Here is a 124,736-nt window from a genome sequence, read left to right on the forward strand (position 1 = left end):
GGTCAGAACAGCTTTCTCAGTGCTGTGGTGAGCCCAAGGTCACTCAGCTGGCTGCATGTGGGGGAGTGCAGAATCGAACCCGGCATGCCAGATTAGAAGTCTGCACTCCTAACCACTACACCAAGCTGGCTCTCTACAAGAAACAGGCCTCAACCAGGACCAGAGCTTTTTCAGCCCCAGCCCCAGCCTGGTGGAATGCTCTGCCAGCTGAGATCAGGGCCTTGCAGAACCCTAACCAGTTCTGCAGGGCCTGCAAGACAGTGTTATTCTGGCAGGCCAACAGCTGAGACTGGGAATATAACCCCCATAATTTCTGGCTGGCCTCTCCAGTGAAACACCTACTCAAACATGGGGGGCAGGGTGTGTGTGATATGGAGACCATCCAACGAATGGAACCCTCCTTGGTATGCAACTAAATTGGTGAATGCATCAGAGAAACTGGGTCATGTTTTAGGATGCTATTTTAATGCTATGTAAGTGTTGTGTCCGAGCCTGAGGTCCGAGGCAGGATCGTATCAGTCAATGCGTGGCTTGATCTTGACGGTCAGATCCAGTCAGTTTAAGCTGAAACTGTCCAATAGCACGCACTGGTGGGAATATCTCCTGTTGTAAATAAGTTGGGGATTTGGGAGGGGTTCTGTCCAGTGGTGCCTCTTTGTACTATCATGCTGGAGTCAAAGTAAAGAGATGAAATGAACTCCCAGGGTCCTGAACCCACAGGTGGTACCGAAGACTGTATTTTATTGCTCTGATGTTACCCGATGTGAGCCTCACGGAGAAGGCAGGTTATAAAAATAAAGATTTATTTGTTATTATTTATTCCCTGTTTGTATATATATATGTATATATATATGTGTGTGTGTGTGTGTATACACACACACACACACACACATATATACATATACATATATATATATATATACACACACACACACATATAAGATTTGAATGTCGGAAAGAATTAGCGGGGAGCAAAGATCGTTTTCCAGTACAAGCTTCAGACTGGTACCCAAGAAAACTCTGGGCGAGGGAAGTCCAACTCAAACAAGATCTGGTATTAAATGGAAACCAAATTGTTTTGGACAAGAGAATCGTAGATAAATGCTCCCTTGTTAGGTGATAATTGGCTTTTGGAGGCAGGACCACGGAAGCTTTGATTGCGAGCTAAAACAAAACACCACCGTGAAAACGAAGGGTGACTGTGTGGCTTAAGGGCTGATGAGCGGTGATTGAAGAGCCTTGCAGAAAGGCTGGGGAGGGCTGCGCTGCATCACCCCGGATGAACCTCCCTCCCCGCTTGCCGTTAAGAATACAGGCTCTATCTGGCCCTGCCGGGGGTCCTCCTGGGGGTACCTGGGTTCGGGCCACTGTGTGACACAGAGTGTCGGACTGGATGGGCCACTGGGCTGATCCAGCGAGGTTTCTCTTGTGTGCTTCTGTTCTTACTCCCCTTGAGAATCAGCACATCACACCAAAGCAGAGGCTCGTTTGGGAACAAGATACTGAAGGGAGCATTCCGTGACCCGGCCTGCAAAAGTGAGGAGGGGGGTAACCAAAGAGATGGCTTTTTCAGCAGCCACACCTGGCATCTGGAATGTCTTCTCCATCAGGGTCACTGGATGCAGAGTCTACTCCGGGCTTTCTCAACCAGGGTTTTCTGAAACCCTGGGGCTTCTTGATGCCCCTGGAGGGGTTTCCTGAATAGGTGGGAGTTAATTAAGGTTTTTAATTTGTTAAACATTTATCGAGTGATATGACCATATAAGTTCATGTTGACCCAACCCCCTCCTCCAAAATGGCCAATGATGGGATGGAGAGGGTGGGAAGGGGAGGGGCTCCGGGTGGGTGTGTACACAACTCTGCTTCCCAACTATATTCTGCACAATTGCACCACTTCTGGGATGCCTAAATAATTTTTCAGGGAGTTCTCAGTGGTAAAAAAGTTGAGAAAGGCTGGCTCTATATTAGGTGCCAGGCCAAAGTAATTCTTTTTACCAAGGCTTGAGGGGCAGCTTGGTATAGTGGTTAAGAGCAACAGCCTTGATACACCCAGCATTCGGGAGTTCAGGTTCATTTTAACCCATTGTGGGGAGAAATCCAAATTATCCACAATGCCGGAGAAGTCTTTCAAAATACCATTTTAATCGCTGCAGCATTAAAAGGGGTGGCACTGTGCCATGCCTGAAATTCAGCATCTACCCAGAGTCACACTGGGTACAGATTTTTAGACACACCCAAATTAGGCCATTATCTATTTAATCATCCCATCAGCTCAAGGCCTCTGCTTATCTCTTTAGTCATGTTCATCTTCAGGCTCGTGGTGGGGGTGTCTTCCCTGTCCAGGCCAGCTTCCAGGGACTTTCCCCCTGCATCAGGCAAGCTGCCAGGGCACCTTGCAGATATCTTAGTCCTTACAAAGTTCGCTCTCTATTTCTCTAATAGCAGGATGCTTTGCAAGAGGGAAAACCCATGATGGTCACGCCATCAGCCTCTAATCTGGAGAACCAGGTTTGTTTCCCATCTCCTTCACAGGCAGCTCGCTGGGTGATGCTCCCTCCAAGGAATCTTCCACCAGCTGAAGCCAGCTGAAACGAGTGAACCTGAAATGGAAGGGCCTTGATTGGGAAGGGTCTCTCGAAGCTCACGCCTTGAATAAATCTTTGTAGGTCTTAAAGGTTCCACTGGATTCTGGTTTTGTTTTGTTAAGCTCAGTAGGGTTAGCCCTGGCTAGGTTGGCCAGTTCTGGGTTGGGAGTGCAGCCAGGAGCGGGTGGGATTTAGGTGGGAAGGGACCTCGGTCCTGTATAATGCTATGAACTCCACCCTCCACCCCTGTGACTTGATGGCAAACGAGAGGGCAACAATTCCACATATTAAACACTAGATGGAGCTATTCTGCTACTTTTGTTTTTTTAACCTAGAAACCGGATTTAAATAACTTTTGGAGGGGAGGGGGGGTCAGTAAGAGAAGGGGGGAAAATCAAGGAAGTTTGAAACTATATCTAAGCACAACACATATCCAAGTATGACCATGCATTTTTATAAGTACGTTTGAATAAAGGGTATTTTGATTTGTGTTTAAGCATCTCGTCTCTAATTAAAGGAGAGTGAATGGTAGTCAAATAAACCCCCTAAGTATGATATAATAAATTGTTACAGCAACAACTGGAAACTGAACAGAACTCTAGGTAAGTGGTCCCCAACCTTTTTATCACCGGGGACCGGTCAACACTTGACAATTTTACTGAGGCCCGGGGGGGAGGGGTCCGAATGCCCACTCTGCTATGGAGGCTTGCTGGGTGATCTTGGGCCAGACTACACACTCTTGGCCTAACCTCTCTCATGGGGACTGCTGAGAGGATGCAACAATAAAGAAAAAGAAGGGGGGAAGCTTTTTTTAATACTCCACTTTTCATTGCCAAAAGAAATTATAAAGCCGTTTAGAATCACGTTCCTTTCCTCTTTCCACAACAGACACCCTGTGAGGTAGGTGGGGCGGAGAGAGCTTTGATGTTACTGCTCTGTGAGAACAGCACTATCAGGACTGTGATAAGCCCACCGTCACCCAGCTTGGCTGCATGTGGAAGAGTGGGGAATCGAACCTAGCTCACCAGATTAGAAGCTGCCTCTCTGATCCACTACAGCAAGCTGTAGTGGTTAAGGGGAGGATGTTGTTGTAAGATCTCCACCGGGGAAGAAAAGTGGGGCATGAATGAAATAAGTAAAGAAATAAACAGTTCAAAGCCCTGCTCCAGAGCGGTTCTTTCTTTCCCTTTGACTGGAATACAGCAGCTCATAACTGACACTCTCCTCCATCACCAGCCTTGAGAGATCTCTGGTTATTTTCTGGTCACAATTCAGACTCGTAGGGTCGTGCGTGGCGACGTCCGAATCAGCCATTCCAGGCTGCCGCAGCCAGCAGCATGCCGATTCAGAACGGACGGCGCTGCGCACAACCCTAAAGAGTGCTGGTTTTAACCTTTAAAGCCCCAGAGGCTTTCAAAGGGTCAGATTCAAAGTGCTGAGTGTGGATAAGATGCTGAGCCTCTAACCCGGCTGTGTCTTCTGGGTGCCACTCTTTGGTGTTTGGGGAGCCCCATGGGGCAAACCCCCTTCTCATTTGCTGTGGTTGTTTCTGCTCAGGGATCTGTCCCGATGCTGAGCGCTAAACTGTTTTTATCTTGGATATTCATTTCAGTGCCTTTGCCAGGCAGATTTCTCCTGAAGGGAAAATTCGAGGCTAGTTTGGTGGTTCCTCCATGAGGAGGAAGAGCCTCTTGTGGCGCAGAGTGGTAAGGCAGCAGACATGCAGTCTGCAAGCTCTGCCCATGAGGCTGGGAGTTCAGTTCCAGCAGCCGGCTCAAGGTTGACTCGGCCTTCCATCCTTCCGAGGTCGGTAAAATGAGTACCCAGCTTGCTGGGGGGTACGGTAATGACTGGGGAAGGCACTGGCAAACCACCCCGTATTGAGAGTCTGCCATGAAAATGCTAGAGGGCGTCACCCCGAGGGTCAGACATGAACCAGTGCTTGCACAGGGGATATGTTTACCTTTTACCATGAGGAGGAACATTAAGCAAAGCAGAAAGGTTTAAGGTTCCCCGTGAGTTACATTCGCCTGCTGCAATGAAGGCTAAAAGGGCCAAGAATAAATCAGGCTATAATTGTTATAAGATGGATTCCCTTTTGGCAGAGCTATTGGTAACTGAGGAATTGTGTGCTTCTTTTGGTAAAGAAAATTAGTGAGGATAAGACTTATAACATATCTGTTTGAACTGCAAAGAAATTGGGAGAGGAAAACACACCGATTCTTCCCGGGGGGAGGGAGAAGCAGTCCATGCATTGGGGGAAACCAGTTTTGGGTTTGGGGAAGAGGCTGATTTTTTTGGGGGGGGGACAAACGCGCCCAATAGTCTAGAGAGTTTTATTGCTGGTACACAGCACACTTTGTTCTTTTCTTTCCCTCAACCTGCCAGCGGCTCAAATTAGTGACACGGGCTTTGAAATGTTTGACAAGTGGTCAGACCTGGAGTATCCATATTCATACCCCCAATGATGGCAGGAAATTTAAGAGGCAGTCAAAATAAACTCTCTCTCTCTCTCTCTCTCCTCCTCCCCCCTTGCTGTTTAAACAGGATTCTTGGCTTTGCACTTCCAGAACCCAGGCCGAATGTCCCAAACAGAACTCTTACGCCCTTTCGTTTTAGTTCTGTTCCTCGCTGCCCTCAGCTCGATCCTTTGTGGATTCCTCCCTAGTCAGGCGCGCTCCCTCCTTCTGGCCCTGTGCAGATTCAAGACCCTCCCCAAGGCTGCTTTTACAGCATTCGGATGATGCAGTTGTTGAAGGCAAAAGTGCAGGGAGAGCTGGGGCAGGGTCACCGTTGCTGGCCTTAGTGGCCAGGGAGAAGGGGGGGGGGAGCAGAGATTTCTGGACGGTGAGGGGAAATGTGGAGCAAGGTTCACCAAAGGCTCGCCCTTGGATTCCTGTCACAAAGCTGAGAGCATTTAAGAGCATTTATTGACGTTTCCTGTTTATACCTCAGAAAAGGATATTAGGACACCCCGAGGGACTCTCAAACACCAAACGGCATTGAAGGGGGATCCCGACAGGCACCGCCCTCTTTCTTGTTGGCTGAAAGAAGTCATTTCGGTTTGAGAATGGAGAAATGGACACAGGGAGATGCTTGAAGCCCCCTTCTCCCCCGTTTGGTTGTCTCCACTGCTGGTCACAACCTCCCTATATAACCTGTCCAGCAAAAATAAAAAGCCTGTTTACATATAGTGTGTGTTTTATTAAAAATAATCTCTTATTGTTTTATTGGTTCCGGCCAGTGCTACTGAGTATACTGCATTGTATATGTCATACATGCTACACATGTATGGTCTAAAGGCCCATTTGGTTTTTAATGATCTATTGAAGTGCACCGGAATATTAAAGCTATATTTTGCTTACTCTCTTTTTATATATATTTGCAACCTCAGCCTTTTAGGTAGCCAAGTCCAGTTTGGAAGATAGAAACCAAGAATGAGAGCCCTTCCATGTTTCTGAATGTTTCTCTCTCCTCCCCTCTCTCCCCTTTTTGTCCGTCTGAAGTGATTGTCTCATGCAGCTCTCCTACAGAAAGTGGCCTTGTTAACTAGGCAGGCTCCCAGTCACTTGTGATTTGCAATGCTCTGATGCCTGCATTGCTCTGTGCTCTTGTCCCAGTCTTTCTTCTGTCCTCTGTAGCAAAATCTTCTGAAATAACGACTTCAGGGCAATCTGTCCCTTTCCAAGGCTCAGTGCCAGTGACCTGGTTCAAGCACGGAGGAGGGCACTTGCCATCGGAACAAAGCAAAGTTTGGAAAATGTGGGCTGGCCTCTTATCCACCCCCTTTCTGTCCCCTTTTCTGTCCCTCTCTTTGCTAGGATGGTTAGCGGTTTGTTGGGAGGGGCAACAAATCCACTGGGAACTATTGGTCACCTTGGCGAGGGCCAGCTTGCTGTAATGGTTAGGTGTGCGGACTTCTAATCTGGCAAGCCGGGTTTGATCCCACGCTCCCCCACATGCAGCCAGCTGGGTGACCTTGGGCTCGCCACGGCACTGATAAAGCTGTTCTGACCGAGCAGTAATATCAGGGCTCTCTCAGCCTCACCTCCCTCACAGGGTGTCTGTTGTGGGGAGAGGAAAGGGAAGGCAATTGTGAGCCACTTTGAGACTCCTTCGGGTACAGAAAAGCGGTATATAAGAACCAACCCTCCTCCTCCTCCTCCTCCTCCTCCTTCTTCATGTATTGCTCAGCTGATCCTCAAGGCTCAGGCCAGTAACAAAGCCCACCCATTAAAGTGGAGTGGAATGGCACCTGATTAACCAAAGCCCATCCACCTGCCAAAGGCCAGCCCTAAGGAGCAGTGAGTTGTGGGAGTTGCATAACTCAAACGCAAGCCCCAATAGCGCCTCTCATTACTCTCACGGTTTGAACCCTGATGGTCGTAGATACAGAATTTTCTGAACTGGAAAACTTTGATATATTTACTTATGTCATTTGTACTGCACATTCCCTAGTATTTATTTCTCAAATGTCCTGTGTGGCGTAGCCAGTAGATCTGAGGGTTATTTGGCAGCCATTCAAGAGACCTTGGGAGGTGGCTGGCCACGGCTGGCCTCTGGGTCATGAGGACTCCTAGTGTTTCTTGAACTACCACCCAAATTCTTGGAGATCTCCCATCCATGTACTAGACAAGGTTAGCCCTGCTTAGCTTCTGAGATCACATACTCCATATAACCTTCCTCAAGAGCTGGGAGGGCCCAGATGGCGGTTCTTGGGTGGGAACAGGTTTGACTCCAAGTTGGCCAATCAACTTGCTTATAGATTGTTTGGGCTCATGCTGTTCTTTGTAGGAAAACGTAGGAGTAAACACCACTAGGGGGATCAATTCTCCATGGCTCCACATGCAGCCAGATGGGTGACCTTGGGCTAGTTGCAGTTCTCTTAGAGCTGTTCTCATAAACCTGTTCTCTTAGCATTCTCACGGCACCATCTACCCCACAGGGTGTCTTTTGTGGGGAAAGGGACAGGGCTCCTTCTGATTCATTTGACATGGCTGAATCACAGTACAATCTTAGAACACTTCCCTGAGAATAGATCTCATTTCCTGAGTCGGATTCTGAGTAGGCCCCGTGAGGATTGCTACGTCAGGAATTGTTACACAATGAGAAAATAAGGAAGTACGATGCATTAGAGCAGGGGTAGTCAACCTGTGGTCCTCCAGATGTCCATGGACTACAATTCCCATAAGCCCCTGCCAGCAAATGCTGGCAGGGGCTCATGGGAATTGTAGTCCATGGACATCTGGAGGACCACAGGTTGACTACCCCTGCATTAGAGAACAGATACCTTTGTAGCTACAGTCACGGTTAATTTTCACAGGATGTTTTTTCGAACGGTGTGTATGAATGCAGCTGGGCCGTAGCCAAGGTATGGTGAGCCCACTGAGATTTCAAGGCCAGTGAATGGCAGAGTTGTTTGGCCTCTGCGTTCCTTGGCAGATTCTGCTGAGCTACGCACTATGCCTGCTGCCTTCTCTCCACTTCACACCCTGGAGAAGGAAATGCTTGTTTGCTACCGCCTGGACATAAGAACGCCACTGGAGTGATTCCCTGGGCTCCTGGCTTGTATTCGTGCCCCAAACACCGGGGCGCAAGTCAGGAGACAGCTCTCAAAAGGTATCTGGCTGTTGTGAGTTTTCCAGGCCGCAGTGTGGACTTTTCCCCAGATTAACCCACCTCACACGGCAAAATCATAAAGGTTCTGCCTGCATTCGTATCCTTCAGCAGGGCGTCTAAAGGCGAGTTTCCCAGGATGGTGTTTCTCTGCTGGTGATACCGTTGCAGTGTTCCCATGTTCGCTGAATGTTTGTCAGGTTTAACAGTGCTAGCAGAGGACCTGGAAGACCCAGGTTCAAATCCCCTGCTCTGGGTGGAAGTTCACAGGGTGACCTGGGGCCAGTCGCTCTCTCTCTCCCAGCTGAACCTGCTTCATGGTGAGGATAAATTGGATGGTCAGAGCAGATCTGGGCCCTCAGTGACTTTTCTAATACTTCCATGGCTGGAGTCAATTACCTGTCCTGGGACTTCTGGGCTGTGTGGCCTGATGGGACATCTTCTGAGGTAGGACACGGCAAGAGGGGAAACTCTGTGTCAAGCTTGGCTCCCAGAATCAATTTCCAAACATAGAAGAAGTCAGGAACAATCTCCGAGTTTTGACAACAGAGAGAGACTCATCTTGGTGTGTCCTTCCTCGGAAGAAGCCAGCCCCAGCTCCTGGCAAAACGTCAGTGCTTAAAACCACCAGATCACGGCCACACATGCTGGAAAACCCACAACAGCCAGTGGAATCCGGCGGGGAAAGCCCTGGACAATTCATCGAGGGCCCACACGGCACGTTTGGAATAGCCACAACAGCCAAACCGGGACCTTTGCGGACGGCGGCAGGATATTATAAATATCTATCTAAATGTAGATGTCAGGAGGCCAGAAAGGCGGCCTGCAAACGTCGGAAGAAAGAGGCGAAGGCTGCAGCCGGGCCAGGGGGGGGGGGGGCAGGCGCACGGACGGCGCGCTGGGAGGGAGGCGCCTCTGGGCAAAGGGCCTGCAGAAAAGACCCCTCCCAGCAAACCCCGCCGGCCCCGGGCAGGGAGGGGAGGAGAGGGGAGGGGAGGGGAGGAGGGCGCAGCCGGGCTGGCCTGGCGTCGACCCAGCGCCCTCCGCGGGGAGAACCGCCGCCGCAGGGTGCCCTGGGCTGGCGTCACGGCCTTCTCCCCCGGGAGGGGCAGGCTGGATGCCGGCAGCGGCAGGCAGGGAGGGAGACGCCGACTCGCCGGCGGCCGGAGCGGAGCGCCGTGCTGTGCCGCGCCGGAGGGCCTGGCCGTGGCTGGCGGGCGGGCGGGCGGCCATGTGGCTGCGCTGCGTGCTGCTGGGCTGGTGCCTGGCGTGGCGCTGGGGGGGCGAGGCGCAGCGGGCGGGCGTCGGGGGCGGCGAGTACTGCCACGGCTGGCTGGACGCGCAGGGCCGCGACTACGAGGGCTTCCCGTGCCCGGAGCGCTTCGACGGGCCCGACGCCACCATCTGCTGCGGCTCGTGCGCCCTGCGCTACTGCTGCGCCGCCGCCGAGGCCCGCCTGGAGCAAGGCGCCTGCACCAACGACCGCCAGCCCCAGCAGCCGCCCGCCGGCGCCCGTGAGTCGATCCCACGCGACCCCCGGGGGGAGGGCGGGCGGGGGGGGTCAGGCGTGCGGGCTTTCGGTGGGCGCAGCTCTGCTCAGGACAGCGCCGCGGGGAGACCTCGCCTCCGCCGCGCCTCTCCCCGGCCGCCACGACGGTGGGAGGGCCTGCGGGGGAGGGGGGGGGACACGTGCGAGGCGGACCGGACGCCCCTTCCCTCCGTGGGAGGCCAGCCGCCCGGACTCCCTTCCCAGCGGGTGCGCGGAGCATTGCACCCCGCTCTTGCCTGGCCTCGACGGGAGGGACAAAGCGCCGGCCATCCGCCCCCCCCCCCCCCCGATATTCTTCCCAGGACTAATTCTAAAGGAAGCCCTGCAAGCGGGAAAGGGACCGGATCCCTAGGAAAGCGTGTCGGGCAGCCTTCCGACGTGCAGGCGAACTTCTCTCCACGCATCAGTGGCCCCCCTCCCGCCAAGCAGCTCCTTTCAAAGCGCCCTGACCGTTCCAGAAAAGGGGGGACGGGTTGCCCCGTCTAGAGTTTAGGGGATGAGAGTGGCGGACGAGGCCTCGGTCTCCTTCCCCCGAGGATGTAACCATTCGCGTCGAGGGGGCGAGCACGGAGCCCTTTCCCAAATCGCAGCCGGCGAGGTCGGGACCCCACCAGACCCGGCTGTCGCCCGACGGGTCACGGGGCAAGTTGTCAAAGCGGCACTTGGGTTGGCCAGCCCAGCGGGAGGTTCGGCACGTCCGAAGGCCCTTTGGTCCCGTCGCCCATCCTCGGGGTTTTGGTCCGCGGATGCTGCGAGTGCTGAACGCGCTTTCTGCGGAGAAAGTGCCGCTGATCGGCCTCGTTGGCGTCTCATCCCGCAAGGGGGGAAAAGAGCAGAGCTCTGGAGCAGGGCCTGGGAGGAGGGTCTGGCTGCCTCCCGCAGCCGAAAACATCTGGCGGACCAAGGATTGCCGCTCAGCCTAGCAATCTTGTCTCTTCCTGAGTGTCACTTAAATGCAACCTACAACTGGTGAATTTGTTCAGGCTTAGGAGAAGTCGGAGGTGGTCATCAACTTTGCTGCATTCCGGTATTTTTCTTTTTGCCAGACTTGGGTTCTGGTGCTTTTAGAAAGCTCAAAACGCTCCTAAATTGCTCCTGTTTCATGTAGAGACTGAGGGAACGCCACTGAGGTTTCCCAAGGGTATGGCCCCTTTAAAACATCACCCCCTGCAATTTCCAACTTGAATTAACTACCTGCTATGTTTGCAGGTTCTCTGTGGTATTTATATATTTTAAAAGTTTAGTTTAAATTTTTAGCAGCTATTTTTTAAACAATTGCAGCTTTAATAAACTATGAAAATTGGAGGGTTGATTGTCAGTTTTAAATAAGCACTACTTAAGCCAGCGTGGTGTAGTGGTTAGGAGTGCGGATTTATAATCTGGCATGCCAGGTTCGATTCTGCGCTCCCCCACATGCAACCAGCTGGGTGACCTTGGGCTCCCTCAGCCTCACCCACCTCACAGGGTGTCTGTTGTGGGGAGAGGAAAGGGAAGGTGCTTGTAAGCCACTTCAACACTCCTTCAGGCAGTGGAAAGCAGAGTAAAACAAACCAACTCTTCTTCCTCTTCTTAATGCCCCCCTCCCCATAAAAGGAAATAAGATTATCGTTGTTAATGGAGAGAATAGGTAGTAATCAGTTAGCCTGCTAAGGAAGCGACCAAAGGAAAAACGTAGGGAGAGGCAAAGCATTTGCTGATGGGACCTTACTTCTGAGAAGATGCAGAGTAGGATTGTGCCTGAGGGAAGGAATTTTTTTTCAAATGTAGAATGTCGTGCATCAAGTGCTCTTGGAAGCCCCCCCCCCCCCCGTTTTAGTTGTGCTTTGCAGCTGGATATATTTTTAAAAAAGAATCCTGTGTCGAACCATTTAATATTATTCCATAAGAAAAAAAAATGCCTACGTTTTCTTGGGCCCAGTTACAACCCGAAGCCATGAGGTAAACTTCTGAGTTCCACAGAAATGCTCCTCAGGATCAGTGCGAGGAAAGTAAGGGAAAGAAGAAACAAGAAAAATGTATCTTCCTGGTAGCTGACAGGGTAGACAGTTTGCAAAACGATACTCTTACAAAGGCAAGTCAGGGACTACTGAGCAGACAAACTGGGTCCCATTGTGCCCGCTGTCAAACACTTGTGGGAGTGGAAGAACAGATAGTAAAAGTGAAAATTTGCAGAGCGTTTGACCACTTTAACCACCTGGGGATTTCATTCGATTCCCAGGACGTAAAGAGCTTAACCAAGCACCGCTAAACCAGTCAAGAATTTCTGCTTGTATCGAGCCAAAACGTCTTGATTTCTTCCTGCAATAGACAGGGGAGCTTTACCTTAAGTGTGCAGTGTGAATTGGTGTTAATGTTTTTGTAACTACATAATAATCGTTGTCAAGTGTACTTGTGTATTTTGAAGGGGATATAAATTGGTGGGTTCCCCCCCTCCCTCTGTAATTTCATGACGTTTTGACTTTTCCTTCCCCCTCTTTGCTCAGAATCAGTCTACGTCCCTTTCCTTATCGTTGGAGCGATATTTATTGCCTTCATTTTCGTGGGCTCTCTGGTGGCCGTGTACTGCTGCACGTGTCTAAGACCCAAGCAGACTCCGCAGCAGCCCATCCGGTTCTCTCTCCAGAGCTACCAGATGGAGACCTTACCGATGATCCTGGCCTCCACGAGCTTAAGGACTCCATCGAGACCATCCAGCGCAGCTGCCAGCTCAAGTTCTACCGGAGGCTCCATCCGCAGGTTTTCATTTGCCAGGCCAGAACCCGGGTGCCTCGTGGCTTCTTCGCCTCCCCCGTATTCGTCCGGCTGTTTACAAATGGGCCACTCTGTCCACCTCTCTCAGCCTTCTGGATTTTTGGTGTCGGCTCCGTATATTTCCTACCCTCTCCAATCCGAATCACCCACCATTGGAAAGAGCGTTTCAGATTTTAGTCCGAGCTGAAAATAATTTTTTTTTTAAAGGAACATTTGAACTGATATCCAAGCGCAATAAAACCTTGCTTTGGGTGGTTTTCAGAGATGCGCTCTATGGTCATGGGATTCAAAGCTTTGTGAATGGGTGAGTTGCCCTTCTAAAAGTGCAAAGGGTGGCAAAATAATCGCAACAACCCCTCCCTGGGGGTCATAGCTGGAAATGTGTTGCAAACTGAAGTCTTCTCTTGGGTGCGCTTATGTAAAGCCGCACTTTTAACCAGAGCAGAGCTCCCACAGGTACAAGTAGAATGAGGAGAGTTTTAGAGGACAACTAATTATTGGCATAGTCTAGCCAAAGTTAAGCACTTTTAAAGGTTCCATTCCTTTGGCACTTACTTCTGAGTAAACGGGCTGAAGTCTGAACCACATGCCTTACTGATTTTAATATTTATCTTTCTCCAGTTTAATTAAGTTTGCCGAACTCCGGCTGGATCTTCTCCTAAGTTTTATTCCTCGTTAGCTCAGTTTAAAACAACAACAAGGAATTGAAATGAGAATTAGCATCACTAATTATAAAGATAATTCTTTTATAAATTAGTATTAAACGACTGGGACATTAAAACTGCAAGCTGTATAATGAGATTAATCTGTATCTCCAAGAAACTTTAAAAAGGCATATGATAAGGACACAAGAAGTCTGCTCATAAAACTTGTTGTACCAGCATGTAAGGACTGAAAAGGTTTTCACCAAACATGAGAATACTGATTTTACAGGCGGAATTGAAAGACCAGTAAGATTGTAAGGATACAGAGCAGGATTTCAGTACAGAATTTAATCTGTAGTCTGGGGTCTCACAGGCCAGAGATAAAATGGAATGTAGGTAGAGTACAATAATTTCACAGATTGCCAGTTCAAAATGTTAAAAAACAGAATTAGCCTTAAGTATTATCTCAAGGATGTATTTATTGTGAATGTTTTGGAAAACACATGTTGGGCAATGTGGTCGTAAAAGTTCTATTTGTAAAATTAGCACTATATGATTTAAAAAAAAAACACGCACTGTAATTTAAAATCTATTGACAAGTTTAACACTATTTAGTAGTCACATGATTCTTTATCCAATAAAATCTGAGGACGGACTACTTTTGTTGTCAAATGTGTTTGTTTTTAATTAAGAACAATGAAATTTGCTTCAGTGTAATCTGTGAAGTTACGTAGCTGTCATCTGCAAGGAACGCTAAACTCACCCAACCACCGAGACACAAATAAACACGTGAAAAATTAGAAATAAAGTTCAAGCACTTGAAGTATTCATAGTCTCCTTTTAAGAACCTAGAGCAGTGGTCCCCAACCTTTTTATCACCGGGGACCAGTCAACACTTGACAATTTTACTGAAGCCCGGTGTGGGGGGGTAGATTTTTGCCAAGGGATGTCGCCGCTGCCTGAGCCCTGCTCCACTTGCTTTCTCACTGGCGCCCCTGAGTTCCCGCCGGTCACTGGGGGGCGTTGCCAGCAGCAGCTGTGCAGTGCCACACCGAGGGGGAGTCCCAGCCATGGTGGCCGCTGGAGAGCACCAAAGGTGAGCTGGTGGCAGAGTGGCAGGGCAGCCCCCGAGGCAGCAGCCAGGAAGATGAGAAGGAGCCGTGGCCCGGTACTGACTGATCCACGGACCGGTCCCGAAGTCGGGGTTGGGGATAGCTGACCTAGAGAACAAGGGTGGCATAATCCAGTCTTTCTCAACTTTGTTAGCATTGGGAACCCCCTGAAGCATTCTCCAGGTTTTGAGAAACTCCAGAAGTGGCGAGATTGTAAATATTGTTGAGAAGTAGAGCTGTGGACATGCCCAAAAGGAGCCCCCCCCCCTTCCCACACACTACAAGCCCATCATTGGCTATTTTGTGAGGGGTGGGTGGGTCAATATGATCATACCATATATGGTCATATCACATGATAAACGTTTAACAAATTTTAAGAAAACATCAACTCCCACCCATTCAGGAAGCCTTTCCAGGGCTGTCAAGAAAACTTCGGGTTTCATAAAACCCTGGTTGAGAAAGCCTGGTCTAGTCATTAGACTGGGACCCGGAAGAGTCGGGTTCTAAGTCACTCCAAGTTTAACCTACCTCACAGGTCTGTTGTGAGGATAAGATGAGGCAGGGGAGAATGATGTACACTGCCTTGATCTCTTTGGAGGAAGGGTGCGGCAAAAATGCAATGGAAAGCACTCCAGTTGAAATAAACATGATAAATAAACAGTGCCATGTCTATTGCAAGCAAGCCCTAGTGTATAAGCTTATTTATACCGTCACAGACCACAATGCAGATACAACTTTAAGCCGCAGTGAGTTCAGTAGTCATTCTGATACAGGCATACCGGTTTGGGGCTGCCTGCAAAATCTCTATATGTCCCATTAAAATGCCGTTCTCATTCTTAGTCCCATAATGTTAGCAAGGAAAGGGGTTAACCATTTGGCCCTTTCATGGCCCCAGAGGACAACAGAGTTGCAAGGAAAAGCTTTAACCAAAATGAATGTAAACAGAGCAGCGGCAGCAGCAAATGAAAATATGGCTAGAAGCACCTCAGGATGAGTCTGTGCTGATGGATGGTTTAAGTTGAAAAGGGCTAATAGGATTTGGGGCTAACCTAATAGGCAATCTTAATCAGGGTTTAATATGACTGGAGATCCAAGCAAAGGATCCATTAATTCTGAGGACGGACTTTGATTCTGCATATGTAGGACTGGGTGGAGGGCCTCAGGGAATATCTCCTATGCAGGCCTGTGGGTTTGCTCCTCTTCCAGAAATGTGCTGATAGCCTTAACTGCTTAGTGCTCGTACTTATACCAACAAACTGTTTTCAGAAGGTGATGCTACCATGCCACTACTATTTGCGTTTTAATGCTGTATTGCAAGAGTGTCTCGCTGGCTTTGCAAGCGCATGAAATTTCAGTCATGCACCTCTCATTTGAGGCACTTTGCAGAGTTATCCTGGGAGCAGGCCAAGAGTTCAGGCTTGAAGACTGCAGCTTAAATATTACACTTATTTTTCTTAAATCTTACACACTGATGGATCTTCCCTCACTGCCTGCATAAAACTCCAGGTGTAACACATTTTATAAATAAAATAAATTGTAACTGACAAAAAAATGCATGTCTGAGCTAACATTATTATATTGGGCATTCCCCTGTAGAAGTTGCCCTCTAAATATTTAAGAGGGGAGGGACAAAAGTCAGAGCCTAAGAATGTTGCTGCACCTCACAAAACCTAGCAAGCCTAAGGAAGCTAAACAAGATCTTCAGAACAGATTCTTTAACAAAGCTGGAAATGTGCTGATTCATAAGCATGATGGACTTGCTCAGCTTTACTAGACACAAGTGTGACCAAAGAATGGTGTACCTCTTCTATATGAGACAATCCCAGAGCATCTAAAGACTAGACTTCTGTAACTTGTTCTGCGTGGGTCTGCCCTTACCCTTGACCCGGAAAGTACAACTAGACCAGAATGCAGCCACCTGGGTTCTTACAGGAACACCTTGGAGGGCCCCATATCCTTTGGCAGCTGCACTGGCTTTTGGTTGAATTCTTGATCAAGTTTAAGGTATTAGTTCTTAATCTCAAGGCCATCCACAGTCTGAGCCCGACGTACCTAAGAGACTGCCTCTCTGCCTATGTCCCCTGAAGAGCATAGCACTCAGCTAGTAGTCCCTAGCCCCAGGGAAGTACATCTGGCCTCAACCAGAGCCAGGAAATTTTTGGTTCTGCCCCCTACTTGACGGAATGAGCTCCCAGAGGAGATCCAGGCCTGGTTGGAATTGACACATTTAAGCAGGGCCTGCAAAATGGAGCTCTTGCACCAGGTTTATGGTGGGGGCCAGTGATTTAACAACATCAAGTCCCGCCCAATAGAACCCTCTCCCCCAGGGAACATCAAATATGATTCTGCACCAGAATTGCACTGATGATACTGTTGAACCTTGGAATTTCATGTGAGATGTAATTTTAAAGGCTTTTTGATATTTCAAATGTTTCATCTATATGACTGTATTATCACGGATATACACCACCCCGAGCCACTACTGGAGCGTGGCATAGAAGTAAAATAAATAATAATATTTTTTACTTCATAAATAGTCACAAATGTATTGGCAGAAAGTATATAAATGTAGCTAGCAAACTAGCAAGCACATGCAGTTTTTCTTGCGGAAATCCAATTAAAACTAATATAAAACCTTACTTCACCCATTCAAGGTGTGATCATTTAATCAAAACTATAGAATGCCATTAAATTAGCAAAGTGGCACCAGCTGATTGAAAGACATAAACACAGAATTTAAATACAACTCAGAACTAGAATAACAGGGTCTGTGCTTGAGAAATGCTTACAAACAAAACGTTTTTAGTTTTCCTTAAGATTTATTTTTTTTAAAACAAGAGACCAAACAGTTAAAATTTGCAGTTTAAAACATGCACATTCACAAAATGCCAATGACATGTAACACTGCATAGAAATGAATATATTACGAAAATTTAGTAACTCGTTATAAAACAGTGCATTTAACATCAAGTTAAAACTAAACCTGAGGTCAACTACCATGAACACTGAGTCAAAACCTCTCCCATGCAGCTTCACAATTTCCACAGCAGTTTCAGCAGTAATGGTTCAGTGGAGCTGGAAAGTCCTACCTCACTTCGAGCGCAGTCTTTACTTCATGTCGTGCCTGCCTTCCATGGCAGCGTTTTGGGATTACACATTGAAACACATAACAAAAATCAAGTTGCCGCTGAAAAAATCAACATGAACGTAGTATGGCTTCAATTGTAGAACAAGGCCAACAAACAAACAAACAAACCACCACCACCACCTAACACAAACATGATTTTACCTCAACGCAGTTGGGTCACAGTTTTTGTAATTACAAGATACTGAGCGAATGCAAAAGTCTGTGTTGAAACCATTCATGAAACGTCGGAGGCCCTGCCAATTTTCATGACAGTTCTCTTGATTGAGTAATCCGGGTAGTCTGGCTCTCGCGCGAATTCTGGAATTGTATTCGTACGAATCAGTCTGGGTAAGATTTTGAGTTCGCCTCCAACACTAATAAAATGAAGTGGTTTTACCCAACACTTCCTTTTGATCATCAGATACATATGGCGCGATGCATGTTTCTAACTGAGGGGGGAAGAGAAAACGGGCTTTACAGGAGAAGCGTGCATCAGGCCAAATTCACATTGTGACAGACTAAATCATGCAGAGACTTACAAGTGTTTCTGCACACCATGTTCAGCAAGCAGAGAAAGCGGGATGGGCTGCCTATATGGTCCATTTCTCTGGCAAGTCAGTGAGAATTCACTCGAGGTTGACAAGAAAATGACTTCCTATGCAAGACTGGGCAACAGGAACATTTCACTGTCAGCTTTTCTTTTGAAAATTCTGGTGTTTTTTTTTAGAACTAGAAAGTTGCTGAATTACAAATTTGTCAAAATTGGTTTGCAAAAATAAATCTAGCACTAAGAAAAAACAAGTTCACTTACGGCTTCGTAAATAAGTTAGGTGCTCCCTTTTCACAAGCAATTAAAACGGGCATGTCTAAGTTCATTGATTTCAGAATGGCACTATTTTCAATCAACTGAAGACTGGCGAAGCTATTCAATAATAGCTCGACACTGTTATACAGGGCACGTAACATTTATAGCACTTCCCTTCCAGATTTAAGTGAGAGAAATGGAGGAATTTAAGATTTCAAAATTGGTATGTTTAATTATTAGAGGAACTGTAAAATGTTTTTATTAAAATATATGCCTACCGGTCAATGGACTATATATATAATACTTCTATATTATAATATAATTATACAGCTTTTAAATGCGAAATGTATCTGTCTAGAAACGTCTTATATTTGTATGCCTTCGTGACTTTCATTGAAATAAATCTGGTTTACTTGGACATCCGTTAGTTTGGAACTTAAACCAGTTAAAAAGCAACTTCTAACAGAAAAATTTCAAGTGTTAAAGGCAGTACGTATACACAGTGATCACACTGTTTTAGTCAAGTGCAAGTAGCCTACTATTTGCTGTTTTTACATACAATTACATCCAGTGTATGAGAAAGCCCATTCAAATCAAATGGCTAAGAATACAAGTTAATATAGATGGGAGAGGGTGAAACCCTGGGGGCACGCCTTCAGATTTGTAACCAAGTATACGTAACAAAGCCATGTTGCGTTGAATGTACTGTAATGAAGTTACCCTTCTTTTACAAAGAAGCTATGATATTACAGCATCCGCAGTCCAGTGATCAATGGTAAGTCTTAATAACTATTGATATCAAGTAGCAAAGACAGTGCCAGAAAGAACATATATTCTGTGCCACTTTATGTCAGTAAAGGTGGACAATCATGGAACTTGGATTTCCCAAACTCTATGTAATGCAATATTTGTGGGGGTTTTATTACACTAATCCAACAAGGATGAGGAGACGCGCTTGTCTTGAGTGGAAAAAACACATGATGTGTCATTTGAATGCAAACAGTTGCACGTTGCTGAGAGAGAAAGGAGGAGGGGTACACACCTGCACTTACACTTTTTTGTGGTGCTTCTGTACGGTTGTTGAGTCAGACTATTTGTTTGGGGTTGTGGGAACTGAATTGAGGATATTCCTCCCCCCCCCCCTCCAGAAGATCAATTCTGTCAGAGGCCACAAGAGGCTGCATCGGGGCCAGGAAGAAAGAGCAGGATATGTGAAAGCGCACAAGAGTTTCGGACTGCATTACAATGCCTCTCCCTCTCTCAACTGACTTTATTGGTTTATTCAGAAGAGAAATATGCACTGCTTGGAATTATGCTTTATGAATGGTAGAAGATTATCATTTTTAATTGTTCACTGGGGAAATTGGCTAATGCCAATGTACCCCATAGAGGACATAAAGCTTGAGCCCAAATTTCAGAAAAGGGCATATGCTCAATTCCCCCCTCCCCCTTTCTTCCTTTAGGTCAAGTGATTTGGCCCTCCTTGTTGGTTTATTCAACAGAGCCTAAAGCTTTCTAGGTGGCAATTTTACACAGCAAAAGTGCCAAACATGGCTGTTTTAATGAGATTTTTGTTTCTCTTCCTTTAATGGGTGCATCACAATCACACGAAACGTTCATTTCATAGCTGCACATTTTCTGCAATACATGACTTTACAGTTTGGGTCTAAAATGGGAACCATCACACAGAATACACTGCATTTACCAAAGTACATATGAATGTTTTTTGACAGGTTGATGAGTTGTACAGTGTAAAGGTGGAACTTCATATATGAAATATATTTTAAAGACAAAGCTGTTGATAATGACCTAAAACTAATAGCAGAGTTCCAATCATTCCTGCCTCTCTCAACCAACATTTACATATCAACAAAGCTAAAAACAATTTTAAAAGAATTCTGGTTGGGAGGTGGAGAATCCTATACTATCAGATTAACATGCAAAGACTTTGTGAGTTTATTTTCCTTGTGTTATTAGCAGCACATATCAGAAGATTTACATCAAATGGCAGAAGAGTTCATCATTAACTTCATTTTTCAAACTGCAGCATAATCTAATTCAAAACTTACAGTGGGCTGTATGTCATGGATAGAAGCAATAAATAATTGTTTCACAAAGCAAAGAGAACATCCTGACTGGGTACTGAACTAACATCTATTTCTGGATTGTTCAGGCAGAGAAAGCCACAGATTATTACTGTGTTCTAACCAAGTTGTGTATATAGCATTCTGATAACAATTTAAAATAAAAACAAGTAAAAAAAACCCGCTCCGATCCCTTCTGGGCATGGAAACCGGATTTTTGCATGGTACTGCATTCTGATTTCGGTCCTATAGACACAAAGGAGTGATGCATGTGTAGGAAAAAAACATGGGATGCATTCAAATTGGTTCATTTCGGAGAGCAGATAACCTGCTGGCGCAAAGGGGAACTGAATTAAAACCACCCCTCACCCCAGTACCTCCAGCAGGCAATAAAGTCCAATGGGAATGAAAGTGCTGACCATATATTTAGATATGATATTACGGGATATCTTTCTCCACAGCCTTGTCCTTTGCACAAGGAATCCTTTATATTTCAAGGGCTATAATACTGAGCAGTCGTACATAATTCAAACAGATCTCAAAGACACATGCCCCTTAAGCAAAGGATGGCTAATGTAGCAAATGTACACATTTCTATTAAAAGAAGTGTGTGTGTGTGTGTGGGGGGGGGGGCACAGACGGAGGAGATAAAAGAAAGGCTTCTGTAAGGCCAAAGGTGCAAGTGATCACAGATCTGAACACAAATGCAATAAAAAGCAGCCTGTATCAAGTTCAGGTTATTGTAAAACTTTTCAAGTACAGAGCAGCAAGCATGCAATTCCAACATCACACTGGACATCGCCCTCCCTTACCTTTTCTCTGAATGATTATTAAGGTGAGAAACACATTTTATGGAACTTCTTTGGCAAACTTTTTAGGCTCGTTTGACACAAATCCTTATAAATGCCTTGCTTTGAAACCGCACTTCATCACAAGAGTCCACGTCATTTAAAAAGGGTTGCTTTAGCACTTGTTGAAATCAAAGGCTCATTAAATGGCATTTTAGACATCTCGTCATTTAGAAACCTTTGCAAAGGCTATCCTTGTCAATATGTGCTACGTCGGGAAATCTGACTGTTTTGTTCCAGATATTGATCTATAGTAGCAGTACTCATTCAGCTTCACTCTAAATAAGCTGTCTGTAAAGAGTGAGGGTAATTTTAAATCTTTGCATACAAAATCCAAGAAACGTTTGTTGCAGAATTCAGAGGGTGTATTACAGTGTAATTGCACAGTGCTTACGTTTACTCAAAGTGTGAATTCATACTTCAGAGAATAGGAGCAGCAATCTTCCTCTAATCTCTGTTACTGGACCTTGTTACCAAGCCCAGCAACGATACCTGTTTGCCTTGCTATGGCCAATATCGGACCTCTGCGGCATTGCTCTTTCACCATTCACTAGGCCTTTGTTTTGTAGTGTCGTAGGCTCTTATTACCTCAGACTGTGATACAATCCCATTTTCATCTTGAGAGAAAGCATAGCCATCTGCAAGTATAAAAACAACAAGCATGTTCTAGCTTTACTGAAATAGTTTAAAGGAATCAGCCTACCAAAATACTGGGATAAATTGTATTTGGGGGAGGGGCATTAGCATTTTACAGAGAAGCAACTAGTTTTACTGACCAAAACAGGAATGAAAGTGGAAAACGAATATGTCAAGTTAAAAGAGTTTATTTATTTATTACATTTATATACCACTGTCCCCTGAGGCTCAGGGCGGTTTTTATACCATGCTCCCCTTGAAAAGCCAGGTTCGCACACTGGGAGTGCTGCTTAGAAAACCCAATGGCTGCCATGACTCAGAAGAAGAAGAGTTGTTCTTATATGCTGCTTTTCTCTACCCGCTGGAGTCTCAAAGCGGCTTACAATCACCCTCCTTTCCTCTCCCTGTAACAGACACCTGTGAGGTAGGGGAGGATGAGAGAGCTCTGACAACACTGCTCTGTGAGAACAGCATGATCTGGGCTGTGATAAGCCCATGGTCACCCAGTTGGCTGTGGGTGGATGAGCAGGGAATCAAGTCCATTTTGCCAGATTAGAAGTTGCTGCCCTTAACCATTACACCACACTGGCTCTCAAATAATGCATTCTAAAGTCATAGTTAACACATTCTGCTATGATGCTTGTTACGTATCTATCTATGTATCTATAACAAGCATTACAGCAGAATGTGCTAACACACAGACTAGCTTGTTTTATATATAAAACTAGGGGCCAGGCCCAATGCATCCAGGAATACAATGGGCACTAGATTACAGAGGCGGAGTGGAAGAACTCTGCAGATAGCCTCCCTCCAGGACCCGGAAAGGCTGCAGGCTGCTGTTAGGGAACTCACTGTCAGGGGCAGCTCTCACGTAGCATGGGTCTGCATGGTTCACGTAGCATGGGTCTGCAGCCTCCAAGCCTCAGGGGCTGGCCTCTAGACAGACACGCAAGACAGTTGAAGGAGGAGGTACTCGGGCAGGACAGCCGCCCTGAGTGGGTGTTAAGCGCTGAGTGGCACTTAAGCCATGAGACACGCTCCTCCTCCAAGGCCTTACCAGAAATATATAGTGGAACTGATTATTAAACACATATTCTTTTAAAATTAATGTTTGAGCAGTGAATGACTCCATTTTCATTTTGGCCCTTACAAACCAGAGTGTTAGGTGTTGACCTATCAATGAGACTATTAACATGAGAGCCTTCAACAATTCAATTCAACTATTTTCTCATTCTCATCTAAGAAAGAAACATCGGTCCTTGCAAACCAGATATGTTTTTGTTGTTTCTATGCTTTGATTAGGTGAGTTTTTTCCATGTAAATCCACAAATACTTACGAAGCAAGTTCTGTTGCAGAGATTCAGAACGGTATAGGTTGACATGGTTTTTCTTAAAGACATTTTTCAGCAGCTGAGCTCTTTCAGTTAAGCTAGAAAGAAAAATAAAAAATATCTTCTTTATATCAATAATTGAAACAACATTAAAATCTGATGTAGAGATTGTACAGCTAAGAAGCTATGAACTAAGCAAGCTAACTAAATCACAAATTTGAACTTATGAGACACATTTAAACAACTGGAATTGGTTCCTTGTATAACTGGGAATAAATGTAGTAACTTACAAAGAGAAAAACGATACAACGAGAAAAATGTAATGGACATATTTCAGTTTTAGGTAGAAATGGAGAAGTATGGGGGGAAATCCAGAATTGACATCATACCTCTCTAAGGATCACCAGAAACTCTATATTTGATCTCAAAGTGATGTTACACTATTACCCTCTCAGCGATATTTTTGCATGTATGGTGGAAACTGTGTTTTTAAGTTATGATATGAAATACTTATTTAGCTTGGAAACTTTGGGAAAAACTGTGTTTTTATACATACTTACAATGCAATGGGATATACCATTTTCTAGCTGAAGCACAAGTTCTGATTATGACTAAATTTAAAAGACTTAAATTGTCATCCTTTAATTACTGCACATGAAAGGATGTGAAAAAAGCAGAAGTAAACCTTTATAAATTCCAGAGTGGTGCAGTGTGAAGTGTGCTGGGCCCATAACCAAAATGTGTTGGAAAAACTCAGCAGAGCAATGTTACATGCTGGAAATAATGCAGCACAAATAATGTGCATTTAGCTTCTAAGAAAAAAATACTAAAAGATTAGAGAAAGGGTTACATGGAAGGAAAAAATAATAATAGACTCACTAGCTCATCTTTCTAGGTCTAACTCCATCTACCTTTTCTCTTAGTGTGTGTGAAGAAGCAGCAATGTGGAGTTGGACCTAGAAAGATGAGCTACTGGAAAGCCTTTTTAGGTAAGACTATTATTCCAACACTGAGAGCACCATGGTACAGTCAGAGACAGTGGAGTGTTTCCATGTTTCTTGCCTTTACACTTAATAACCTCCCCCTAGTAAATGATTGTATGCTGAGGAAATAAGAATTCAACAGCAAGAGGTGAATACATATGTAGCTATTATACAGTACCTTTTCCCATGAACAACAGCTCCTGGATCTTGAGATTTTGCTTCTAACTCCTGAACTTCATCAACCAGTGTCTTAAATGCTGTTCTCTTAATTCTACAATTTAAAAAAACGACAAATGACAAATGTTTGAATGTGCCAGACAATAAAACAGAAATCTTGAGTGTGAAAATCAATGATATCTGCTGATTTAAAATCAATTTGAATGAAAATTTCATAAGAATATATAGAAAAACTGCTTCCTAGTTCCAGTCCATCCCCCGGGAGACTTTCAAATAAGGCTGGAATGTGATGCATCCCCCCCAATAAATAAAATGCCAAGCAACTATTCACACACTCCACACTTTGACAGAGCGATTTCTATCTTGCTGTCTCCTATCTCTGAAGATGACAGCCACAATTGCTGACAAACATCAAGGACTAAAACTACCAAATCACAGCCACACAGCCTGGAAAACCCAATCATCGACATGCAGAAGATTTAAATTTCAGGAATTTACACACAGGATAGATTATAGAAAAATTCTAACATAAAAAACTTTCAGTTTAAGAGAAAAATGAAGGCACTTTCAACCGTGTACATTTTAAAGTAGGAATGAATCTGTAACTTAAAAGTTGCTACCTTAACCTTTTCACTGTTTAAGAAGGAAGAACATAGTGCCGTTTGACTTTTCATACACACCTGCAGCTAAAGCCTGCTCTTTTTGCTAGCTGTGGTGCTCCATTTGCATTGTGAAGTGGAGTGATTAATTCTACCAACTAATTCAACATGTATCAACTACTCCAGGCAACTACACTTTCTCATACACTTAGACTTTTCCCAAATCAGCATTGCTCTTACATCCCAAGGCCTTCCTGGGAGTCGGGTGGGGGATTTTATTTTTTCTTGTTACTGCACACCTTTAAATAGCAAAACAGAACCCCTTCTGAAGGTTAAAAAAATTCAACCCCCCCACCCCAACCTTATACTTTTGGAACCAAAACATATTTTGTTACACAGTAGGTTAATATGGAAGGCTGTTGTTGCATTGTTGGTTTGCCAACTGCAGCTATTTGTAGGGAACATAGGTTTCACACATTCTCTGGGAATATCCACCTTGTACTAATGTAAAACGCTCTATGGGAATTTCAACTGATATCAATCACACAGACTAGGATTTTAATGGGTCTGTCAAAACTGACATATAGGTCTCACACGTTTCTACTTCATTGACTTCCAGAATGGTTCTGGGCTCAATTTAAAGAATTTGAAGTCTTAAATCTAGAGAGCTGCAGGCCTGGCAAAGACCCTGGAAAAATTCAAATTCTTACCCTGCAAAAAAACCTTTGTTCAGTTTTTCTGACAGAAATATTGGAAAGTTGTGGAGTACTGAAAAAACTTCCTATAAAATATATTTTCTTTTAGAATGACAAGATGGGCATGCTTGTCATTCTAAATCCAGCTCTTAAATCCAAGCTGCGTTTCTATGCCTAGGACTAGGAGGATACCCAGCCTACATGAGAGGAGTCTGCAGAGCTTTCATTGCTTCTGCTGTCTTTCTGACCTGACTCTTCCCCTGTTTCACCTCCCCCTCAAACCACTATGACACACATACCCACAGCTTGGGTAACAAGTAGCTTATTGTCCTATATTGCTGGGAGGAATAAAGATCAGAAGAGCGTGGAGCAGAAACTGTGAATGCCTCAGAGGAAAACTTTGAAAGTTTAATACAGCCCCCCCCCTAACCTTTTTGAGCCATTTGGAATTCTGACACGGCATAGTGAGAGCAGAAGCAAAATGGCTGCCACAAAATAGCAGCAGCAAGAGGAGGAGCCAGCCGCAGAATGATTGCCACAGCTTAAGATTCAGCAATGCGATGCAGATCCTTGTGTTGTGGTGGCAGCTGCTGCCAAAGCAACATTAAAAACAATTTCACTGCCAATCAAATTTCCAGGAGTCAATCAGAAAGCCCTCCCTGGCCCCACCCACTTTTTAAAAACACTTGGTGAAGACCAGTAAAGGAGGTGGTGTCTGTAGGCACCATGTTGGGGACCCCTTCTCTAACAAATAGCCACCAAAGGAAAAAGACGGCCTCTAACTGGAACTACATCCAGTCTTTGCAGATATTACTGACCCGCTGTGGGACCTCTTCTGACCAAATAATATATTTTATGTAATATACCACAAAGCTTGCTTTTTAAAAGAAGTCCTATGATAGGATAGTAAGTAATAAATAAATAAAATTATATTAGTCTTTAAGGTGCTACTAGACTCTTGTGCTACATAGCTACCCATCATGATCTATATTATAGGAGTTCAATTTATATTAATGTAACTTGTTTTCAGATAGGTTAACATCTTCATTAACTTTATATTTGGTTATTTATTAGTTTTATATACTGCCCCTCCCCATGAGCAGACTCTGGGTGGTTCACAACATAACGTAAGTTCACAGTTAAAATACCACTGAAACAATTCAGTGCTCCATCCTAGTGGTTCTGCTGGTTCACCTCTTAGAATCATAGAGTTGGAAGGGACCTCCTGGGCCATCTAGTCCAACCCCCTGCACTATGCAGAACACTCACAACCCTCTTAGCGTCATAATTTTACAGACTACAAAAAGCACTTATTTCTGATAAAAATTAATACCAGGACATAGAAAATCATTAGAACCAAAAACATAAACAGCATTTTACTTACACTTTATATACAACATCAAAGATCAAAGCTGTCAACGGAATACTTAGTAAGCCCATCCAAAAGACACCAGAGCTGAATAACATTGCAGCCTGTATGGATTTAAACAAAAGGTATAATTTGAAGTTGAGAAATATGAAACATTCAGGATGATGCTAGTTAATGTGATTGAAAAGCAGTACTGAATAAGCATTAGCCAACTAGGAAACAATTAGGGAAACTGGTGACAGGGGTCTGTCTCCCTTAGGGTTTTGAGAGGCTGTCTGCCAATAGTTTTTCTGGGAAACTTCCTAGACTGCACAGTCAGCCCACAGCTCTCCTAACTCCCAGAAAAGATGCAGAAAGCACTATCAACTGATGGTTGGTTTACAGCTTTTAATATTTTATGATGCCCTCTTCATCTTCCACAGGAGAAGGTAGTGCAGTTTCAAACCATCAAAGTCTTGATGGAAGTACACCACCAATTAAAAAAAATGAAATTTCTTTCGGACAATTTGATGTATTGGTTAAATATCAACTAATCAACTTGTGGATCATAATCTAGAGAACTACAAGTAAGGTGCGTGTGCAATGGTGATTTTTAATACCTTGCTGATTGGCAATATCAAATCTTGCTTAAAAAGCTGTTGGGCCTAGATGGAAGAATGCTCTTGCAGGAACAAAAGGCATGTCTGCTTGTGTATGTTTCACTTCACCGGCTGTGCTGTCCTAGAGCAATATGGAACTTTACAGAATATTTATTTTTTTTCATTGTGTTTTATTAATTTATACACCCCCTCTCCTGCGGCTCAGGGCGGTTTGCAGTGACTTCACGGTGTAGAATAGCATGTGAGGTAGAACTGGGGGAAAGGGCTGAAGCTGGGGGGGGGGGACAGGCATACTCTCTCCCCGCATTTCATGAGCAGAAATGTCATGGAGACCAAATATGAACAATAGCTTATGATTTGTTGGGGAGCTGCCATATGACTTTTTTTTAAGGCTCATTGCATCAGGAGCATAAAAGGGAAAGTAGAACAAATACTAAACTGAGCATTTAACTGATTCATTAAAAAACTCCTTAAATACTACAATACTGCAAGGTAGACAAGAAAGTGCTTGGAAGTTACGAATGTAGTAGCATGAAAGAACAACTTGGGACCTGGTTTGATGATGCAGCTGATTCTTAAAGCCACTGCTTCTGGGAGAAACATAGTATGATAAACATTTTGCGCAAAAATAACAAAGCAACTTGTGGAGCTTTAAAGATTTAGTGTGGCATAAGCTTTCTTGAGGCATTTAGTGTGGCATATGCTTTCGTGAGGTAGAAACCTGGTGTCGTAATAAGTGTGACACAAGACTCTCTGTTCTTTTGGTTGAAGCAGAGGAGTATCTCTTTGGATTTTATATTAAGCAGTCGATAGGCAGGTTGATTTCTGAAGAATAAAAACAATGATGCATAAATGATCTAGATGCGATTTCAATAGCACCCTCCTTTTAAGAAAAATATTCTTAATGGCTTTTTTAAGGTTAGAGTGACAGAGCAAAGAGCTATCCTGCATTAGCCACCCTGAATTAAATGTTCCTTGGTGAAACAGCAGAAGCGATAATGTAGGTCTCAGGATGTTAATTCTGACCATTGTAATGCTAACTATAAATGAAGGAACAACTGGCGCCTGCCATTCAGTCAATCCAGCCATTGGCTTTACAAATGAGCAACATGAATTGAGGGGGGAAAAGGGGATTTTTTTGCGTCATATCTGAAAGCCTGTCAGATTTTTTTCTCCCTCTTTTTCCAGAGTTAATCCAAAACTAAAAGATTTAAAGCCGACATTCGCATTAAAGACAGAAGGCTTCTTTGTATATTTGGAAGAAGAGGGGGGGAAAATAAAATCCCACTGAGGTATTTCCTTCCTTTCTGTACAAGAAAGCTCCCTCCTTACTCTGTAGAAACCATTTTTGTCTCTAACTTTTCACATCTCTCTGCACACAGCCAGGTCAGCTGGGAAATGGCAAACTGATCCCTTGTAGACAATAGCGCTAACAGGGGCAGCCTTTTCTCGGGATGGACTCTGTCTGCCTCTGTTTGTGGTTTAGAAATTGCTCCTAATGCATGAGATCTGTGGTCTATGCCAAGTCCTCTTTGCTGTACCCCCTTTTATGGCCTCGTAGAACCAAAATGGAGTATTTTGCAGAAGTGGCTCCTGGGGGATATACAACCAGAAACGAAATATATAGATTCCACATGACTTGGTGCTAATTTTGGCAGAAAGAATTTACTTTTCTGTGTTTTCCTTTGGAAACTGTGAAACTTTGAAAGCTTCCTCCACAACAACTTTCCTGTTGGTAGTTAGACAAAATTAGGCATGACTGTTACTGCATAACTATTCCACACAAGAACTTAGGGAAAATGCTGAAAGGAGGCATTAGTCAACTGCATCAAGCTGATGTGCATAGGAATAGTCTTCATAATTTTCTTTTAAATGTTTAAACATTAAAGCAAAATCAAAGTTGATTGCACCATGTGAAATATGGGGAAAGATAACAACAGAAAACATTTCATTCTGTCTTCGCTTAAGCAATCATTTCCACGTATGTACTGGGTATGAATGATTCCCTTTTAATAACAGTAGTATTCTGTCTGAAGTAGAATATTAATTTTGTTTATGAACACTGTAATATAAATATATATGAATTTATATTAAAATGTACACAACATGTCTGCATTTACATTAAAATGTAAGACCAGACGGATGCCACCTACAACAATGACAAAAGTGGTAGGAAAATAGAAGTGTGGACATGATTTCCCCCCCTGCTGAAAATCAGATCTATTCCTTTTTTGTTCTTGGCTGTGTTCCTCTTTGATAGAGCCAATCTCTCTGGATCTTGCTGATCCTTCTGATACCAAGTGCCCCGACAGAGAAGATTTGCCACTTTCTGCCTAAGTTAGACAAGAAAGAACATCTATGACAGCTCAGTCATGTTCCTTGTAAGAATTCTGTGTCTACAATGGATTTCTTCATACCACAAGATTCAGCCAGGATTGCTGCTCGGCACCAGCCATGTACATCCAACTCAACTTGCTCCACTAGTTTAGAGACTGCTGTGCTTCTGGAGTACAGGAGGCCACCACATCATATTCCAGAAAACCTTGTGTCAAGAGGGGAACCTCACCTAGCATGGTCTTTACAAAAGTTCAAGAAACGGGGGAGGTAACCCCCTGATAGTGTCTGAACAAGTGCAGGGAAGGAAGAACCAGTCAAACCCAAACTGAGGCACGCAGGCATCACTGCCTCTCTGCTCCAGGCCAATGCTTGGGGGGAGGAGGATCAGGAGCCACCACAAACATCTGTCCCCCCCCAAGTACTGTTGGTGGACGTGGGAGTAGCCTGGGCCACTGCTAGCTCCCACCCCATCTGTTTGAGTCAGGCAGGTGGACAGGAGACTGGGAGCTGCAACTTCTCCCCACCCCCTCCACTGCTAGGATGACAGTGCTGCAAGTGGGCAAGGGAGGAGGACCAGAAGACCACCATCCGACTGCCATTTGAGGCAGGTTGACAGATGGGTGAGTGGGTGCAGTATCCATTGCAGGAGCCATGACATTCCCCCTGCCACTGCTGCATGGGTGGAAGGGGGAGGTGAACAAGGGAATAACCACCCACAAATCTCATACGTCTCCATCTTATCAGTAAAGGAATGGAGTAACAGAAGAAAGTAAAACAGAGAATGACTGGGACAGCAGGGGGCAGGGAAGAGAAAATAAAGGTGAGGAAATGAAGTATCTCCTTGCCTACGAGTTCTTGTGGATCCCATATTTGTATCATACTGAAATGGATTGTGGAATGTATTCTGTGTCATACTTATAAGACACCTCATTTTTTCTGAAGAAGTAACATAATTTCCTAGGTCAGGGGTAGTCAACCTGTGGTCCTCCAGATGTCCATGGACTACAATTCCCATGAGCTCCTGCCAGCAGGGGCTCATGGGAATTGTAGTCCATGGACATCTGGAGGACCACAGGTTGACTACCTCTGACCTAGGTGACACATCCTTTGTTAACACTGAAGATTCTGGTTGAGGTTGATTATAAAAATATATTGACTAGAAAACACATACAAAAGGAATGGTGACCTCTGTCATAGAATAGAATCATAGAGTTGGAAGGGGCCATACAGGCCATCTAGTTCAACCCCTGCTCAACGCAGAACCAGCCCAAAGCATCCTAAACCTGTTCTAGATTATGAGCTAATTGCTAGACTGGCCAGCAACATACTGATAAAGACAGACAGAGACCGAAAAGTAGGGTGCTCTACGTTAATGGCTGTCATTGTAACAGAAAATCTGGAGGGTTAATATCTCACACCTCTGTGTTACAAAAGTCAGAATATCTATTAGAAGAGAAAGTGTAATGCACACACAATTGGGGCTTACAGTGACTCCTTGTAAAAATGTGTATGGAAGAAGCTGCAGAAAAATAAAGCCATTAACTGCGTTTAAATGTGTTACAAATCTTCATGTCTCATAACAAACATAAATTTAACAGACAGCCTGTAATGAAAACCAGTCAAGTCTCACGCAAAAGTGAAGTGCAGTTTTATGCACAGATTTGGAAATTATTGGTAATACATAATTACCTCCCCAGACATATCAGGAGCAATAGGAAGAAGAGGCCATAAAGAAGAGTAGATTCCAAAAAATACTATCCACAGTGCGATGCTTCCCCATATAGCTACATGGTTAAACTGGAAAAAAGACAGAAAGAACAATAACTATTAATTCAGCTACTCAAGTGAATGCTTACAAACTACTTCAGCTTTGGGACAAAATATTTGTTCCTCAAAATTTTACATTTATTACTGTCAACATATGAATGGCTATTTTAAGAAGTGCTTGGAATGAACCTTGCACTGAAGTACAAGTTAATACAAATTTGGCTGAAAGACTTCCCCAAACAGTTTTTTTTAATTAACAAAATTATAATTGTATATAATCACAGCATATGATTATTCTTGAAATGCAGGCCTTGTTTGGAGATCATCCAGCAGAGCACCAGTTTGGTTTACACTGAGGCTCATGAGTTCCTTCCTTCCTTCCTTCCTTCCTTCCTTCCTTCCTTCCTTCCTTCCTTCCTTCCTTCCTTCCTTCCTTCCTTCCTTCCTTCCTTCCTCCCTTCCCTTCCCTTCCCTTCCCTTCCCTTCCCTTCCCTTCCCTTCCCTTCCCTCCCTTCCTTCCTTCCTTGTGTGAGGTGTAACTGATGACTTTCTGATTCAAGCATTCCCCAACCTAACTTCAGTGTGGTATTTGAATATGTGGTTTGATTCTTCCTTAGTAACTGGGATTCTTAGCCATAATTTAATCCAGTTAAGAATCCTTGTTAATAAGAAACATTATCAGGAGATACAAGCTGTGGGATCACCAATATGTGGATAATACACAGTTCTACCTTTCTTTCCAACCTAATTCTGAAGCTGCTGCTGAATTAGTAATGTTCCGAAATCAGGAATGGGCTGGATACAGCTGAACAAACTGAAACTTAATCCTAAAAAGACAGAGGTCCTCTGGAATAGTACAAAGGGGAATTGAGATCCTTCCTGTCTTGGAGAAGGTTACACTCCCCTTGAAAAGCCAGGTTCACAGCTTGGGAGTGCTGGCTGACAAAAGTCACCTCAGGAAACCAGATGGTTGTGGTGGTTCACAGTGCTTTTTCCCAGCTTCAGCTGTCTGTTCCTGATTCGTTCAGATCTAGCCACAGTAATCCATGCCTTGGTTACATCTAGACTGGACTCATTGATAGTTCATTTAGGAGTACCCTTGGAGAATGGAAGCTATAGCTAGTAGGGGCCAGCTATTGGGAGACTGCTAGGAGGGGCCAGCAATCGGGAGCATGTGGCCATGATATTACGGCAATCACACTGGCTACCAATCCACTCCTGAGCCCAGTTCAAGGTGTTGGTCTTGTCTTTTAAAGCCCTACATGGGATATTTGAAGGACCATCTTCTCCTATATGTTCCTGTCTGGGAAGTATTCTCGCAGGGGGAGGCCCTTCAGTCTTGGATATGTTCAACCTGGAGAAGAGGAGGTTGAGAGCAGAGATGATGGCTGGCTGCTTTTAAGTATTTGAAAGGTTGTAACTTGCAATAGGGCAGGGAATAGTTTCTAATGGCAGCAGAGGATAGGACCTGCAGTAATAGCTTTAAACTACATGTAGAATGGTATCAGCTAGTTATCAGGAAAAATTTTTGTTCAGAGTATTTCATCAGTGTAGGTGGTGAGCTCTCCGTCACTGGCACTCTTTTAGTGGCTGGACCGATAATTATCCTGGATGCTTGAGTCTGATCCTACGTTCAGCAGGGAGATGGACTATATGGCCTGTATGGGCCCTTCCAATTCTATGATTCTATTCTATGAATCAAAGCAGCTCATCTGGTAGGCACACGAGAGAGGGTCTTTTCTGTTCTGTGTGGCTTGGCTCAATTGTGTTCCACATAAAATGAACTAATACAGACTTCTGGCTTACCACAGCTTTTTACTATGCTGTTTATAGCTGTTACTAAAAGCAGTTGTGTTGTTGTAGTTGTTTTTTTGCCAGGCACTTCTATAGTAAATGCTGTAGTCTTTACAAAGTGGTAAGGCTCCTTCATATTTATCATAGATCCTTTGTATTAGTAGTCTGTAACTGGTAATATTGACTGGGGAATTAATTCCCCTGAGCTGGGTTTCTGGAGTCTTCCTTGACTCCGGTATGTTTTTCAGACTTCAGAATACTGAGCACTGCTTATGTAGTTTGACATAGTCAATGAACTGTTTTCACCAGGTATTTTAAGTGTAGTTTTGTCTTTATTTACCACGACATTATTTTCTGAGATGAAGATGTATATTTAATTTTTACTTTTGTGCGTAAAGTGACCTCTTGGTTTTCTCCCTCCCACCCTCCAATTTTGCATTGTTGATATACCCAAAGGAGACACCATACAAAGCACACTCCGCTTGAAAAAGGAACACCCACAGATAATGTGCATGGATAATTTAAATTATTCACAGTATCAGCTTGGTGGGCCACTGCCCCAGACACTGGTGCTTCACTGATACTGGATTAGCATAGCTACTCAGTTATCTCATGCTGTCTCAACAGGCATTCCCCAAATGAACCAGCCTCAAGAGCTAAAAGCACAGCTATTACACTGGCACCCAGTGGCTCAGCCCATAGGCATCCCATCAACATGTACCTGTTTTGGAGCATCATGTCTATGACCCCCCACATGCCAGTTGTATACAGAGGTAGCCAACTGATGCAAGGTAGTATATGTATACTTTCCTCTCTACTATGTGGAAGACTGTAGTATGCCTAGTAGAAGCCTTGCAATGTCAATGCTCCTAGACACATCATGCCTATGACCCCCCACATGCCAGCTATGTACAGAGGTAGTCAATTGATGCAATCTAATAATAAAACTATTCTTTCAGTTTTGTAAATTGTTACCAGCCAAAACAACAAAATTCCAGCTAATGACAATGATCAGTATAGATTACAACAAAATCACCTGTAAAATTTCACCTTCCATTTTACAGTATTTCAACTTTATGTGCCAACCTAGACTGATATAGGTTAACCTTGTAATTGGACTGCTGCAACATGGTCTACATGGGACATCCCCTGAAGACAAGAAAGTTTCAGTTGGAAAGGAATGTAGCAGGCTAGACAGATGATGGGGTTAAGTGTTTTGAATATATTCAAGTTTTAAGAACACTACAGTAGTAGTCAATTTGTTTCTATGTTCAATGCAAAGGGATGGTATTATCTTCCATCACTGACCTGGATGCCTAATATCATGGGACCACCTGAACTGTGAGGAAGGCCCCCACCCCTGAATTTGTGGCTTATAGTATGATGGGTAACGGCTTTCTCTTAAGCACACTGCATTTTTGTAAATTGAGATTTTAGCTACTTATAGTGGAAGCAGGTTGAGACTGGCTGACTGGGAAAAAAGTGCCATATAAATATTTTAAATAAATAATTTAAAAAGAATTTCTTACCACAGTCCAGTATGAAGTCTCTAATCCAGCTTTTAAACATACAGTTATTACCACAAACTAAAAAAAGAAGAAAAATTACTGTACTTTTGATATACCAATTTAAATTAAATACAATGTTTCAAAATAAAGGCCAAAATTCAACATGCCAATGTTTAATTTAATTCCAAATAACACGAAACACATATTACACATGCACAGTTTCAGAAATTATAAATCCAAGATCCAAAATATCAAGAAACCAGTCCAGTGAGACCATGGACCCATAAAAATTATTCATAGCAATTCTTTATACTATGCAAAGAGGCAGGCTACTTTTGAAACAGGGAATTTTCACATTTCATTACATGACATGAAAGCCGAGCTGTTCGGAGAAACTAAGAAGAAATTTTAATTGGTAAGGCAAAGTACCAGCTCTAGGGTATCTGATTTTGTGGGAGAACCACTAGAACAGTGGTTCTCAACCTGGGGGTCGGGACCCCCTTAGGGGTCGAACGACCCTTTCACAGGGGTCGCAGCAGCTTGGCCGGTGGGGGGGGCGCCACAGCCTGTGGGGTAGATCGAGATCAAATGTTTGTCTGTCTGGAACAGCAGAAAACAGCGAGATTGGCATGGTGTGACAAGAGGCAGAACTGAACTGAGATACCCCAGAAAGAAACCAATTTATATACACTCGTGAACAATGGATCTTCACGCCATTGGTCAGTTTCGGTTTAATTTCTGTGAATGAAAACTTGCTTCATTTTATGGTTGGGAGTCACCACAACATGAGGAACTGTATTAAAAGGTCACGGCATTAGGAAGGTTGAGAACCACTGCACTAGAACAAAGATTTAGAAAGTGATATGGCCAAGAGGAAATTCTAGAATTAAGAGAACAGAGGTCAGAACTCTGTCCAGAGTGCACCAGCAGCATTCAACACGGGCTCCTGTCAAAACTGCCATGCCTGTTCCTGCTTTGACTGGAAGCAACCATTTTCTGAGTTCTGACTGAGAAGTATGTGCATTTTACTCTGCCTCCCATTTAAAGGGATGAGCCTGCCAAGATGCAGCATGTTGGGCATGACTGTGGAACACTGAGCACCAAGGCAAGGAAGGAGAGGCTAAACTGGCTTCTTTTGAGAGGTTGCTCTGCAATCTGCAATTTGTAAGTTGCTTTAATAGTAGCATCACTTACTGTATATACTATGTTCCCCAAATGCAAGTAGCCTGAAGTCTTGCCATTTGCAAATACCGTATCTGTGAGACAACATAAAGAGAAAAAAAATCAATAAAACTGAATTATTTGAATGGAAATGTATTAGACACTTACAGCTTTTATCTGGCAGAGTGAAATGATTTTCTTTCAAGTAATATCTCGAGGCTTGTCTCTCTCCTTTTTTATTTTCAACAGGCTTGTAATTTCACAAGGTAAAAGGACGCACAGTCTTCATTTGGAAGCCGATTTTCAAAAGCCGCTCATATCAGCTGCTACTGTCTTCCAATAACATGCTCGGCAAAAGAATTTATCTACTCCCTTCTGTACTGTGTGAAATAAATCTGATGCAAAACAAACCACTATTCAGATATCTTGAATTGCCAACTCTAACGCAAACAGCAACATTATATAAACATTGGATCCCACTTAAAACTTGAGTTTTGGGTACAATGGGAAAAAAGAAAATAAAATGTATGGTTATCAAAAAGGCTACCTTTTTATATAAAGGGTACGTCAGAATTGGCTTTAAGATTAATCCTGGAAATTGCCATTTTAAAGCAACACAGTGCATTCAAATTCTGCATTTCATTCTTTTACTTACCAGACTGGACAGCTTTTAGTGGAAACCAAAACAGAATTACTGAGTGGAAAAGGCCATTTAAACAATGAACCCAGAAAACCTGAGGGAAAACAAACATTCATGAGAACCGTTCGTGATAAAACTAACTCTGTGAACTCTGACCCTCCTTTTTTGCTTTTGGTTAGAATCCGAAAATGTGTTTTTCAAAAGGCCACCTCTAAGAACTAATATAACTGAGAGGCATTTTCTGCCTCAGAGCTCTTCATGGGTCATTTATTTATTTCTCTGTTTCTCAAAAGGTGTTCATCCCTTTTAATTTCGTTCAGAGAAAATACCTATTTTGATTTTGGTAAAATCTCCAATTGAAATTAAGCAAACAAGTTTTATTATTTTTTTCTGATGATTAAAAGAAAATAAGCTATAACACCACTATCAAACCAAACAAACAACACCTCCGGTGGCTGAGATAGTACTTTGTCTTGATTTCTTAGCCTTACAAATCTTTCTATAGCTGTTTATGCCTGCTATTTACATCTGTAGTTATAAAACAGCGCTACCAACTCCTAAAAAAAGAATGCTATGTGGGAAGTACATTCAAATGTACAAACCCAGTGCTTCACAGTTTTCATATATAAGTAAGAAATCAGAATAGCTTGGGACACTTCTATTGTATAACATGTTTTTTATAATCGTACTTTAAAAAATAAAACATGATCTGTGTGGCCCAATCCTATGCATGTTTACTCAGGACTAAGCCCACCATGTTGAATCAGGCCTACTCTCATCTAACTGTGCAGAAGATTGCAGCCTTATTGTGTTAAATTGACGTGCATTAATAGTTTTAGGCTGTTCATACAGCAGAAATTAAGTTGCCTGCCTCAAAAAATGTTCCACCGTGTCTTGAAGTTCTTTGTTATTTTATCCAGTTACACAAGGTTGTGCGATCCAATTTATGCTACAATACTTTGCACACTGGCACTTGTGTTGCTCATTAACCTTTGTCTCGACTCCCTGCTGTGACATTACCTCAAGTTTTATTTGACAGAAAGCACAGGTGGGTGCAATAAAATCAGACCCACTTTTCCATTTTCCTGGCCAGTACTTATTGTCATGTGCTAATCCTTTAACCTCTGTCATGGCCCCCTGATCTCTGACCCTTTTTAGCATAACAAATCTACGCACCGTTATTCAATGCAACAATGATTCAAAATCCTCACATGTCAAACCTGTATCAGCAATTCTGGCTTCCCAGGTAGTCAGTAGACATTTATTCACAGCATTTACTTATAGCAAATCCAATGCAATATTCTGGTGCATTTTAGTCACACTTGCTCTTCTAAATTTAATAAATTAAATATTTGTGACTGAAAAGGCCGTGTAACTTCAAAGAAGAGTCAAACAGGCTGTAAAATATTGCATACCCTACAAATATAAAATTCAGCAGGGATACAAATGTAATAATTTAATTTGAATTCAGACATTCAGATCTTTAATGGTCATTATATTATTTTACTATTTGCTTATTTATTTAAGACACATTTGATTTAAAACTTGATCTATTTGATTGCCTATAGCAATGTGATCTATTGGCAGTTGACATATTACATGAATTTGTGTATTTTTTCCTAGCAATACATTTATTGTTGGTGATGAAATTAAGGCTTTTTACAATTTTTAAAAGTTGTGTGAAATTTGATGAAGCCAAGCTTTTTGTTTTAATTCTGCTGTTTTATGAGAATTATAAATGTAAGCACAAATTTAACTGTTTGCAATCAGAGTATTATTTGGATAGAATAGTGGTGTATTTGAAGTTTTACAGAATTTCATTAACAAAAATAGGCATATCATAACTCTCAACAACTTTACTACATAACATTCCTTCTAGATTCTTAGCAGGTACTGCAGTTCTACTCAAAAGCATTATGCATACTATTCACATCCAGCAGTGCACTCAGCTGCCTAAATAGGTAGTAAGCTCCCCCCCCCCCACTAGCAGTCTTTAAGCAGCAGCTGGGCAGATACTTATAATGGATCCTCTAGGCCAGCCTTTCTCAAACTTTTTCATGGGTTGAGAAACCCATGAAACATTTTTCAGGCTTTGATGAGCCCCAGAAATGATATCAAGAGACCACACCTCCCTGCCATACCAATAAAGTCACATGCCACCAGAAGCGACATCATCCAGACACTCCCACCAGATGTGACGTCACACTCCCTCCCCCTGCCCCACCAATGCCAGAAACAGCCCAGTGGCCTACTCCGCTGGGTCAGGAACAGGGCTGGAGCAGGCACATGCCACTCCATCATCCCCTACCACACCGCCAATGCAGTTAAGTTAAAATGAGAATACTTATCTCTCTAGACTCCAGTGACTATTAGGTGCAACAAGCATCAGTCAGCAAGGATTTTAATGACCAGGACCCCTCCCCTTTCCATCATCTCCAGGTCCACCATTGGTCATTGTGGAGGGCAGGCTGACATAACCATATCTGGTCATATCACCCAATTATTTTTTAAAAAAATATAAAAGATACATAAAAATTAGTTTGTATTAATTTTGTGGAAACCCTTCTGGGGTTATTGAGAAATCCCAAGGTTTCGCAAGACACCTGTTGAGAAAGCCTGCATTGGGCAGGAGGTTGGACTGGATGGCCTGCGTGGGCCCTTCCAACTCTATGATTCTATATTTGCCACAGTGGGCAGTGGCCATGGCTCAGTGGCAGAGCATCTGCTTGGTATGCAGAATATCCAACGTTCAATTATTGGCACCTCCAGGTAAAAAGGTGATGTGAAACACCCTGTCTGAGGCCCTGAAGAACCCCTGCCTGTTTGATCAGGCAATACTTTCATGGACCAATGGTATCATCCACTATAAGCACTGTGTTTTCATGTGTTGTTGTTCTCCAGTAGGGCTAGCTTCAGTGGCCAAATTCCAGGATTAACATCCTTCTGTACGTGGCATGGTACAACACCTGTACATTGACTGTTCCTGACCACATCTAAAGTTGGGCTTGTCCAGTCTGTGTTACCCATGACAGCACAAAGGGTGAATGGAGTATTAGTGCAGAACTGCTATTGAAGTTTGTGGGCAACATTTTTAGTATTTCACTTCACAAAACAGCAAAGGTTTATATCATCTACTGATAAAAAAAAACTAAAGTGAATTCTACTAATATACAATCTTGCCAAATGAGACCAGTTCAAAAATACTCAGAAAACAAAATAATTTAATAAAATCAAAACTCCCCACTGCCCAGGATCCATGAAACCCCATGGATCAACAGAAAACACCCCTGAACTCGCACAAGGGTTGCCTATCTCCTCATGCCAAGTAAAATCCTGCTCGGATTTCCTGGTGACCTTCAAGATATATGATGGGCTGCAGTTGAAAAGAAATGGCTGAATACAGCTGAGTGGGCACACAATGTTCTGTATGTGCCAGGTGGACCCAGGCAATATCAATTAGGGTTGGGCGCTTCGGCGCCCAAAGCAGCTGGTCTCTCCCAGTGCAGCCAGTGACACACTGCGGGGGTGGGGGGATGTGAGGGTGTCAGCGCACTGGCGGGTACACACACGCAGGTGCAGAACTCCGTGCTTGCATGTGTGCGCCCGCCTGCGTGCTGACACCTGCGCCTCCCCTCCCCGAAGAGCCCAACCCTAATATCAATAACTCCCCCCAGTTACTGAATCTGACAGGCATGCAGAACCATTTCATTACAACAACAAAGCCTTTATTGGGATAACAAACCATTTCATTATTTTTAATCCTAACTGCAAATAACTAAAATAGCAACCCAAAGGTATTAATATAATACTCTGGTTTTTACCTTAGAATTGAAGTCCAAGGCATTTTGAGATGTCTTGTACAATTCAGGATATTTCAGCATATTTTCTTTGTGGCAGGATTTTTCAAATATTCCAAGTGTCAGTGGGGGCATAGCTGTAAACATCTAATGTGTAAACCAATTATCAGTTTGAGAAAGATCTGTTCTATCTTTGGGAAGAAAATAATTAATTAAAAGCAATACATTACACACTTACCACATTGTAGAGTCCTATGCACCATCTTTCAAAGAGTATTTGTCCAGAAAAGCCATTAACAAAGGCAAACCATATCTGAAAGAAATGAATTAAAAACACATATTTTATTAGGACCTTTCCTGCCTAAATCTTAAGGTGCTCTTCTGAATACATTTTCAGTTTCAACTAGATAAGTAATCTGGAAGTCATAGTATAGGTCTTACAAATAAAATATTGTAATGGCCTATGGCTGGAAACAATAAAGTCTTATGTATGTACAAATAAAATACACAGCTGTGGAGACATATTTACAGAGAATATTGTTCTCTTTCCAGGGCAAAAGTACTAGGACTTCATATTTAGGACCTCATGGTTCAAATTTTATTAAAACATTGAGAACGTAAAGCTTAATTTAATCTCTCTCTCAAATAATTTGCATAATCACAGGACTTCTAAATGAAAGAGCTTCTAAACTATTCAGTTCTTCATCCGTTTAAAATGTTGTAAGAGTAACAGGGAGGCTTCCTGAAGCTTATTCCTGTGCAGAACCTGACTGCCTGCATACAAATGTTTCTGCTGAATGCAACATATTACATTACATTCAATTTACAATCTCTTGCAGGCCATTCAGAATATCAGAATATAGATGACCAATGATATTAAAGCAAAAAAGAGTCAGTCTGATCTGCTAGTCAAATGACACATAGCAGGGGTAGTCAAACTGCGGCCCTCCAGATGTCCATGGACTACAATTCCCATGAATTGTAGTCCATGGACATCTGGAAGGCTGCAGTTTGACTATCCCTGACATAGAGCATCAACTCAACACAGATTTGGCCAGAGTTCATGGTTCATTACAGGAGCATGAATGGTGACAAGTTCTCCATTTATAGGGCCTGTCTCCAGATGACTGGTTCTGGGAACAATCTAGTGTTTTAAGATACCAGAAAATGGTATGCTGACCAAAAGTGAAAACAAATGTCTGCTTAATTTTCTTTTCTGTCTTATGAAGCAGAAAATACTCAGACACAAAAGTAAACTGCAGAGAGGCTGTTCGATAGTCAATTCTTATTTACGTTCAAATTTATGTATTGCCATTCGTTCCACAAAGGCTCACGGAGCAGTTCACAAAGATAAAGATAATCACAGTAAGTCATTTAGTTATGGAATCGATCCCCAGAAAATAAACTAAGTTTTTCCTAAACAAGACTGTTTGAAATGAAGAACAGAGTGATTTGAGAAATTTGACAAACTCCAATTTTGTCATGCTGCTGGGGGGAAAAAATCATAAATATCCTCACAATAAGTATATAATAAATTGTTTGGCGCCTTCATATTGATCAACCTTGCCTGTCTTATCACAGCTGAAATCTTTAAATTTAGCACTCCAGCAGCAGTGAAAAGACCCTTCGAAAGCATCTATTTTCCTTAGCACTATCAAGTGAAATGTATGGCACAGTTTTGAAGGAGCCCTTTCAGAGGCACCGTGAACGATACGTTCGCTGTATATTTTAAGATCACTCAAATGACGGTTTCTTCCAGATGCGCTTCTGACCAATCAAACACTGCACAATAGCAGAGTGAGCTGTGCATAAGCCTATGGATTTCATCTCTGCCCCGGGTGGTGGACAGAGTCCACGGGGAAGAGATGGAATTCCAGAAAACCCAAGGATGCTTTTAGCCCACGGTTGTTGAACCTCAGCTCCACGTGCTGCCAGACAGCTCCTATTTAACTGGCAGCAAGTTTCAAAGCAGTCTGTAGCACATATGAGGTTTTCTGAACACAGAAAAAAAGTAAAAAACTCTTACTGAGTGAGAAGACAAGCTCGTGGTCTCACTTAACATAGTTAAAAACAACAACAACAACAACAACCACCCTAGGCCATAATTGCATTCCCCATCCACTGTTTGCAACTATAAAAAGGGTGCATCCCAAAAATATTTCTGAGCACATAAATACTGCACTCCCTAAAAAAACCCAAAAACGAATGGATTGTTGAATAGCTGATAACTTCAAGCAGACCTTCTATTTAATTTTTACTAGAGACATATTCTTAACACAGCAGAACATGTGCATGCCCACATGCATTACTCAGTATTGCTAAAGGATCAAAAGTGTATGGCTGAATGGAAGTCACATGGTTTAAAACTCACATGTGCTTCCAAGCAATGTTTAAAGTCTGTTGTAGTATACAAAGTTTGTCAAGTATACAACTGAAGTAGTTTTTTTAAATTTGCTTATTTATTAAAATTATAAGCAAATAAAATTATGCTTTGTGTTCTAAGCATTTTAATTAATTTATTTTCAAATGAGGCCCTAGTATTTTGGCCCTGGAATGAACTGTTTTTAAGCTCGGGTTTTGCTAATATACTGAATTAAAAATATAAGAACATAGGAGTGGATCCCACCAGCATTTCCTCTAGCGAAAAAGGACCCCTTTAGAGCACCAAGGAGGTTATGCCAGGAATTGTGGCACCCGCGTGGACCAAAGCTATGTGAGATGGGGACAGCACTGAGGGTGCAATCAAATGGAAAAGCCAGAGTAGGACAGTGTCTTCTTTTTCTTACAAATGCACTAGACAAAACCATTGTATGACACGTATTATGTATTTATATAAACAAGAGTCTGATAAGACAATAAGAACCAGATAACAAAAATCAAACAGCTCATTTTAACTTGACATTTTCTTCTCTTAAAGAATTTGTTTTGTGTTTGCCTTGCTTTGCCTGATCTGCTGGTATTCTGGATGGTGAGAGGATGGGGATCTAAGCTAAATGGATCTCTTAGAAGTTGGAGAAATATCAGGGTGAACTCACCCTCTTTCAGCTTGCCGGCCTACACAAAACAGGGTCTAGGAGGTGCACACTGGAACACAGACTGAAGTCAACTCGACCAAGCATTTTGAAAAGGTACTTGATTGGCAACAGCTAATATGTTCCAAGGGGATTTCTTTCAGGGGTAAATGAATGAAAGCATAAGGATCTTCCACAGCTTTAAAGTCATCAACAGCCTCACAGCTGCTCTGAAAGCCAGAGAAGAGCAATTGGGAGAGGAGGTACTCAACTCTTTCCTCCTGTGTCTCCCCCCATTTAACCCGCCAAACCAGGCTTTCTCAACCAGGGTTTTGTGAAACCCTGGGGTTTCTTGACAGCCATGGAAGGCATTTCCTGAATGGGTGGGAGTTAATTTTTATTTTGGTCCTGGCCCCTGCCTGGTGGAATGAGCTCCTGGGAGAGCTGCAGGAGCTGTTAGAGCTTTCACAGTTCCGCAGGGCCTGCAAAATGGAGCTCAAGGTATTATTTAAACTGGTAAGGTATTTTTCAAGTATTATTTTGGCTAGGTTTATTCCAAATTCCAAATAAATGTTTATTCCAATCCTAGTCACATCTAGTTGGCTCCTCATGGTTTAAATTGGTTCTGTGTCTAGATGACGGACGTTATGGCCTTGGCTAACATAAAAACGGAAGGTCTCTCTTGTTGCATGTCTAATGATAATTCTGTGATCATTCCTGATTTGGGTACTAACTTGCTCCATTGGTTGCTGTCAGTACAAGAACATTGTATTCACATATATGGTCCTCTGTGTAATCAATGGCCCTAATCCAGGGCTCCTCATGCACAGCAGCTGACTGAAGGGATCTCCTCCTTTAAATAAATGACTGGAGCTGTCATGAAAATTCCCTGAAGTCAGTCCACCTCCCTCACCACTGCTCAAAGGAGGTGACTGGCATGGTTAGCAGTGGCAGCAGTGACTCTTTAGCAGGATTGGGCACATACAAACCAAACAGAAAGATGATCTGTGTCAACCTTGATAAATTCAAGAGTTAGTATTCTGTGCAAGCCGGCCAACTACAAATTTAACTGTGAAATAAAGAGCTAGGAGAGCTAAAATGTACGGCTAAATACAGGTGCAAATGGGACTCTTTACATACTTTAAGTTAGCCACATACAGTTTATTCAGAGACCTAAAGTGAAGCACAACTTTCACATACTATTAGTATTAATTTATTAATGGATAAGGAATAAAACAAAATGTAAGTTAGGTATATACATGAAACACCTTGTTTAGCATATAGTAAATTCCTTACTTTTCAATATTCTAGGCCTTTCGAAGATTTACTTTCTTAAATAATTATGTTGTAATTTTATATCTTATACCCAGGAAACGTAACTCCAATTCAAATCCTGAGCAATGTTTGTCTGACTTGAATTAGATATATTTTGGTATTACTTTCTAAATTCGGGGTGGGTGGGTGGGTGGCGGGGGAGAGATGGCAGAAATAAAGCTTCACACACATTTGCCTTACGTAGGATTTCTGCATTTTAAGTAGCAGCTTACAAATAGTCAATGAGTTCCCTTCACCCATGCCCGATCACTACGAAAACTGAAAGGAAATTCAGGACGGCCAGTTGTCCTTGCTAAAGACGCTCTGTGATATATATTGTGTCCATTCATTCATAGTATTGACAAGAGCCATTAACAGCCACATAAGAAGTAGAAGTGGGGAGTATGTTAATTGGTCTGCAGGTCTTATTTTCTATAAACATTTTAGGAACTCTCAACATCTTATAAACTCCAAAATTAGCATTTTAATAGGAAACTATAAAAACACCACTGAAACTGAGTTTTTTTATTGCATCCTCAAGCTTCCACATATTTCAGCCAACAATTTAGTCTACAATTCAAAGCAGAATACAAGAAGGATGTGTAATTTTTTTTTAATTCGGTATTTTTCGGTTTAGCTCTATTGGAACCACGCTTAAATGTCATTAAAAAAAAAAAATCTCAGATCCCAACACCAGTATGGTATTTGGATCCAGGATTTTACAGAAATCCCAGATTTTTCAGGTCCAGCTGACCAGAGGAAAAAAAAAACCAAATTAAAAAAAATTGCATACCCATATATGATGATATTTATTTCGAACTTGGTTTTACATATGATGCCCAAAAGTATAAAAATCAGAATTATAAACAGAAGAAACATTCAAATTATGATATTAAAGAATGCTCACATACTGCTCTGGTTTGGAAGAATTTTGAAAGACATATTGTGACATACTGTGCCATCGTTACCTCAATGATATAAAGGACGATATTCTTGTAGAAGCAGTATAAGATGCATTTAGCAATTCTGCTATAATTCCAGGCACCGTGGACCAAGAGTAAGTTCTTCAAGTACTTGAACTACAAATGGTGACAGAAAACAGTTTAGCTATGTACACAAGGTCCGACTGTTTATCACTTGAAAGAACCATCCATTCCTTATCGGTGGCAAGATTTACCTGGGCTATTGAGTAGTCTGAAGAGTTAGCTGCTTGCAGCCCTTCGTTCCCACTAATACCAACACCGACATGTGCTGTCTGTATCATACTAACATCATTTGCTCCATCACCAATTGCCAGCGTTACTACTTTCACTTGTTTCTTAACCATTTCTACCACTTCAGATTTCTGAAGAGGAGAAACCCTTAAAAGAAAAAACACGGAGATATTTTTAGAACGCTATTATTGTAAGGTTTATTATTATGTTTAATTAAATGTGTGATCCACACAGGGGTGAGAAAAGCTGCCCCCATCCAGAAAGCCACAGTCCATGAGACTTAGGCATGCAGGATGCAGGCTCACTGCTGGCGCCACCTCCCCCCCCCCATCCTGGCCTGACAACCCCCTCCCCAAAAAGCTCAGCTATAGCCAAGTTAGTTTTTTTTTTTTTTAAGTCCTGTTAAAATTCTAAAGGGATTGGGGGAAATGCCAGAGCGGAGCACTGCCATTTCGAAGGTGGAGCTAAACTCCACTCCCCCACACAGATTGGTTGTAGGCATAGCTTTCACATAATGGCTCTGCCTGTAATTGGTATGCTGTTTCCCTTTAAAGTCAGCCCAAATGGTGTTTTTCTTTATTCTAGCTTAAGAGAAAAAGCCCCAGAATTCCTTCCAAGCATAACATCATGCAAAGGCTCCCCAATAAAGCAGGGACATAGTGTGTTCTACCAGAAGGAAAATCACAGTATGAAAGTGGCCAAAGACAACAGAGATTTTATTTCAAAGAAACAGTCAAGTACTGATATATATATATGTGTGTATGTGTGTTTTTTTTCAACATCATTTTAATAATGGAAATGTTTTGCTATTTTAACAATTGCCACCTTCGGGACCCTGATTTGGGTGGAAAGGCGGCACAGAAATGTTTTAAGTAAATAAACAGGATAACCCCAGTTGATTTAGCCAAACAAAATCACTCTACGTTTATATATTCATGTTTTCACAATGTGTGAGAACAGTAAGGAAGAAAGGCACAGCCATTGGAACGCCCTGGGGAAAAAGCCCACACAATTCGCTTTTGTTCGTGTGAATGCAGGTTAATACATCATAAATGTTTTTTAGATATAAAAGATGATAATGGAAGATGAAATCATTAGATCTAGAATACTTGGAAAAAACAATATTGTCAGATCCAGTCACTGAATCAAAATGGTGCTTTTCTGGGTTTTAACCCCCCCCCCCCCAAACCATTATATCATGATGCTTACTGGTATAAACTTAATTTCAGATGACAGTCTGATCCCAAGGGGTCTCATGTCACCTTTCAAACCTGCTTGAAAGCTTTAGGAAGCCATATTTGATGCACTTAGTTGTGTCCATTATGCAATGCAAGAGAATGCACGCTTCAGCCAAATGAATTTATAGATGACACACATAACGTTTTACTCTGCTTTTATAATCTTTATACTTGTTTTCACAGTAGGGATTAAAATAATGCTACTCACACTCTTACTCTGAAAACAAGTAAAGATAATAAATTCTACCTGAAGGAAAAAGTCTTTCTCGAGCAATTTTTTTCTCCAGCAACTGAGGAAGGAAAAGGCTTACCTGCAACAAATAACAGCTTTACATGACAGAGACAAATCCAGAAAGTATTGCCTTACACCAAATGTCAAGGCATACTTCAACGTTTTGCCATCAATAATAAGGGCAAAATCATTTTCCTTCCTCAAGGCATCGCCAAGAGCACTGCAGTGATGGCTTAATGTCTCTCTCGTTGCCTGTTAATACCAGGAAAAGACAAAAATTACTTCATGTCTATTTAAACAATTTATACTGTTTATACTTCCAACAAGTATCATATTAGATAGCAATTCAATTGCCTCTTACATGGGGATACACCTATCATGCTTAATATAAATACTGCAATGTGTCCGCTACTTTAGTTTTATTATTTGAAAATACTGTGGTGATTACCCAAAAGCATTTAAATGGCCAATAAAAACACACTTTGGAGACAGCAGAGAGATTCCTTTAGCCATTGTAAAACAGATGCTTGTATGTTCGTGAGTAAAGTGCCTTAAGAATTAACTAGTCCTCATTAGCTAAGGAAAAAACATGTACCTGCAAATTTTTAAACAGCTTCACTTTCAGAAGATACACCCAGTTTTCTTTATCTGTGTTACTTTCAGATACCAAGATTGACCTACTCTTCCTTCATGATCCACCAGACATGTTACATGGAATTCCATGCTTTCCTCCAGTATTTTAAAAGCCAGGATCATCGTTTTAAAAGCCAGGTACTCATCGTTACATTGAATTCCATGCTTTTCTCCAGTATTTTAAAAGCCAGGACCCATCGTTTTGGCTGCTTATGCCATTTCATTTTCACTGGAGCTTGAGTCAGACATTTGTTTATAAAGAAAATCGACTTCCAAGTAGGACAACTTGATACTCACTGCAGACTTCAATGGAAGGACCCACATTTTAAACTACATCTGCCCTTCTCCCTTGCTTTACATTTTTATTGTGCTGTACGATAGCGTTTATATGGCACGACCCAGGCGTTCAAAATGTTTCAATACATCAGAAACCCTAAGAACAATTCTGCAAGGCATTAGCTTTATACTGCAGAGGAGGAAATTAATGGCTTGCCCAAGGACACAGAGAGTTCATAACTAAGATGACAACTGAAATAGCTCACAGTTTAGTCATTGTACTACACTGGTTCTTACATTTATTATTTTTGCTGAAAAGTTTTCTGCTGCATGTGCCGATGACGTTTCAATCAATGCTTCTATTTCATAGTGCCCTCTGGTGGAACATACAAAGCGAGTGGCTAGTCCAGGCTAGCTTGATCTCATCAGATCTTGGAAACGAAGCAGGATCAGCCCTGGCAAGTATTTGGATGGACTATCTACAACGAATACCTGGCTTGTGATGCAGAGATAGGCAACGGCAAACCACCTCTGAGTGTCTCTTGCCTTGAAAACTCTATGGGGTCTTGTGACTTGATGGCAAAAACAACTAAAGATCTGCACTGGTTTTTAGCTTGTTTCTGATCACAATGCAAGTGCTAAACTGGAATGACCTCAGACCATGATGTCCGAGGGACAGGCCTTTTCCCTTATTGGGATTTACACTGGAGACCCTCCTCTGATTTCCTACATCCTTGGAGATGAAGTAGGAAGCAACTGAGCCCAGGGTCTTTATTGTGCTAGCAGAATTGATACATTTGGCCTCAAAAAAGCAGATAACTTAAAATTTCTAGTGATCAGAGTAACTCACAGCAATTACCTGTAACTTTTAGACACACATTCCCTCGCTCATGGCCTGCTGTAATGAGCTCTTATGGTGCTTTTCACTGTTTCGTGATGACAGTTTGTCACCGGTTCCATGCCTTTGGTTCCACAAGAGCCTGTGGTGGCTTGGTGGGAACTGAACAAAGGGGTGACCTGCCCTCAGAACCCATGAGGTTGTCGGTAGGAAAATTCTTCTGTGGCTGGCCTGCGCAAGCATAGTCCCAATGCAACTTTTAAAAACTTAGCTGTGATTTAGAACAGATGTTCATCTTTTGGCATAATGTGCAGCCCCACATTGGGACTGTGTTTGCCACACAGTAAACCAGAGCATCTATTTCAAATCACAGCTAGGATTGCAAAAGTGTATTGAGTTGGGGACCGTAGCTTCTTTTACGTTGTTTGGTGTGCTAGTCTGCATTGCTTCTCAAAGAAATCCAACCTTACTTTACCTTTACTACTAATATGTTTGATCATTTGGGTACGAATAGTTAATCCATGTGAATTCACTCAGACGTCTTCCAGCGAATGATGCAGGGTAATAGACAAAGATATTAAAATGTCATATTATACTTACATCAAGAGAGCCTTCGTTTATGACAATTAGTCCCATGTTCTTTTTCAAGAGTTTACAAGAATGCCCTGTTTTTAAAAAAAATCAGTATCATTACTATAATTTATTAGGAGCTAAGCTGAGACATTAGGCTACTGACACAAAGTCATTTACAGCAGTGGTCCCCAACCTTTTTATCACCGGGGACCACTCAACGCCGGGGACCACTCAACGTCTTTTACTGAGGCCCGGTGGGGGGGGGGTAGTTTACTCCTCTACTCTCAACCAATGCCTTAGCGCTCTCTGATCGCTATGGTAATGTTTAAACATCCCTTCAAAATAAGATACAGACAAGCCACAACAATGAAGTGTGTTGTATAGGGGTGGGGGGGATGAAGTAAAGGGCCGGGGGGGGGGGGAGAAGGCGTCCTTCGGGGCCCGCCTCCAATTAGTCGAAGGACCACATGTGGTCCGCAGCCCACAGGTTGGGGATCACTAATTTACAGGAATATGTGTGGCATGCTTTGAGTTATTACCTCAGGGCTGCTTACAAGTATCCTTGTAACTGATATAAAAGGGAAAGGAAACTGACATGAAAAGGGATTTTTTCCTTTATCTGAAATTCATTTTTTCAAAGGTTACCACAGTTGACATATCTGAATAGCACATCTAAAGAAAGGTCGTTTCTAAGATACTGACTATCTACCAATCCAAGTTCCAACAAACTAGACATCAGTTATTATTATTATATGTTCCCAAGATAATAAGTTCCTGGAATAAAACACAGGAAAAAATATTAGCGGACAGAACAGTAGGGCATTCCAGGAAGTGACACCTTTTAGCTTCTCTAATCTCAGAAGTGAGCTACATAACTTTTAAAGTAGGGTTGGGCAACTGTCTTCCCCTTTTGCCTACAGAACAGGAATTTAAGGAAGTGTCCCTTTCTCCCAAAGTCATAACTGCTATGCCAAGCTTTCTCATCCAGGGATTCATGATGGCCCCCAAAAGGGCTTCGCTGACTGGGTGGGAGTTAATGAATTATCATTTTAAATTTAAAAACATTGGATGATATGACTATACATGGTCATGCCAACCACCCCCAAATGGCCATTGATGGCCACATCCTTATTGGCCAAGCCTCATTGCACATGGTAGCGACTGGAATCCAGTGAGATAAGTACTCTCTTTTTCAGTTAATGGCAAGGGTGTGTAACATAGACTGCTCTGGCCCTGTTTCTGGAGTGGGGTATGTGTGTGGAGGTGATGGAGTAGCGTAGGCCTGTGCTATGCATTCAGGACAGAGTTCTATATGGTGGTGGTAGGGTTCCATGTAACTGGCACCTGATAGGCTACTATTTTGCCACTCTTTCTCACCATGCTATTTTGGACAAAGAGGCAGGTATTATAAGCATATATACCAGTATATGACCTCTGTTGTGGGGAGTAATTTTCTCTTAAAACTACAGCAGCAACTGTCATAGGGTATTTGGCTCCTTGGGATCCCAAACCAAACAACTGATATTATGATCCTATGTATACACTATATATATGGAAAAGCAGGAAGAAGAATTCAGTAACATTTATCATCATGGAAAAAATACAGGTCCTTGCTACCAGAAACAGTTTCTGAGCATTAGATCCATTGTTTTTATTGGTGTAGAAGTATAGTAGATATTCAGTTTGGGCTAGAATCTTTTCCTCAGGCATAAACTATGGATAGGTCTACCATAGTCAACCTCCTATGCACCATTTTGCTTCTTTTCTCCTGTTTCAGTATGCCAGTGACTAACTTATTTTATTTATGTTGTGATTTATATACAGTAAACTGGCTCGCGGTGGGTCACACTAAAACCCCCAATAAAATACAGTATTAACCCATTAAACACCCATTAAAAACCCCTATAGCGGTGACAAATCAATCCCATGGCACTAACTAAAAGTTTAAAACCAGTCACAGGGGGAGACCTGAGTGCCTACCCCTCACCCACAGCGATGGCCGGCTAGTGGGGACATCCAGTCTCGCATTTAGTTCTCTCATCTAGGGGGTATCAGATCTTCCTAGGCTGTCCTCAACCATAGACCTCCAAGAGCTCCATCTTACAGGCCCTGCAGAACGCTGAAAGCTCCCGCAGGGCCCTCAGCTCATCAGGGAGCTCGTTCCACCAGGTCAGGACCACGAAAGCCCTGTCCCTGATCGAGGCCAACCGAACTTCCCTGGGGCCTGGAGTCACCAGCAAGTTATTGCCCGCAGAGCACAAAGCCCTGCATAGGGCAGTAGGCAGTTCCTCAGATATGTGGGTCCCAGACTGAGAAGTGCCTTAAAGGTTAAAGCCAAACCCTTGAACTAGATCCAGGCCACAACTGGCAGCCAATGCAGCTGTCTCAGCACTACCTGAATATGGGCCCTCCAAGATGTTCCAGTGAGGACCCTTGAAGCTGCATTCTGCACCAGTTGTAATTTCCGGGTTAGGGACAAGGGCAGATCCATGTAGAATGCATTTGAAAAATGCAGTTGAAGTAAATGGGATTGGGGAACTGGATATTGTATACAAACTGAATAGTGTACTTAGGCCTGAGGATATTACCAATATTAATAGCAGTCTCTTGCTTGTCCCCAGTAAGGATCCAAATCTTGATATCCGCTTTCATTAGCGTTTCTATTGTTTCAGGCACTTGGTCTTGCAACCTGTCTTCTATGGCTGTAGCTCCAAGTAACTGCAGATTCTATGAAAAGAACATATCAGATTTTAAAAATCCAAACAGAGTACTGAACGTTGCAAATAAAGAATTATAATTAGGATCAAAGATATTGGGTTGGTGCTAGGCTAAATATTCCAATGGCCACATGGAAGGTTTCCTCCCTCTTCTCGCACTCCACTGAACTGCAATAAGGCAAAAGCCCTACACTTATCTGGGCCTCTGTTTGTGGGCCTGTGGAGGGTGGGAAGGAGCACTTGGAGGCTGCTGCAGTCAGCGGAGCAGAGGGGAGCTGTCTTGAAGGTCTCTGGGTTTGTGTAAGGATCCTCTTTGCTTCACCTCCCTGGCTAGTCAATCAGGTACTGGGGCAGGATGTTGGCTGGCAGACCTGGGGGAAGGAGTCTTCCCTCTGGTCCACCTGGCTGGGATTTAAGAGGGCCCTGCTGAGCCACTGGCAGTTGTCAACATCTAGCTTTCCCCCTCCCTCCCCTGCCCTGTTCACCGTTTTGAATTAGGTGATGAGTTGTTGTTCATGGTATGGTGTCATGGTATTGTTGTTCATGGTATGGTGTTAATTCTCTTTGCTTGCATTGCCCCGACTGCATTCTGGTGTCCCAACACTGGGCCAGATCCATTGGGGATCGCTTTAAGAAATTTGGAGGTGAGGGATTGGAAGGAACACACTCAGCTGACAAGCTGTCAGGGTAATTTCACTCTCAAGTGGCAGGGGCTTGTGCCCATATGGAATCATGCATCCTGCCATCCCATGTTATTCCCCCACTGGGTGGGCTCAGTCCTTTGGACAGCAGGGGGTTGGCTGATTCCTTGAGTGTTTTTGCCCTATGGTGTGCCAAAACGCTTACAGCTGTACCCAATAAAGCTGTGGCCATTTCAACTCCATCAATATATCTGTTCGCCTGTCTCCTTCTCCCCTTGATGTGGCGGTTTTCAGGGGATGGGATGCCTGAGGAATGGCCCTGCAGTAAGAAGTGGAGATTGCAATCCACTGTTTTGAAAAGAAATCTTAAATAAAACTTATTCAGAAGCATGTGCCATATATTTTATGTAGTTGTGGAAGACTTTTAGCCCCATCTCAGTGCTCAGACCTGACTAAGCAATATAAGCCTCCAGATCAGTGGTCCCCAACCTGCGGGCCGCGGCCCGGTGCCGGGCCGCGAAGGCCATGGCGCCGGGCCGCGGCTCCCTCTCCCCGCCCCCCCTGCAGTAAAAAAACTTCCCAAGCCGCAAGCTTGCGGCCCAGGAAGCTTCTTACTGCGGGAGGGCGGGGAGAGGGAATCAGGGCCGGGCCGCGCCGCGCCCATGCGTGCACGGCCCGATGCGTGGCCGCGGCCCGATGCATGGGCATGGCCCACGGGCCGCGGCCCGATGCCCTGCCGGTCCCCAACCTCAGAAAGGTTGGGGACCACTGCTCCAGATGACTCTTCTCGTGACAAAAAGTAATTCTATTATAGCATCTGCAACATCATTACATAGTGAGCATCATGTATGTTCTATAAAGATTCAAGTTTTAAATTGAAAAGTATTTAATTTCAAATGAAGAAGAGTTGAGAATTGTTTTTTTACTCCTCTTTTCACTACCTAAATAAGTCTCAAAGCGGCTCACAATCACCTTCTCTTTCTCTCCCCAAAACAGAAACCCTGTGAAGTGTGTATGTGTGGTGGTGGTGGTGGGCTGAGAGAGCTCTAAGAGAACTGCTCTGTGAGAACAGTCCTAAGAGAACTGTGACTAGCTCAAGGTCTCCCAGCTGGCTAAATGTTGGGGAGTGGGGAATCAAACCCAGCTCTCCATATTAGAGGCTGCTGCTCTTAACCCCCTACACCATGCTGGCTGAAATGATGGCAGTTTTTTTAAAAATTAGAAGCTTCATGAAGCTGACCATTCTTTTAAAACCTGATCCATTCCAATATCATAGCAAATGTTTATTATCAACATGAATATAGTATTTTAAAGGCTAATTAATTAATGATTTACCGTATGAAGAAGAATGAGTCAAATAAAACATTACCTTTTCAATTAGTTCATAACACTCTTCAAGCTTTAGTGCTCTGTTTTGTACAGCTGTTGAAGCTCTTTGATAGACCTGTAGCCATTCATTGTAGTCCCTGTCTGAAATTTCAGCAACGGCAAAACAAAGTGTCCTCAAGCCTAAAGAAATAAGTGGGCAGAATGAATTTCGGTAACTAAAATATTGTATGGAACTTTACATAAGAGATATCTAAACAAGTAGATGTCTTCTGAATATAAGGTAACATTCAGATGTCACGGCAAATGATGGGGCAGTCTGCCCTCTAAAATGAGGTTTCTGGAAGGATGCCAAACTAGACCTCTGAACCACAGATTGTCTGAGGCTTGTTCATAGCATTTAACATATACTCAGGTTTCTTGATACTGCCAAAGTTAGAAATGCTGGCTTATTTCATAATACTACTCCTCTGAACCTCCTAGATAGCACTAGCTACATCAACTGGCAGAAAAGAAGCAATAGCTGTTCCAGAAGCATTTGGCTGCTGCTACTCTCTCAGAACAATCCACCATGTTTGGATTTATTGTAATGTCTGAATGTACCCAATGCTTTTTTCCAGTGGACTCTGATGTCACATTCAGCTGACATCAAATGGACGATAAATGAGAATGGATGTGTTGGGTTTGGCTTTCTCAACTGGGCTTTCGTGAAACCTTGGGGCTTCTTCACCACCCTAGGTTTATTAAATGGATGGGTGGGAGTTAATTCATTTTTAAATGTATTTTTAAAATTTGGTTAAACATTTATTGGGTGATATGACCATATATGATCATGTCGACCCCCCTCCCCCAAATGGCCAATTATGGGCCTAGAGGGGGTGGGAAGGGGAGGGTCCTCCGATGGGCGTGTACACAGCTATGCTTCACAACCACATTCTGCATGATCACATCACTTCTGGGGTTTCTTGAAGACTGAAAAGTGTTTACGGGGGTTTCTCAACAGTAAAAAAGTTGAGAAAGGCTGTGTTAGGTAATGCGCATCTATGAAGTAGCCCTTAAATTCACCTCAAAGGACATAGAACCACTATGTTTTATTAGATATATATATTTATAAACCGCCCCAACAAATGGGCTCTGGGTGGTTCACAAAATTATCAATTAAAACATCCATAGCATGATTACAGTTAAAAGCATACACAATTGATTACATTATCCTTAACACGCCCGCGGCACCGCGGGCGCCGCGGACTAAATAATTTGCTAAGCCCTCAGCCGGAGGGCTTTGTCCGTGATGAGGAAGGGGCCGGATTGGCCCCTTCCTCCCAGCCGATTCCTAACCTGCTGAAGGAAGCAACTGCGAGCCGCGCAGAGCGCGGCTCACAGTTGCTTCCCTGAGGGCGGCCTGATGCGTCAGGAGGCGCAAAGCGCCTCCGACGCGTCAGGCCGCCCGCAAAGGGAACCGGCGGGCTGACACTGCGAGAGGCGCGAAGCGCCTCTTGCCGCTTCAGCCCGCCCGCAAAGGGAACCCCTGGCAGCCGCGCAGAGCGCGGCTGCCGGGGGCTCCCTGCCCAACGGCCTGATGCTGTGATAGGCGCAAAGCGCCTCTCGCAGCGTCAGCCCACTGACAAACGGAGCCCCGGCAGCCGCGCTCCGCACGAATGCCGGGGGCTCCATGGTCTAGCGCCCGCTGCATTTAGCTGCAGCAGGCTTGATTGCTAGTTAAGATAATAAAACATCTAAAATCTAACTCCAGTATTCCAGTTTTTCAGCTGACTCCAAACCCATGAGACTAGCTGCTGAGTTAAAGAAGAAAAAAGATAAAGAAAGGAAAGAAAAAGAGAGAGGAGACGAGTTGGGTCAGCGGGGGGAAGGGGTGGTGGTGGTGGTGTCAGTAACAGAATTTTAGTTATATTGCACTAACCGTAATGCAGAAACTAGTTTTCCCAGTAACTGGCAACTGATGCAGAATCACAGTATTATCACCTTAGCCATTTTATTTATAAACTACTATAATGCTCAATAATCCTACTCACCTTCAGTAGCAAACAACTCTAAATGTTTCAAAGTTATTTCCTTGTATTTTGAATTTTCAGCCAGGCGATCATATATGACAGTGTCCTATAATAAAATATGACATATTGAATCTAGATTTTTTAAAAAACAACAACACTGAACCCATTCTCTCCCAGAAGACTACTACTGCACAAACACACATTTCTATAGTGAAATGTTTGCAGTTTTGTCTGCACAGTGCAAATATACTGGTTGACTGAAAACTGAATATAGAATTCACTAGCCCATGTGACCTGTACTATGGATGTTGACAGTCCTGCAGGGGTAGTCAAACTGTGGCCCTCCAGATGTCCATGGACTACAATTCCCATGAATCCCTGCCTGCGAATGAGGTTTCTGGAAGGATGTGAATGCTGGCAGGGGCTCATGGGAATTGTAGTCCATGGACATCTGGAGGGCCGAAGTTTGACTACCCCTAGTGTTATGGTGTAGGTGCTTGACGACAACTGCATTTGGATCTTACAAGCAGGCTTTGGTTTCTTCTTGGTAAGAATGAGCCTGGTTTATCCTTGGGCCTCTCATCTACTCCTGTACAGAGGTAAGATGGAACAGCTCTTCTCAGTTTTGGGAACCTTCAATCCAGCCTCAAGTTTGCGGTGCTGCAGCAACACTGGGAGCTTTAACAAATAAGGGTTTGTTTCTTGCCCAACAAAACAAAAATTTGAACAAGGAGAAAACCAGGGTTCCGAGCCTGAGGAGATGGGAACACACAAGGCTTTTCCTAAAGTTTGTTTGTGACACCTGAATGTAGCTTGTGTCTGCCACAGTATCGGTGCTGAATCATCCCACACTACATAGTCTAAGACAGACACCCTCAATACATTATGAGATTGTTCTAGCTATAATAGTACCCACATTGCAAGCAGACCAGACAGTCGAAATCAGGCATATAGGTGTTATGTGCATGTGTGTGTATAGGTGTATGGGGCATTTGTTTTCTTTGGGTGATCCTATCCGATAACTTCCGTATTGTATCAAACTACTCTAATATCACAGAACTGCACTAGCATGAAAACAGGGAATTTGGAGCATGTGTGCAGTGTAGGGGAACATGTGTGAGTAGTGAGGGTGATCAGGTGAAGAGCCCCTGTATATGTAGTATTCAGATGTGTATCCTTTATATCGCCTCTCTTCTTCATGCTCACATTAACCCTCAGAGCAGATTAGGTATGGTAAATCCATTGCACCACTCTGGTTATTGGCAGCTCTTAATTTGGGGGAAGCCCAGAATATCCCCATGCCTCTGGCAATACTTCCTCTTGGGTAATCTTTAGATGTCACACCTGAATACATCTAAAGATGGGCACTGGAAACAAAATTCAGGTGGATAGCTGTGTTGGTCTGAAGTAACAGAACACAATTTGAGTCTGGTTGCACCTTTAAGACCAACAAAGTTTTATTCAAAGTATAAACTTCCGTTTGAGCTCAAACTTCTCCAGATATGGTGAAATGGGAGTTACCAGTCCAAACATACAGGTAGAGGGTGAGCAACAATTAGAATATGACATAATGAAGATGTTTGACAGATACAAAGACTAAACAGGAATAACAAGCTTAGTTTATAAGGTCACCGTTTGTTTGGATTGAATTCTGCGGGGAAAACATAGTGAAGAAAATAAATATATCAAAATTGGATGTTGATGTTTAAATGCACCCTACTTAATTGTAGAATGTAGAGAGTAATTAACTGAGGCCCTCTTGTTATGCTCCATCCGTCTCCTCTCAAGCATGGAAGTAACTAAGGGCGTCCTTTAAAGCGGGGAGATTGGTTGGGCAGTGTTATGTGCTGCCACCAGGCCAGAGAAATACATCCAATACCAGAGAAGGATGTCATTCCTAATTACAAATGTCTATGTCAAGCATGTCTGCTTCACAATTTATCACAGTGCACAAAAATACAAAAAAAGAAAGCCAAACAGCAACTTACAGCCCCTTTGCAGTAAAGCCTCAATATTCCTGAAGGTGTGCGAACAATCACAGACATTCTTTTCCTATTACTAAAAGACAGGCAAAGGGAACCCCTTTAGAATAGATGCATACACCATGGGATATAGAGTATTAATCCAAGCACTGCTTGCAAGGAGAGTCAACAGTTTAGAAAACAGAAAAGTACTCTGGATACACCACCTTTTAAAAATATTAACAGCAATGCAATGTTCGCTAAACCTGAATGTGCTTTCCAAGGAGAAACCATATTTTCCAAAATCTTTTTTTGTTTCAATTAGTTTTTAACATTCCTTTGGAACCAGCATGCTTCCAATCCAGTAGCACCTTAAAGGCCAACAAGATTTTCCAGGAATGTTTGAGAGTCAAAGCTCCCTTAGTCACCTTCAACTCACAAAAACATATAATCTAGAAAATATTGTCCAATAGTACCTTTAAGAACAACAAAGATTTATTCAAGGCATGAGTTGAAGAGTTCTATAGCACTCCAAGGTGCTATTGGAGTCTATTTTTGTTGTGCTATTTCAGACCAACATGGCTACCCACTTGAATCTAGAAAATATTGTCAAACATGTATTTTGCTCTTCTGCTGTGGACTAGCTACCCACCTGAAACTATCTTTGGAATCAGGGCTTCTAGGAGGAGAAAGACTTCCTGGAGACAATGATCAAATATACAATGTTTTGTTCATAACATGCAGACTTGGCTTAGTTAAACTACTTAAAAATACCTGAACTCAGAAATCTTGGATGGGTAGAAGTGCAGTAAGATAACCCTACTTTCAAAATTGGCATTTTTACTCATAAATGTTACATTGAGAGCTAGTAAAATAAGGTTGAATTACTGGTAGAAAAATATAACAACATTTATTTGGAGGAATAAACTATGTAGAATGTCTGCTAAGGTGCTATATAGATAGGAAGAGAAAGGAGACCAGGAAACGCCAAAAATTAGATTACCTGGGCAACCAGGTTAGAAGCTATGGAAGGCAATAAAGGAAAATAAACAATTAAAGATGAATGGTATGGTCATCTTTATTCAGATAGGATAAATTAGAACCAGTAATTTTTCCCTTAACACTTCAAAAACAGTAATTTGGGAGAGGTCTCTGGAAACACTGAATACAAGCAATTTCTTAACTGGTGTAATCTCTGAGCATACAGTTTTTCAGACTTGAACTCCCATAAGGAAGAAAATGTCTTTCACCCAAAAAATAAGAGCATTACAAAAATTGCATTATTAAAATAATATACAATCTGTGTTTAATTACCTTGTAAATTCTAGTACATTTAGCAATTCATATTTTTCTTCTTGTCCAAGCTGGAGGAAGATTGAGATTTTTAAAATTAATTTCTTTAAAAACATTTTCCACAAATGTTTAGCATTAATCTAAAACCATAAAAACTCACATTCTGCTATTTTATACTTACGGATTCTATAATTACAGAGTTTGGTGTCCTTCCAGTGAAAACAAAATTAAGATGCTTTGCTGCTCTAACCAATGCTCCTTCATCTGAAACAAACCATCCTTGTTATTTCAATGGAAGACTGTAAAATTGAAACTTCAAGACCCAACTCTTTCATTTTAATTTTATCCTTATGAAGTCATAAGAATAAAGATAATCTGTCTACTACATGTCTCCTATTATATAAGAATACATGATTAAGACTCACAGCAAACTTTCAAATACATCTTATTTTACTACTCAAGTGTTATTATATCTGTATTTTGTTAAAAAATAAATAAATCCATCTGCTCTGTCCCCAAATCCTGGATGGTTTTAGTTAAGCTGAGTATGCTTGGGTAGCTACAAAAATAAGGAAGAGCTGGTCCAATGCCACATATTAACTGTTGACATTTGGGATCCTACAGCATATTTATATAAATTTGTCTTATTTGTGTAACTTTTTATCTATTTCATAACTGAATGATTTTAATTCGTGCTTACATCTTGTGATTGGATGGTCTATGACCATAAATAAAACTGACTGCCTGACTGTTCTAGTTTTGTTTGGAAGGAACTCAACGGCTTTCAAACCAAAGGTTCTGTTCTGGGGGAACAGGATGTACTGCTGCACTGTTCCCTGCTTAGGAAATCCCCAGTGTTGCCAGCAGATGCCATCAGTTGCATGGGCATGGAGAAAAGGCATGGTGCCTCCTTGCACATCCCTGGGGACACTGGGCACCCATTGAGCAAGACACGTCTATGGAAGCACCAGCAGGAAGAGCCAGGCAGAACGTCCTTGCTCCAATGTACACAAACTCCCATGATGCCTTCCTATTTCCTTACAGGTCTGTTCTTGGACTAAGTTCTCTTCAGATCTATTTTTATCCCTCTTTTTAGCCTCACCTCTCCCCCAAAGGAAAATGCATGCTTTTTAGGTCAGAGGTTTCTGTGAAATGCTGTCCTCAATCTCAGAATTATCTAGTTCACAAGAGCCCCATAGGGTCTCTGTCATGGGAAGACCTTCCCTACCCCTGTTTACCTGCTACCCAAGACATTTTAATTATAAACCAAGCCTGGGGCATTTTGCATGGTAAGCAACTTCTGTGTTCTGAACTGGCAGCCATGCATGTATCAATCAAAAAGGCTCTTCCACTTATTATTCAGAAGAACCTTTTTGTATTGGAAATAAAGCTTGTAGTTTTGTCAGTGAAAAAATCAGAGTTTCGTTTTACTCCCTCTTATCTCTCACTGCTTATTAAATGCACTATACTGCCTATTGCGTAGGCTACGCTGTTTTTCATTTCATTTTGCTCCCATGATACAGTTCACTTTTACAGCATTGTTCATATGGCACTGGTCATTTCTGGCTTGTTTTATAATTCTGCACTGTATTACTGACTTGTCTTTTGTAACTGCTGAGTCTTGATAAGAGAGGAGGACAGTAAATGAAGTAAGCAAGCAAGCCAATGTTCTGCTGACTTTAAGCTGTATCCATTCTGTTCAAATTATGGGGAAAATAATATACCTCATTATAGGTTGACCAGTATATAAAAAAATCACCCCTAGATGACTGCGAACCCATTGCTGTTGTGGGAATCATATCCTGTAGGCATGGTGTCAGGCTTCCCTGTATTTCTCTGGTTTCCTGCTCCCAACTATACAGCCTACATACAACTTCAAAATAACGTGGGTTTAAAAAAAAAACTCTTCCAAACAAGGCCTGAGAGACATACCATGTCCGAGTCAGCTAGCTGACCACAAATATTATTTTTTACAGATTTCAATGTAATTCTATAGCCTTTACCTGGAGATGCTGCTTGATAAATTATGCTATCCCCTTCTCTTTCTGGAACAGCTGTATGACACACGGCCATCATCGTTAGGAACTCACAAATTATAGGTGCAGTAGGCTGTTACGATAAAGGAGGAGTGAGGTCTTAATTGCGTACAGATATTGATTTAAAATGTTACATGCTGAGGCACTAGCAGCAAATACAATACACTTGCTTTCCCCCAAGAGCTACCTGGATGCAGAGGCACCTAGGAGTCAAAGACAACAAAGATGGGATGGCGGGAAAGGAGAAGAGTTCTTTACAGACATATGTAGATACCCAAGGAGCTGACGGTTTTTGCTTAAAGGTCTAAGGCAGGGGTAGTCAAACGCTGGCAGGGGCTCATGGGAATTGTAGTCCATGGACATCTGGAGGACCACAGACTGACTACCCCTGGTCGAAGGCGGGGGTCGTCAACCCCTGGTCTGTGGCCTGGTACTGGTCCATGAAGGCCTCAGTACTGGGCTGCCGCTGCCCGTGCCTGCCTCTCCCCCACCCCCGGAGGCATTCCTTGAGCTTGGCATATCTCCCTAAGTCTCCACCCCTGAAGTTCTTTAAGGAGACCCCCACCTGTGATGATGGGCATACAGACCCAATCTTCCCCCAAATGGATCCAGTGCAATGACAAAATCACCACTAGAAGCAGGCCTGGTGACATACCTGTCCCCTGCCAAATCTGGAGATCTGGCCCTTCAAGGTCCATAACCAGCCTGGGCAGACTTGTAATTGGCTGGCCAAAGAAGACTACAGGGGCACCTGGGTAAGTCCAGGAATATAGCAAGTTTAATGAGCAGGGAATTTTTATATGGCCAAAACTTTATGGTTTATTTTTTTCCCTATAAAACAGAACATGCAATTACACACTCCTGAATGTCTGTAAATGTAGAGTCTTTCCCCTTTGCCAAAGAAAATGAGGCATTTGAAACAGATTAAGCAGGTTCAAGTTATAGGTGTCAGGCCCTGCTGAGAATTACCCTTCAACTAAATATTTCATGCACGTTATAAAACCTGAATGGCTCGTTGTCACAGGTGACTTGATTCAGATAGGATAGTTTAGAACAAAGATGGCCACGAACATGATGGCTCAATTAATTCCAGCTGTTGTCTCTAGAAAGTTCCAAATAATCTTTCTAACACATTTTGAACCCTGAAGGAGTAACTCCCCCCCCTGCCAGAAAAACCCACAAAATTGGCAAATGCCCCCTTCCAGGTACTTCTCTACTTCAAAGTGAACTCTCATCTGCTTGGCTGTTTGGATTTTGCTGCATTTGTTGCATTAACAGCATTTAGAATTTTGTTTGAAAGTATGTTTAATTTAAATAAAGTGAATCTTTATTCCCAAACAAGTATACTTCAGACTGAAACACCATTTCTGATAAGGATATGTTACTTCTGTTTTGCCAAGCTCTCTCTCCCCTTTTTGCATAACTAATATTTATTTCTGTATCTTACATGTTTGCTTTGGAGATTTTCAAGTAATGATGAATCGCTAAATGGTCTTTCATCTTTGATTTCTGAACTTTGCCTAAAAAAAGAAAGAAATGGGAAATTATAGCAAAAACGCTTCGTACATCAGTCCCAGATATGAATTAACATCATTTTTACCAAGAGCTAACCTATCAGAATGTAGCTCATCCCAGTATTTTATTAAGTGTTCCTGAAATATTATTTATTATTGATTTCAGTAATTTATAGTCTGGTTGATTTCCACACAATAATATACACTTGAATGAGGTAAAGAATAGGATCCTGGTACACAGCCTTATACACACAAAGAAACCAAAGAAAATTTTTGCTACTGGTGGTCATGTATACAGACATGACTTCAATACTGATTACTTGCATATGCAAATGAACCAGTTTATTTATTGAAATATTTATATCCCACTTTCTTCCAAACAACAGTTACAATATCTAATTAAAACACTAGACAACAATATACCCAAGTCCCCTCACCTTATAAAATGCAGTAAAACCATTAGCCTGAGCTCCATTAGAATTCTGAATGGCCTGTGAAGTTTTCCATATGGAACTTTTAAAAAGTGTGATTTTTCCTGGTAAGGTAATTCTATATCTAACCTGTTCTTTATAAAATGTTAATACAAATGCTGGCAGAACACCCTTGTGATTTGCCCTGAGCCACCAGGAAAGGGTTGAAAAATAAAAGTAAATTAAATAAACCTCAGCCAACCAGATAAAAAGTTTGAGGGTTCAAAACAACCATGTGCTCAGAAAAGCTTGCATTTCCTGGCAAACTGTCTTTGAACTCTCAGTAGTGTCACAATACAATTTTATATGTTTCCTAAATCATAATTAGGAGCTGCTATTTATTTATTAGATTTATAAGCTGCCACTCCTGGTTCAGCTAACTCACAGCAGCTAACAACAGCTATAAAATACAGTGTTAAAAATAAGAACCTTAACATCCAAAATAAAACGAAACACAGCCACCATTTCCACGTATAGCCCCCCCCCCCCAACACACACATCTGCCATATTTCTGGGCAAGATGTTAAACACTGGAGCATTTGGAGGAGGAGCTCAAAATCTTCCTAACTTGGCCTCAACCAAATGCATGGCGGAAGAGCTCCATCTTGCAGGCCCTGCGGAACTGTGTTAGCTCCGTCAGGGCCATTAGCTCATTCCACTAGGCAGGAACCAGACCAAAAAGGTGCTGGCCTTATAATTTGCATATGCCATAATTCAGAGCTGTTATCATTTGCATATGTCTGCTGTCCTATGCAATTTTAAAAATCATTAACAATGAATAAAAGGGTAAATGTTAGTAGTAGTTAATAATTATTATGAGCTTTAAATATGATGACTATTAAATGAAGGTTAGTGCTTACCATTCATCGGAAGAATAGCCATAATCCTCAGATTCAGGAGAATGGCTGTACAAAGGAGGTAAAGAAATATAGGAAAGTATCTCACAGAAAGCCTACAAAGTTTAGATGGCACATAAAGGAAATTTAAATGGAAGGAGAATTTGGATGAAAGCTATTGTTAAATGAACAAAAACTGCAGCAGGAAATACACTGAGAGCAAGTGGGGGTTCAATGGATACAGAGTGTGAACAACTTGAACTAATTTCTGGATTAACTATGGTACTATGATCTGAAAATGCAGTCTAGTTTAGAAATAGGGAAAAAGATGATAAAAGACATGGACAACATGGGAATGTTAAAGAAGTTGTCTGGACACAAGAAAAACAACCTGGTAATACTGGGGAAGAAATGACAATGTCTCTCTTCTAAGAACAGCCCTGATCAGATGGAAGATAAGAACGGGCCTTGAAAGGGTCCCCTTCCCTGGCCAGGCAGCTTAAGGTGGCTTTGGGCCGCAGCTCACAGCCAGATCAAGTGGGGTGAGAGGGGGCTGGGCAGCTCGTTAGCAGGCCTGGGGCAGAGCTCCTTAGGAGGCAGTCAGCAGGCCAGGAGGCCCTCATTAACAGGCCAAGCCTAGCAGGCCAAGAGGCCCTCATTAGCAGGCCCTCCACCAGGACACTTTGCCCAGGGCCCTCTCCCCTTACCTGCTGCTGGCTCCAGGCACTGAGGCGCGTCTGAGAGCAAAAAGGCTAGAGTCCAAGGTTGGAGGGTGGGAGCTGCAGGGGCTTGGCCAATCAGGGTGCAGCCAGCTTTGCACCCTGATTGGCCCTATTCCAACTTGGTTAGCCAGACACATTCCACCCCCCCAGGCTGTTTCACAAATATATAGAGGAACCATGGATAAGGATATATATATACACACACATATATATTTGGCTTACAATTCAAGAATAAAATGTTAAAAAATCTAATAAGAGTAAATAGTAATCAGTTCTTGAGCAGGACCTTAGTTCCCTAAATATAGTAAATGGAAGATAAAAACACTGGAGCATAATTATCTACTTGGCTGTAAAATAGCATAAGAAATGAGGAAAAAACCCTTTACACAATATGCTATAATTGCCTTTAAGCTGCACTCTCCCGCCCCAAAAACAACAACAATAACAACAAAAAATTCAGGGCTAAGTTAAACATTGCGAGGAGAACACAGGGTTAATAATACCTAATTTTCCTCCTAATAAGTACAAGGGGCACTGGGAGTCACTAACTGGAGAAACACCAGGCAGGATATGCTTAACTTATCCACCTGATTATTCTGCTCTGAAAACTACCCTCTTCAGTTGCCCTGGGAAAGAAGGTATTTGCCAGGGAAAGAAATCGGTGGGCTTCAGAGAAGTTCACCTCTCCTGACTTCCATCAATTCTTTCTTGCATGAGCTATTTCCAGTCTGCTGTGTTGGTTAAGCACAAATTTGGGAATGAAGCAACATACAATTCCATCCTCAGTGTTACTCCTTTTTCTCCCTCTGACATTAACTAGATGGATGCCTAGAAGCTAACAAAGCTATTTCATTGAGCTAGAAAACATTTCTATTGTACGTTTATTGATTGTGAAGAAAGTTAAAGGAACTGGGGTAATACAAAAAAACAAAATAAATGACATGGCTGCATTTAGATTAGAGGAATACTTTAAAAAAAATGATTTGAGTCCATTTCTAAAGAAACAAAATTATCAGAGATCTGTCCAAATTCTGGAGAATGGGTGCTGTTCATGACACCAGCTTGCCTAACAATTACAAAGTGAGTATAATTGTTGCTATTAGCACATTTCATTTTTATTATTGTCTTCTCTGAGAGGTGGACCTTTCCCATATAACATGTCCTAACAGCAGCTCGTTTTAACAATCCTAGTTTAGAAGAAGAAGAAGAGTTGGTTCTTATATGCCGCTTTTCCCTACCCGAAGGAGGCTCAAAGCGGCTTACAGTCGCCTTCCTACTCCTCTCCCCACAACAGACACCCTGTGGGGTGGGTGAGGCTGAGAGAGCCCTGATATCACTGCCCAGTCAGAACAGTTTTATCAGTGCTGTGGCGAGCCCAAGGTCACCCAGCTGGCTGCATGTGGGGGAGCGCAGAATCAAACCCGGCATGCCAGATTAGAAGTCCGCACTCCTAACCACTACACCAAACTGGCTCTCTTTAATGGATTTTCATTTAGATGACTTAGTATGCTCCGACCTGGAAAACTGCACAGATTCCTACCTTAGAAGACTGGCTGATGAGAATGAGAAAACTTGCAGAAATGGCTAAACTTACACCACTGATCAGAGAAAAATCAACAACTTCCTTTATTACTAACTGGAAACCTCTTATGGACTTCTTGCAACTCAGAGATAAAAATGATTTGATAACTTGTGGTTTTAGACACTAAGAATGATAGCTACTGTAAGAATTACTGTTACTTATATGAAAGATAAAACTGAATTAACAAGTGATGTTTTATGATATGGAAGGCTAGAATCAAAGCTAACTGTCACGAGTTTGAGATGTCTGTTCTTTGTACTTTTAGTCTCGTCCCCACTATATTCCTTTTTCTATTTTTCTCTTATAGGTATTGAAATTAATAAAATTTTATATTTTATTAATAAAAACATGTTAAAATATAAATATTAATAAAACATGTTAAAAAGATGACGGTTCATATTAAAGAAATGTCCTTTAAAATTAAAAAGTCTCTTCTGATGTAATTGTTGAAATAATTAGAATAAAGAAGAAATTATTTTAAAGAGGTATTTCCGAATGACTGGATGGTGAAGTCCCCAAAATATGACTCTATGCACACACAAAAAGGTCACCTGATGAAATACCAACCTACCCACACAACAAATGAAACCCAACAAACTCCAATTACAATTTATGGAAAACTTACCCATAAGCTATTCCTGCAATCGTGCACTTCTTAAACTGCATTATATTGCATGTCAAGGTTCCAGTCTTGTCTGAAAATATGTATTTCACCTAAGCACATTGACATTTTTAATTAGGTGTATGTCAAGATTACTTCTATTTGCACTTATCAAAGCAGTTATAATAAATGTTATCACTTTGGTATTTTCACTAACATGTTGAAGTCTTAGAAAGAAAAACACTTTCCATATGTTTTTCTTTTAAACCTGACTTCATCAACCAACCTGCTTGTATTAACATTTATGACATTAGATTTTCATGTGTTTGGGAAAAGCTAAAGGAGCACTGTTGTCTACAGTTTAAAGTTCAAAAACAAAAAGGAGTCCCGAAGTACTTTAAGGACTAACAGACTTATCAAGGCATACGGAGGGATGCTTGTTTCTGTTCATTGTATTCATCGATGTCAATCAACCAGTCAGTTTATCAACAGGCTGTTTGGCTGTTCACAATCTGCTTGTATTTAACCACAGCCAACAAAAGCCACCTTCCATCTGGAAAGATTGGCTGGAAGACGGTGTCTGAGGAAATTTGGTCTGTAACCACCAAGCCCTTTGGTGGTGGGGGGGGGGGGAATCAGGAACTGGCACCTGATTTCCCTGAGAGCAACTGAAAATCAGGGTCTTCTAACCCAACACTCTGGAAAAAGTAAATCCCCAAATTCTGGCACCATGGCCAAGGTCCTCTCTCAAGTTTCCACCAGTCTAGCTACTGATTGGAACTGTTGTATAAATTCACATAGGAGTAGGGAGTCGCTGTGCTAAGAAAACTGGCACTGATAAAACAAATGAACTCATGTGCATGTGTGCAGTGTTAAGAAGTGAACAGGGAACACTTCTATGAACATATTGGTGCTGCTAAGCCAGGAGAAACAATTAAGCTCTTTGCCTTGTACATGAAGGATGGTATTTTTATGGAATTCATTTTTTTCCTGAGAAAAACCCACTGAAGTAGGTACAGGAAAGTTCTTATGAATTTAAAGCAGGGAATACTTTAGTTACCAAGGAATTCTGGAACACAACCTACCTGACCAAGTTCTTCATTGAGATTGGATGTACGAGCCATGGCAGCAGTGTCCGTGGGTTCATAATGCATATCGATATCCTAGTGAAAGAAAAGGCGCCCTTTAAAAATGCTACGGCCTAGGAAAAATTGGCTTGAAACTCAACATCAAGAAAACAAAGATCATGGCATCCGGCCCTCTCAATTCCTGGCAAATAGATGGGGAAGAAATGGAGATAGTGACAGATTTTATTTTCCTGGGCTCCAAGATCACTGCAGATGGGGACTGCAGCAAAGAAATTAAAAGACGCTTGCTCCTGGGGAGGAAAGCTATGGCAAATCTAGACAGCATCCTAAAAAGCAGAGACATCACCCTGCCAACAAAAGTGCGTTTAGTCAAGGCTATGGTATTCCCAATTGCAATGTATGGCTGTGAAAGTTGGACCATAAGGAAGGCCGAGCGTCAAAGAATTGAGGCTTTTGAACTCTGGTGCTGGAGAAGACTCTTGCGAGTCCCTTGGACTGCAAGGCGAACAAACCGGTCAGTCCTAGAGGAGATCAACCCTGACTGCTCTTTAGAAGGCCAGATCCTGAAGATGAAACTCAAATACTTTGGCCACCTCATGAGAAGGAAGTACTCCCTGGAGAAGAGCCTAATGCTGGGAGCGATCGAGGGCAAAAGAAGAAGGGGACGACAGAGAATGAGGTGGCTGGATGGAGTCACTGAAGCAGTAGGTGCAAACTTAAATGGACTCCGGGGAATGGTAGAGGACAGGAAGGCCTGGAGGATCATTGTCCATGGGGTCGCGATGGGTCGGACACGACTTCGCACATAACAACAACAAAGGAAAAATTAAAACTGTCATTCTGTCCTATGTGCATTCATTTTTACTGTTAGTGGAACTTACTTCCATGTGAATCCTCAGTTACTAAATAATTCCAATGGACATGTCTGAGAACACAGATTCCTCTAAGGCAGGGGTAGTCAAACTGCGGCCCTCCAGATGTCCATGGACTACAATTCCCAGGAGCCCCTGCCAGCATCCGCTGGCAGGGGGCTCCTGGGAATTGTGGTCCATGGACATCTGGAGGGCCGCAGTTTGACTACCCCTGCTCTAAGGAAACTCTTTGGAACACTGTCTAAATCTTTTAAAAATTTTCCTCTCTGAGCAGCACACTACCAATCTATGCCACATGAGAAACTACTTCTGAAAATTCCCTTAGTTTCAAAATAATGTTGCAGTATGGTCTGGGGAGAGGCTGTTACTCACAAAACAGAAGTCCTAATCTCCCTAAGGAGCCAAGATGCAAGTTGTGTACTACACAGTGCTGTAGTATTTCAAGTAACCCCTCTAACCCACTTCCTTATTACCAGTTGTACCTGATACATTGTTGCATTAGTGTCTGCAGCTTCTATGGGCCAAAAAGCCCCTTGTGCAACAACATACAACATTGGTCAAGACCATGTTCTTTGGTACAGAATGCATGAATGGGCAGTAGATTACACCACTGCACAAGAAAACATGTTACCCTTTTGAGCTGGTATTAAGAAAATTCTTTACAACAATATGAAAAAAGAGGCTTCATGGCTAATTTAGATTTTACAAAATAATTTCCTTCATTACAAAAGGCTGCATTTTTACAGTAATGCAGATTTAATTGCCCAGGAAAGGCATATGCCATCTGTATTCTACAATTTCTTACACAGTCTACATATTGCACAATAGACAATATTCATATTTACCCAATTTATGAAATATGCTTGGATGAATTTTACCACTTCTAGTGTAACGAGCAAGCTGATAGGAATGAGATTATTGAAAAGGATAATAAAGGTTAGGAAATTCAGTCCAAAGTTGTTAGCGCCTCCATCTATTTAAACGGGGGGACAAAAAGAGATAAAGTTAGTATGTTTTGTCTTGTTTAGGAAATTAATAGATGATCTTCTAGGAGCACAGCTAGGCTTTCAAAAAGTCTGCTTTTAAATTTCTTAAAAAACAAAAGCTATTCCACATTGGCTGTGGCTGGCTTCACTTGCAGCCCAGTTTAAGCTTCTTTATGACATCCCCTCTTACACCTGTTTATTGGGATATAAAGATCTCCATTCTGTCTCCATTCTATGAGACCTCCATTCCTATTCATTTCTGATGAAGGAAGCTTTGACTCTCAAAAGCCTATATCCTGAAAATCTCATTGGTGTCTAAGGTGCTACTGGATGTTAATCTAACCAATATGGCTACTCTCTGAAAACAATTGCTTAAGATTGTCCTGTTTGGCTTCTATACATTGACGTTGGTTCTGCAGGACTTGCAACTGAGCTGCCAAAGGCTCAAGTGTCTTTGGCTATTGGCATCTTTGCCCTGGGGAAAGCGTGAAATTTCCAACTCCCCCCACCCCTGGAAATAATGGAGGATGGTTAGGGGCACTTCTCCCTTGGGCCCACGGAACTGGAACCCTTGCCTCATTTGATTAGAAACTTGGGGTCTTGAGGGGACAAACAGTCCTCACTCCCCTGAAACTTTGGTGCCATTCGCTCAAAAAACATCCCATCAGAATGATTCTCTAAATGGAATAATGGAACCAAATAATATCAAAATTCCTGCCCCCCCCCCCAAAAGGCAACCATGAATCTGAATGCTAGACGAGTATTTGGAACCCAAATAATTGACATTACTGCTGATGTCAATGTGAACAATGAAAATACGGTAGTTTTAAGAACTGTTAACCCAAAGATGCATTTATGAATTGCGTTTTGCAAATTCAAGGAATATTAGTGTTGACCATAAAACAACGTTAACTTAGAATGCTTACAAGTTAAACTGATGTACCAGTCTCTGTATTCGTGTTTTTGATTCCATACAGCTGAACCAATTGAACAAATCAAAGATATAGCAATAAGAATGCAGAATAAAAACAGAATTTGGATATTTGTAATCCTTTCCACATTGGATAGTTTAAGAGGGGGGCTTGTTGAGTTCTGTGAATGAAAATACAAAAAATTCAGAAGGAATACATGGATTTTTCATTCTTGATTATATTTTAATTTTTTAAAATATAGATGCCTACTGTACAGCCAAACAGAAAGTGAAGAAGGTTATATAGTATTACAAAGAGTCTCACTGTGTAAATACTATGATCTATCTTGCATTAAGGTCGAACACAGGGACGGAATAATATTCACAGCTATAAGACAAACCTGCATGAGTTTTGTATCATGTCCAGTATAGACAACTATTCCATGAACCCACTGGGTATTTCTTAGCTGAGCTCCTCGCAGAAGAATCTGATCAGGTCCCAGTGGAGCAGTGCTTCAAAGAATAAATCAACAAGTTAGATTGTGTTCTAGGCAAAATATTCAACCTACATTTATTATGCTAAAGGTTCTTTTTTGGGGATCTGACCTCTTTTTCACCTTGAAATATCCAGAAGCATGAAGAAAAATGACATAAATATATTGACTTCCAGATACAGGGCTGTATCCTTATCAGGTTTTTTCACCTGCAAGAGAAGTGGGGAGATCCTGCTGACCAATGAAAAGGCTATGCTGGGAATAATGGGTCCTGCCCTGTGTGTAGACAAAAGCCACATTAAGCTGATGGCTAGAGTGAAGAGGGCAATCTGAAAGCTGAAAGGCTACCATAAGGAGATACTGTCTCCTTATGGTATTAGATGGGAGGTTTTATGTCACAGCATGGGTTAAGAATATTTTGGTCCATATAACTCTGCATTTTGAGTTTCTCAAAATTTTGTAGTATTGGTGGCAAAGTCTACCCAAAAAAAAGAGAACATGTCCTAATTATTATTTGAAATATTTTAGGATGGTCTCCGTTTGCAATGCATCGTGAAGATTGCTTTTTAAGCTTTTGGAATCAGCCAGATATTCTTCATTGACAAGTTTATCAAAGTACAACACTGGATGCAGTCTAGCGCTATCAAACCCAGGAGAAATTTTCCTGCTACGAAAACCCGTGGTCGAGGGTACCAAGCTGGCACAATCTAGTCATTCCATTTCACAAAGTGAAACATATTTGCTTATGCAGATACATTTCACTGGCTGTATAAAATCTGCTGGGGAAGGGGAAAATCCTGTATCTAGTGCTCGGGGCAATGTAGGCAGCTCTAGAACTCCCTAATATGGGATCGTCAGACATCCTCCATCACTCAGTGTGGTATGGAGTCGGCATGCTATACTAGTTAACAGAAGCAGTCTCTAATGTGGAGAACCAGGTCTGAGTCCCCACTTCTCCACAAGCAGCCAGCTGAGTGACCTTGGACCAATCACAACTCTCTCAGAGCTCTCGCAGCCTTACCTACCTTACAGGGTGTTCGTTGTGGGGAGACGAAGGTTAGGTGATTGCAAATGGCTTTGAGAAACTCTATGTTTTTATGACCCTGCTTACCTTCTGCGATTAGATGAAACAGGACTAGCCAAGTTAATCCAGAACAGGATAACTACAGCAGTACTAAATGGATCCTATCAAGCAGTTCTCTTTCCCTTCACTGCCCAAATAATGCCCATTTCGTCTTCCTTCCATGCTCTGTTTTTAACTGAGTAGTTTGTCACTGTTAGACATTTTTATTAAAGAGATTACTTTCAAGAGAAAACTATTCCTTGTGCAAAACAAATGAGGCTAATAAAGTCTCATTGGTAAAAAAATAAAATGAAGGCTTGAAACAACTGGAGACAAAGATTATAGCAGAAAGTGCCAATGCGGGAGTACTGCTGAACACCAAGAAGACAAAAGAATGTCTGCTGGGGAATTACATAACTTTAAGGTTGGTCATAAAGAAACTGAAACTCTTAAAAGATTTTCTATTCCTTGACTTCATCATCAACCAACAAGGAGACTGCAGCCAAGAAATTTACTGTGGCAACATTTTTGGCTGCACTGGCTTTAATAGGAGGGTAGAATTAGAGGGTGATATTGGTGTGATTTCTGTCACCCAAGACCACTGGGCCATCAGATTATTTGAAATAAAGAATGTCCAAGATGAGGTCCAGTGTGCGTGCATGTATGTATCAATCCACAGCTTCTCCCAGTAAAAATTACTATCTCCAAACAGACTTTACCTCTGCATAGAGAAAAAAAGATCTGTATAAAGTATTCCCTTTAACCCATATATATATTTTTAAAGTCCTCAGTACTAGAGACAAAAATTACATTTATAGCGAGCGATATAATTTTATCTTCTCACAAGCCTGATCCCAAAATTGCAGAGATGTAACCATTTCATAAATCAAACAAAAACACACCCTCGTTGACAAGGAGGCCTTGATGAAAGGGTGAAAAAAAAACATTAAGAAACAGGCCCATGTCATAATATATATCAAAGACATAGATGTTATTACTCCAAAAGCCCTGTGTGAGCTGGAACGACTGAGATAAACAACTCACTAAAAATCCAGCAACTGATTTAGAATTTTGCTCCCAAAGGAAGGTAACAACTTGTGTTCAAGTAAATTACTATGCACCCTTAATGGAAAACTACTCTCAGCAACATACTATATTTTGGAATAATAGTACCAGAGAATCAATTCCTTTGAAGAGAGATCCTAAGCCTTGAGAGATTTGGACCAAAGGAGCTCATAGTACCACAACAATCAATTAGATTATAACTCTCTTTGGCTGATTCCACAGAGGTGGAAAAGGCTGAGAGGGTGCTCATATGGACATGGGGATAATTTTGATTAATTTTGGAATAATAATACTAGAGAATCAATTCCTTTGAAGAGAAAGTATAAGCCTTGAGAGATTTGGACCCAAGGAGATTTTAGTACTACAACAATCAATTAGATTATAACTCTCTTTGGCCGATTCTGCACAGGTGGGAAAGGCTGAGAGGGGTGCTCATATGGACATGGGGCTAATTCCCGTGTCCACATGACATCGTCGCTGAGCCGGTGCCCTCCTGGATTGAGTCCTCAGTAGCCCCGCATTAAATGAACGCGGAAGAATCCATATTCCGTTTTTCATCACAGGGCTACTGAGGGCCCAATGCGTGGCAAGCCCATGTAGAGAGGAAGAGCCTGGCCTTCCAGGCCCGGTTCCTTCCCATTCTATAGAGCCGGGGGGGGGGGGGGGGATGGGGATGTGCCAGTCAGCTTTATGGCACCACAGGGCTGACCGGGGCTTAAAAAAACAAAAGTTTGCAGCAAGGTGGGATTGTGTTCTCTTTTTTACTTCTCTATTTTTTAAAAGCACAATGATGAAAAAGAAAAGAGTTCTCACTCAGATGTTTACATACCTATGCCCATCCAGTCTGATATTTCCAACAAAATCATAGAGATGTCTGTTAGGACCTTCACATTCAATTTTGCCTGAAAGTCTCGCCAAGCTGTCTGTGTCCTTTATATCTGCAGTTAATGGTAAACCCTGCAGACAAAATTGTATGTCGTATTGTAACAAAAACGAACACAGTAAACATCACAAACAGTGTCAACGTTGGCTACCCTTTTCTACACCCATTTCTTGGGTCCCTTTCTAATGTCATCTTTCCATGGCCGAGTCACGAAAAGTCAAAAAGACATTGATCCATGATCAGATTTACTGACGGAAACAGGTATAAAGATCTCTGAAAGATACTGCATTTTCCTGCCACAAGGCTAATAGCTGTTTCACTATGTGTGTCCATGAGTAAACATTATGTGGAAAAGGATTTTTATATGTCCATTGCTGCTTCAACCAATTTCAGAACCCCTGTTATACTTTTATTTTTAAGTTGGCAGTTGTGTTTCTGGACCTTGTGCACCTTATTTAGCTTCACCTTTTTAGATAACTTTCTATCTTAACACAAAATGATTGGGTTGTGAAATAATGTTCAGGTTCTACTGCATTTTCTTTTGCTTTATCATCTGGGAGCACAGGCATGGCCCTTGATAAAGCTCTGTTGATTAAGTAAAACGTTCTATGCTCTCTCCAGAACAAAGTTTGAGTCCAGTGGCACCTTCAAGACCAGCAAAGTTTTGCATAAGGTATAAGCTTTCATGTGCATGCACACTTTCCCAGATACAATGAAACAAAATTTCTTCAACCATGACACATAGGGTTGAGAGGGGGTCTGGGTTTAATTGCAAGGAAGGGCTGGTTTCATCCATAAGAAATTCAGTGATTATAAGTGAGATTGGATTGGGATCTGTGAATTGCGGTAAATTACCATACAGATCTGTGAATTAGCATACTATAAATGAGCATACAGATCTGTCAATGGAAGTTTCATTGTATCTAAGGAAGTGTATGTGCACACAACAGCTTACAAGTTGAATAAAACTTTGTTGGTCTTAAAACTGCCGCTGGACTCAAGCTTTGTTTTATTGCTTCAGACCAACACAGCTACCCTCCTGAATTTATACCAGCCTTTCTCAACTTTTTTACCAATGAGAAACCCCTGAAACGTTCCTCAGGATTCGAGAAACCCCAAGAAGTGGTGCGACTGTGCATAATATGGATAGGAAACATAGCTGTGTACATGCCCATCCAGGGCCCCTCCCCCTCCAAGTCCATCATTGGTCATTTTTGGAGGGGGTGAGTAGGTCAACATGACCATATATGGTCATATCACCCAATAAATGTTGATCAAATTTTTGAAAAATATATAAAAATAACTAACTCCCAGCCACTTGGGAAACCCTTCCAAGGTTGTCAAAGAACCTCAGGGTTTCACAAAACCCTTGTTGAGAAAGCCTGATCTATATTGTCTCCAGTCATATGAATTCAACTTCAGACACTTTCAGGACTAATATGCCCACCTCTTCCTTCACTTTATCTCAAATTTCCAGTGTTATGACTTTCACAGATTAATGCTTTCACAGATTAATTCTCACGATTGAATCCACAGTAGGCAGAGATGTTCCCACATGGCCTATAATTCTTATGCTAAACTTCTGAGATAACATGGGTTAAATTAAGCTGCGCAAAACTGAATGCAAAACAGAAGGCAATGAAGAACAGACATGCATCGTGTAGGACATACATCAGAGATGGAAACTGCATGAAGAGTGAAGTAAAGGCAATATAAAGAAAGAACAAAAACTGTTAATCAGAGATTATTACTAAACCATTTACCTTTAAAATCACGGTCAAAGAGTCTGAACACTGCTATCTGAAAACCCTTTTTTTAAATAGTCTGAGTGAAATTAATAGTGACCTTAATCCCCTCCCCCTGCCCACAGCTTCCAGAACTAAGAGAGGTTTCTGTCCCCTGCATAAGCTTCAATAGTCATAGGAAGAGGAGAATTAATTTGGAATTGATCCCAGTTAACCAAACCCAAACAATCCTTTCAGCTGTAAATAGGTCAGTCCCTCCAGCTGCTTAAAGCAAGGATAGTAAACCTGTGGTCCTCCAGATGTCCATGGACTACAATTCCCATGAGCCCCTGCCAGCTCATGGGAATTGTAGTCCATGGACATCTGGAGGACCACAGGTTGACTACCCCTGGCTTAAAGCAGTGGTCCCCAACCTTTCCGAGGCTGGGGACCGGCAGGGCATCGGGCCGCGCCCCCGCGGACCGCGCCCCCGCGGGCCACGCCCGCGGATCGGGCCGCACCCGAGCCGCGCCCGCGGGCCGCGCCCACGCCGCGCCCGCGGATCGGGCCGCACCCGAGCCGCGCCCGCGAGCCGCGCCCACGCCGCGCCCGCGGGCCGCGCCCACGCCGCGCCCGTGGGCCGCACCCACGCCGCGCCCGGGCCGCGCCCGCGGATCGGGCCGAGCGGGCGTGGCCCGCACAGGCGCGGCCTGGCCCTGATTCTCTCTCCCCGCCTCCCGCAGTAAGTAGCTTCCCGGGCCGCAAGCTTGCGGCCTGGGAAGTTTTTTACTGCTGGGGGGGGGCGGGGAGAGGGAGCCGCGGCCCGGTGCCATGACCTTTGCGGCCCGGCACCGGGCCGCGGCCCGCAGGTTGGGGACCACTGGCTTAAAGCATCCTAGAGGTGGGAGGGGAGAATTAGTATTCGAATTGCATGCTACCAGGCACACAACTCCCCACCCAACAAAACTATCCTTTCCACAAGGCCCTAGGCAAAAGGGGAGCAAGCAGTGATCACTTTCTTCCCTCCACCCTTACAGGTGGACAGCATCCTGAGGCCTTGTGTCTTCATACCGCCCTTGTGATACCAGGTACTTTCCACAGATGGGGCTTGAGGTTCCTATTTTTAGAATCTCCCCCACTCAAACCATATTGGAAATGTATGGCAGTGGGGATTTAACCCCCCTTCTCCACAGTCATCACCCAAATCAGAGTGAGGAACTCACTTCTACTTTCTATCATCTGGGCATGGAATTGGAGTCACTGTGGGTGGGCAGATAGTTGTGAATTTCCTGCATTCTGCAGGGGGGGGGGGTCAGATTAGATGGCCTTGGAAGTACCTCCCAACTCAATGATGCTATAATTCTAAGAAAAAAGCACCCTGAACCTTTGGCTCATTAAAAAAATAGATCAGATTAAAGGTCCTTCCATTATTAAATCCCCCAACAGGAACAGCCATAAGCCTCGTGGCCAAATGTCCCACCTGACAGAAAAGACTTATGGTTCTGTATCACAGTTATGCCCCTCAAGCAGATCATTTAATACAGTGATACTCACTCGGAGGCTTGGACGCCACATGCCTTCTGTGGTTTTTTTGAACACTGTTCCCCACTGTGGCATTTTCCAGGAAAGTGGGCAAGGCTTGTGGTTGGTTGGTGGCTCCCATTTAGCACAGACAGAAGTTCTAACTACCTTGACTCTTGCCATACTTGAAGCAAACGCTTAACATTGGAAAGGCTTTATCTTTTAACTTGAAAGCTTGCACATTGATTTTGGGTCATGTCTGCCTTGCACCCCCACCCCCACACTCCAAATACCTACGGTTCAACAAGAGTAGGGAAAGACAAGTCTGCATGCTCAGAGGTACTCTGCTAATTCAAGGTTATAGTTGCACATTTATTATGTCAGACCCTCAGGTAAGAGCTGACATGAAATGCAACTGCTCAACATCCTCCCCTCCTTCCTCCCTCCCATCTACTGAGGCACACTCCTGCCTCAATGGCAGTTAGCTTTCTAGAAGAAGCCTACACTCAAGAAAACTCCAAAGTACAAGCAAAGGAATATCTGTCTTTTACAACCAATACAGGAGCAAGCTGCATGCTGATTTGTAAAAGAAGTATGGCATTGGTTATAAAAATGGAAGTTAAAAAAAACTTTTGACACTATAAATCTCTTCCCCATCAACAACTAGTGGATGATCCTAAATTAAAGTTAGATTAAATCAACTTGGCTTTTGTTTTAAGAAATCAAGAGGACACGAAACAGATGTTGCACACACAACTCCATTAAGGTATATTTATGAGCAACTGTGGGAAGTGCATAGTAGAAGGCTCATAGAGACCTGCCCTATCTGATGGTGACCACACTCAGCTTTCACAGTTCAAGCAACTGCCTGGAGAAAGACAAAGGGTGTGCATGGAATCAAGACTTCTATAGACTGGTGATTGGCAATGTGAATGTCAAAGCAGCACATATGTTTATTTGCCATATTTACAGCATGTAACTCCTCCTACCTTCTGATGACCTTTGACATTCAGAATCTGGCAGATAATCCTGCCTTTTCTGCAATGCCATTCACTCTGTGAAAAAGAAACTTTTTGCATAGACATAAATCCATTTTGCAAGAGCAGTTTCTGTCTTACCTGTCGAATTTTTAGATTAGTTTCACCATCTAAGTTTGATGTTTCAATGTAGCACATAGCCTGGGGTTCACTTAATAGAAAAGAAAAGATTGTTTTTGTAAGATTAGTATATTAGAACATGTATCCATTGAAGTGCAACATCAATGCTTTCTCAAAGAAAACTGATATAAATAATGTCATTTACATTTGCAGAAAATTGCTACCAAATTGATATTTTACATGCATGTAAATAATGCAAATATATATACATAATGCAAAATAATCAAATATTCATTTAAATTTTGCAACATGAAGTACATTAGAAATAACTATCCATGTGAAACCTGCATAAGCAAAAATGGGTATTGCAGGTGTCTTTGATGGTTTTCTCAAAGATCTTGTACAAACTGCTTATGCAAGGAAAATACTTGCAATAACATACAGACCCTGACTGCATAAGAAACAGGTTCATTGGGTCAAAATATTTAAATCTTATTAATGTATTTAATTAGTACAGTCATGACAGTCAATATAAAGTATTTCCCTGCTTAGACAGGTAATACTTCAATTTTATATTGATTTCTTTTGTTTTCCATTTTTTCTGTAAATGTAAATGACTGAATACTGCCTAGAATGTTTGCTCTATTGCCAGTTAGTTCTATTTTAATTTTGACATGCTTCAGTTGTTTTAACCAGCATACGATAATGTAGGACTCTAAAAATACACAACAGCAGCAGAAGCATTAGAATGAAAACATGCTACATGACATAAACCAATACAAATCGTGGTGGCCCTCACTACTCAGACTAAAGCAGGCCCTTTGGTTAAAATCAGCTTAGAAGCAACAACACTACAGGCAATTTTATAACCGCAAAAAGCATGTATCAAGGTGTCATGCAGTATTTCTACGAGCAAAACTTTCAACTGTTTGTCATTGCATGCAGTACAGAAAGTGCAACTCTGTGCTGAGGGTCCCCTGCTAGCCTAAAAGCTGTGATGCTTCATAATATTTTGGGTGTAACGTAAGTTACTGAAAACAAGAGGTTCTCTATCATCATACTAATATGTGTATTACTTAAAACTCTAAAATTGTGTTATACACACACCCTATTTTAAGAAACCATTTATTTTCAGATAGTTGTGAATACATTACATGAGAACAAGAAAAATTTGGAGCGCTTGAACCCATACAGATTTCTATGTTTTAACAGTCTATGCAACTGTTTACTGCTTTCAGTGTAGCCCAAAAGAAACTCTCTTGCACTCTCACTTTACTCTAACGCATATTCTTGTACAATGCAACTAAGAATCTGCAAAAAGTATGATGGCAGAAACTCCTCTCTGTATCTCCTGATTTGGTATATGAGGACCCCCAAACACACAGTGATTGTAGAACTGGTTCATTCTAACCTTGATGACAGACAGATGAGATCAGCTGGGAGATGCTCCCCATTGGTCACTCTCACTATTTCCCCTACTGCCACCTACATATCCCAGTTTAAGAATTATTATAACAGAACAATGAGAAAACGGGATGGGGAAGGAGGGAGAATCAAGTACAGAAAAAAAAACACAAAAAAAGATAGAAAGTTGAAAATTATTATTACAATACATGTTAATAAATGTTTGATGACTTTTTTTTCCAAAATCCATTTAAATTAGGTCAGAGATAAAAGTTGCAATAATATATATATCTGAATTTAAATATCTACGTTTTAGACAAAAATTATAAGGGCAAATACTCTTGAAAAATAATTAAAATGTAATCATGTCATTATGTAAAATATTTAATTTAAATTATGAACAGTAAAATTAGAAGTCTTATTTAATCATGGCAAAAGCCCATTCATTGGCAGGAGGATTCTAATGGAAGCCATAGAGAATTCTTGGTGCATGTGTGTGTTTGTTTGATGTGGGTTCTCAGAGTCCCGTTCTCCTGCTCAAAAGGCAGTGCAGCTAGAGCACATGTGTTTTCTATTGGTTTTATTCCCCTCTCTTTGTGTGGAAGAAGTTTACGAGGGATGGTGCCACGGTTTCCAACTATGGGTTGGGAAATTCCTCTTGATTTGGAGGGGAACATTTCGCAAGGCAGAATTTGGAAAGGGGGAGGGACCACAGCAGTATATAGAGTTATAGAATCCACCCCCTAGAGCAGCCATTTTCTCCAAGAGAACCAATCTCTGTTATCTGGAGATCAGTTCTAATTCTAGGATATCTCCATGTTGCACTTGGAGGATGACAAACTTAGACGGTGCTACTGAAAAAAACTGGGACTTCTGTATTCAAACACTGTGACAAACCAATCTTAGTACCATGGTTTAGAATCCCAGCATAACATCTTCAGTTTGTTGGATAGACTGAATTCAGATAACACACTAAATCAGGGATTTATCAAATAATGGTTCACAAATTGTCTGCATGCTGCTCCTCACCCTTTTAATACCTAGTCTGAACAGGAGTGTATTGTGGACTATTGGCTTTTCTTCAATTACCCACAATTCCAGCCCCACCTAATTGGGGCTAGCATCTGTGTACTGCTTCTTATGGCTGACATTTAATGCCTGCACACTTATCTCTGTGCTGCCAGGGAAATTCATGTGTAAACCATCACCTTGGTCAGAAGGGGGGAAAACAGGAGTCTGTAAGGTAGGGTCTCCACCAGTGGTACAGACCCTCTCCTGCAATATTCATTGCAACATTTAGGCCTCTGCATATCTGCACACAGATGACCTATCGTTCAAATATAAGGAGCAATGTGAATATGAATTCCATCAATATGAATGTTACAGAGATTTGGTATTCCAAGTGAACATTTCTGTGCTTGAAATACAGATTGATATGCAAAACCAGGTATCACTTACTGCAAGCACAGTTTGATGGGGGGGGTGACCCCAGTACATAGCATTTCAGAAAGCTCCGCACTCAGTGTCTAACAGTTATTCAGCCTAGCATATAGTTTAAGCAGATCACTACTGTATTTCACTGCATGATCATGTTCTAGTTCTCCCTAAACCTGTTTTCTGTTGCACATTCACAGAAAACATGGTGCAGAGAAAAGTGGAATTAGCTATGTGTCCTGATCTAGCAACCTCTTCAGGAACTCTGAGGCATGCATGAAGCTCCTACTTGCTTGAAACACATTCCTTTCACATCAGTGATGAGGGAATGTGTACAAACATAAGTATGTGTGAAGCTTTATCCTCCACTGAAGAGAACAGGACGGGAGAACATTAAAAATAAATGATCATAACACTGTATAATTTGCAAAAAAAACCCAAAACATTTTGTCATATTTCCTGTCCTGTGACATTTTGTCTTAAATATGAAAACTTCTAACTCATGATTGTATATCCCATGAACTATTCTGCAATGCTTGTTCCGTATGGTAAGGGCACTGAAACTTTTGATAATTAATTGAGACAGAAAACCGTTGGCATTTCCTAACATATACTGACTTCAAAATCCAAGTTTTATATAACTCTACAATGTGTGGTTAGAAATAATAGATGCCCCATGTTAAACAAAAAGTAATGACATCCTATAGTCACCCAGTTTTTAAAAATGTGTTCCTTTTTACATGGTTTGTTTAAAATTGTCTAGTCAAGCAAATGCAAAAAAAAAAAAAGACCCAATCAAACAGATCCTGGAAAAAAGTTCATCTTCCACACATCAAATGCAGATTTGTAAATAAAGTTGTCCAAGGAAATAATGATAAACAATAATAAAATATTTTACATATCAAGCACAATATTTTGCAGATTGAGATTATGACAGAAATAATTTTTGTAGAGATGGAACAATGTGATAATTTCAACACTAATCTCAAGAATAATACTTCTGGCCCTCTAAATAGATAATTTATATTCTTAATAAAAAATTGTGCAGCAAAACTTTTGAAGAGTTCTGTGATTATGTTAAAAATATGTATATATTTATACATCCAAACCTAGGCAACAAATCAAATGAGAGCATATTGGGAATCCCAGTCCTACAAAGAAAAACCCTTCATGAGTTCATATGAATCCCTTTGTGGATATGATACTTCAAAGCAATATTTTATTTTTTTTGGTGTTTCACATATTAGAGGGAGGGCATTACTTCTGTTTATTCATTATTTCCTTTGAGCAATTACAGCCAACGCAGGGTAGAGAAATCAGTCTCTACATGGTAAGCATTGATAGTCATCTCTACCTTGATGAAAGAAGTACAGTGTCAGCAGGTATATATTCTTTGCCTTTTATTAAAACTATATCTCCAACATCTACCTGAAAGAAAACTAGGAATTGGTTAATAATCTGAAACTAGCAAAACAGCCTTTAAACTTTTAAAGTTATTTAAGTATATGTATTGTCCAATGAAATTGGTAACCTACTAGGCTGGAATTTGCAAAGGTTACAGAAAAGCACCTAAATGCAACTACAACTAATGGGAAATAAAGATTCATCTGCCTATATTAACTCTGCGTTTAATTACTGACAGTGCTAGCCCAAGCAGGGTTAGACCCTTCAATATCCAATGGTCTTTGAAAGGCACAACTCTGCTACGGATGCCACTGTGCCACATCTCTCCTCTGGATTCTATGAAAGAAAATCTCCTCCTGATCAGACCTCTCTTGCAGCACAACAAACCACTTTACGTGAATACTTAAATGAGCCTCATATGGAATCTGATCTCTCAACTTTTCTTTTGTGTTTATCTGCTATAACTCTTCAACTGTTATTTTTGTTTATAATTTAAAGCAACACTGTAACCCTCTTAGTGTCCTTTTTTTTTGAGAAAATGAGTTTGAAGTGTTGTGAAAGAAAAATCCAGATTGCTGTAGAAGTCTTGAAAGAAGTCTAATACTTGAGAGCATTTGAAGTGGGAACGCTGGAGATTAAACCTTGGATCTTCTGCATGCAAAGTGTTTGCGCTCTACCATTCTGCCTTGGGCTCTTCTCAGCAACTTAACCCTGCCATGCTAAGGTTACAGCATACCTATGAAGATCCTTCCTGGCTAAAGAGAGCGCAGGGGAGAAAAAGATCTCATCAAAACTTTTAATGAACTATACAGTGTCTGAGGAAGAGTGCATGCACTCCAAAACTCACACCTTGAATAAATCTTTGTTGGTCTTAAAGGTACTATTGGACTGAATTTCTCCCCCGCTATACAGTTATTTATTTATTTATGAATTTATATACCACCGCTCTTGCGGCGGTTTACAATAAAATAATAAAATACAACATAACCTCTAACTCCCCCCCCTTAACACATTAAAACATTAAAAGATAGCGATACAATAGAGGTCTAAATTCTTGTAAAACATTTCTTGCAAATGTTCCTATACATGTATGTGAACTATATATTTCTATATAAACTGATTAAGTAACATTTAGGTAAAAATCTAGTCTCCTGGCCTGGATGGCCCAGGCTAGCCTGATCTCATCAGGGTCAGCTCTAGCTGGTGCTTGGGTGGGAGACCTCCAAGGGATACCAGGGTTGTGACACAGAGGCAGGCAATGGCAAACAACCTCTGAACGGCTCTTGCCTTGAAAACTATACATGGTCACCCTGAGTTAGCTGTGACTTGATGGCACTTCCCATGACCACCAAGGTTAAACAAACTGTGCAGCTAAATCTTGACCTTCCGGCTTTGGGCTATTCTTCCCATTTCAGGCCATTCCTCACTCATTTATTTTTATCATTTATTTTAAAACTAGCTACAAAGCCCGTTCATAAGAACGGGCTTTGAAAGCCCCCCCCAGGCCCCCACAGGCTGCCAGTACCATGGCCACCTCCCTCGGGCCCGCCAAGCATTCTCACTGCCTCTGCAAGGCGGTAGGAGCACTTGCCAGGCCCTAGGGAAGGGAACCTTTCCCTCCCCCCTCCCTGCTGCTTCCCTGGGGCCTGGCAAGTGCTCCCCCCGCCTCTGCAAGTGCTTCGCAGGTCACAGGGAATGGAATCTTCCCCCCCCCCATGAGTGGGCAAGGAGGGAGGATGGGAGGTGGAGAGGGAGGTCCAATGATTGGCCCTATTCCATCTCAGACAGGGGAGGACAGTCTACACCCCCAGGCCTGTTTAACAAATATATAAGAGAACCATGGATGGATAAGGATTTATACCCTGCCCTTCCACAAAGGCTCAGGGCGGCTTACAAAGTTTAAGATATATTTTAATACATTTGAAAATAGTCTTGCACAGGGGTCTATACCAGATCCTTGTCAAATGACAGCTGATGTCAGCAGGCAAGATATGCAACTCTGTAGGTTATGATACGTGACTATGACTATGCAGTAACTAGATAAGACTCTCACCAATTTTAATGTTGCACTGAAGCTAGGGGGAAAAAGTGTATTGCAGCCTATTCCGCCAAACCAAACTCTTTGTGTAGATGAGACATTAAACAAGCATAGAAGTGTTGGTAGTGGCTGCTATTCCTGCAGGGACAGGTCATCTTAAACGGGCACTGAAACCAAAGCCTCTGCATAGAACTGTATAAGAATCCATACCCGTTTCCATAGATCTAAGTAGCTTTTTCTTAATTATACATCTGCTCTCACATCTTTTGCTGAACATATAAAGGCAAGAAAACTTCCATCTAAACAACCAATGGCAACTTGATCAAAACAGAAATGTAGGAGGTTGAATGGAAAGCTTCACTTCCACACATCAAGGCACCTTCTGTTCACAATAAAGGTTTTTCCACATCTCATAGCACCATGATGTGTGAGAAATATGAACAAAATTCAAAGTTGCCACTTGTGCAAGCTCTTCGGCCAGTGTGATATCTGCTAATGGAACCTACCTATTATACCACTGTGCAAATTCTTTCATCAGCACTGGTGAATGATTCTGTGCAATAATACGAGTGGATATTCTACTCATGGTTCCAATCCTGTATTTAGAACTCGGTATGTACAACGAACAAGCAGATCACATACCTTTTCCCAGTGGACTATTTCCCAGGCTCCATTTCTCATGACTGTAAAAATAAAAGTAACAATGAAAACACAAAACATGACATTCAAATCAGGACAATTTCTAGTTGTGATTTTTACTAAATAGTTTGTTGGCAACTACAAGAAACCCATCATAACCACCTAATTTTTAAACTATATAAGCACACAAAGTTTAATTTACTCTTACATGTATGCGCCAACATACAATGCATGCTTGCTGAGCAGAAAAACTTTAGGTTATAAATATTTGTGCTATATATGGCTTTTGTTTAGCCTAAGTTTTCTGTTTTTCAACAAGGCTATAAAGAACTCACACCTCAAACAGATAACTCTACAAATAGCAATGAGATCTGTAATGTAACACCTCTTATATTTCTAGCCACTAACTTGTCAGATTTCACAATATAAAACAGGCATTGATATGGTTTTTGATTTCATATCTGTATTTTATAATTTCTATTAACATTACTAAAACAATAGAAAACTTAACATTACTAAAATAATAGAAAACTTAACCTGACTTCAGTTTCATTCCCTGTGCGTTTAAAAACTGCTGCCTCAATATTCCTACCTTGTGTTTGTTTCTTATTCACTGAGTTATCAGCTTTATGCCTTTTCTGGAAGAAAATTGCACAAATTAGGTACAAAATATTGTACATTTGGCACACCACATTAGCTCCCAAGATGATGATTTAGCATTTCCACTGCAACCTTTTGGGAGTGGCTGACAAAAAGAGCAGACCTATCTCAACACTCTTCTGCCAGGTATATGGTTGAGGCCTAAACAGGCCCCAAAGTAAAATTGCTATGGGCCTCCGTCTTCTCCTCTCTGCTTTCCTACCACTGGAATTTGGCAATCGGAATTGGATCTGAAATCGGACCATGACTAACATTATAAGTCCCAACTGGTTGAAAATTTTTTGGAGCATTTTATTTTAAATTGGTATCATGGATTTTGTATCTTGTTAACCGTCCTGAGCCTGCTTGCAAAAAGGGTGGTCTACAAATCAACCAAATAAACATACCAAATGGGGATTTTAGAGACCCATAATAGAGTGGCCTTGGAGAGGGGAAAGAAATAATGGGGTAACACAATAACACCACATTTTAAATCAGAAACACCTGGTGCTTAAAAGTGGCCCAAAACATCACGAATGTCCATCTTCACATAAATGAAAATATAGTTAAAAGATGGACTGAACTGGCTGAACGCCAAAAGATATGCATGAGAAATTTGGAATTACCATTTTAAAATACAGTCTGTTTTAACAAAAAGTAGCAAGAATGAACTAACAGTTTTTATATAGTTTAAGAAGATCTTCAAGTATAGATAATTTTGTATGGCGTTTGAAGTTAAATTATAATTAGTTAGCCCAGAATGTGCACCCTTATCAAATGGGTCAGCCAACTCGGAAAATGGTTTTTATAAACCTATGATGATTAGGAAGTTCTTTTTGGAAGAAGTTCCTTGCTTGTGACCCGCTGACCTTTGGGTAAGATATTTTCGTGGACTTATGTAATTGCTCTCTCTTCTAACCATGGCTTCAAAGCCTGGTTAATGCAGTGACCTGGTTGACAACATTAACAATAGTTAAATTAAACCACAATTTGCTTGATGACTAAAGTAAGCTTGTGTCTAGGGAGACTCCAGTTCAAATATCTATTCAGCTTGAACCCCATTGGATGGCTTTGGGCCAATCACTATTTCTCACATGGTTGTTATCACGATATAATAGGTAGGACAGCAACATGCATGCCACTCAGAGCTCTTGGGAGGAAAGGTGGGACAACAAAGTAATAAAAATGTAATAAAGTCATAATTAAAATGGATACTAAATATGATTACTGTAAAGTAATAGTATTTAGAACACATTTTAAAATACTTACAATGTCTTCTATTATTTCTTTAACAGCTGCAACTACTAAAATAAATAAGAGAGGAACCAAGGTTGTATAACGTCCCGTTGGAGAAACATCTGGAATTTGCTAAGAAAGAAAAAGAATATTTACACTTTACAATATTTTCAGTGTCTCCTTAAATAAAGAAATGAGTCAGGTCATTAGTTTGATAATGAGAAGTCATTGATCTATCTAGCTCACTATTGTGCATACTGAAGAATAATAAAACTCCAGAATAATAAAAAATGCCAGTAAAGTATCATAAATGTAAGACGGGATAACTGCTAAAATAATTGTAGGCTGAGATAGAACAGCAGCAATTTCACTTCTGAATGGTGTCATGATCACTTGAATATTGTAGCATCTGCCCCCATTCTAAAACAGGCTGGTCCAGTGTTCTCAAGCCTTTGGATCTATGAAATTCCATCCTTTTACTCTTCAGCTCTTCCTTTATGATTCTTCAGTGTCTTCTCTTCCTTTTCCCTAATTCTTTACAGAGAAGACATACTGAGAAGGCTGACCTAAGCAGCAGGCTGAGACATGGAACCAGCATGATGCAGCCATCAATCTCTTTTCAATTGTCCCCTACTTGAACAACTGTATTATTCACAACTACTGCTCTACCACCATCGTTCTGCCTCTGGCCTCTGAACATCCCACACCAACCTGACAGAAAGCACCCCTCTTGTTGGGTGTCTCAACATTTCCCCTACAAATACACATTTCCAACACAAGCATCAGTAATGAGAATTTTTCCTTGAGAGAAAATAATAATTCTCCCAAAGTATCCTAGATGGCATGAAGTCATCACTAAACAAAAACATGAGCAGAGCTGGTGAATTTTGAATTAGATTTTACTATAACAATGTATGCATTTGTGAGGGCTATAGTTACAAAGACATAACAGTTCTCCTAGATAAACTACACAATGTTAAGACATCCAGGACATCTGGGTGTAAACTGCACGAAGCTTTTATTCCAACCCCAGGTGGATTCAGTCCCTGCGCTCTACACGGAATTTCCATTTGGATTTGGGACGATTTAAAATTTCCTTCTGCAGCAATAAGGATTGATCCGGAGTGACCCTACCTTTATTGTGCGATATCTTAGAGTGCTTTTAACGCTCAATATTTCAAGATTCGGATTAGAGAAACCAGGCTGTTTTGAATCTGGGCTCTCCTCCGTGGTAGAGGACCCGTGATTGGCCACAGGTGGTCATGTGACAGACTTGCCTTAAAGGAGAAGCCCCTAATTTCTCTCAACTTCTGTCGGTTGTTTCCTCCCTCCTCTGCCTTTTTCAATCTTCTCCCCCCACCCACTCCAAGAAAAGAAAGAGTCTCCCTGCTTGGCTCCCCTCTCCCCCTTCAAGAAAAGAAAGAAAGAGGCTTGGCTCCCCCCTCCCTTCTGAACTACCCTAACCACGTGCAGAACACTTTCCTGTTTCAATGGGGGGGGGGGGAGAGGAAGATCCGAGTTCAAAGTGATCTGAATTCAACAGGATTGACAATGGAATAAACAAAGTAAGTGCAGACTCTGCCCTTGATAGGATCGGACACAAGAAAATGTTATTAAATATATATATTTACCTCATCTAGCTTACCTGAAGCAATGCAATGAAAAGAAAAAATGCGTTAGCAGCTCTTCTGAACTGGGAATAGAGGAATCTTGGCAGGAATGTGATAATGTTGTATTTTGCAGTGCTAAGAGACAGAGATTAAAACCACGTCGTTAAGAGGTAAAAATTGTACACCTGCTTGTTTTCAGACTCACTTGTATATACATACATTTCTAAAATGCAAGTTCCCTTATAAAACTATATTATAAGATCTAGCAGTACCCAGATGGCATTGTCTACAGCAGGGGTAGTCAACCTGTGGTCCTCCAGATGTTCACGGACTACAATTCCCATGAGCCCCTGCCAGCAAATTCTGGCAGGGGCTCATGGGAATTGTAGTCCATGAACATCCGGAGGACCATAGGTTGACTACCCCTGGTCTACGGTACGTTTTTTAGAGTCCCTCTCACTGCAGTCTCTGGTTAGCCAGTTTTGCAAGTTGCTACAGCACCTTGATTTGAACCTTGGAAAAATAAAAACTAGCTCTGTATGCACAACAACTGCTGCTCCTGGGTGTTTGGTGTGGATTTCATGGATACCTATCTAAATATGTGAAAGGATACCAACCCCATATATGAACAGGCAGAGCTGGACAAAATACATGTTTTTGTCATTGAATAAAACACCATTCAAGCATGATTTGAAAGTGAAATACAAAGCAATTTCTGGCAAACCACCCCGTATTGAGTCTGTCATGAAAACGCTAAAGGGCGTCACCCCAAGGGTCAGACATGACCCGGTGCTTGCACAGGGGATACCTTTACCTTTAGTGAGTGATGACATAGTTGAAATAATCTCTACTTCTTTTACTTTAAATTTAAAATTGTATCACCTTGGGAAAATTTTGAAGATTTCAATGGCCACTATATTTTTTCTTCCTTTCAATTCTTCTTTGTAAGGCAGATACACTCACTTAAGAGAGGACTTGAATTAGCTAACTTTCTCCATGCCTTCAGATTCTGGTTCACAGAAAACCATGCTATACTTGTTAAAGAAAATGAAGTAGAGATTATTTCAGCAAGGTCACCACTTGCTAGCCCTCTTCAAACTCGGAAGCAATGGTGAGCTTCCAGCATTACATGTGCCCCTTTTATAAAAGTCTCAATGTACTGTTTCTATTTCTCCCTCTCCAGAGTCCATTGCTGTGGTTATGCTCATTTTGAGATATTAGACGTCCTCAGAACTTTGACTGACTCTTGGAAAAACATTTATCTTGGAATCTTTATCCTGCTACCTGCACCAATATCCAGTAGATGGTGCTAGTATATTGTAGACGCTTCAATCTTGTTAGCGGACACCATCTGGGACATTGTCTACTATGAAGTGTTAATTCTGCACTGTTGAGTTTAAAAGTTTGTCTGTAGGTGTAACTATGATTTACTTATTGTTGCTTAGAATTCAGCTGACCTCTGACTTTTAAACACATGTGGGGTTCCCTAATGCCACACTTGCCATCTTACTGCTTACTCCCCGAGCTAGATGATCCTTCTGGAGCTCTTTGCAACCCAATTTCATCTTAACCACTCTAAAGAATTTGGTGTCTTCTGCAAGCTTGGCCACCTCACTTCTCACTCCTAACTCCAGGTCATTTAAGAACAAGTTGAAAAGCACTGGTCCCAATACAGATCCCTGAGGGGCCCCATTGCTCACATCCCTCCACTGAGAGAACTGACCATTTATTCCTACTCCCTTTCCTGTTTTTTATGACTGAAATTTGATCAGGAGTCTTTAGGTTAGGGACTCTGTCAAAAGCTTTAAAACCCGAGATAGAATCATAGAGTTGGAAGGAGCCATACAGGCCATCTAGTCCAACCCCCTGCTCACTGCAGGATCAGCCTAAAGAATCCATGATAAGTATCTTTCCAGCCGATGCCTGAATTCCACTAGTGAGGGGGAGCTTATCACCTCCTTAGGCAGCCAATTCCACTGCTGAATTATGGATCCACTCCTATCTGCATGTTTACTGACACTTTCAAAGAACTCTAAAAGGCTACTTAGATAGGAGTTATCTTTGCAAAAGCCATGTTGGGTTTTATTCAGCATGACTTGTCCTTCTATATGCTTAACCATTTTATCTCTAATATATAATACTTTCCATCAATTTAACCAGAACAGTCAGTAAACTAACCAGGCTATAATTCCCCAGATCCCCCTTCTCTGACCTTTTTTGAAAAATGAGAATGACATTGGCCCCTCTCCAGTCCTTTGGTACAGACGCCGCTCTTAGGGACATATTACATATCTTAGAAGACTGTTAATTTCACATTTGAGTTCTTTAAAATCTTGAGGATGGATAGCATCTGGTCTTGGTGTTTTGTTAGTATGGTATTGGTCTATAAGTTCTAGAACAGGGGTAGTCAAATTGCAGCCCTCCAGATGTCCATGGACTACAATTCCCATGAGCCCCTGCCAGTGAATGCAATCGTTATATTGTGATGAATTTGCTGGCAGGGGCTCATGGGAATTGTAGTCCATGGATATCTGGAGGACCGCAGTTTGAATACCCCTGTTCTAGAACTTTCTTCCTTGTCACCACTATTTGCCTGAATTCCACATCCTCTCACCTAAAAAATGTCCATTCAGGAACAGGCATTCTTGGCAGTGAAGACAGATGGGAAGAATTAGCTTCTCAGCAATTGCCTTATTATCCTTTAGTGCTCCCTAAAATCAATTATCACCCAATACTCCAAACCAGGGGTAGTCAAACTGCGGCCCTCCAGATGTCCATGGACTACAATTCCCATGACTCCTTGCCAGCGAATTCATCACAATATAACGATTGCCCCTAATATTCAATATGTGCTGGTCATTCATTCATTCCATTCCATTCCATTCCATCCATAATATTTAATAATGGGTTCAAAGGCCTTGTTTATGGCAAATTCAAAAGTACACAGATAAGCACAATGATGATTTGCAACCCCTGCAACTTGCTGCAGTTAGCAGCAACCAAAACTACTTAGTCATGTAAAGTATTAAGTAATGCTTGTTGGGGCTTAGAAAATTATGACCTCCTGAATAACTAGCTAATGCTATAAAACTTATTGATGAGTCCTAATTCAGCAATTTCCCACTGGTGTCTCCTTAGACATTACTTTGTTGAAGGACACTGTTTAAGGCCAGCAGTCGAGACTAGGAAGACTGAGATGTTCTTCCCCAGTCTTCCAGAACACGCAGCTTTGGATAGAAATGTCACAAACTATATCTTGGTTCAGCCACCGTTCATAACTATTTTCCTTACATAAGAATAATGCTGGCATGAAATTTTATATTATAAAAAGTTTCTAATAATGCAGACCCAACCCGAGTTACAGCCTTCTAGACCAGTGGACTTAAATGGATTCAGGAGTGTATACCTCTGCTTAGCATTGCCCGATAAATCTTCAAGTTTACAAAACCTTTCTTCTGTTTTTGCTGCAGCACACTAAAATAGCTGTCTGACTAGAATTTGTATTCACAAGATGCATCAAAAAACTGATTCTGGTACAAAAGATGAATACATTCTCTGTTTGTATTTCAGATAAGAGAATAAAATGAAATTGTATTTCAGATATGAATTTCAAATACATGATTATCAACATAGCCTAGCTCTGCTTGTAGCCTTTGTAAAGGGGGAAAAGGGCTCAATTTCCTTTGTAAGTCAAACTGACTAGAACAAATGAGCTCAAAGAACCACTTTGGTAATGTGTGATTTTCATGAGCTCAAAAAAAATCGTGATTTTGGAACAGATAGCAGTTTCAATTTAAAGTTACTGCATACTATTCTAAAAAGTTTTGCAAAACTGATTTGTTTCTATATAGTCTCATAAGGCTTTGCTTGAAAAATATAAGGGAAACAGAAATTTCAAAATTCAGCAGAGATGCTCTTTCAGGCTACCGCAGAAAAACTAATGTATCTATTTCCAAAGCAAGTTGAATGTTACATAATTCAAGAAACAATTTATGTTGTATTAAACATAGTATTTCCCTCACTTTGTACGTTAATAATCTTAACAACATTACGATAAATTATAAATCGGTAAATACCTGACATGGTTGTTACAAAATTTTGAGAACTGTGGCTGATTGATAAATATAGTTCTCACTTCCTCCTGGTCAGCCAGTGAGGTCTTCTCTGAAACATCATCTGTCTTCTCATAGCCTGTAAAATATTAGTTTCTTAATATACAGTAAATCAACTAAAAACAGACATATAGCCCCACAGCCTTTTCTTTTAAATATAAAGAGTTCATTTAAAACATTAATTCCTAACAGTCCATCCTCCAGTACTCCTCTGCATAACTACGCAAGGGTCAGGATCAGTGCCTGCTCTCTGCCATGATTTGTCCATGAACAGGGGTTACCCCATTTTGTCTGCATTTCCTCATTCATTTTCAGGCTTTCTGTGTAACCAAAGCCTGTTCTTTTTGTAACCGAAACTTACTTTCTGTTTCCCTGTTATCATGATTTGTGGTGCCCGCTCTGAACTGTTTGTGCTTTGATCCCTGCTCGCTGTCTCTGCTTTTTGTAACAACAACATTGTATCTTGTCAATAGGTGCTGGCCAGTCCAAGGACGTGCGAATTGTGGCACCCTCGGCAGGATGCCTGGGCTGACACCTGGGGATGAGGGCACCCCTCTCCTTGGGAACCTTCAAGTTTTGGGCGGGAGAATTGTATTGAAAAGGGCTTGCAGTTCTATTGTGGGGTAGATTTGACTTTGCTAGTTATAGTGACTAGAGTAAACTTCCATTAAAGCTTTCTTATTTTAGAAGTTTTGTTGTGAGTTCTTTTAGCACTCGACAGCAAGAAGAATACGTTGCAAATTCAGTGAAAACGAACAAACAAACAAGCTATTTGCAGGAGCAAAAACAAATCCCACCCCTCTTGGTGGAAGGGGAGCTTTTTAAAATGCACACACAAGTTTGCAATGACCTATTATAAAGTTTCAGTCAGGTTCTGTGAACTGAAGTTTAAGTTTTGTGTCCTCCTTATGAGTGTGAGAGACATCTGATTAGTCATCATTATTAGAAACAGAATGATGCACTAGGTGGACCTTGGTTTGATCCAGAAAAGCAGTCTCCTTGTCTCCTATGATGCAGTTTTACAGAAAATCAAAAAGAAATATTCTACAGTCCACAACATGAGCATCACACAGTTATTTTCAGTGGGAAAAACAAGAGAAAGTCCATCCAGTCTGAGCCATGATTAGTCTGGTGAAACCGAACACATTGTGTTTGGGGCCTTTATGCTTAGTTTTATATGATAAAATAAATAATACTTTTATGTCTTCAGAGAGCATGAAATGGCAAATATTCACAATTTGATTTCAGTCTGTTCCCTAGTGGCTTATACATCAAATAGCCTCCCCCATTAAGGAACACTGTTAAATGCAAACCTGGTGAACTTTATGATTTAATTAATATATCTATTAACCTAGAATGAAAGAGTAATTTTTTTCTCACGTGTGCCACCAATAAAAAGAGAAGCCCATCTTAATTTCATGGACAAATTACAGTTATGCATGGTAATAACTACCTCCACCCACTGTGCATAACCTTTTAAAAAGGGGATTGTCTTACACTCAGAGTCATCTTCCTTTCAAATAAATATGGCATTATAGTACTGCTCTTAACATAAAGTAAGCATATATTCAGGGGTTCTTTTGTGCTTTTTTTGGCTGTAAAACCTATGGCACAACCTCGGAAGGTAAAAACTGTTCAGATGTATGTCATAGTTTTATTAGTTCTCATAACTCAGCATAATGGCTTTATTGATGAAGATTACCTGTTCACTGGGCTGTGAATAAGTAATAGGTAAGGTTATGTGTGATACTATTTCTAGAAATCTAGTTTTCTAACACTGATTGTTAGAGGTTGGTGATTGGACATCCCCCCCTCCTACTTTTGATCAGCAATATGGAATAAATACTTAAACACTGCAGTGTTGTTGTTGTTGTTGTTGTTGTTGTTGTTTAGCATTTTGGAGTAGAGGATCCATGTTATTATGAGGTGTTACCCTCAGGAATAACAAACTGCTAATAGCAGAACCTTTTTATTCCAATCATCCCTTACCATATAGTGACATCTAATTAGTTTTCAGTGTACTACCATAAAATTTGCTTTTAGCTATTCAGGAAGACAAAGAATAAATTAAATAAATCAAAAGGAAGATAAATGAAAAGGAAGGTATATAAAAAAAGAAAGTGTTATCGAATGCAGTTTTCTAGAAAGACTAAGATATCCCGGTTTCAGCTTTTGTGCAGAGCTTTAATACTCATCCAGTTTATACAAGAATTCACTCTATTGCAGAGCACCCTGTGCATTCTCCGTGAATACACAGGGTGTGCACTTTATCTCATTCGTTTTAGTTAGATGAACCAGCCTGCACACTGACAGGTTGAGCGCTCTACTGATTTGGACCAGGTTTAGCAGGGCGCACTGAACGTATTTCAACCAGGGAATCACAGGTGTCTGCACAGCTCTGGAGGCGGCCTGCTGCCTTTCCCCTCTTGCCTTAGTGGATTCATGCAGAAGCTAGGGAACTGGCCGCTACCATTACACCACTCCCTCCCAACTGTGAGTGAATTTTCTCACTGTGCCAAATTAGTCATGCAAAGACTTAGGGACACATAGTCTAGCCTCATGGCCATGGGGTGGAGACTGCACTGATCTCTGGTACCAGCTGCATCGGGGTGAGTTGGCTATCCTCGTGCTTTTAGATCTGTCAGACTACATTTGATTTAGTTGCCCATGAGCTGTTAGCTCACCACCTCACCAGGACGGGGATTAGGGGGACAGCCTTACAGTGGCTGGTCTCCTTCCTCAAGAACCCGGACACAGAGGGCTGCAGTTTTTAACGTCTATATGTGTCCTCTAGCTCTGCTTTTTTCACTTCAAATGTTCACTTCTAATAGGGGATACTTACTTAAGGATCTGTGGTCAGAATCAAGAATGGATAATAGTAGTTATCTGGATGCAGAATGGATAATAGTAGTTATCTGGATACAGTTCGTTCTGTGCAGGTTGTTATCTTTTAAGGAAGCAATCTTTCAGATTTTTTTTTACTCTGTCCAAGTATATTTTAGGAACTGGGTATACTACATGCCTCATAATTAGCAGGAATTAGCGATTATTTATGACAACAGTTGGATCGAAGCATTATATTAAATCAGAAAAACTTGTGTCATAGTGGGAACACACTATGATAAAATAATTAGCACAATCTCAAAGGCAAAATGTATTGATCTATCTTAAATTCCATCACATAGGGAAGCAAGTCTTTGGTTCATAGACATCTAGCTGCGCAAGTAACAGTAAGCACAAATGAATATAGTGCATTTCCTCCTACTTCCATCCATCCATCCATCCATTCATCCATGTTTTTAAAAACCACAATGGGTTGCCCCTATTAGGAGAAGTGTATTTAGTTCATCTTCTGCATTGCCCTCCCATTGAACAGCTAATCTGCATGAATACTGCTTTTTAAAGAAGTTTCGGGATCCACAGTCCCAGCCTGCATGCAAAGTTGGAGTAGGGCAACAATGAGCCACTTCATGTGATAGATCTGTTGCACAGTTGCACCATTACAGACTACAAGTCTGAATGTCCCTCTACATCTTTAAAAATGAAATCTTTCCTTATATAAACGCTAGCAATAAAGCCCATTGGGGGGAAAAACATACAATTGGCTCTAGAAAACAGTTGCTGATGGACTGAGGATGTGGCAATGAGGGCTGGTGGGAGTCTGGACGGGGGAGGGGAGAGAAGAGACAGGCGTGATTTGGCTATGTCTCCCCTCTAGCATCAAGGCCAGCCCCAACAGGATTGTAGGTGGCCCACAGATAGCCCTGCAAGACAGATAGAGAAATCTGCTCTTCACCTCAGTCAGCCGCAGTTAGAGGCTTCCTTCACGGCAGGCCTGCAGGGAGGGCTGAGCAAGAGCTGCAATTAGCCTAGACTGGGGGATATTCCACCAATGTCTGGTTTCATCAGCTATTGCTGATCGGATTCTTCGTAACCCAGGGCATGCTGGTTAACTGGTGAGCTGTCCTTGATCACCACTTCCCTTTTTATGTGGTATGACTAGTAGTTAAGCCTGTTGTATTCTGTAATTCTGTGTGAGTTTAGTGCCTCACTTGGAAGCTGGCAACCCTAAGAGGAGGTCTCTCTGTGCGCACACCTGGGTAGTGTGGAATTCCAGAACATGAACCTACACCATGTGTTCTTGACCTGAAATAGGTCAGGGGGTGCTATGTGGCTGGTTGGGTGGCTGCGGAGGCATCACACACTTCCAAACCTCAAGAAATATGTCAAGACCAGGGACAGCCAACCTTCAGGTGAGGCCAGGAGATTTCCTGGAATTGCTGCTCATCTCCAGACTATAAAGATCAGCTCCCCAGGTAAAAATGGCTGCTTTTTTTGGGGGGGGGTGACTCTGTAGCATTGTATCCCACTGAGGTTTAGGGATGCCAGCCTCTAGTTGGAGTGTGAGAATCCCCAGGAAGGACAGCTCATCTTCAGGCAGTTAGGCTCAAGGGAAAGCTCTCCCCTCTCACATGCACCCCTTCAAAAGGAATGCACGTGGCCACAGACAATCCTTGGCTAGCAGAGTCTGTTGCTTGCCTGGTGATATCTGCTTTTCTGAAGATTGAGGCTTACTGCTGACGACTTCAGTCCCTGCTGTTTTCTGCAAGGCCAAGTCATTGCCTAATACAAGTGGATCACCTAGATTCCCCCAAAGTATCACTGGCTACTTTCCTATAAAACTAACTCCATTGGAAATCTTGGGCCATTTATGCCTTTGATTTTGTAGGACCTTCCTGGTACGTACGGATTTTTATTTACCAGCCAAGCTTGAGAAAAGACACTTCAGTTCCTATGTCTCTTCAGCCATTTACTCGTTCACCATTTACAGTTTCAGGCTGTAAATATTCTTTATTTAGATCTTCCTGCACTTTCTAGACTTGCAGGACCCATGCTGGTCTGCCTGTCTGCACCCCCAAATACAAACAGTTGCTGGTAAGGGCTGGCCAAAGCCCATAGCCCAGGAGGGACACACCTGTGCCACTCCAGCCCAACCTCGGCCTGCAAGCCTCTACCATCTTCTCTAGTATCGCTGCTCATCTCTAGATTATAATGATCAGCTTTGCAGGCAAAAATGGTGGGTGGAGTCTGAGGCATTGTACAATTTTAAGACCATTCTCCAAACCTCCAGGAATATTTCCAACTCAATGGGTAGCCAACCTCTAGGTGAGGCCTGGAGAGCTCCTGGAATTACAGATCATCATCAAACTATAAAGATCAGCTCCCCAGGCAGAAAGGGCTGCTTTGGAGATTGGACAGGGTTGTTGTGCAAAGGAAACATTTAAGGCCTCCCACACAGGTTGTTGTGGAGTTGAAACACTTGAGGTGAACTGCACAGGATTGTTGTGTAGATGAAACAGGAGGCAAAAGAACCTCTGCAACAGCATCCAGTTTCATCTGCACAACAACCCTGTGTGTTAGGCCTAAAATCTACAGAGAGACGTGGAGAAGAAATACATATGGGTTGGCTGCATCTTCCCTTCAGCAGTGAAGCCGGCCACAGCACTATTTTAAGTGAGAAGGGGCTTTTCTGTGGCCTCCCTGTCAGCCAACTGTTAGAAGGGGAAAGCTTTCCCCCTGCCCCTTCAAAAGGAAAGCACAAGTACGCCCACAGACTCCTCTGCATTGCTATCAGAAGGAAATGCCTCCCTTGACTCAGTCAGGGGCTATTAGAGGCTTCCTTCACAGCAGGCCTGCAAAGGGGAGGGGGGGAGTTAGCTGCCAGGGGCGCTAACTCACCGGGTGATGGACTCTGAAAGAACTGTGAGGAGACTGTCAGGGGCGGAATATGCACACTGATTGGGCGGCCACTTGGCAGATGGCCAACCAGGCTGGAGGAGTGTCATACCTGCCCTCCTGTTTTCTACAGGAGAGTTGAGTTAGAGGTTAACTGGGAATTGTCCCCCCTCCCTGCTGTGAAGTTCCAGACATTCTTTCTGAACCTTCCCTCACGTCTCCTGTCCCAAGGTTTTATGGACCAGAGAGGCCTTCTCTCCCCCACTGTGAGAACTCGCTCTTATCTCCCTGTGTCCTTGTTCTGTCTAGTAGGTGCCGGAAATTTACTGCTGAAAACAACAGGCAGGGCAGACTAGATGTCTCCTAGGATTTGTGCCTTTTAGATCAAAAGACTTTCCTATGTGAACCCATCTTCCTGCCTAAACTGCCCACCTATATATAACCCCAAGGGGGCTACTATTCCTTGTCTCTGTCAATGTACTCTGGATTTGCCATGCTTTGTCCTGTTTCACCTTATGGAACCCTTCAATAAAGACTGACTTCTTAGCACCACAGGTGTCTGGAGCAGCTCTGTACAAGGGGGTCTCTTCTGGTCGAGCGGACCAGCCTACGATTCATGACAAGGACACCCAGGAGTTGTACAGGTGACTCGATTGGCCAGTAAACGGTGAGGCCCAACTCCTCCTAGGATCCCTTACTATCTTTATTATAATTGCTAATAGTTACAGGTGATGATACGATGTCTGAGAGAAATACTGGTATGATTTCTTCCATGTCCAGATTTATTTTATATAGTGTTTTGTAGGTGCAGATTCATTTAAAATCCAAAGCAAAAATGTACCATGTGACTGCTCTCAAAATGTCCTTTTGCTCATAAAATTATAGACCTGAAAGGAACTTCCTGGATTTTATCATAATTTTTTTTTGCATTGCAAATTAACACCAAGTTTCTTTAAGCTAAAGCTGAGATGACCTGGCATATGCTGCTTCAAATATTAAAAAGGGTGTCACTTTCACAGTTCACTGCGCAGCTGAACAGATTTAGAAAACTCAGCAACAACTGAAAGAAAAGCGATAGTAACTAGAACTCTATATTTAAAGCTTGAAGAGACAAAAATGCAAACACAAATACAGCTTATATTGCAGTTATGTTTTAGTTTCCTGCTTTGAGCGACACATACAAAATTCCAAATACCTTGCCTCTCACTTCCATGAAAACACTGTGTAGCCTTAGCCAATGTCTCTCCACAAAGTAGTAATATTTAAAAAACTACATGTGCATAGGCACAGAGATGTATGTGCGTACACACAAAAAGCAGTGATGCTAAAGCAGAGAGAGAAATGATAAAAAATATTACAACATTCAAAGGGTTGCAATATTAGAAAGAGTAAGAAAATCCTCAGGTTGCCACCTACTGGCTTCTGCCTAGTTTAAAGTACGAACTATAACCCGTGTTTTTCTGTAGTATGTCTCTATAGAAGGGGCTCTCTGGAGAGGTGAGGGGGGTAAGACTATTCTATTTGCTAGGATTTTTAATGGTGTGTAGGCCAGAGGCATGTTTTTAGTGGGTTATGCATTTTAATCTAAATTAGATTAAAAATCTAAATTTTAATCTAAATTAGATTAAAAATATTTTAATAAATGTTCTCCTTCTCAACACCATCACTCTTGGTAGGATTCAGTTCCTCTCAAGGTCTATGCCATACAGAAGTATTAAGTTATCATGCCAAGCAGTCAAGGCAGATGGGTAAGAACTAGGGATAGGCACGAACAGGGCATGAATCAAATTCTCTCACACAAACACCCCAGCTCCTGCTCCCCTGAACCAAGATACAGGGAGGCACCTCCCCTGACAATTTCCTGGACTTTTGTCCAATTCGATTGTGTGGTTACCAGCCATTTCAAACTGACAGCCGAAAGGCACCTACCCTGCTTTCAGGCAGAAATGGCTACAAGCCATTTCAGTGATAGATTTTGCTCCTTCTTGCTTAGAAGTAAGTGGGTGGAGTGGGTGGGGAAGCAAAACAGACTGGTCTGAACCAGCTATTTCGTTTAGGGTCATTGGGTTAGGTTTAGTTTGGGTATTTGGTTCAAGAACACTCTGAACCCCAAACCAAAATTTTCAAGCTCTAGAAAGAATATCTCTAATTAAACAACTTTCTTTCTACAAGGCACAAACTCTGAATAGCTGAAGACAGATCTACGCAAAACAAAAAGGAAAGATTTACTAAATAGGTACTTACAATCTATGGGATATCTGGTCATTGTTGCTCACATGATGCCCCTTCCCAGGAGCATCTGCAAATATCTCTAGTATCGTTCCCGTCAGTCATCCTTCATGGCCAACACATGCAGGCAAGTCAGCCTCTAAAGGGCGGATCAACACTTTCATAAATGAAGCCCCAAAGAGACAGCTCTCTTTTTCAGACTTCTCCCCAAAGGGACTCCCAGGATCTCAGCCAATCTAGGTTCAGGCCCGCCCAAACATGGACCCTTCAATCAAAGTGTTAAAAAGAGTTGGTTATTATATGCCACTTTTCTCTACCAGAAGCAATCATTGACAGAAACGTATGGCGAAAACTATAGAATCGCTGAGAGTTGGACACGACTGAACGGAAAACATCATCATCATTTCTCTACCAGGAGTCTCAAAGTGGATTGTAATTGCTTTTCCTTTTCTCTCCCCATGACAGACATCCTGTGAGGTAGGTGAGGCTGAGAAAGCCATAACAGGACTACTCGGTCAGAACAGCATTATCAGGGCTGTGATGTGGAGGAATGGGGAATCAAACCCAGCTTGCCAGATTAAAAGCCTGCAGCAGGCCAATGTCACCTCCGGAGTGCATTAGAAGTTATGTCATCGTTTGGGGTAGCCAGTTTGGTGTAGTGGTTAGGAGTGCGGACTTCTAATCTGGCAAGGCAGGTTTGATTCTGTGCTCCCCCACATGCAGCCAGCTGGGTGTCCTTGGGCTCGCCACAGCACTAATCAAGATGTTCTGACCGAGCAGTGATATCAGGACTCTCTCGGCCTCACCCACCTCACAGGGTGTCTGTTGTGGAGAGAGGAAAGGGAAGGCGAATGAAAGCCACTTTGAGCCTCCTTTGGGTAGAGAAAAGCGGCATATAAGAACCAACTCCTCCTCCTCCTCCTCCTCTTTCTTTGTGTTGCTGGGGACATGGGGAAGCTCTGGTATTTGGGCAAAAACTCTATGAAATAATCCAGTGCATGCTGCATGCTGGAAAGGACATAGTCATTCTGCTGGCAACAGAGTACTATGCCTCAGTTTGCTGCTGCTAAATCCCCCTTCTAACTGGCTGCATGGCACTGGGGGAGGGCCCCCAAAGCAGGGGATCTCACACCACTCGTGGCAAATCGCTCGTGTCAAGGGGGAAGAAGCTGCCATCACTGCAAGTCAGTATACCACACAGTGTACAGGCAGAAGCCAGGGAAAGCCTGCCCCTCCCCATCACAGGCCAGAACTGAGGGTGCAGCCTTTTCCTCCAACTACTGCAGTCCACAGTCCAGGAGACTGTTCTTTAGCAGGCCCAAGTTGAGGAGGAAGAGATTCAGTTGAACCCTCATCCCTCCCTCTCTGCTTGAGCATAAAGGCATGATGTGTCCCTTCCTTCTTGGTTCTCCCTGAGCTGGCCTAATAAAGGATTGTCTGGGGGCAGGCTAACCCAGGACTCCCCAGGAGGGCCCGCAGTAATTAATGGGAATGTGGTCCAATGACCTCACTGGCTGGGGCCTCCCCTCCCCTAAGGTTTTAAAAGGCTGCCTCTCCACAGCCCCTGGTCACTGGTGCCTTGATTCGCTGGTGCCTTGGCAAGGCTGTCTGCTACCAGAGTTCCCTTTGAAGAAGGTGAGAGTGGGGGCTGGGCCACTGCTCTCAGGCATCTGCCCTCTCCCACTTTGTTTGGGAGGGACAGGCCCATGTGCAGGCAAGGAGGTGGGCCCTTTCCAGGGTGGATTCTGCCTCCCAGTTTGCCTCTGCACACCACTAAACCAAATAGAGTACATAGAACCTAAGCATACCTAACTGGAGCAAACTGGGAGCAAGTTGGATTACCATATTATGTGTGCTGATGTTAAACCATCTTTTGGTTCACTTATCCTGTTCAGTAAAAACACATTGACCAGAAAACTAAAACTGTTTGTCAATGGCAACATTTAAAACTTAACAAATCTGCTTCAGCCCATAAATTGACCAGAAGACTAAAACTGTTTGTCAATGGCAACATTTAAAACTTAACAAATCTGCTAAGGCTGGCCTATATGGAGGACTTTTCACATCAGTTATTATATGATCAATAGTATGTTTTCAAGGGGGATTCACAGAACCGCAGCAAAATAATAAAAGGCTATTTCTACAACCAATATTAGCAAACATCAAATCAAAATCCAACTCTCTTTGCTCCAGTGTAATTGCTTTGAAAGCACTGGTTGAAAGGAAAGGGAATACGCTGATGGGTAGTCTGTAGGCAATGGGATGGATCCCACCAACTTTTCCATCACCACAAGAAAAAAGAGGGCTGATCCTGCCCGATTCTCTTTCTAACTGTTTCCATAGTTGATACTATTTTTTATCTATGTGGGTTCCACGATCCACAGCACATCTTTTTTGGGAGCCAAAAGTTGACCCTCCTTCTTCCTGCACCACTAGATAACAAGCCCCAACCCAGTGCTAAGTTTGTGTATGCTGCATATCTCTGGGATGGTTCTGAACAGCCACTGATGATGATGCAAACCTAGCCTCACTACTACCCTTCACCCTAAACGTTCAGTATATTGATCACTGTGGTACAAAATAAGGTAAAATGTAATTCAGACTTCTATCAAATAGCCTACTAAGCATGTAACTACCTAGGATGGTATTGTTAATTATTCATGTAGTAACTTCTTTTGAGAAACCTACAGATGAGAAACAATGAGATTTCGCAATGACAGTGAAGATACAAGACAGAATTTCCAAAATATAGGATTTCTCAGTTTCAGAAAGAAGCTGACAATGTATTTAGAAGCATTTCCCAAAAATACTCAGGAACTTTCTTATAGAAAGCTCTCCATGCAATGTCTGCCAGCCTTTGGTACAACTAATGTTGGTAAAAAAAGGACAACAAGGCAGAGATATCTCCAAAAATACAAAGCAACTGCTCATTAAACAGGAATCTTATTGGCTGGAACAATCTATGTCAAAAACCAATTTTAATGCTACAAGCAGAACCTGATTCGACTTTCTGAGTCACTTAGAAGATTTCTATATATCCTTGTTCATTCACAAAAGTTATTTTCTTTATCAGAGATGTAGTCCTGCATAGGATGCCTGCAAAAATGAACCAAGATATGCTATTTGTGGGAAATAAACTTTTGGAAAATGTCTATCCTTGAGAATGTTGCCATGGTGTTCCCACTAGCTGCACTGTTCCAATGGCATGTTTTTACCACAGGACTAGTTTCAGGTTCGATGCCTTGATAGAAAAAAAAATCCACCCAAATTATAATTGCTTCCACAATCTGGATAAGAGAAAATTATTTCTCCCAATGAACCTTAGCAGCTCATAAGACTGATACATACAAGTGCAAACACATCCTGCCAGCCTCATCACCCCAGAAGGGAGACAAAACCACTGTTGTTAAGGTTTTCTTTTTATCTTCAAAAATAACATTCTGAAAAGGTTTAAGTGAGCTAATGTATATGTTCTGTGTTTAAGAGAAAATGTAGCTCAACGGCCAAACAAGATTACTATAAAATATTAATATACACAACCCTGATCACAAAAGTGAAATAGAAACGTAGCATATGCATATTCTCAGGTTGTACTATATACAATAACCCCATATATACTAGATATGGACATGAGAACACACATATATTTAGTAATATTATTACAGCTACAGCCGTACCTCAGTGCTAATATTCACACAAACTTTGCAACAATTCATTAGCTTTTACAGAAAGACCATTAAACCTGTGTTTCTTTGCGGTACTATTATCCCATCACTGATTCGTTATTTATTATATCAAGCGGCTTGTGAATTCCTCGTCCAGCAGATTACTGAACTTTCAAAAGTCCAATACAGTCAGGAAAGTTTCCTGCTTTATACATTTCCTTCAAAAATAGTATGATACTTTTCTAATACATAGATTTCCAAAAACGGGAAAACCAAACAAAAATTATGTCTTTAGCTCCTTAGTGCTGACAAGCATCCAATTCTCTGTGCAGGAAAAATAACACAATAGAAACATATGCTTCCTGTGACAATAACAAACCTCCATTCCAAAAGGTCCGAAAGCATTCAAAGACAGAAAAATCACACTGAAGCTGTCAAAATATACTTAAAAAAAAACTTGCACAATAACAGCAAGAGCACCCTAATCTAGGCTTTGCTTTCTCCCCCTCCCTTCCTTGTTTTGGGGGCATGATCTGATTTCCTTAAGTCGCTTGTTAAGTCGCTGGTTTCCTTGATAAGGGTTTGTAATAGCAGCAATTTAAGAGACGCCCATGGTACAAAAAGGCGTTTAGGATTAGCATTTATTATTTATATATATAGGCAGCCTATAAAAGATGGTAGTAGTAGTAATAATAATATCTACATCATTAACAGCACCATCCTGTGCAGGGTTAACTCATGAGACTGGACTGTAGGAGAACATGTTGGCTTTTTAAAAAAAAATGCCTGCATGATGTCTCAAAAGTCTATTTTGCCGACAGTGCACTCCGCAGGGTCTGCTTGGGTTCTGCTTGGCTGCCCGCGGGCGACCCACTCTACCTGCGCCTATCCCAAAGATGCAAGAAGGGCGAGCCGGGCCCGGGGAAGGCGGGGGCGAGACAGCCCAGAAGGGCAGGTCGGCGCTGAAGTCGCAGAGGAAGCCGAAGCAGCTGTGGGAGGAAACCCCCTTGCACCGCTCGTCTTCTTGGGAGAAAGGCACGTTTGCAAACGCAGCGAGAGACGCAGGCTCCACACAGCGGGAGGACTGGGGGAGGGCGGGGCGCAGCACCTGTCCCAAGCCGCCGACCCTCCGCTCCCACCCCCGAGGGCGGCTTCCGCTTCCCACGCCCCAAGCCCGGGGGCGCGCAGGTGCCTCCGGCCAGGAGCCCCCCCCCCCCCCCGTCCTGCCTCCGCTCACCCTCGGCCCTGGAGCGCAGCTCGGCCACGGTCTTCTGCACCGGCGGCATCGCGCCTCAGCCGCCCCGGCAGGAGGCTGCTCTCCGCGGCCGCCCCGACGCCCGTCACCACGCGGGAACCGCCGGCCTCGGACACGCCTCGGCGACGCGCCGCCAGAGCCCCCTCCGCATCCTCCGCCCGCCGCTGCCGCCGGGCCAACTGACAGCGGAGAGCGCGCCGGCCGCGGGCACGCGCCCTCCCTCGGACCGTACCAAGTGCGGCCGCCTCCCCTTGCGCCCCCGGTGGTTGCGCCCGCCCGCCCGCGCTTCCTTCCCGCAGCCGCCGTCGCTCGGCCTCTCGCGCCACCTCAGCCCTCCCCCGCCAGATCCGAGCGCGAGCGGCGCTCCTTGCCTCCCCTCCCCCCCCCTCCCGAATGGAACCTCCCGCCGCCTGGGCGGGCCTTGCCTGACGAGGGGAGGAGGGGAAAGGGGTCGTCAACAGGGCGCCCGGGGGCGGAGCAGGGTGGGTTTTGCGGGGGGTCGCCGTGGTCTCCTTGGGTGGCGGGGTCCTGACACCCCCACAGTGGCGCAAGAGCTGGGCTTCCGTTCCCTTTGCAAAGCGAATGCACCTTTACATTTTTATTTTGGCTCTTGGTTGCAGACTGGCGTGCCCTCGCGTGATGCGGGAAGTGCGTGGGTCCACGCTCTCTTGCTCTGCTTCAGGGGTAGTCACCCTGTGGTCCTCCAGATGTCCATGGACTACAATTCCCATGTGCGCCTGCCAGAAAATGCTGGCGGGGGCTCATGGGAATTGTAGTCCATGAACATCTGAGCTCTGGCCAGATGCTACAAACCCAAGGCGAGCTGCGCCTCCCGGCGGGATCTCCTTGGGCGTCTACCCGCCGGATTGGAAAGTCGGCATTGGACTCCCCTATGGGAGCGCACGCGTTACGGTGGGCTGAGAGCCCCATTTGCAAGAGGGGATGGCCCCATGTGCCTCTCGCATTACGAAGAGCCGGTGTGCATTTGCTTTGCAGATGGATGGGGGGAGGGAGAGTCTCATGCTTTCTCAATCCGATTCTTCAATTGCTGAGGGTTGAAACCACTCTAGGATATTGCAGCATAAAGGTAGGGTCACTCCGGATCAATCCTGCTTGTTGCAGAGGGAAAATTTAAATCGCCCAAAATCAAAATGGAAATTGCATTCAGTGGAGATGGCAGGGACTCCGAGCAGACTACAACCCCGTCCCTGCGTAAATGTGGGGTGTAACGTCGCACATTCAGCTGTATATATGCTAGATCTAACGTGAGAATCACTTGACAAAAGTTTGAGTGCAGTGGTGCCTTTAAGACCAACAACGTTTTGTTCAAGATTAAAGCTTTCGTGTGCAAGTTGCACTTTTGAGTGCATGCTGTGTTTGTATACTAAAGCTTATACCTTGAATAAAACTTTGTGGGTCTTAAAGGTGCCGCTGGACTCAAAGCTTTGTTCTGATGTCTCAGACCAACATGGATGAAGAACACAAACTGGCGAGGCAAAAAAAAAAAAAAAAAAAGGTCAATGGCAAAATCTTCCTTATTCCAATGTAGAAGGCCAAAATGAGCCCTGGTATGCACTGCTCGTTTTTGAGGAAAATACCTCCATCAGTGGCTATGATATCGGAGAAAGTACAAAATCAATATCCTATTAAGCAGTATACCAAACACTTGTCAACTTCAATAAGCGGCTCCTACCTTAAATTAATGAGCCTCTTGTGGCGCAGGGTGGTAAGGCAGCCGACATGCTGTCTGAAAGCTCTGCCCATGAGGCTGGGAGTTCAATCCCAGCAGCCGGCTCAAGGTTAAAGAATCCTCATATAACTCTCCATGATATTTTCACCCCAGTCATTTTATCTAAAAGAGCAATACGTTTCATGAAGATCAAATCAAAATTATCCAACATTTTATAAATAATTCAAAATACTACCTTTAAATTATCAAACAGACCAGAGGTTCATCCAGTAGCAAAATCTTCAAAGTGTAAAAGGGGGATTGCTTAGCCTCTGCTAACTACCAATCTGATCCCCATAATTCATCCCATGAAATAGTAACTCATACGCAATCTAATTAGCCCCCTTGAAGAAACAAGGCCCCAGAAATATTTGTAATGCAGTAATCACAAAAAGCAAGATAAATCCCAGGAATTGTTCAAGCCACGCGGAGCCAATATATCCAAGAAGCAAATCAACTGTGCTTCTCTTTGTAGTAATCTCGGTGAGATGTTGGCTTTAAATGGTCCCTTTTCATGGATTGAGTAGGAGCCGTTTATTGAAATTGACAAGTGTGTGCTATACTGCATGATAGGAAATTGAGTTAGTATTTTTCCCTATATGGTAGCCATGGAAAAAGGTATTTTTCTTGAAAACAAGCAGTGCATACCAGGGCTCCTTTTGGCATTCTACACTGGAATAAAGAAGATTTTGCCTTTTTTTTTTTTTTTTTGCCTGGCTAGCTTGTGTTCTTCATTCTACAGTCCTGTCTGCTGAAGGGTCTTTCTGTTTGCGGATTTGCATCAGACCATCACAGCTACCTGCCGGAATCTATCATGGCAGACAAAGAAGAATCAAGGGTGTGGTATATATGGATTGTGCATGTGTAGGTTGTAATCCCATGCGATTGGGGTGTTGTACAGAGATTACAGTGGTTGTTACTGTTTTGGCGCTCCCAACCATCATAACAGTATCACAGGTGGCTTGGCCCGCATCAGAGCAGACTCCAAAATGATTTATTCACATGGTTTTTCTTCTGTCTCTGTCAATAATACAGCTGGGTTTCACACTGGCCAGGCTGCCCCCTAGATCTCCACTGGGATTTTCTGCCAACCATGATCTATCCCCCATAGGCCTCCCAGAGTCACCAGAAGCTCCATAATTTTGTCCCTGTACTGCTCAGTAAGAGATTTGCAAACAAACCAAATGACCTTTCTGAGAAAGCTGAGGATGGATCTTCAGGGAGGTCACATCTGCTATACGACAAACGCCTTGAGTACTGAGAGAAATGGCCTATATATGAAGTAAATAAATAGATATATACATATATGTAAGAGAGGCCTGGAAAATATTTTAAAATATAAGTAAATATTTATTGTCCTTTTCAGTATTAACATGTTTATTTATTCTATCTAGTCCAGGTGTGGCCAGACTGTGACTACCCAGATGTCCATGGACTATAATTACCATGAGCCCCTGTCTGCACTACCATTACAGGGGCACGTGGTAATTGTAGTCCATGGACATCTGGAGAGCCACAGTTGGGCCACCCTTGAGTCTGTTCTATCTAGTCTAACCTCCTGCTCACCCAGTTGCCCTGGAGGGACAGCGAAGAGGATACAGAAGCCCAAACCTTCTGCTGATGCTGCCTCCTAGCACAGGTATTCAAAGGCTTAATGCCACCGGGCATTCCCTTCAGACATCAACAAGTGTAGAGCCAAGAGACTCATGGAGGAGGGACTTCCCTTCTCCCTCACTGTCTTGCCAGGCCCAGGATGGCTCCACCAGATCTAGGGCAGTTCCTGGGTTGCACCACTGCTGGACTCAATGCAGCCCCCTGACCCTGCTGGACCCAATGCAGCTCCTGGGTTCCTCTAACAAACATCTGAGATAGGTGCATTCTTTGCACATTTTATTTGGGGAGGGGGGATTTACCCTATCCCCTGTATTTTTTTTTTTAAGATTTCAGATTTTTTGCAAGCTCGGAAGAAGAGGTCACTCACGTTGATAGAAAAATCCATTTTTGGTAAGTATGGGCTCAATCTACAGATTTAGGTATCCACAGATGGAGGCCACATGTGAGAAAGATATATATAGATGGTCTTATCCTTTATGTCTCTGACTAATCCACCTTAAAAGCCGGCTACGCTAGTGCATATCATTATGTGAATTCCAAAACTGGATTTCCCCCCCATCAGTCACATTGCTTTTATTTCATTTTAAAGGCTAGTTTAACAGCTTGTTGTCTGTCTGGCGATGCCGATGAAAGCTTAGATCCCAGTCTGGTAGCACCTTAAGGTCCAACAAGACCATGTGTGAGAAGAAGAAAGCTTGGGCTCTTGAAAGCTAATTCCCTGGAAATCAATTTGGTCTTTAGGATACTATTGAATTTGAATCTTGCTTTTTTGCCTGCAGAAGAACACAGCTACCCACTGGAAACAATGAAAACTTACTTACCGAGTAATTTTATGGTGGTTTTTTGACATTGTATAAATTTTCCTGTGGAATATTGACCTTGCAGGACTCATTTAATTTCTTCTGAGCATTCCTGGTTGGCAGCTTTGCGTGACAACTCTGTTGAACGTTCTGCATCTGCCTGGTTTAGTCCTTGAGGATTTAACAGAGCAGAATTATTCATAACTGTCATATGGTGCATCTAAACAGGTCCTGAGCCAGAGCGACAGCAGGTGGATTTCAGAGAAACCCCCTTTGCATCCTGACAGAGACGCAGGATCAGCACTTCATTTCCTGACTTATTTTGACACTCGCAATTGACAATTCACACAATGGACAGCAGACGAAAGGCAGATTCACAGTGTCAGACATGTAAAAGGAAACATTTCTAATTCGGGCACAGAAAGATATTTTAAAGCCTGGTGCGGAGTCGTTATTTTGCGGGGTTTTGTGAGCCAGTTGGGATTAGCATCCCTACCAGATATGGAGTGAAACAAGATCAATCAATCAAATAAAATAGAAAAGGTTCCAGGGAACCTGAAATACATCGAGTCAATCTCACCTGTGAAATCGAACACTTTGAAACATTAATTGTGTAAAGATGCATCGTTTCCAAACAGGAGGAAAAATGTGCGCACTTTGTAATTGAAACTGCAGCACTGCAGACAAGGGACACATCCTTGGGTTGTGCTTTTTTAAAACAACAACAACAACAACAACTTGTAAAGGGAATGCCCTTTTAATGCAGATAATTTTTTCACATGGTCAATTAACCAACCAGTCTGACCCGCTGTACAAAAGATTATATTGAATCTATGGCTTTTGACGCTCGGGGCTAGTTATCATGAAAGGAGAACTTTGATCCACACAACGTGGAACAGAGGTTTAGAACGACAACTGGATTTCAGCCAGGCCGTGGGCTAGACAAGCTGCCGGCAGTCTGTCACCAGAAGAGAATTGGTTCTTCTCTGCATCATTTGCACTGCAGTATGCCGTGCTTCGCGTCTAGCCAGTCCACAGAGCTTAGTGTTCTTCCTCTAAGCCCTTCCAAGAGACCGAGATACATGAGTGACTGTGGATAGGACACAGTGTCTTATTTCTGTCTTGGTTTGTCTACAAATATCTGTTTGCAGCAATGAATAGGATAAGCCTGGGATGGGATGTTTACATTTGCTAAATTTTAGCTTTTCAGTAGAACATACGCGTCTGTGAGACATAGAATGCTTTCTGTGGGAGGAGATATGCATCTCTTTGTTTTGCTCTTGCTTTATTCTCAGATTGAGCACCAAACCAATCTGTCTTTCACATGTTGATAGTCACCAGATAACTGGCACTTTTATCACCAATATTCAAGATATCGCTGTCACTTTGAGAAAAGTCACGGTCTTCCTCCAAAGCCAAACATGAATCTTGTGCAAGACGGACAATGTCTTATTCTAGCACAAGCCCTCGTGGAGTACAGCCTTTTCTTCAGAGGGGTGTAGAGTTGCAGTGTGCTGTGTAGGGTTGTCAGCCCACTCCTCACCCCCCCACCCCCAACCACCAACTAGAGATGGAGGGAAGAGTCTAATCATAGTTTTTTTTAGAGCTGCTCCCACAGAGCTCTCTCCCAGGGTACCTCCCAGGGTGTCTATGGTGGGGAGAGGAAAGAAAAGGTGTTTGTAAGACATTTTGGGACTACTTTGGGTAGTGAAAAGCATGGCATACCCCCCCCCAGCTCTTCTTGGGGTACAAGAAGGACTGTACTCCTTCATAGAAAATCATGTCCTTTCCCCTTCCTTCCTGTGACATCTGCCAACTTTAATAGCGCCAACGTATTAGATGCAAAAGCTGAATAGGCTGCTATAACATCCTGGTTAAATATTATCTAGTACATTTGATGAACTGGCTGATCAGAAGAATAGTATTTCCCACTTGCATTCCCCTTTCCAGCATCTTTTAGGGTTTTGCTTTAATTTGGGAAAGGCTCAAAAGGAGGCCCCCTGCAGCACAATCCCAAGCATACTTAGGGCCGTCAAAGTCAATGGGTGTAGAAGGGAGCAATTCTGCTTTTGATTACACTTCCAAGTAGTCACTTCTAGCTACCGTGTGTTATCTTGGTTTTACTACTTAGAAACAGACCTGTGTTGATCTGATAGGATTACCGGTTAGTGGGGATCATGAGGCTCAGCTCTTTAGGAGCAATGAAGAGTTATAGGTTTTTGCTTCCTGTTCCTTATAAGGGAACTCAGGGTTAAATTGCTCCCCCTCTGGCCTGCCTTTCCCCTAATTCATAGCAAAATAAATGAAACCCCTCATACCACTAAACTCATTCCCTAATGTCTCCCACAAATTCTTCTTATTAATGACTTTCTTGAAATTTTGCAGACCTTACTCTGTTCTCTGACCAGGAGTTATTTTATTAAACAAAATCTTGCTAGCTGGTTTTTCTAATGCCTAGTTCATACACTTATGGTCAAGCTTATGTATAGTTACTCCAGTCAAGTCCACTGAAACCAGAACCCAATGACAGGAGCCATTGTGAGTAGGATTGTGCTTTTCATGGCCATCTTTGTATGACAGAGGACTGGGTCTAATCTTTCTTGCTTCACTCCCCACAGAAGAAGAAGAAGAACCGGGCCACAATCTGTAGCTTGAGAGCCATAGCCCCTGTGATAACAATATAATTACAGAAACGATACCGGGGGAACCACCATCTGCCTTCCTTGCCCTTCCTCCCACCATGGAGATGCAGAAAGGTGTTGACCACCCTCCTTCCTCTTGCACTGCAGGGGAGGCAATGAGGAAGAGGAGCTTGCTGCTTGCAATGGCAGATCTCAGTGCATTGGTGGGGCTGCTCGGTGCCCTTCCACTGGTCTAAATGTTTTTTTTTTAATATCTCATTTGCCCTGGAGGCCACAAAGCTTTCAGCAAGGGTGACTGAAATACCCCCATCGCTGAGGGGTACACTATACTGCTGGACTATGACACTATACTGTCATAGCTCTTGCTACAATTTCTTTGTATAGAGAAATGGCTCCTGTTATTTCCGAAGGAATTTATCAGCTGTCCTATTTGTTTTTGTTTGTCTTAAAAAAAATACCAAGACAAATGGTAGTGCTACCAGCTTTGCTTCAGTGATAATGGAATGCTCTTTTTGGGAAAAGATAGGATTGATTCCCTGTTTCTCAGTACCTCTTTTTGTTCTGGTAGTTCTGAGGCTCTTTCTGTTTTCAAATTGCTATCCTGCTTGGTGAACACACAGTCCTTGGGAAGATCATTTGCAGAATCAGGTTTCATTATGGCATTTTACATTTCCCCCCTAAATTAATTAAATGCACTTCCTGCAGAGGTTAGCATCATAACCTCTGAGTCTTCTTTCATAGATGTTAATAATCGATAACGAAAGAAACATTGCTTATTCATTGTCTAATATGCCAGATGGCATGAAGAGGCATGGATCTTCCAGGTTGACTTTTCAGGTCTCTCTGTTTTGATTCAAACATTTCCTCTCACGGTTCCCTAGCTGCACCTTGCTACCGAGCTGTTCTAAGTCAGTATCGTAGGATTGTGTGGACATTCGTGAGCGAGATCTCTGGTTCATTGGGCCTCATGTGACAGAGTCCATTGAAAATGGTGTAAGAATCAGAGGTTACAGGTCCAGTAATACGTATTATAATGTGATTTTCCATTGCCTGTTGGGAGGGTATCTGACAGACAAGCAAAGGGCAAGACCAAATATCTCAGTGATCACAAGTCATATACGCCTATCTTGACTGCGCAAGGAGCAATTCCGCATGAAATGCACACCACCTCCTGCTTGCAAACATGCGATAGCAAACCACGTATTTGCATGCTTCCTGGTGGAAGACCCCTCCTGCATTATTCCACCATCTCGTCACGGCTTTTTGCCTGCCGATGAGGCGGAGAAGCAGGAAACGTGGACAACCCAAAATATCCCCCAAGCTCCTCGGATTGTCAATCAATGCAAGCCACCAACCCCTTCTGGGGACTCAAACTTCGGCTCCCCCAAATCCTGAAATTAATTTTAAAAAATACACTTCCACATTGCCACAGGGACATGCCACAACAGTAAAACATTTTTTTTAAACGTACACTTCCATGTTGCTATGGGATCTGATGCACATGAGATTACACTCTGAGTACAGAACCTAATGGTAGCGAAGAGTGGTGACTTTAGGGACATAACAAAGGAACTGGTCTCTAAAAAGGATAAAATTTATACATTACAGATCCCACTCAATCATTCAGCTACACATTATAGAGATTTCTGTATAGGTATATATAGAGTGTATTATTAGTGAGGAAGACCCGGAAGGGTCGAAACGCGTTTGGTCCTTGGTTCTATGTGCTGTTAGTTCGGTATAGTTTTTAAGAAGTTTTTATTCTGTTTTTAATTGTGCAATAAATAATTAACAAGTTTTACATTATTTTTATTGTTCAGCTCAACTTTTGAGTTCCTACCTGTTAAGGTTGGGTTTTGTTCCTTTTTTGGTTTAGCTATGGGATCACACCACAACAATAAAACCTTTATTTAGATCTCTTTTGGGGATTCTTTGTATAATGGTCTCTCTTTATGTTTGGGTAGATTTGTGATAGGCTGGCCATGGTAATTGGACCCCGATGGCTGTGTGTTCATGATGAAGATTTAAAACACAGAGCACGGATGCTCAGCTAAGGGCTGCTTCATCACACTTTCCCCGATCATACCCCACCACCAGAAAACACAAACAGGAATTTGTTTTAGATTGCTGGATCCAAATATTACAGTGCACAGTGAAGGGAACATTTTATTTGAACTGAAGGCACGTCGCTTTGCAGTCCTGTAGCTACATGGACTGCACCATTTTAAAAAATAAATAAATCTGGAAATGGGGAGGAGAAGGCAGGTGTGAGGGCAGGCAAAATGCTACCAAGACTGTTACATGTTTCTCCCTTCAGACAGGCTTGCCCCTGTTTGTGCCCCGATTTGCAGTTCAACAAGAAAGGGGAATTGGGATTTTATGATTTCTCTCATCATGGAGCAAACTTGATGAAAGCCTGCTCCACCCACTGGAGAGCTATGGGTTGCTGCTGACATCATGAGGAAGCAGCACTAAAACCTGCAGGGGCAAATTCCTCATGCAGAATCAGTCAAGAACTGGAAAGAAGGCCTTGAGCACAGCAGTTCTTGTGCAGTCAAGATAGCCATGTCTTCCTGTAATTACCGTGAGTGTTGATTTTTAGATAAGGGTACTAAGAACCACTACAGGCATCTAAAAGAAGATTTCTCTGGACTCAGCTCATGCCACTAAACCTAATGCAAAGATGGTATATAAGGAATTCATGGGATTTGCCTGCCTCCATGGGTGGTTCCCAAAGATAATAGGTCTCCTGGAATTTTGTCCCCTTCTTCCTCTCTTTCTTGGCAGCTCTGATGGTGAAGGAAATGGTGAAATACCTATAAATAATAATAAGAGTATTTAAAATATATAGTCCTCTTTTTGCACTGAAGGAGTCTCAAAGCGGTGGTTTCTAATCCGGAGAGCCCTGCTTGATTCCCTGCTCCACCACATGCAGCCAGCTGGGTGACCCTGGGCCAGTCACAGCCCTCAGAGCTCTCTCAAACCCAGCTACTTGCAAGGTGTCTGTGGTCGAGACAGGAAGGATAGGTGCCACGGCACTGATAAACTTATGCACCTGGAAGCTCAGGTGACAAAGGACTCACAAGCAGGTAGTGGAACAGTGTGAGGATAGGCATTGCCAGAGATGGGTGGACAGGGAGTGAGCAGCAATGGCCCCCACTGCAACCCCTGAGCCTTGCCAGTTGTCTCACCTTGGGGAACACTGATACTGGCCCTAGCCCTGGATAATATTGATCGGATAAGCTGGGCCTGCCTCATCCCATCTTGAGCCTCTCCCCACCGGGTTCTGTTTAGCTGGCAGCTGGTTTCCCCACTCTGAATGTTCCCACTTGGACAGCCCAGGCAAGCCCAAGCCCATCAGATCTCGGAAGTTGAGCAGGGCCGGCTTTTAATTAGTTTCCTTAATTTTAAAACCTTGTCAATTTACTGAATGGATTTCTGAATGTCTAGTTTTTTCCCCAGAATCATACAAGATTGTTGTTAGCTGCCCTGAAGGGCAGGCTACAAGATTAAAACAGGCAATGGCCAACCACTTCCCAGCATCCCTTGCCTGGCTGCCAGACAATTCTCAGATCTCCTGCCTTTGCTACACAAGCCATGTGGGAAACAATACTGCTCTCAATTTTGTACGCCAAGCTAGATGAAAAGCACTCCTACTTGAGAGCCTGTTTGGTGTAGTTGTTAGGAGCGTGGACTTCTAATCTGGCATGCCGGGTTCGATTCTGCGCTCCCCCACATGCAGCCAGCTGGGTGACCTTGGGCTCGCCACGGCACTGATAAAACTGTTCTGACTGAGCAGTGATATCAGGGCTCTCTCAGCCTCACCTCCCTCACAGGGTAGGGTGTCTGTTGTGGAGAGAGGAAAGGGAAGGCGACTGTAAACCACTTTGAGCCTTCTTTGGGTAGAGAAAAGTGGCATATAAGAACCAACTCTTCTTCTTCTTCTTCTTCTTCTTCTTCTTCTTCTTCTACTAGTTGGACACCATTACATACCTACATTTTGGAAATGGAAATCAGACATTTCAGAGGCCAGTGGCCTCTGCAAAGCATTTGAGAGCCGCAGACCTAGATGGCGAGACTCATTCATTTCACGGCAGTGCTTGAACAGCTCTCATGCAAATGGCATTCATCTTTTAATTGGCTTGTGCAGGATGCATCACAGACTGGATCCCCCCCCCCCCATGTCTGGCAGATCCAGCCACTGTACCTCTTTATTTCGAGGGATTCCCCTGCTTGGTGGAACTCGCTGAGGCTACACCATGTGCCAGGTCCCACTGACGTGGAATCCCTCTCTGAGTCATAACCTAATAGCATCTCCAAGGCTGCAATGACTACTGCGGAAATAGAGGGGTGGAATATTTCAAAACCTGATATCGGACACTGACACTGCCCTGTCTCTTGTCCTAATTCATTAATTAAAAACAGCAACAACACTGAGCTAGCTTGAAACCTCCTCTGGAGAGCGGGGAGGCCATGGGCAGCTCGCCAAGAGATCCAGGAACACCAAGTGCAAGTGCCACTAGGCTGCATATTTTCAGCAAAGTCAGTAGCTCTGCAGCCACGATGCATCGTGGAATCGATCCAAGTAGGATTCTGAGGAGACCTGCTTAGGATTGCTGTCTAAAGCACAGGTACGAAGCCCTTTTCCTTGCAACTTAGAGTCATGGCTGTGAATGCTTCTGAGTAAACCTATTAATATCAGGGTCTGTAATAATACTGCATAATGATGAGCTAGAATATCACTGCTGATGGAGAACAAGTAGAATTGGGTTTTTTCGTACCCTTCCAAAGGAATCTCAGGGCTTATCACATCCTCTTCCTCTCCCCAAACCTCCTCCTCCTAATAGGACACAAAGATTGTCTTGCGTCCTTCGAGAAAATAGTTTTATTTGGAATAATCATTTTGTTTGGAATAAACCCATGCATGCATGAATGGGAGCCCTAGTAGCAATACCTTTTGACTCACCCTTATAGAAGCAGGGTATAAGTATGTGCTCCTATACAGTGTATAAGTACAAACACGTGATATTGCTTTAAAGTGAGTCAGACAATTGCTCTGCTAAGGTCAGCATTGCCTACTACTCTGACTGGCCGGGGCTCTCCAGGCTCTGACATTCACCTTCCATGTGCTGCTTTGAACTGCAGATACTGAGGTTCATTCCGCACAGTGTTAATGTTGCGGAAGTGTTACCATTGTACAATGCTATTTATTCTTCGTTATTCATGACGTCGTACACAATCTGCAACACTCCTGCAACACTCCCGCAAAAATCACTTTGTTGTAGCAATTTTCGGGGAATCCACAAAAGTGGATTCCCCCTATAAAAAAACCACTAGACTCTTGAGAACGACCTGCAACACATCCGAAAAAGACGTGTGTATTCTCAATGTAGCGGTAGCAAGCATGTCCCTGCCTAATCTCTCGCACCCGAGCTTCCGGCGTTGTGATCGCCATTTCCCCCCCCTTAAACCGGCCAAAGCAATAAGCGATGCTTCTTTGGCTGAAATCCCTCCACAAGCAATTGTCCGTAAAGTTTCCGAGCACAATACAGCCCCCTGTTCGACACTACTCGTAATTTCAGCCAGAAATAGCACTGGGGGGGGGGGATTTTTTTTACTTTCAGAGTGTGTAAACAAGTAATTGCCAGCTCCTAAGCCAGTGGAAAAGGTCTTTCTGATACATCAAATGAACGAATATGTGTTGCTACTGCTGTTTTCGTGTTTTTTAAAAACAGTTTTTGAAGGGAAACACACGAACACAACAGTTAATTGGCTGCTCTCTTTGATTGACGGCCAGGGGAGGGAGGAAGCACGGAAAAATATCACCTCCCTTGTTTTGATTTCAGCAAAACCGGAAACAGTGAGCAGTGCTAGTGGGAGAGCCTTTTTTCCCTATTGAACCGGCTGTGTGTGTTACGAGACCTGCCGCTTTTGCTTCCAGCTCTTTTCAATAGCGCTCAGATTTAGCGAAATTGCCCATTGTGCGGAATTGCCCTGAGGATTGAACCTGGTAATTTCTGCATACTGAGCAGATGCTACAAAGCCATGGCCCCTATTTTGGTTGGGGCCAGTGAAGGAGGAAACTGACACCATCATGTGGGGGCCCTCTCTAAAATAACCCATTCCCCAAATGGGGGTGAGGAGGTAGAAACGAAGACCCACAGCCAATGTGGCTATGGAATATTTTAACTGTTTAAACTGCTTTAAACAGTTGCTTTATATTGTGGTTGTGATCTGCCCTGAGTTGGTAACCCTGAAAGGGGCAGTTTAAAAATAAAAAAAATGAATGAACGAACAAATGAATGAAGTACTTTAAGTGGGAAACAGCAATGCTAGTATTTAAATAAACACATTAATTAAAATGGAAAATACTAATACTGCTACAGATAGTTGTGATACTTGGGAAATATTTGATTGCTTCAGAATATATGGTTGGATTCCTAGAGGAATCAGATCGGCATGGGCTTAGGGCCACATGCTACTTGCTTGGTCAGCTCTGGGTTATAACAACAACAACAACAACAACAATGATAATATAACATTTATTTTAGCCCACCCTTCCATATCATTCAGGGTGGGTTGGGAAATACTTGGAGACTTTGGGGTGGGATTTGGGGCAGGGCAGCTCCCCAGTGGAGTACAATGCTCTGGAGTCCACCCTTCAACGCAGCCATTTTTTCCAGGGAAACTTATCTCTTTAGTCTGGAAACGAGCTGTAAAACCAGGAGATCTCCATCAGGTCCGCCTTGGGGACTGGCATCCCCCAAAGTTGTGAGAGCCCAATTTAATAGAAATGTATGCTACTTTTTGTGTACGTGAAAGGAGAAGGAACTGAGTGGCTGCTGTAGATATTATTTTCCCATGTCTAAAGCACATTTGTGCTACAGATGACCTAAAAACGTGTTTTTCAGTTTAATCTCTCATTGCAGTTACAAAATGCTTTACCTTTATTAGCATTTTGTTGAATGCACCCGGCGGTGGGGTTTTTCATCCACGCTCCCTTCTCTTTTCTTTCTAATTCACCAGAGAGAAATCTCAATTTCTGCAAATGCAAAGAGCTTAATTAAAATTGACAGTTGTAAGAAGGATTACGTGCCCCGCCTTCTGTTTGCTATAGGGCTACCAGCAGTGTCACAGAACCAGCAATCTATTTGTCCTCATGTAAGACTTGGAGTGCATCTCCCAGCATATTTATAACCCAAAGGGCACAGTGATCCGGAACTAAATGGAACACCAGAACGCACACACACACTGCGGAGAGTGGAATTTAATGGAATATCATGATTTGCATTCAGCAAAAAGGAATAATCAAAGAGCGTATCGTCCCCGTGGAGGGCAGATCAGAGAAAAAAAAGCCTGAATAAAGCTTTTTGATGGACTTAAGAGCTTGGGTGAAGGGAATCTCTCTTTTCAAGAAAACAAAAGAGCTTCAAGTGGCAGACTCCACTGGATTTTTTAAAAATTTCCTTGACCTAATTTCATTGCCAGCTACATAAAATATGCATCCTGTCATTTTTAACTGATATTTTTATTTGTACAGTTCTGTACACAAATGAAACCAAAAGAACTACCAACTGGGCAGTGAGGAGACATGGGCAGGGGGATGAGTGGAGGCAAAGGGTGGGTGGGCACCCCACAACTACCATTTTGAAAACCCCACCCCACAATACCATTGAGGTCCTTTGTGGTACCCTGTTGTAGACATACAACTGGGACCATTTCTTTTTTTGACAGTGCTACATACTGCATTATAGTTCTTAAAATCTGGATCACAGATATCTCTGCAACTCCACAATCTTTTGTCCAATACTCTCAAGCAACAGTAATAAATATAGACGAGCCTCTACCTTTGCAGGAGACAAGGCCCAGAAACCAAAAGAGAGCCATATCCTTTCATGCCCTGGGATGTTCATAATTTTGATGGCAATTATTATCGATTATGTAACCCATCACAAGTCTATGGAAAGTGGCGGGATAGAAATTGAATGAATGAATGAATGAATGAATGAATGAATGAATGCCTGCCTGCCTGCCTGCCTGCTTACCTACCTACCTACCTACCTACCTACCTATACATACATACATACATACATTCATGCCAGCTAGATGCCCCACTTCAAGTGGCATCAGGAAACAAGGCAAGGCCATCCTCCGAAAGTGATAGCCCTTACTCAAGAGTTAGTGCAGGATGAATAGAGTTCTTATCCTTCTTCCTGTGACTGGTGTGATAACTAAGCCCTTAGATGCTAACTTCAAAGAAATAACCTTGCCCAAAATATATCCTGCTGCTTGTAAACTTTTGTCCTTCAGATGTGTCATCTTGCCTTGCTAGTATATTTCTCTAATGGCCAAACCTCCCCAAATAAGGAGAAGTCAACCTCGACAGGGGTTGATAAATGTCTCTGTGCCATATCTGATCAACCTCCAGCCTCTGAACTGCTGGGGACCAGCCAGAAGTGGATCTTGGGGTCATGGCGGGAGCTCGCAGAAAATGTCACTTCAATACGGATACGTCTCTTCTGTGATATCTCCAAGTCTGTTCAATGTACTCTGCTAAATGTCACACCGTTTTTTCCAGCAACATGTGTGCATTTGTAAGACATGTTTGTGCATTTGTACCTATGAAACATCAGGCAAAGAGATGTTCCAACACTTGCTGCCCTCACATTGCTAATCCCACAGCAAATGTGCTGTGAAGCTATTCACTAGAGTTTTCTTAAGTTTCATCTTTCCATGGCTTCTGTCTGGGGCAGTTGGATTGTTCCTGAGTCAGCCACAGTATCGCAGTGCATTGCTTCTGGTAACTGCTAGGAAGCGGCCCATGGCCCACCTAGGGACAGCTGAGCAAAGGCTGTAGACTCTGTGGAATAGTGTATTGAGAGAGAATCTGACTTATCTGTGTGGAGATTTTTAGACAGAGGCTGGAGAGCCATCTGACGGAGAGGCTGATTCTGTGAAGGCTCAAGGGGATCGCAGATGACAGTGGATGAGTGATAGGGTTGTGAGTGTCCTGCATAGTTCAGGAGGTTGGACTAGATGACCCAGGAGATCCCTTCCAACTCTATGTTTCTATGATTCCATGATTCTATCTAGGCAAGAAAATGTCACTTCAATATGGATACATCTCTTCCGTGATATCTTCTGAGATGGTTCCCCCAAAAGAGCTTTATGCTCCGCCGCCACCAACCAGCTAAGGGCCCCTAGCCCAAAAGGAGTTAGTCTAGCCTCTACCAGGGCCAGAGCCTTCTCTGTCCTGTCCCCCACCTGGTGGAACGAGCTCCCAGAGGAGATCAGGGCCCTGACGGAACTAAAATAGTTCCGCAGGGCCTGCAAAAGGGAGCTCTTCCACCAGGCATTTTTCTTCATGCAGACGCTCTGAAATGAGAGAGGCTCGACCCAGATTATATATGCCTCAACTGAGAAAGATTAGATGATCCATTTAATCAAGGCAGAGGCATCCTTCCCATCAGGTCAGGCAGCAGATTGTGGACAAGGACCAGGAAGGGTGGCTGAAGGGGAAGGCTGGACCAGTGGTCACTTGGAGGTTCTTCTGCACAGTCTTTGTGGGAATGATCAGGGAGCTGCATAGTGGAATTTGGACAGGAGGATTTTAGGTCTGAACAGCACATTTTACATTGGCAGACCTTAAATAGTCAAAGAGATGCAAAGCACCAGGCTCTATAAAATAATAAAACAGTTTTATTGAGAAAGGAAACAAAACTTAGTATAGAAAGAGGAGAGAAAGCCCTAACTAACTGCCTAACTGTTGAACTGCATTCATTCAGTCTCTTCTGGAGACAAGCAGAGGGACATCTTCACAATAAGGTTGCGGCAGGCTGGTGGTTGCCTCAGAAAATGGCTGAACATGGCAACATCTCTCTCTGTAAAAAAATAACGGCGCAGTAATGAGAAGGAGAAGTGGCTGTTTGATGCAGTCACTTGTTGGCAGCCATGAATACAGCTATGAATACTAGCAGATGGCCAGGCAATGAGTACACATTTTTATAAATAAATTCCTGATTATGTCCAGCTTCTAGATGGTTATTTCACTTGTTATATTTGACAGATAGAGAGAGTGACACACACACACACACATCCTTATTGGCATCTTTTTATCATCTTTACAGCTCTGCCAGATCTGGACTATTTACCCCATTTTCCAACATTCCCAGCACATTCAGGGTGGGGTGTAGTTATTCCATGTGCCCTTTTGGTGCTTTCGAAAATGAAAGCAGGAATATTTGAGGCACCGATGCTGTCTATAACCAGACTTAGAGGCAGCAGCAGTCTGGAGTTCCAGGTCACAGCTGGAGTCTTCCTGAAAAGCAAGGGGTAGTTTTGCAATTGAATTATATGTTCCCAGTGGGATTGCCAATTTCCAGGGAGTAGCTGCAGATTTTGCAGAATTACATTTAGTCTCCAAGCTACAGAGACAGGGATGCAAGTAAATGTAAGGATGCCAGTGCCCAGGTGGGACCTGAGGATCCCTTGGAATTATAGCTCATGTTCAGATAACAGAGATCAGTTCCCTTGGAGAAATGGGTGGCTTTGAAGAATGGACTCCATAGCATTAGACTCCACTGAGGTCCCTCCCTGCCCCAAATCCCGTTAACTCTCGGCTCCACCTCCAAAGTCTCCAGGTCTTTCCCAACCCAGAGCTGGCAACCCTCATCTCCACATAGGGCCTGGACACTGGTCATTGTTGTACCCGCTTTGCCCTTTTAGTACAGACAATTGGTTTTATTAATCTCAGGAGAATTTGGGAAGGTAGTTTTGTTCCTCAAGTGGAAATTCTTATGCATTCGGAGGAAATGAAGACCACCACAGAAATTAGCCTGTCATCCTTTGACTGGTCAACGGGTTCCTTGACCTCACATACTGCCAAACTCTTGATGCCTGTGGACTTCAGCAGGCCAGCCTTAGGATTTTATCCACGATGGGAATGTGTATCTCATTGACGGCAAAGAAGCTTCCATTCTAGCTTCTTGAATTGAATGAATTGAATGAATGCTCGAACTGGTGATGTAGGAAATAACTAATCAAGGGCAAAAGTTTCGGAATGTGGCCCTTCTAGGGGGGATGAGAAGATTAAAGAATTGAGTGGCAGGAAATTCTGAGTTCAAGGTTAATGAGGCTCATTCAAAGGATGTTAATTATTAAAAGCAATTAGCATTGAGACAGTTAAGGCAAGACCCTAATAAAATTCTGTTTTAAATGTTAAGATTGGCTGTTTTTAGTTGTGCCCCTAGGAAAACATTGTTGTGAGCTCAGGTTCTGTTAATGAGGAGTCCTT

General features: G+C 42.6%; 2 protein-coding genes across 6 annotated transcripts; one reads left to right on the plus strand and one right to left on the minus strand.

Annotated features, from left to right (window-relative positions):
* The first annotated feature begins 9,202 nt into the window (after positions 1-9,202).
* On the plus strand, positions 9,203-13,803 carry SHISA3 (shisa family member 3). The gene is made up of 2 exons (XM_077301832.1): positions 9,203-9,715; positions 12,234-13,803. Exons 1-2 carry the CDS (start codon positions 9,319-9,321, stop codon positions 12,686-12,688), a joined length of 852 nt encoding a protein of 283 aa, XP_077157947.1. The 5' UTR covers positions 9,203-9,318; the 3' UTR covers positions 12,689-13,803.
* A 3,253-nt stretch (positions 13,804-17,056) lies between these two features.
* On the minus strand, positions 17,057-106,871 carry ATP8A1 (ATPase phospholipid transporting 8A1). 5 transcript variants are annotated; one of them, XM_077301834.1, is made up of 37 exons: positions 106,641-106,871; positions 93,738-93,852; positions 89,697-89,796; positions 88,085-88,183; positions 86,769-86,814; positions 86,180-86,220; positions 80,669-80,742; positions 79,279-79,348; positions 74,862-74,989; positions 71,812-71,923; positions 71,427-71,592; positions 70,360-70,487; positions 68,640-68,717; positions 67,579-67,667; positions 64,674-64,718; positions 63,277-63,349; positions 61,797-61,902; positions 59,975-60,057; positions 59,815-59,864; positions 58,528-58,597; positions 56,561-56,645; positions 54,571-54,710; positions 52,432-52,570; positions 49,871-49,935; positions 47,603-47,775; positions 46,017-46,200; positions 45,808-45,918; positions 40,753-40,827; positions 40,539-40,661; positions 36,733-36,811; positions 36,111-36,172; positions 34,938-34,994; positions 31,537-31,644; positions 26,927-27,015; positions 24,250-24,342; positions 23,095-23,186; positions 17,057-21,759 (listed from the first exon to the last, which is right to left on the minus strand). In XM_077301834.1, the coding sequence occupies exons 1-37, from the start codon at positions 106,687-106,689 to the stop codon at positions 21,662-21,664; spliced, it is 3,495 nt and encodes a 1,164-aa protein (XP_077157949.1). In that variant the 5' UTR covers positions 106,690-106,871; the 3' UTR covers positions 17,057-21,661. The 5 variants fall into 5 exon arrangements, with proteins under 5 accessions (XP_077157949.1, XP_077157948.1, XP_077157951.1 ...); XM_077301833.1 differs by lacking the exon at positions 80,669-80,742 and adding an exon at positions 83,450-83,523; XM_077301836.1 differs by lacking the exon at positions 64,674-64,718 and having other exon boundaries at positions 106,641-106,870.
* Between the last annotated feature and the right edge of the window lie 17,865 nt (positions 106,872-124,736).

Source organism: Paroedura picta, chromosome 10 (assembly GCF_049243985.1).
Source record: "Paroedura picta isolate Pp20150507F chromosome 10, Ppicta_v3.0, whole genome shotgun sequence".
Classification (NCBI taxonomy): Eukaryota; Metazoa; Chordata; class Lepidosauria; order Squamata; family Gekkonidae; genus Paroedura; species Paroedura picta.

What these genes read in the sequence shown, in the direction of transcription:
- SHISA3 (XM_077301832.1), top strand. Translation starts at nt 9,319, where the DNA reads ATGCCGGCAGCGGCAGGCAGGGAGGGAGACGCCGACTCGCCGGCGGCC. An exon ending in GCAGCCGCCCGCCGGCGCCC is followed by an intron (nt 9,716 to 12,233) that starts GTGAGTCGATCC and finishes CTCTTTGCTCAG; the next exon opens with AATCAGTCTACGTCCCTTTC.
- ATP8A1 (XM_077301834.1), bottom strand. Translation starts at nt 106,689, where the DNA reads ATGCCGCCGGTGCAGAAGACCGTGGCCGAGCTGCGCTCCAGGGCCGAG. An exon ending in CTGGTACATCAGTTTAACTT is followed by an intron (nt 70,488 to 71,426) that starts GTAAGCATTCTA and finishes CCGTTTAAATAG; the next exon opens with ATGGAGGCGCTAACAACTTT. An exon ending in TTATCAAGCAGCATCTCCAG is followed by an intron (nt 60,058 to 61,796) that starts GTAAAGGCTATA and finishes GGTTTGTTTCAG; the next exon opens with ATGAAGGAGCATTGGTTAGA.